At 38.2% G+C, this 129,699-nt stretch overlaps 2 protein-coding genes and 2 pseudogenes across 8 annotated transcripts; 3 read left to right on the forward strand and 1 right to left on the reverse strand.

The window, feature by feature from the left end:
* The first annotated feature begins 12,410 nt into the window (after positions 1 to 12,410).
* LOC118659489 lies at positions 12,411 to 12,494 on the forward strand (annotated as a pseudogene).
* A 7,842-nt stretch (positions 12,495 to 20,336) lies between these two features.
* Positions 20,337 to 32,185, reverse strand: TIGD4 (tigger transposable element derived 4). Of its 2 annotated transcripts, XM_036315306.1 has the most exons (3): positions 31,982 to 32,185; positions 23,379 to 23,467; positions 20,337 to 23,224 (listed from the first exon to the last, which is right to left on the reverse strand). In XM_036315306.1, exon 3 carries the CDS (start codon positions 22,680 to 22,682, stop codon positions 21,144 to 21,146), a length of 1,539 nt encoding a protein of 512 aa, XP_036171199.1. In that variant the 5' UTR covers positions 22,683 to 23,224; positions 23,379 to 23,467; positions 31,982 to 32,185; the 3' UTR covers positions 20,337 to 21,143. The 2 variants fall into 2 exon arrangements, with proteins under 2 accessions (XP_036171199.1, XP_036171200.1); XM_036315307.1 differs by having other exon boundaries at positions 20,337 to 23,467.
* A 211-nt stretch (positions 32,186 to 32,396) lies between these two features.
* On the forward strand, positions 32,397 to 117,212 carry ARFIP1 (ADP ribosylation factor interacting protein 1). Of its 6 annotated transcripts, XM_036312206.1 has the most exons (10): positions 32,512 to 32,639; positions 55,343 to 55,449; positions 57,186 to 57,287; positions 71,665 to 71,773; positions 74,308 to 74,403; positions 75,957 to 76,069; positions 78,478 to 78,699; positions 87,570 to 87,727; positions 93,536 to 93,710; positions 115,330 to 117,212. In XM_036312206.1, exons 3-10 carry the CDS (start codon positions 57,195 to 57,197, stop codon positions 115,483 to 115,485), a joined length of 1,122 nt encoding a protein of 373 aa, XP_036168099.1. In that variant the 5' UTR covers positions 32,512 to 32,639; positions 55,343 to 55,449; positions 57,186 to 57,194; the 3' UTR covers positions 115,486 to 117,212. The 6 variants fall into 6 exon arrangements, with proteins under 6 accessions (XP_036168104.1, XP_036168099.1, XP_036168101.1 ...); XM_036312211.1 differs by lacking the exon at positions 55,343 to 55,449 and having other exon boundaries at positions 32,397 to 32,639; XM_036312208.1 differs by lacking the exons at positions 55,343 to 55,449; positions 115,330 to 117,212 and adding an exon at positions 98,355 to 98,481.
* Positions 58,262 to 59,273, forward strand: LOC118657735 (annotated as a pseudogene).
* Positions 117,213 to 129,699: the final 12,487 nt, after the last annotated feature.

Here is a 129,699-nt window from a genome sequence, read left to right on the forward strand (position 1 = left end):
CTGCAAGCCCTCCAACTCTCTCTATAGCCCAGCAGCTCCAGGGGCCCTGGGTCCAACTATGGTTTTGCTCAGCCCTGGCAGGCTCCCTTTGGGAGCTGGCATTGGGGAAGTAGGAGTGGGGTGCAGGGAGCGGAGGAGGGGGGTCAGGGAGCCACAGGAGAGAGGGCAGCCCAGGACAGGAGGCTGAAAGGTGTGTGCTGTATTGTTGGTTTCGCTTCTCTACATTATTACCCAAAAGACAAAAATAGGGCTCAGAAATAGCAGAGAGTGTATTTTCTCTTTTGTTTTTACATTAACTGGAGAAACTCTACATGTCAAAGCAAGGAAACAGCCCTGTCTGTGGTACCCAGGGGACTTAGAGGAGAGAAGACCAGCATTTCGGGTGAGTCAGGGGGCTGGAAATGAAGACTAAAGGACTTCCCCCTTTTCTACTTGGTGGATACATGCCGATACATACTCATGAAACCCTCCATTACAGTGCCAGGCCTTTCCCTGGTGCTTAATAAATACTTGTGTGCTTTCTTGACTAAGTTGTGATGTGAGCTGTTTGAAAAAGCGCAGTATGAGTCTGCTTTCAGCGTTGAATTTAGTAGGGGATTCCTATAGCTCTAGAGCAGACATGCAGGGGCCAGGGAGGGGTTGACAAATAAGGAGACAGTGATTCTTAAAAAAAAAAAGAGTCTCTGAAATGGGCCAGTCGTTATAAATATCGATGGCAAATGCCTGCGTGCTGATGTAAGAAGATGAATAGTAAACGCATGACTGTCTTAGAAAAGGCCTGAGCATAACTGACTCTTCCAAGTATAAATCGCTGAGTTGGTTCTGAGACTCCTTGGCCATCACATGGACAAAAGGGGCAGCAGGCAGGCACGCATCCATCTGCACAGACACACTCCTCCTCGTGCCTCTCAGGGCACAAGGAAGCAAACCGAAGCCCAAGCAGGATAAAGGGCACAGGTGAGAAGCCAAGATGATGAAAGACGGAGCTTGAAGACTAGCAAGGAGTTTGTGAAGAAGTGTTATTTAGTCAAAAGGGATTCTGTAAAGAATCTCCTGTTGAGTTTACTAAGCTCATTCTTGCAAAGGATACAGAAGCCAGAGAACTGAGCCATAAAAAGCAAAAGATGTTTGTATTACTTTCCTAAGGCTGCCGTCATTTGGTGACTTTGAACAACAAAAATTATTCTCTCACAGTGCTCGAAGCCAGAAGTCCAAGATCAAGGTGTCCGTCGACCACGCTCCCTGTGAAGGTTCTAAGGGACTATCCTTCCATGTTTCTTCCAGCTTCCGGTGGCTGCTGGCGTTCCATGGCTCATGCAGCTTAACTTCAGTCTCTGCCTTTGTCTTCACATGGCCTTCTTCCCTGGGTGTGTGTCTTTCTTGGTGTCCTGTCCTCTTGTTATAAAAACACTAGTCATTGCAATTAGGGTCCTCTCAAAACCCAGGATGATTGCATCTCTAGATCCCTAACTAATTGCATCTAACTGCATCTGCAAAGACCCTCTTTCCAAATAAGTACACATTCTGAGATTCTGGGTGGCCATGAATTTGGGGGAGAGGGGAGCGCATTATTCAACCCACTGCAATGTGTGACATTACAGAAAATAGACAAAATGGGGAGGTGATACATTTTTAAGACAATAAATTTGTTTACTCTTTGTTATTAACTTCTTATTCTTACTAAAGCTAATGTTTGTTGACAATCAAAAACAGCCTTGACCTTTACCTATAAAGGACAGGGGTTCCCAGATAGTGGCCAATGGAACAGGCCTGGTTGGAGGGGATGTTTTCACAGACCAGGGCATCTTTCCCCATAAACCCTATAGTTTAGACCCCAGGGCCTTCAGCTGCCCAGCTTCAGCTAAGAGGAGTCGTTGAGTAGGAGCTTCTTATAGGCACGTGGGCTGCACCGATTCTCCAGGGCCCAATAAGGAATAAGAATAGAATCAGAGCTGTCAATGAACTTGCTTTGGTTTACACAGAATATTCCAAATTAAGGAAAATGCCATTGAGTGTTACTTCCATTTTTGTTAACAAATCTATTACATCTGTAAAGACTTCATTTTCAAATAAGTCCAAATAAGAAGCAAAGTTTAATAGTGAATGATAAATGTAAAATATGAGAGCAAATTGAACATTCATGCTTCACTTTGTGGTATCCCATTGAATATATAACCACAAGCTGATAAGTACATATATCAAACTAACAATTATATACAATGTAATATTGTAAAGTAAAATTTTATGTTGTGATTTTTCTAAACTCCAAAATTATGTATATATTTGTAAAAATATATTTTGCCTGTGTTTGTTGTTAGACTACCAGCTGTTCTTTATGCCATGCCCTTTTTGGATGTCAAATTATTTTTTCTTTTATGAAATAATTGTAAAAATAGATTTCTACCTCACAAAATATAAAGGGGCCAACTTTATGTTGGTTCTGTACTTTTTTAAAAAATATATTTTATTGATTTTTTTACAGAGAGGAAGGGAGAGGGATAGAGAGTTAGAAACATCGATAAGAGAGAAACATCGATAGGCTGCCTCCTGCACACCCCCTATTGGGGATGTGCCCGCAACCAAGACCGGAATCGAACCTGGGACCCTTAAGTCCGCAGGCCGGCGCTCTATCCACTGAGCCAAACCGGTTAAGGCTGGTTCTGTACTTTAAAAAAATGAATATATTTTATATTTCAACAATTTATTAATTTATTGCTTTGGAACACAGAAATAGATTTCAGAATATAAAGGTATTTCACCACAAAAAAAAAAGGTATTTCACCATAAGTTTGCCATTTATAAGTACCGCGCGCTAACCGATTGCGCCACTGGAGCTCCAAGTTTGCCATTTAAAAGTCAAACTTAAATGATATATTGGTTAAAAAACAATCTGTCTTGCCCTGGCTGGTTTGGCTCAGTGGATAGAACATCGGCTTGCGAACCGAAGGATCCCAGGTTCGATTGGTCAAGGGCCCATGCCTGGGTTGCAGGCTCCAATCAACGATTCCCTCTCATCATTGATGTTTTTATCTCTCCCTTCCTGTCTGAAATCAATAAAAATATATATTTTTAAAAAACTATCTCTCTTGTTTTGATTTAAAGTAAGAGAGTTTGCACTTGAGAGGAGGTACATCAGAGATGTCTTTTACACAATAAACTCCTAAAGTGCATTTATAATAATGATTCCATTTTATATTTCAATGCAAAATTTCAAGAGCATAGACACTTTGCAAATCAGATTACACCTCCTATTGTCCCTTGAGGCAGCTGTTAGTAGGCAAGATGTTCCAGGTATAGCGCTCACCTTTCCTCCCCACCTGAGTGCTCAGCGGGCACTTTGAGACCAGGCAGGTAAAGTGACTATAGAGGTGGAACCATACCCACCTGGACATAGTCGTTCTGCCCAGGACATTGGCTTCTTTTCCTGGGGCCTTTACTGTGGTTGCCCGTCACGTGACAAAAACTGATGGTGATGAGGACTGGGTCACTAGGTAAGTTATTACAATGACCTTGGTTTTCCTTCAGATAGAAATGCTAACCACTCTCATTCAAGGAAGTATTGAGAACCTATTCTGTCCAAGGTACTCCAAAGGGAGTGGTTTACGGCCTAATTGTGTTTTATCTTCATTCACGCCTTGATGTGTGGCTGTGTAATTGCTTCTGCGCTTCCCTCCCTGTGTACTCAGGGGGGAAAGCAATGTTTAAGATGCCTGACTAGGAATTGCTTTTGTCAGCTGCTTATAATTATAAATCAAGTTGCCTTCTACTCTTTTTGAATATTTCAAGCTTTTAGAAACCAAGCTCATATTCATTGCATTTTAAATGTTTTTGAATTATAGCCAGAGAACTTATTTACCAATATCCAGTAAAAAGTCATATTCTAAACATATGTATGAAATATGGCTGACGTGCTTTCTTCTAATTGACGGTCATGGAAAGTTAACCATGTACTTGTATATGTGAGTACAGTTATATGCATATCTCTGGCTGGTTCTCACTAAAAATCTCTTACCCGCCTCCATGGAGATACATAGTTTAATTGGACGCAAAAATGTTTGAGTCCTGCGTTCCAGAGGAGCTGGCATAGACACAAGGATGACAAGAGTCTAAAAAATATGAAAAACACTTAGCAGTTTCTCCTTGGTCTTTTAGGTGTTCCTGCAATTCATACATAAAATATATTATGCCCTTGGAAATGGCCTTTTTAAAAATCCCCTCCCCTCCTACCATCATGTCAGAGTCTAATATATCATAGTGCAAGCCAGATATAAGCTTCCTTTTTTTATTGAGCTGGCTGGTATATTAACTTATGCTAAACGGCTGTCTGCCCATGACTGTCAACTCGATCATCCTTGTCGACCTCCTTTTCCTTTTCCCAGATATTTCATTTCACTGTGGATGACATTTCATTTCATTCTCAATACCATTTCATCTCCTTGAAATGCATGAAAATTTTTCCGTGAACAGGATACCTGCTGACCCTTCTGACACTGACAAGGATACCTGTACGCCCCAAACAAGTTCAGTAATACAACACTGCTTGGCTTCCCTTCCGGTCTCCTCCAAGCTAGTCCACACTTCAGAGGCTGAGTTCTTAAAAAGAAGCACCTGTTCCATATGCACTGGACTCCCAGAACTGGACTTAAGCCTTGAGTATAGATACATGTCACTAGGGTAAGCTGTCATGTGCAGTTCTTGAATGTAGGCAAAGAAATCAGAAATCAGATCATCTAGAAATCAGATCAACAAATATTTTGAGCACTTGCAGTATGACCCTGGAGGCTGGGCTGGTCTCAGGGTCACCTTAGGAGCTCATGACCACTATATGCTTTATGATAATAGGAAGCGATCTATATTCCTAGCATAGCAATTTTCTGGAAGTCCTCTATAAATATATTAGAGCTCTAAGTTCTCCTATCTCTTCAGTCCAGATACAGAATCACTTTTTTATACAGTTACCTATCTAGTAAGATCCTGCTCCGTGCCAGCATATCTGTTAAATGCTGAGAATACGATGCTGAAAAAGATGGGTGTGGCTTAGTTCCTCACAGAGCTTCTGGTCTGATTAAGGAGCTAGATTGGAAAACTATGGGCTCGTCTCTCAGGCGCCGCCGGTCTTACAAACCGGGAGTGCCCGATGTGGGGTACGGACCCCTTTTTCTTCAGAGAGAAGCCGGGGTTTTGAGTTTGCTCGTGGTTGTGAGTCTGGGGGCGCTGAGGCGGCTGTGTCTCCGGCTCTCGCACCTGCTTCCATGGGGCTTCCCTCTCCTTGGCTCCGAGTGCGAACAGGCCCGGAAACACTGAGCTGTGCCTCCAAAGCATGGTATGCTGAACCCAGAGAGGATCACTTGTGAGATTGGCCCAGAGCATCCCAAGCACAGTGCATCTTTCCCACAGAAACTGCCTGCAACATAAGTAAGCCACTCAACTGCATTGGAGATGTTTATGCCTCTTCAGGATCAGAAAGAAAACAGCAGATTTCTTTTTAGCTTTTGAGGAAAACCTGTGTTTGTGCAACTTTGTGACATGGTTATACAATACCAAACTATTCTTTAACTCAATAACAAAAACATCAATAAAATTGATCTTTGATCAACTGCATTTTTCAATTAAAAATATCAAGATGTTTAAATAGCATAAAATGCATCTTAGAAATGAGAAGATATAAAACTTCTACCTAATTTCAAGAAATTGCATGGGAAAGCAGCATCATGATACCTACACAGCCTAATTTTTGGAGGTTATCCAGGGTTGACTTAGTTTTATTGCTTGTTTCATTTCTGTGGATAATTTAGTAATCCTTTAATTGTCCTGAGTTTTTTTTTTTCCTCTACAGTTTCCCTTTAAAATAATTTTGTGATGTCCATGTACACCAAAAGTTGTCTGAACATATATACATAATATTCTAAGATACATAAAAATGATGATGACATATTTCAGCTTGTTATTTTTTAGAAATGAGAATGTTTTCTAAGTTAGAATACAAATGATGGAGTTTATATATAAAAAATGTCTAAATATGTGTTTTTTTAATGAGGCATTTCTGTATTTCCCATGGCAATTTGAGATAATCACTGTGTACAATCTTCTAAAACAATTTTCCACATTTATTTTTAATTAAACTTGAGTAGGCTGAAAAAAAAAAAACTATGAAGAAACATTACTTTCTTGCTGGGAAGACAGTCAACTGGACAGAGACAAAGAATGTTTTTGGAGAAGCAGTCGAGCAAGCATGTCAAACTCAAAGGCTAACATGGGCCAAATGAACGAGACATGCAGGTTTGACATGCTTGCAGTAGAGTGAAATGGTAATAATAAGCAACACTAAAATACTCTGTGGACCAGGTACTATTCTATGTGGTCACACATATTGACTCCTGTGCCCTTCGGACAGCTATTTAACTTCTCTCTGCCTCAGTTTGCACATCTGTAAAGTGGAAATGATAATTCTGACCTCACAGCTTTGTTTGAGAGTGAACTCGGTTAATCCACATATAATTCTTACAACAACTCGTTATAGATAGTAAGCACTCAGTATGCTTTAACTCTGATTAAGTTGAGACATCACCACCACTCCATGTTTTACTAATGTGCTGTTCTTCTACGTTCAGTAAATAAATGTCTTACTAATTCTGAGACGAGATCAATGTGGGCAGTAGGAGGGCTTACAGAGGATGCAGGACTTAAGCTGGGCCTTCACTAAATTCTGATGGGCAGAGTGGAATGTGAGAGGCAGCCAGGAGACATGTAGCTGGGAATGGAGTGAGAGTCATCCTCCAAAGGGCTTGGATTCCAGCTTGACTGTTTACTAGTTTCCCCATTTGTAAAATCAGGGTAGTATCTGCCTCACAGGGTTATTGCTACTTGGGTATTATAGGAAACAATGAAAGTACAATTCCCAGCACCAGTGCCAGGCACATTGGTAGAAGCTTGTGAGACAATGAGAAAACTAGTCGATCCCATCCAACAATGGAGCTAGCCCTAGCTCCTTAGAATAATGTATCATTAACGTAGTGATTTTTATACGACTACATAAGACTTCCTTAATAGCACAAACCTGGTTGAATTGTACCTTTAAGTTTTAATGGCTTGGATTTGGGATGGTCGTGGGGAGAGGGTTGGCGTGAGAATTGGAACAAATTTTGTATTTAAATTGGTTAATGTTTAAGTTCCTGTGGAACTGAGTTACGAGTAAGTAAACCAACTAGTAGGTTAGCGGAGAGGTGATTTGCTCTTGCTTCAAACCCTTTCCTGCCAGCAGTGTGGTGCTTCTTTGAAGTCACTTGCTGCTGCTCGGGCAGGGAACAAGAAGCAACATGGGCCAGATTACTTCCCAGCCGCTCCTTCACAGGCTTGCTACAGCCATCTAGCTCCCAAAATAATTGTCCTGGCCTCCGTGCTCTATTGGACTCTGGTATTCCCTACTTGATCCTTTCAGCATATATCTAACTTTTCCTTTCATATCAATGGCAGGAATTATTATTTTCATCATTTTTTAAAAGTTTCTTTGTGAAGATTACATGAAATGGCATTTTCTCGGAGCTGTACACAATCTAGGGTAGAGTTTTGTGGCTTTCTCTACAACATGCATAAGCCCTAGGTGAGTCAGTGGAAAGTCTTCTACTACAATCTCCATTTGGAAATACTGTACATGTACTCTCTTCCCTCCTTATATACGACACAGAGACTATCACATAAAAAGAACTTTACAAATTATGCCAACCTGGATACATGCCCTGCACTTCACCTGCCCAGGCCTGGCACCCTCTGCATGATCCTCCCTGACACAGCAGTTCACACCAAGCTCCGCTCTGTGCTCTTGGAATTCTTCTGCCACACTGATTTGAAACAGCATATGGTGGCTTCTGTTACCCAGAGTGTTTATTCTGTCTTCCCAACTAGATGACAAACCCCAAGGTGGAGACCAGGTCTCTAACTCCTCTGTAACCCCCTCACTACACAACACAACGCCCTAGCAGTGAAGATGACCCTTATGTGACAGTCTTTCTAGTTTTTATTTTTTTATTTTTATATTTTTCTTTATGGATGAGCGAGAGAAACACTGATTTGTTGTTCCACTTATTTATGCATTCATTAGTTGTTTCTTGTATGTGCCCTGACCAGGGATCGAACCCGCAACCTTGGTGCATTGGGACGAAGCTCTAACCAACTTAGCTTACCGGCCAGAGCTTCCTAGTTCTGAAATAACTTGACTAATAATGACTCTATGATTGAATTGTTTTTTTTTCTCCAAAAACAGAAAACACGTCATTCCTGGGAGGTGAGCTTGGGGTCTGTAATGCTCAATGTTTAAACATTGTGTTTCGGAGGCTTCACTACAGGGTAATATCAGAGAGTGTCACAGCGCGTCCTGGGTACAGAGAATCAGCCTGGCGCTGATTCCAGACTCTGTGATCAGATTTTGGAGAGAACAAGGCCTCAGACAGTTCTATTTATTAATTGGACTTGGCAAGGGAAGTTAATTCCTTATAAAAATACACAAGCAAGCTATTAAAAATAACATTCAAAGAAGAACGTTAAAAATAATGTGCCAAAGAAGACTGCATTGCTCAATTCAAACACAAGTTTTAAAAAATAATAATTCTATTTTAAAACTTGAAAGTGTTTAGTGGTAACATTGAGGTGGTTAAAAAAGAAGAGTCAGATGTGGGATGTTAGCTCATTTGCCTCAGAGACTGCGTTTGTTTGCTTGTTTCTTTTTTTAACATGTTGTGTAGCTTTTACTAATGAAGACTTTATAAATGGTAGAAAGATGAACAGGGTTTCCTAAGAGAGAATCTAATGAAATTTTAAACAAATTTTATATACATGTTCTGTTTATGGAGAAAATGCAAAGCTTTATTTGGATTCTCAAAGGGGGCTGTTAATTGGAGAGATTTAAAAACAGAGGTGGTCTTCCTACCCACTACTTTGCATTTAACAGGAGAGATAGAGACACTTCCATTATCTTTATTCCAGGCTCATCTCACGTTTCAATGCATTTTTCACTTGTAGTAAACAAACAAAAAATCCTCCTGTTTTTAATAGTCTCAAAATTTAAAAGGGTAAAGAAACACACACACACACACACAGGCAGAATTCATTCAAAGGCTGAACTTGTATACAGATCCCAGGTGCCTATGGAACTTGACAAGGGTTTCCAGAATTGCTCTTGAGAGCTCTGGCCATCTGGAGTCCTCAGAGGAGAGGGGCTGCTAAGTCATTAAAAAGGATTAGCTTTTTAGTTCGCCTGATTAAAAGCGCAGTATCATCTCTCTTAGGTCCCACAAAACCCCCTGGAAGTACTTAACTGATTCCCTCACAGTGAAACCATTCACTGGCCAGTTAATTAGGAGCTGTGCCTTTTCCAGACTCAAAGGCCGTCTCCAAATTGCTCAGCACAGTGTGTCTCTGACACTCACTGAAAGCAAAGAACTCGCCTGAGCTTGTGGGAAAAGTTCTTACAGAAAATCAGAATCAAAAGAACCCCCTTCTAGCCAGGGGTTACCGTTAGACTCTAAGAACTCTGGCTTGTTAATTAAGTAGGGCGGAGGGGAAGCAGTGTGAGGAGAGAAACAGGTTCTTAGTGAAAGTAATTTTAAAGATTGTGCTCATCATAAAGCCGGAGTGAGAACAGCGGTCACTCCAGGGACAGTAGCAGCATTTGGAGAGGAAAGCAAATAGTCCTAAAAACATATGTTTTATCTCTTACACTAAAGACAGCTGCAGAGTATGATTAAAATACCAAAGAAAATATCCAAAATAAAAATAAAAAAATTAGAGAATCTTATCTGTTGTGTTTTATATGTCCTAAAAGAATATATGTCCTAACAACATATGTTCTATCTTTTACACTAGAGATAGCTGCAGAGTATGATTAAAATACCAAAGAAAGTATCCAAAATTTTTAAAAAAAAAAAAAAGAGAAAGAATCTTATCTGTTGTGCTTTACATGTCTCTTTTCTTCTTTGATATCCAAGCCCCAGTTTGTTACATGGAACAACACATCTTGTTACTATACTAGATAAGAAAAAAAAAAGAGGGGGAAATAATTTATTAGGGAATCATTTGTTCTTAAACTTTTATTTTGCGTTTTGTCATGTTTTTCCCCTTCCTTGTGTTTTTAAATCTTCCTTTTGAGGCTCAAATCCTAAGAAATACTTAGCTTTTAAGTGGGTTAGTTACTTCTTTTCCAGGAGCTTTGGAGATGTTTTATTTCAAGTAGGATGTTAATTCCCCACAAGGTCACGTCAGAACATTGGCTGCCCCCTGTAAAACCACACCTGAGAACAGCGAGTTAAGACGCTGTTAATTATTCAAGCTGTGCTTCCTTATTGCATATTGTAGTCAGACCTGTTTACAGAGAAGTGGCAGAAAGAAATCAAGAATGCTAATATGAGACTTGAAACCAACCTTATCGCTTCTGTAAAGTTGTATGTCTTATAGTATGGCCTTATCTACTTGTTCCATATAAACACTATTTCTTTCTAGGTTATAATTTATGTTATTAGCATGAAGAAAATGGTTTCACCACTATGGGAGTGTGTGTTGGGAGGAGAGTGGGGCGAGTTCCTGGGACCCTAAATGAGCTCAATTTAGGGCCTATCCCAAGTTCAGGAATGGGAAGATTTCCCTTCCCCATTCCACCATCTCAAGAGCCCATCTACCCTTCTCTTGGGCAGTTCGAAGGTAGGTTGCTTACATAATAAGGAAGTGGATAAGATCTGCCAAGGCTGTGGGGCTAAGACTGCAATATTTTCTGCAAGGTTGTCACCAAGTAAAGTACTGGCTGCTGGCAAAGTAAGAATTCCCTGGGGAGAGCATGGTTGATGCAGCCCCAGGCCCAGCCACTGGACACTGTCCATTCCAGTGCTCATTCCAGGGGGCACTGGGCCACGTGCAGAGCCAACTCAGCTCCCACAGTTCTTGGACCTTCAAATAACGTCCCTCTCAGTGACACTGGCTGTAATCTTACTCATTAGTGCAGCGGTTCTCAACCTGTGGGTCGCGACCCCTTTGGCGGTCGAACCACCCTTTCCCAGGGGTCACCTAAGACCATCCTGCATATCAGATATTTACATTACAATTCATAACAGTAGCAACATTACAGTTATGAAGTAGTAATGAAAATAATTTTATGGTTGGGTCACAACCTGAGGAACTGTATTTAAAGGGCCAGAAGGTTGAGAACCACTCATGTGTGGCCCCATTGATCTCTGCTCTCAGGGCCTTGGTCTCTTTTCTCCTCACACCTGGAGGGAATATGGGCAGGAGACTCCCCTTTACTGAAACTCAACTTTCTAATTAACATGTCTGTGTCCTGAGTCTCATTACTCTGCTGTGGGCCCAGCTTTAGAAAACAAAGGTGGGAAGACTTCTCATTTTCTTCCTGCATTGTTTTTCTTCTAAGATAGTTAATGCTTACCTAGCCCTCTCTATAGGCCATCCTTACAAGGCCTGGCCTCCACAGACCTCTTCACACTTGTCCTTACTCTAGACCAGCGGTTCTCAACCTGTGGGTCGCGACCCCTTTGGGGGTCCAACGACTCTTTCACAGGGGTCTCCTAAGACCATCGGAAAACACATATATAATTACATATTGTTTTTGTGATTAATCACTATGCTTTAATTATGTTCAATTTGTAACAATGAAAATACATCCTGTATATCAGATATTTACATTACGATTCATAACAGTAGCAAAATTACAGTTATGAAGTAGCAACGAAAATAATTTTATGGTTGGGGGTCACCACAACATGAGCAACTGTATTAAAGGGTCACGGCATTAGGAAGGTTGAGAACCACTGATCTAGATGCTTTCTTTCTGTTTCTTAACCCATTCATGTTCTTTTCCTCTCAGAGCCTTTGCCCCGTATAGTCTCTTTTTATCTCCTTTGCCTAGGTAACTCCTATTTACCATTCAAATCTCAGGTCTCAGCTCCTGAAACTTCTTCAGTGAAACCTTTCCTGACCTTGAAACTAGGTCAAGTTCCCTTATTATATGACTTTATAGAAGCAGGTACTACTCTTTCAGAGTATTGTTTGTGTCATTATTGAGTAATGTCTGCCTCCCCTACTAGACTGCCAATTCCATGGTGACTTTTTTCACTCTCACCGTTAAATCTTCAGTGCCTAAAGTAATGAGCGTGGTGGGCATTTACTTTATTCAGTTTCTTCTTAAGGTGAAGAAAACTCTTTGTAAGTGTCCTAGAGCAGGGGTCCTCAGACTTTTTAAACAGGGGACCAGTTCACTGTCCCTCAGACCATTGGAGGGCCGGACTATAGTTTAAAAAAAAACTATGAACAAATTCCTATGCACACTGCACATATCTTATTTTGAAGTAAAAAAACAAAACGGGAACAAATACAATATTTGTATTTGCATGTGGCCCGCGGGCCGTAGTTTGAGGACCCCTGTCCTAGAGAAATATAGTAGCTTTCTGTTCACACTTTGCAAGTAAAAAGAGTGGATCGTTCCACTACTGACATATTTTAAAAAAATAAATAAATAATGAGTGTGATAGGCTTTGTGGAATAAACAGTCTTTTTTTTTTTTTAATACAATCTTTAGAGTCACTAGGCTTGAATCAATTCTATTTGGAAAACCCTGGATAAATAATTTAGGTAAGATAAATGTGGACCTGCTAGGATTATATATTATTTCTCTGAGTAATTGAACCTGGCAGACAGTGATAAAATTTGGAAGAAAAAAACTCAAAGTTGAAATTCCAAGGCTAAGTATAAGTTGATGTTGTGAAAGGTTATTACCCTTGTAGTAGATTTAAATTGCAAACAATACAGTTCAGGAATGCAGAAATATACTTTTAAAAATATGCATGTTTTTATTGATTTCAGAGAGAGGAAGGGAGAGGGAGAGATAGAAACATAAATGATGAGAGAGAATCATCTATAGACTGCCTCCTGCATGTCCCGTACTGGGGATGGAGCCCAAAACCCCGGCATGTACCCTAACTGGGAATCAAACTATGACCTCCTGGTTCATGGTCAATGCTCAACCACTGAGCCACACCGGCTAGGGAAATATACTTTTAAAAAAATTAAACTTGACCACAAGTCCCATTTCCATTTAGTACAGAAAAACAACAAACAATATTTCCACATAAGTATGTCTTGTGGTTTAAAACAATTTCTTTCTGGTAATTATTCAGACATTGTAGGAATTAAACTTTTCCCCAGCGTTATCTCTAGGTGCAGGAATTTGTTACAAATAGAAAAGACATTATGAAACAGTAAACTAGTCAATATATAGTGGTTACTTCACCCAATAGGGAAAAAAAATGCCTCACATCCCACACAGAATACATCGAAATAGGAAAACAAAATTTGCAATGTAATAGAAGAAAATACAGAGGAATAAATTTCATGGCCTTCAGGTAGGGACAAGAGAAAAATAATTTGTATAAATTAAAGAAACAAAGAATTAAGTCATTTCTATCTGTAAATGATAATGAAATGATCTGGTTAGAAAACATATTTCAATTAATAAGAAACTTTGGTGATGTGACTAGATACAAAACAGTAAAAAAATCATTCACTTTTCTCCATACTAGTAGTAATCAGGAAAAGAAAGGAAACTATTCCATTTGTAGTAGCAACTAAACTATAAAATATTTAGAAATAAATTAAGAAAATAAAGGATATATATGGTTATCTGAAACAAACATGATAATATCAACACTATGTAAATTGGTAAACATTTATATTGCATATACTTTCTAATTTAAAATTTAAAGTTAGAGTATGTCAAATTAATGGTTATTCTCTTGTGATATCATATGTGAGTCTTCTTTTTCCAAGTTTATCATTGGCTGATTTTACAATAATTATAAGAAATTAATGTAGCTGCAGTGCATAGGCCTGAGTCTTCTTTATTTTTATTTGTTTTATTTTGTTTCCTTACTTTTTGATTACTAATAATTACATGGATAGTATGAAATTGTGTTAGATATTCATTTTAGAGTGTAGGACCAGGGCAAATATCTCTCTGCAAACCACTCTAAAAGTTGAGAGATGCAATCCTGATCCTTTGGGGAAGTTGTTTCTCAATGGGGCAGGTAGAGACATGAAAATGGCTCATGTCTCTATGCTGAGTTATCTGTTTTGCAATATAAAAAATAAGGCGTGGTACTAGCCAATAACACAAGCAGTGACTTTGCATTCACAACAAGGACAGTTTAGTGGCATACAAAGAGGAAGTTAGGGCAAAACAAGAGTCTGGTCTTTATTCCTCATACAAGAAACAAGACCAACACTTTTCATTTGGTTCTTCATTTGAGCAAATATTTAACAGCCTGCTTTAATAGATACTACCTTAAAACAACAACAAAAAGCAAACAAACAAACAAACAAAACATGATCTTGTTGGGATGATAACTAAGAAAAAATAAAAGTGGAGTGAGTTGGGGGCCCTTTCCTTTCAATTTTTCTCTCTGACACACTAGCTGAGGGTTCTCTGATTAAGGAAGTTGACTTCTTTGACTTAAATTGAACTAATTCATGAAGGTGAACCTGTAATTTATAGTACGTTAAACCAGCAAGTCTAGTTTTCACCAATTCAGTACTATGCTATAGTTCATGTTTTACTTGGCAAGAAATGTTGTAGCTTTTGTGATAACAGTAAGTTGTTCAACAGAGAGAATCACAAGAAGAGGAGATTTTAGTTCCAGAGATTTGCAATCCTAGTTCTGTAATTAGCTATACCTAAACTTAATTTAGAAAATAGCCACTTCAGTTCAGACACGCAAATTTGCATCCACTTTTTTAAAAAGAAGTTTTTTAAAAAAGTTTGGACCTGCCCTTGCCAGTTTGGCTCAGTGGATAGAGCACTGGCCTGCGGACTTGATGGGTTCCTGGTTCAATTCATGTACCTGGGTTGCAGGCTCTATCCCCTGCCCTAGTCAGGGCACATGCGGAAGGCAATCAATCGATAAGTCTTTCTCACATTGATGTTTCTCTTTACCTCTCCCTCTCCCTTCCACTCTCACTAAAAGTCAATGCAAAAATATCCTCAGGTGAGGATTAACAAACAAAAAAGTTTGGACCTTGATGTTTCATTTAATTTAAATGTATATTTAGTCAATCCTCTAAAACATTCAAATAGTTGTTGGTCTTTTATTTTTAGCTCTTATTGGACTGCAATCTTATCTGCATTCTGAAACATGAAAAGCTCTGAACATCTTTTTGTAATCCACTTGGTGGCAAAAGCTGACCTGACATGAACTTATTTGGCAATAAACCTATAAAACTATTAAACTGTTTATAACCTTTACATATGTGACTTCATGTGAATGTTTCCTGAAAAATTATTAATTTTGTTTGAGGAATGCTGTCCTAATTGGCCCTGGGGGTGTTATATAGAATATACTAGCACACATATATTATCTTTTTCAAGTCTGAGACATTCTAAATTCTGAAACATGTTCTCAGGGTTCTGGATAAGGGACAATAGATGTGTATTCACTGCAACAAATGTCCTTGATATGTTTGTTTTGTTAGGATAAATTTGTATCATGTACTACATTACTTAAGTAAGATGTTTTGGATGTGAATCCTAGTTCTGTTAATTTATTAGCTATAACTATACTTGAATTTTCTCAGCAGCAAAATGGGAATGATAACAGAGTTATTCTGAGAATTAAGTGAGGTAGCATGTAAATCAATTAGAACAATGTTTGGTAATTAGTAAGTATTTAATACATGTCAGTATAATTATAAGAATGTACCAATTTATATTCCCAACAACAGTGCACCTACTTCTCTATGTGCTTGTCTATTGTCATCCTATATAATAAAAGAGTAGCAAGCAAATTGTCCCCCTCGACTGGGAGTTGTCCGGGAGTTCGAGCAGGGGGTGGGGCTGGCTGGGGGAAGGGAGGGGAGCCCTTGCCGGCAGTGGGTAGCTGCTAGAGACCCTACCAGTGCACAAATGTCATGCACTGGGCCTCTAGTTCTTTATAATCTTGTCTATTGTGATAGCCTCCCTGCCCCCACACACACAAAAAAATATTGTTTTTGTTTGCATTTCTTTGATTTCTAGTGATTTTGAAAATGTTTTCATACTTTTGGTATTTTTATTCTCAATGAATTTTCTTGAGTGTCACTTTTAAAAATATTTTACCTATTAAAATATGAAAATATTTTGATTTAACTATATTTTTCCTAGTATTTGCAAGTTTCTTTCTGTTCTCTCCTCTTTTCCCTTCCTTCCTTCCTTCCTTCCTTTCTTCCTTCCTTCTGTCCTTCCTTCCTTCCTTCCTTCCTTCCTTCCTTCCTTCCTTCCTTCCTTCCTTCTTTCTTTCATTTCAAAAGCCTAATGCTTTTAGGATTCATTTTGATGAATGACTTTAAAAATCCTATATTTAGCCAGTTAGCCCAATACCAGTTATTGAATAATTCATCTATTTAACCACTGATTAAAAACCATTTTATCATATGCTAAATTTATTGTATTTTTCTAGATATCATATATTATTCCTTTGATAACCTTTTAATTCTCTTTTTTACACCATATTGTTTAAACTTCTGTTAAATCAAATACTTGTTTTTTTCAAAATTTTCTTAGATATTGATACATAGTATTTATTCTTCTAGGTGAAAATCAGAATTATTTTACAAAGTTTTCAGTAAACCTGCATTGGGGTTTTGATTGGGATTAAGTTGGAGGAAAGAGATTTCTATATTAACTCTTCCTATTGATTCAAGGACATGATATAGTTCCATATTACTTCTTAAGTTTCATAAACTTTAAAGCCCATCCTAATAGCTATAGCTGATTAACATCCTAAAATACGCATGCTCTTCTCTTTCAGTTTTTAGCAAGTTGGAAACAATTAATATGTGCATACCTTTATTGAATAATTCATCTATTTAACCAATGGTTAGAAAACATTTCATTGGTACTAGGTAATTGTTATGGACTGTTCCCCTTAAAAATTTATGTTGAATCCCTAAATCCACCCTCACTCACAGTGCGATGGTATTTGATTTGGAGACAGGGCCTTTGGGAGCAAATTAGGGTTAGGTGCGGCCATGAGGGTGAGGGCTCTATGATGGGATTGGTGCTCTTGTAAGAAGAGATACCAAAGAGTTTGGTGTTCTCCCTCTCTCTCTCTCTCTCTGTTTTTTGGCACAAAGGAGTCACGTGACTATCTATAAAGCAAGGGGCGAACCCTAACCATAAACTGACCATGCTGGCACCTTAACCTCAGACATCCAGCCTCCAGAACTGAGAAAATAAATTTCTGTTGTTTAAGCCAAACTTAACAACAAATTTCTGTTGTTAAGTTTATGGTGTTTTGGTATTTTGTTATGGCAGCCCATGCAGACTACTACCGTGTTTATATTACTTAGTCTCCCCTGAGCTCTGGGTTATCCTTGGCTTCACAGCCCAAGGAAATAATACAATTGAAGGAACTAATGTGGTGACAGAAAGGGCACCTTTGTGATGAATACTTATTTTATTGAATTGCTTTGCACAATGATCAAGTCAGGAAAAATGAAGATTTCTAAGTCACCTTATTCCCTCATTCAACATGAAAATAAATGTTTAGTTCTACAGAGAAATTGCATATTTCTAGAAATGTTAGCCTCCCTATTTTATTGCACAGAAAAATTCCAATAAGAAAATTGGTCATTAATGTTTAGTGACCACAACGTTAATACTTGGGCATATCTGGAAGTAGGAACGAAAGCACCTTTCTAGCCATTCCCTATAGTTGTGGAACATTTTAGAGTTTGCTAAATGTCTTCATATGCAAAATTTTCTTTCCTCAAAAGAAATTCAAATGGTGTGTCAGTCTCATTTTATGGATGAAGCAAACAGTTCAGAGAAATGAAATGTTTTTTGCAAGCATAAAACTAGGGCTAAAAGTAATTTAGTCCATTGAGTGGGATTATTTTCCGAGAACTTATTGTGTGCACACTATGGTCCCCAACCTAGTCTTTTATCTCCTGTGGTGGTAGGATCTCCCAGCATCTGGTGTAGCTTCTTGGCTGCCTTAGGCTGCACTGTCCTTCGCTCAGGGAGCTCATGGTGCTCCCAAAGATCCAGCCCATCACTAGACTCTGAATCTTCGAGGCAGCAGATACGTGGTGCTGCCTCTCTTAAGGGGCAAATCTCTCTCTGCCGGTCTCTACCGAGTCCCTTTTGGGCCAGTAATTGAAAAGGGCTTCTCTTGACATCTGAGGTGTTTGCTTGGGAAGCTCTCCTTTAGCTCTGCCCTCCCCTAGTTTCCTCCCCCTCCCAGTTATTCTGCTTTGTATTCAGTAAAAGCGATGTTAGACATTTAACCTTAGGTCCAAATGAGAAGCCAGGCAGGCAACACGAAACCCACAGGCTTTGATTTACTCATTGTCCTACTTTATCCTGAACCAAACCTTTCACTAGCAGTTCAGTAGCCATTGGTAGTGAAATAATGTCCCAAATTCAAGGTTTGTTGCTTGATGAAGTAGAAAGAAGCAAAAACCACATTGAAACAGTAGGAAATTATAAGGCAAGAAACAATGGAAATAATGCCACATTTAATTGAAAAACAGGTGAAAAGACAAGTGGCATTTAGGTCCAACTTGCAATGATTGTATAGAGAAGATAAATCAGGAGCAAGGTATACAGCGCAATCCTCTATGTCCTAGGACAAATGAATATTTAACTTTCATTGTTCTGAAAATTATTTGCATCTACATATTTTGTAAATTTAACAGAAGAGTGTACAACATTAACAACTTAAAGTTTGTCTTTGAATTTAAATCTGAAGTTAAGTTTTTCTTATCCTTTATATAGCAACCTTGTCTTTTTTAAATCATCTTTACGTTTATTATGCCCTAGAAGTAAAAACAAAAACAAAAAAAGGAGTCATATCATATAAAGGAAAAAAGGAGTAGATGCTTTCTGCACTTCAGAAATATTAAAGTTGCTTTAAATACTTTCAATAGAACTCCACTGGAACCTGTGTGTTAGAATGGTACAGAATTGCCAAATCAGATGGTTTCCAGTATTTCATTAGTAATAGTGTTCTCAGGAGAGATCTTGTGATAGAGCCATCAGCATAGTTTCAGCATGTTCTCTGAAATATTTCACCCTCAGGCCCCTAAATTCAAGGGGAAAATAATAGAATTTTCTTTTATAGAGTACAGAAAAGCAGCATAAAGGTATCTAGTTAGAATAACACAGGATGAGGTGACAGGGAACTGCTGCATTTAGCTTGGGCTCTGATATTCTAAACAAAGAATTTAGTATTTCCAGGTTTTAAATTCCTCATCTGTAAACATGAAGATAATAATCCTTATGTCATAGAGTATCTTAAATGACTAAAATGAAAATATTTGATCTAAAAATGTTATGAAATGCAAAAAGAAAGAAAAAAATTGTTGAGAACTCAATATATGCCAGATATTATATTTATAGCTGGGGCTCTGAAGAGCTACTTTCGGCCCAAAATTCTACCACACTAAAATTTTAAATCAAATCATCAATAAAAATGATTTTAATAATCCATATTTCATTCTAAAACAAACTCTTAATTTTAACACATTTTAAGTGTTGCTATTACAAAATCTCAAAAGCAGAGTAAATCAACAATGGAAAATAAAAATACTTTCTATGAATATTTCATTTGAAATGTGTCTTGTTGGCACACTAATAATTCATAATAAAAAGAAACTGAATAATGTTTTACATTTTCCAAAATAGTTTTAAAAGGGGACCCTAAATTAGATATAATGAGTTAAATAAGCATACAATTTAAAATTTAACAATATAAAAGTCTGACCCAATGAACTTGTATGTATATACGCATAACCCATGGACATAGACAAAGGAGTGGTGAGGGCCTGGGGGTGGGGAGGACTGGAGCGGGCTGGAAGAGGTTAATGGGGGAAAAAGGAGGATCTATGTATCACTTCAACAAAGATTTAAAAAATAAATAAATAAGTAAAAAATAAAAGTCTGACCCATTGTTATATTTTTACTGTTTACAGACTATTTTGTGGATAAAGAGTAAATAATTGGATACAATATTTTAAAACATTCTGTAGACAAAGCTTCCTCAAACAGAAATTTAATCCAAAATATTACCATGGAAGGGGGATTAAATACATTAGAATATGCTAAAGGACACTCAGCTTTTACTAAAAATAAGATTCAGTAAGATCAAGGAAATAAATATTATAGATTATAAGCTTCAGCTGTTAAAATTAGAAAACTAAGAACCACATAAGATATTTTTTTTCTAGTAGCAATATATGTAATCTTCATATTTATTTTTTATTTATTTATTTTTAAATTTTATTTTATTGCTTAAAGTATTACAAAGAGTAGTACATATGTCTCCTTTTTAAGAGTAGTATTATTACAATATAAATATCATAAGAGTTTAACAAATGTTTCAATAATGTATTTTACTATTTTCACACACATATACATACAAATATTTAGAAAGAATCCATATCATCCTCTGTTTTTAGATGATAAGAAAAGTCTGATGTCACAGTCTTTTGTTTGAACTTATATAGAAATAACTTGAAAATAGTTAAGACAAATTTTTAATCATTTTGGTGTATGATTGGGTCCAGTTTTATTTTCAGTAGTTTTTTTTTATCATTTATTTTTAAAAATATTAGCTCGTTATGAGAAAAATTTAAAAATTTAAAATTAATACTTGATCCTTAAGAGTCTAGTTAAAACATACACGGCATATATATGTACTTATAAAATAAATATCTAAGCAATAATAAAGATTTTGTTCCTTAAATGAGGTAGTTAAGCTAAAATATTCTGGAACATGACGTACACATTAAAAAAGAAAGAAAATAGTAATCACCAATTCAATCTGTATAAATCAGATAGCTGGATAGTTTTTTATTTTTAACACATTTACCATATTTTTCAAGTACAGGCCTCTGAAATACATTTCTACTTTTCAAAAGCTTGCTAAATTGAAATTCAGCTTTTTCATTTACTTAATTTACGTAGGGAATTTTACTAATCAGACCAGACATTTGCAAGTAAACCAAATGCACTAATTTTTCATTTTTTGTGTTTGTGGTATTTTCCCTTTACATACCTCATATAGAAAAATATATCAGGAAAAGGTACTAGTCTTCAGTTGTTGTAAAATAATTAATTACTTAAGTGATAAAGAGTTAATAAAAATTTCAAGGTCTGCTAAAGAATTATGAAGCCCATCATTCATATCTTGACTTCTAAGAAAATTTTTAAGAGTAGCTAAAGCAGTTATTGCCTCATTTTTTGAGGGTAAGGGAAGTTCAGTTCCCAGAGACCCACCATCATCCTCTTCATCAGAAGTATAAAATCCAGTTTCATCTGATTTACTTTCTTTGGTCCAGACCGTATCACCACTTGGCGCTGCTTCACATGTCTCCAAGTCATCGTCCAGGGCAGCATACTCTTCTATAGATAAACCTTCAGGAAACTCCACTCCCGCTGCTTGGGCGTGGGACACCAAATCAAGACCAGTGTTGGACTCTGTATTTGTCTTGTCGCTTTCTCCCTGTTGAGATTTGAATCCTGCCTCTTCATAGCTCTTAGCAATAGTCTCTGGGGTTACAGCCCTCCAACAGAGATGCAATGTGTCAACTGCATCTAGTAGGGAAAATGTAAATTCTTTGCTGCCTTCAACAGAACTTAAAAATTTCTTGATAAGACAATGTCGATATTTGATTTTAAGGCTTTTAATAACACCTTGTTTCATAGCTATAAATTTGGGAGACAAACATGATGGGAAAAATGCTAACTCAATGGACTTCAGGTTCTTTACCTCTGGGTGTGCAGGAAGAGAATCAACAAAAATCACAACTCTTCGTTGCTGGGCTTGAAATTTCTCATCAAGCTTCTGCATCCACTGTTCAAATATATCTGAGGTCATCCATGCCATTCTGTTAGCTTCATAACACACAGGCAATGATTTTATTCCTTTGAAACAATGTGGATTTCTGTTTTTCCCAATGATAAGCAAAGGAAGTTTTTCGGAGCCATCCATGTTTGTCCCGACCACCAGCGTTATTCTGTCTTTGCATAACTTTCCAATTGAGCACGTTTCTCCTTTAAATGCAAATGTATTTGTAGGTAACATTCGATAAAGCAGTCCAGTCTCTTTTATATTAAAAACATTTTTAGGATGATAATCATTTAAATAATAAGGAAGTACGTTTTGGTGCCACACCGCTGAAGGGTCTACTGATACACCTGTAGCTTCTACAGGTTGAGCTCTGAATACTAAACCATACCTGGATTTAAAGCGATCCAGCCAACCATTACTACACTTAAAATCATTATGTCCCAGTTTCTGGGCAAAATCATTTGCTTTTAGACGCAACATTGGACCATTAACTGGTACATTTAGACACTGAGCAATTCGATACCACCTCATTAATGCCTCTTCCAGATCTGTGTAGAAAGCAGTTCTCAGTCTTTTTCTCTTTGGATCAAATCTCAGAGATTCAAAGGCTTCTAGAACTTTGTCTTTATTCTTCATAATAGAGGACAATGAATTTTTCTTTATTCCATATTCAGCTGCAATCTCTGCTTTTTTCTTGCCACTTTCTACTGCATTTATGATGTCGATCTTTTCTTCAATGGATAAACTTTTCTTCTTTTTCACTGTTACGGGGAGAGTTGAGGCATCTGCAGAAGCTTCTGCCATCTCAACCAGCACTTATATAGAGATTTCTCCTCTTCCTGGTGTCTGTTTCTTTAATTAAATGTCTTTTCCTGTATGACACAATTTGCTACTTTCTCTCCCACGTCATACATTACAAGTTGGTATATGTATAATAGTCTTATTCCTATTGATGACTAAATATATATTTTTTCAAAGGATCTAAATAAGAAAAATGTTATATGTAACTAGAATAGTTTAGAAGAAAAACTTCCTTCCCAGGACCTTGTGTAGCTCAGTTTATAGTTTATTCAGAGTTTCAGAAGTCAAGCTAAAATAGAAATCTCATTATATCAAACCTGTCCAGTCCTGCTGATATATTTTTGGAACTTCAATCCTTTAAGACGGTTCACTTTATCCATTTGCTCATTCAACCTCCTATTAATTCTCCACAGAAGGCCTCAGAGATAAGAACAAGTAGCATTTAGAAATTTTCATGCAAAATGTTACCCATTAATTTCCAAGTCTCTTCAGGGTAGAGAAGGAAACGGTAGAATCCTTAGGGCTTGACGGTATACCTTCTGTCTCTTGAAAATACAAAAACAAACAGAACAGCATTTTTAGCAATATGTCAAATGAATATGAAAAATATTTACACTAATGAGTTATGCTTTTAATAATAAAAAAAGAATGAGAATATGTTTCTGAAAATACAATAGCCAAAGCAGGAGAAATGCTTACCTTCTGAAGAGCCTCTGTAGAAGGCTCTCTGGCTCTGCTCTGTGCATTTGAATTTTCACTTGCCTTTGAATGCTTTGTAATATATACTTCTGAAATAAACCAGACAAATTTAATCTGTTTTGAAAATGTGGGCTGACCAAAATTAAAGAACTAAAAATGATGCTGGATATATCTTTGGTGGCTATTTTTTACATGAAGTCAGACTGCCCCCTCTGACTTCTCTAAAAGAAAAACATAGTCAGACAGTAGTCACAAGGTCCAACTTTTAATAGCACATGAGAGACAGTGTCTCCTTTATGGGAATCTGGTAGAAAATGCTTCACTAAAAATCCATTCAAGTGAATTCATTACATAGTTTTAAAATCTAAAACTTATTCTATCTAAATGTATCAATTAAAAGTATCTACTAATTTTTGTATCCATTTGATGCATTAGTCAGATGCACCGAGGCCAGAAATACTTGACAAAATGCATAAAAATAAACAAGTTATTAAGAGGCTATAAGGCAGAAAAAGACCTAGACTACGAAGGAGAGCGACCATATGTCTTAGTCTCTCTACTTCCCTTCTCTGTAGAATAAAGGGCTTATCATAGTGTAAAGACAGGAGCTTTGGTGCCAGGCACATTTGAATTGACAAATGACTCTGCCATTTAGTACTTATGTGATCCTGGGTAGTTCACTTAATTTGACTTCAGTTTTCTTACTTGTAAAATAGGGGTTAACTATAGCATCTGCCTCAGAGAATTATTGCACTTTCAATGGGATTCAATGAAAGAGTGTAAAACACTTAGCAGAATTATTTAGTGCCTTAGGAGATATTCAGTAAGTGTGTGGTGATGATCTCATCATCCTATCTTCTCTCTAATGCAGCGGTTCTCAACCTGTGGGTCGCGACCCTTTTGGGGGTCCAACGACCCTTTCACAGGAGTTGCCTAAGACCATCAGAAAGCATATATAATTACATATTGTTTTTGTGATTAATCACTATGCTTTAATTATGTTCAATTTGTAACAATGAAAATACATCCTGCATATCAGATGTTTACATTATGATTCATAACAGTAGCAAAATTACAGTTATGAAGTAGCAACGAAAATAATTTTATGGTTGGGGGTCACCACAACATGAGGAACTGTATAAAGGGTCACAGCATTAGGAAGGTTGAGAGCCACTGCTCTAATGTCACTTTTGTTGTGTCAGTCTATAAAATTCAAGATTTTACAATACGGGGATTGGCAAAAGTAGGTTTATAGTTTATTTTTGTATTATTATTTATGAATTAATTATTGTATTATTTGTTTTTTTCCCCTGCAAATAACTAGAAACCTACTTTTGCCCACCCTGTAGATACTGAAAGCAAAGTTTCTTAAACCAAAGAGTACTGAATCCATAGTCTTTAGAACTATTGCAGACTAAGATAACAAGCTAATTTGATATGCAGGTGTCACGCTGTATGAACTAGTGTGGATGCTCCATTCCTCTAGTTTTTCTCCCTGTACTCCTCAGTTTCAAGTGACACGTGCATTTTTTTTTTGCTCAAAATTTTTTGAAAAAACTTTTTGTCAAAATTCCTCTGCCTTTGTTGTCCAAATCAAGAAATAATTTTTATCATAGGAGTTACAACCAGTTAAGGAGTTTACCACTGTTGTTATTTGCAAGAAAGATCTTAATAATAATTATGATAGCCTAGGCTTTAATTTCTAAACTGCTTTACTTCCTATATTCCAAACAACTCAGGAGTAAGGTCAAACTGGATTTCAAAGCTCATCCTATATAATAAAAGGCTAATATGCAAATAGACTGAATGGCGGAACAACCGAACAACCAGTCGCTATGACTGCGCTCACCACCAAGGGGCGCGCGAGGAACATGGCAGGAGTTGGCACCAGGCGGCAGAGCGTGGAACATGGCGGGTGTCGGCCATAGCAGGATGGTGGAGCAGGTGAGCAGGAGCACCAGACCAAGGCGGGGTGCCAGTCGCTGTCATTGGGGCAAGCCTCTGGTGGTTACTGAAAATTCTTTGCTCCCGTGCACCACAGTCCCGCCCGGCACTCACACCCACTGCAGGTGCCCAGCGTAGGTCCCAATCTCAGGGTACCGTCAGCAGGTGCGAGCGGCAGCTGCCGGCCTCAATCATCCCGAAGGGCTGCTGGCAGACAGGGGGCTGAGGGCTGTGGTGGGAGGGGCCAGGTGGGGGCGCAAAGGATGGGCTGAGACCCACCCATGCCCACCACAGCCTTGCAGCCCACAATTCCTTTCAAGGTGCATGAATTTGTGCACTGGGCCCCTAGTCCTAATATATATAAAGAGCTAGATGCCATCATGACTGCACAGGCGAATGGTCACCATGAAGTGCATGGAGCACCTCTTGGTCACCCCCCCTCTCCTGACCCCCAAACTGTTCACCATGGGGGGGGCTGGCAGCGAGGCAGGACTGGGGACTGTTGAGCAGCAGTGGTGAGCTACTTCACAGGGTGGCCATGAGCTTAGCAGAGCAGTCACCCAGGTGGCAGCGAGTTTTGAGAAGCAGTCACAGGGCAGAAGAGTTTTGTGGAGCAGTTGCGGGGTTGGGGGAGCCTCGGGGAGCAGTGGTGGTGAGGGGGCAGTTTCGCAGAGCATCCAGCGGTGAGCTTTGCAGGGCAGCAGCAAGCTTCATGGAGCAGTCGAGGGGCTGTGAGCATCGCAGAGCATCCTGGGGTGGGGAGCTTCACATAGTGTCGCAGGGCCACAGAGGCCATGCGATGGAGGCCAGGCTAGGTCTAGGGACCCTAACCATGCACGACTTCGTGTGCACTGAGCCTCTAGTAATATAGTTATAATGTGGTTGAGTGCAGTCGGAATCCAGGCTTTCTAATGTCAAGTCTACCATTCTTTTCACTATAGTACAGTGTCCTTGAACCATACTGGTGTGGCCTCTTCTGATAATAGTTACACATTCTATACCCCCAGCACAAAGCCAAAGTCAGCATTTCCAATGCCTATCCAAACCTAATAACAACAAAAGCAATATCAGACCTCCACAGAAGAACAGGCCATTATGAATTCTGTGAACACAAACAGCAACCGAGGGAAGGATAACTTTTGTAAGTAAATAAGATTTTACCATTCAACTAAAAAAATTTTTTTTCTCATATATTGGCTCTCCTGTATGTTTTTGTGTAATTTCCTATACATCTATCATTTCAAAGTAAAAATTTATGAATATCTTGTTCTTATTAGGAAGATGCCAACCTTTAGAAATTGAGGTAGTAAGAACCAATTTTTATGTAAAGACAAAACTAAGCAAAACTATTCTTCAATCTCCCAATTTTTCTCATTTCTTCCTTTTTTCTTCTTTTCTTTTATCCCTCCCTTTTTCCTTCTACCTTATTTCATTTGTCAGAAAGAAACTCTATTATCTCAAAGCACAAGGATTAAAGAAAAAGTAATTTGAATTTCCTCCCTTACCACATCCCAAATAAAGCAATATAATATACATGACCAGAGATTACTTGTTATCTTGATCAAATTGAAAAGTGATATGTTGCCCAGCCGGTGTGGCTCAGCAGTTCAGCGTTTACCCAGGAACCAAGAGGTCACCAGTTCGATTCCCCGTCAGTTGTGGGCTCCATTCCTTGTGGGGGCCATGCAGGAAGTAACCAATCAATGATTCTTTATCATCATTGATGTTTCTATCTCTCTATCCCTCTTCCTTCCTCTCTCGCTAAAAAAACAATAAAAATATTTTTAAAAAAGAAAAATGATATGTTTATTTAGGAAGATATTAGGGTTTTTTTCTGATAGATAATAGCACATATTTCCTTATAAAACAGTTGTAGAAGCTATAATTTTCCCTGGTAAGATACAATATATCTTTATTCTTGAAATAACCACATTTCTAATCAGACAAGCTAGATATTTTTCCCTAGAAAAGAATAGAGCATCTACTGTTTAATCAAGAAACTGACATTTTCTATTCTCCCACAATATTACGTTTGGGTATGTGGCAGCAGCTAAAATTTCTCAGAAGTACTCATTCTCTCAATTAAGCTCATTAATCATTCTACCCTTAAAAATATTACAACAGAAAAATGCTGTACTACATGTTAGGAACTATTTTATCTATGTCAATAATAAAGCTAACTAAAGAATAAAAATAGGCATTCACTAAAAAAGACTTGCCAACTGAACCCCAAATAAAGAAAACAATGGTCAATTCTACTGGTCATAATAGAAATGTAAAACTTCTTTCAAAATAGGAGATACCTTTTTGGTTTTGGTTTTTGCCTATCAGAATGGCCATATCTAGTGTTTGCCAGAATGCAAAAACATAGGTTATTAGGAGGCACATAAATTGGTTAAAGCTTATAGAGGGCAAATTACTTATATGATACAAAAATCTTAAAAATGTCCATAACTTTTATTCAGCAAGTCTATATCTGCAATTTATCCCATCCAAATAATTATAGATGTAAAAATAATCTAGCTTACAAATGTATTCATTTTCTATTGCTGCCACACTTTTAGTGGCTTAAAACAACAGCTATTTATTATCTCACAAGGGTCTCACAAGGCAGAAAACAAGTTGCTAGTCATGTGGGACTCTTATCTGGAGACTCTGGGGGAAAATTGGCTTCCAACCTCATTCAGGTTATCTGCAGAATTTAACTACTTGTGGATGTAGGACTGTGGTCCTTGGTTTTTTGTTGGCTGTCAGCAGAGACTGCTCTCAGTTCCTGGAGGTCAGGTGCTTGCCTATGGCCTTCCTAAGTCAATTCTCTCTCATGCTTCCAATCCCTCTGACTTCCTCTGCTGCCACCAACAGGAGAAAACGCTCTACTCTTAGAAGGCCTAAGTAATAAGTTCAGGTCCACCCAGATTTTCTCCCTTTTGATTAACTCAAAGTCAACTGATTAGTAACCTTAATTACATCTGCAGTGTCTTTTTTTGTATATAACAATCATGTGAATGATATTCTATCACGTTCACAGGGAAGAGAATTATACAAAGTGAGGATCATTGGAAATCATTTTAGAATTCTACCACACTATAATATTCCTCACATCTACACTAATAAAAGAGAAACATGCAAAATGACTGTTCCTCCGCAACACCCACCAGCCAATCAGAGCAAGTATGCAAATTAACCCAACAAATATGGTGGTTAATTTGCATACGCAGGCATGGAGCAAAGGCTGAAGGCAGCGTAGAAGGAAGCCAAGTGCTGCAGAAGGGACTGAAGCAGCAGAAAAGGAAGGGAGCCCAGGCAGCAGAGACAGAGCGGAGCCGAGGCAGCAGAGATGGGAGGGAGCAGGGCAGCTGCAAGAAGCCCTATTCTTGCAGGAATCTTCCTGCAACGGGCCTCTAGTTGTTTTATAATTATAGACAAGACTTAAAATAACCTAAATGTGCAACCAAAAGGATTAGATATAAGTAAATTAAGGAAAATCTATGCTAAATACTACTGAGCCACTAAAGGAGAATATTTAATGATGAGAGGAAAATTCCATACTCTAATAAGTGAAAAAAGCAAAATGCAAAACTATGCCAAGAAATACAACATATACTTAAAATTGCAGGAGGCCAGTGGGTCATGGCTATTCCTGTAGTGCTTAGTAAACAGAAGGTTCTCAATAATAATTTGTTAATGAAGAAAAAATATATATGCATAGAAAAAAAGACATTAACCAAAATGTTGAATGTTGACTCTAGGTAATGGAATTATGATTAAGTTCAGGTTTTTTTTTCTCTTTGTAGTTAAAACAATGTCTACTCTTATGTTCTACTCATTCTACCACTTGTGGGCTTCTTTAAGTGTTCCATTAATCAGTATCCTCTAATAAAGAAGTTGTCTCCAGAGAATTATACTGTGCAATCAGTAACTAATTATTTCTGCATGAAAAGGGAACTGCTAATAAAGAGCGATGAAAATATTACAACATTACTGGAGTTCCCCTCAAAAAGATCTAAAGGTATCGCCAAACTGGTTTGGCTCAGTGGATAGAGCATTGGCCTGTGGACTGAAAGGTCCCGGGTTCGATTCCAGTCAAGGGCATGTACCATGGTTACGGGCACATCCCTAGTAGGAGGTGTGCAGGAGGCAGCTGATCAATGTTTCTCTCTCATCGATGTTTCTAACTCTCTATCCTTCTCCCTTCCTCTCTGTAAAAAATCAATAAAATATATTTTTTAAAAAAAGATCTAAAGGTATCACCTTCCTCTTTCATTGAGGAAATAATATTGATAAGCAGTATACAACATTCAACATCTAAAGCAAAGAGAAAAGGTCATGTTCACTTTTACTTCATTCAGAAAGGAACAATAACAATATCCTTTAACCCGTTGCCTCCTTTCTTTCTGGCCAAAAAATGAGATAGGCTGCCAGAGTTCCTCATAAGCCAAATGAATACATGGTACCTGATTTTTTGAAAGCTGAATAATAGACAATAACACTGCAAAGATAAATACGTAGAAAATCCCCTTGTCATAAACATATACGGCAGGCAGCTATTCCTTTCTTACCTCTCCAAACATAATTGCCAATTGAGAGAAAAGTAGTTATGATCTATTCTTCCTAAAAATGGTTAAGTAGAATTCCCTAAGCTCTAGGGGGCAGGGTGAGAGGGAGGAGGAGGAGGAGGAAGGGGGGAGGGTGGGGGAGAGGAGGAAGGAGGGCGGAAGGGATGGAGGGAGACCGAGAAAGATAGATACGGGGGGGGGGGGGGGGAGAACAAAGGTTGGGAGGAAGGGAGGTAATAAAGAAAGGAAAGAAGGAAGGAAGGAGGGAGAGAAGAAAGAGGGAAGAAAAAATGTCTCCATCTAAGCAGAGTTAGGTTTAAAATTATGTCTTTCAGTTAGTATGAAAAATTTCCCCCAAATCTGAAGAATACCTGTTACTGCTTCCTTTTCCCAAAGAAATTGCATAGACTTTCACTGTTTTCCTCCACCAGCTGAAGTAGCTTCCAGTGTTTTCTTCCAGCCAACCTGCACTCTGATTTCCCTCGAGGCAGCAGAAATCATGGGGAAGATTAACCCTGTATATAGCTCTGCACACTGCATATGAGGACTAATCATGCACAGTGCCAGGATCACGCTAGACTAAGTACCTAACATGATCCACAGCACCCTCACCAAGCACAAGTTAGCATTAGTTCCAAGTCCATCAGAATCTCTATCAAGGCCAGCAGCACCTTCCGAGGACATCATCCATCGAAGGACGCATAACTAAAGCAAGTGTCCACAAACCTGAGTGTTAACAGACTAATAGTGAGACTGACTGCAATGAAGCTATGTGTCCCCAAACTCAAGACAGCTCGCAGGAGTCCTTAAGACACCAGTCAGCCTAAACAGTTCTAAGTGCACATCACTCCAGCACCACCAGCACAGCCGGCAGCTCCTCCTGGTCACCTTTGGGAACTCCAAGAACCCTTGTCCTTAGCCACTACAGTCCATTCGGTTCCTATACAATAAGAGCAGTAATTAGTCTAATTGGAACCCTTTTCTTATAATGGAGAAGACTAACAGGATGGCTCCGAACTGAAAGGCCATAGTAAGCTCCAGAACTTGTGACAGTTTGGGTGAATTGGCATTTATATTTGCTCTTTTTTAAAAAAACAGAACCATTTAAGATAAAGGCCATTGATATTCCATTTATGTTTTGGGATTTCAGTGCTATTTCTGCTAGAGGAGATGTCCTGGAGATCTTAGAAAATAAATATTGTTATTTTATTTTTGAAACATTTGTGGTGTCATGAGTATATACTATTCACGGATATGGAGAAGACATCTGTACACAGGGATATACTGTTCCCTGAAACTCCCTAGAAATTTATAGAGGCAGAGTCTGCCTTGGGGCACTGCATTATTTTATATATATGTATATATGGAGTGCACTGTTTGTATCCCTTCGCATTTCTAAAGGAAATGGCGGTAGAAATGAGCAGCCACGCTGTCCGAGGAAAAGCAGTCCAAAGCAGTCCAGAACCTTGAAGGGAGGCACGTGCGGAGGCGTCAACTGTGTGCACAGCATGTACAGGAGCGTCGGGTGTGTCTCGCACCACTGCGGAGCCGTACTCTCCCTCCATTCATACTCTTCCTCCACTCGGTGCGGGGCGAGGGGGAGTGTCCCGAGTACAGGTTGGGGGCCTCAATTTAGGAAACCACCAAGGGCTCTGAGAAAAAGGGACTGTCCAGCGGGGTCTGTGATCCACTTAAGTAGTAACGGGGCAAAGAAAGGGAAAAAAATCGGTTCTATGGATAAAGAAATAGGAGCAGGAGAGAAAAGTACGGGGATCCACTGTCGGCGAGCGAGCAGAGCAGACAGTGATCGCAAAGACAGAGCAGTGACGAGAACTCGGGGATACCCGCGGCCGCGGTGGTCGGGTCTCCCCGCGAGGGGGGGGCGTGAGGACGTGGCCGGGAGGGGCGCTCCAGGCGTCCAGGCAGCGGCGGCGAGGCGCCCGCAGCGCATCTGCTCCCGGACCCCGCATCCCCTCCACCTGCCACCCCCGCGGGACTGGAGCAACCTCGGTGCTCCCCGCAGCGGAGAAGGGAGCTTGGGCTCTCCGGTGATTTACGGGGCGGTGAGCTACGTCCGCCTCCACCCTCCCGCCGCCGGCTCACCGTCTGTTGGGGGGACGCCTAACGCGCGAGGCCGGGGTGTGTGAATGAGAAAGGAGGGATGCTGAGGGCTCCTGGAGACCTCCGACCCGTCAAGCTCAGGCCCGCGCAAGCTCCCAGCTCTGGCAGGTGCCTCGGAACCCGCGTACACGCCCCTCTGTGATCCCACCGAAGCCAGAAAATTACCCGGGCAACCGCACGGGCGGAGCCCCGGATGTGGTTGCTAAGGCCGCAGCGAGAGGGGCGGGGCCAGGCTCCCGGAGACTGGGGGGGCCGGGGGGGGGGGGCGGTGGTGGCCTCGGGGGAGGTGCCGTGGCACCATAGAGACGTGGCTGGGTCGGGCGAGATTGAGGGAGAGAGAGGCCGTCTGAGCCGAGGACAGCGCTACTTCCGGTTTCCTCACTTCCGGCTCCGCTGCTCTCCCTGTGGGTGTCGTAGGCTGCGTTGGGAGGTCTGTGTCCTCGGCGGTTGGTCAGTGAGAGGCTGTGACAGCTGCATTAGCTCCCCGCCCCCGAGGAGCCGAGGTGCGTGGGGGGAGGGAAGAAGGAAAAGGCCCCAGTGGCGTTTCCGCTCACTTCTCCCCAAGATTGAGAAGATTCCAGAGAGCAGCGGCAGGAAGAATCCTCGACGTGAGAGCCGCCAGGTGGTTCCCGGCCGACAGGTGAGGGCGGGGCCGGGCCACCTGCGAGGAGGCGGGGGAAGGCCATCCTGAGTGGTTGGCTGTGGCCGATACGTTGCCTTTGGGGCGCCGGACTTTCCCAGGGCACTTCTCTCCCTAGTCTTTGCCATATCTGCCCACGGATTCGGCCTTTGGTTTCTGCCCCTTCTGTCCCTGAGTGTGTCCCCCAAAGCAGCCGGGTGTAGGAGGAGGGCTGGCCCTGCCAGGGTGGCACCCTCTTGGCATTGCATGCATCGGGTGGGAGAGGGGGCTGCAGGAGCCCGGTCTTTCTCGACGAAGTCTTCAGGTTTGGTGTCCAGCCGTAACCTCTCTCACCTCCCTGCACCCCCCGCTTCCTCTTTCCCGCCGCGAGGGGAAGGGGAGAGCGGGAGTCCCCCCGAGAGGTCCTTGGGCCTGTGGTGCAGGGGGAGGAGCCTTGCTTCTGTGGGAAGGTCCAAGAAATGCTGGAGTTGGGAAGGAAGTTGTGCTGTCGTCCTCTCCGTTCCTCTGTGCCAAGTGACTACTGTTTACGTGTCTAGGAAGAGGAGAGAGATTTCTTATTTACAGCCCAGTTTGTAGGTGCTTTTTCCTTTTATTTTATGATTACTTCCTTTGTTTTGTTCTTATCTCTCTCTTGGGGCCCTTTGACCTCCAAACATGTAGTTTACACTTCTTGCAAATCGTTTAGCCAACCCCCCCTTTCAGGATTTCTGTGCCCCTCCCTTAGTTTTTTCCTAAACTATATACTTTCTCTATCTCGGTTCTTATCTGAGAAGGAGAAGTGGAAGGTTTGCAAGGCTTTTCATAAGCTTGTGCTTTCACCCGCAAGGATGTGTTCACGTTTACCATTTAACTTCATGGCATGGAAATGTGCGCCAGCATTGCTTACTTTTAACATCAGTCCTGTGTGAAGGCTGCAGGATTGGCCATTTCATTGCCGCCGTCTCGGAGTGATTATAACACACTATATGTTAGTACTGTTTTAATTACCCCTTTCCTCCGATATGTCCTGCTTGTTTTCCTTGTTTGACATGACCAACACCCTGTTCCAACTACCACTTCTGACACTCATTATCTGAGAAAATAGAAAGTATTTCTAATTTTATTTTCTGGATTAAAAATCTCTGCCTCACTTTCAATTCTTTTCAAATTATTTTTAATCCTGGGTTATGTCCTAGGATCCCTCTTTTATGAAGTCTGTGATTCAACCCCAACTCTGAAATCATGTGCAAAGTTTTGAGTGCATTTTGGGTGGGGGAGGGTGAAGAGTCTGTTCTTTTTATCAGATTCTCAAAGGAGGTATAAAACCTCCAGATAGTGTGTGTATATGTATGTGTGTGTAAAATATATATATGCATGTATGTATATATGTGTGTATACATGTATATGTATATATATGTATATGAAGTGTATATATATATATGTGATATATAACTTCCAGATACATAATCAGTGTCTTGTTGAAGTTAATTAAAATTTTTTTTGTGAGACTTTTATTTTTCTATTGTAGATAGCTTGTTTGGGAAGAGTAGAATGCAGAGATTCTAGCTTTATACTGAAATCTCTCTACTTCAAAACGTCAATGTTTCTAAATTCTTTCCTACACCTAGAGAAGGAAGTAAGACTGCTTACTTTAGTTCCTGATTTGTGGTTTTGAGGTTTCTTTTTAGGGATAGCTATTTGTAGTAATGCTGTGGAGATCTGTGGATTTATAAATTAATGGGTTTATTAGTTTTTAAATACATATTCAATACCACCAACCTACTACAGTTCAGTGTAAAAAAATTAAATTCTGATTGTAGTTGTTTGCTTTCATTTTCTTGTTTTTCACTTGAGGCATCTACTTTGGTCTTTGGCTTTGCTAGGAAGGGCAAATAAGATGTTTCAGTAGTGTGGTCTGTAACTTTCAGTATGCTGCTGCTTATCTTAACATCCCCTTTCCCACCATTTAATATTAGGTAGATTAATGTTCTCTTTTGTGAATATTATTATTGTAAGTTTGGAGTGCATATTTGAACTTACTGATTTAGTTGTGAAGTGTTTGTTGATCAAGGATTGAAGTTCTAAATGTTTGCACTTGTTTCATGGAATGTTAGAACTTGAAGAGACCTATACTACTCATCATAGTCCAACTCATCATAGTCCATATAGAGTAACCAGTTCTGCTCACAAAATAAAATAATTTTTCCTCTGTCTAACATCCTCACTGGGGGAGGAGTAGAAAGCATAAATTTATAAAGAGTAAATTGTGCTAAGTTAGTTTTCTTCTAATGTAATGACGAAGTCAGAAGATAGATTTTATCTAACCCCAAAACAATAATCAACACTTATTTACTTAGTTTGTGCCAGGCATTATGCTAAGTGCTTTATATGATTATCTCATCTAATCCTTACAGCATCCTTAAAAAGTAGCTAAAATTCCCATTTTATAGATGAAGAAACTAAGTGATTACTAATGAAACTGAACGATTAACTGTTGCTAAAGTAATCAGAATTACACAGGTGGAGCCAGGATTGAACCTAGGTTGTCTAACTCTAGTTTGAGAGCTCTTAGCTACTGCTCTAGACTGCTTGTACCATATTTTCTTTACATCTTTTTTGGCCTAAGTTGGAGGTGTCTTATCTGATTTTGTATCAGATGCTAATAAGATGTTTTCCTTTATTAATTTACAGTGGATAAATACTTCGTTGAATGTCATACCAAAAAGTAGGACAAAAAGAAATTAATTTGGAGTGCTATTTGGTAGACTTTTCCCATAGGGGTGGATATAAGTCTCTCTCTGTGTATTATGACATACGAGGAGTTGAAAAATGTGAAAATAAAGATTTTTAAGTAATAAATAAATTCAGCATTGTGAGAGTCTGGAGGTATAAATATATTCCGGAATGATAAGTTGGAATAGAGTTGGAATAAATTCAGGATAAGGAGTAAATTCAACAGAGAATTTAAGGTAATACGGCTATAGATGAAAAACTAACAATATATGTACAGACTGCAAAGAGTAGCTCCATATAATATGGAAGATGATGACTTAGGGATAGTCTAAAAATCAGATATGCACCAGCATTAGTTCCAGGGTGTATAAAAAATACTATGAAATAAAAGAATCTAAAACTAATCTTACCTTTGGTCTCTACTATCTTTAGGCAGTCTCAGAAGCCACTGAATAGCTCTCGCAGATCCTCAGCTATTCTCTATAAGGCAAAAATATATATTTTCTTTCCTTTATTCCTTTTTTCTTTCTTCATCTATCTAATTACGTTATCCCTCTCTCCTCCATTACTCCTAGACCTTTGTCTTAGCATGATTACAGGCAGGTGTTGCTGGAAATTGCTCAAATCTTTTCTGGAAATATGGCAATATCTTTACCATATTCTCACCAAAGAATTTTTATTTTGTTTCATTTTTGTATGACTATGATAGCAATTGACTAGCAGCCTTTTGATGTTCAAGCTGATGCTCTTTTATCTTTTGGGAAACTGTGACACACTGTCTTTGGAGCAGGATCATAAGAACAGCAGAGTTTTGTGGTGAATCCTAAATCATCCAGGGGCAGGAGTAAGTTGGCCAACTCATTTCTATTAACATGAGATAGTGTTTTAGAGCAAGTTCTGCATCATGGCACACATGGAAAATTATTGTATTTGTGTGGCAGACTGTAGCCAGGCCTCCCTGGTTTCATGAAGGCTGTGGGGCTGGGGAGTGTGGGTCAATATTTCAGCACATATGTAATCCATTCTTGGCACACTGGTTGCAAGGAGAACTTTGCCCTAGAGAAGAAGAATATATTACTCTTTGTTTAATATCTTCTTTTATTTAGCATATAATGATTTACAAAGCACTTTCACATATATTCTAATTTTACTTTTATTCCAGTTATGTCAAGTATTACCATGTTAGAAATGAAGAAATTGAGATTTTAGATTGAGAGTTTTATATGAGTTCACACACCTAATAAGGGATGGGTCAGGAATTAAAATCCCTGGTGGAAAGAGTCCTTGAGCAGTGGTATGTGACCTACAGGGTGGCCAGGACCCTATCTTTTTTGTCTCAGAGTGCTACCTTCAGCAACTAGGGCAGCTCTAGGCACATAAAAGTCCATAATAGTTGTCTTTTATTGAGTGCCACTCTGGCTAGGCATTAGGCTTTATAAATGCTATCTGTGTATTAGGAATTCTTATTTTCTATTAACAAATGAAGAGACAGGTATAGAACCAGCAGGAATAATTAGTTCAAGGTCACCCGAGTAGTAAAAGAAGAACCACAAGACTCATAATTAAAGTTGCTTGACTCCAAAGCTTGTACTCTTTTCACTGTAGTGACTAAATGATTTCAGGACATTGAGGGTAGAGATTGGCTTCTAATTAAAGTGTGTGACATTGGTAACAAGAGAGTGATGGTGAAAGGAAGATAGGCAAGGGGAATGTTAAATGTTTCTTTTTAGCAGTTTTGAGGGAGTGTTCTAGAGATGATGCTGTCTAACAGGATTTTCAAGGTGTTTGAGGATGGGCATAGGGTAGAAGAGGAAGGTGCAAAATTCAGAGTAACTTGGATCAGTGGTGCTACAGGTACTACTAACTAAAGGGTTAAAAATGTAGAACCTCTTTATATGTCGCTAATGTTAATTCTAGATTATTTCTTAAAGGTAGGTTTACAGATTAGTTTTATTGTCCTCTTTCTGCATTTTCTAATTTTTCTATATGACATATTAACTATACAAGTAATATATATTTTTGAAATACAAATTCAAATAATATAATAAGCAGATGGAATGAAAATTTCTATTTCTCTAATCCCTCTAGCCCCCACATCCACTCCTAGTTAATTCACAGGTAGTAGTTGGGGATTAGATGAAATACAGAAGGAAGCACTAAACCCATGCTAATATCATGTGGCTATTTAAATTAGTTAAAATAGGATTTAAAAAACTGAGTTCCTTACACCAGCTACATTTTCATGTGCTCAGTAGCCACATGTGGCTAGTGGCTACTTTGGACAGTGCAGATATAGATCATTTCCAATAACATTGGCCAGTCCAGATAAAACTTTAAAATACTATACAATTAGTGACATAATTGCTATACTATTGAACCAAGATTTTAAAATTCTGTGTCTAGCAGTTTTTGTTTTAGCTGATAAAATATTGCCACGTTCTCTCTCAGCTTTTTGTTTTAACTAAATACAGATGGTCAGAGTCCAGTGTTTTTCTGGGATATTTGGGGATTATAATTCGCTGCTTTTTAAGCATAGTGATGTCAGCTTTTCTAAGAACATGAGTGCTTTCTACCCCCTTTGAGTTCTAGACCTGTATATCTTGCTTTCTAGTTGACACTTCTTGGATATATTAAAGGTATCTCAAATACAGTATGTCTAAAACTAAATTGATTTCCCTCTTACTCTCACATCCAAAAAACCCCCCTAAATGTTGGTCCTCTTTCTTTGTTCTTTATTTTAGTGAATAGACTCCATTATCTTTCCTATTGTAAATCCAGAAAACTCGGAGTGATCCTTAACAACTCTCTCTCTCCCTGATATATCTAGTCAGGTTTTATTAATCTTACTTTTTATATCTCTTGAATCTGTCTACTTCTTTCCATTTCTACTGCTATCACTTTAGTTTGTTACTATTATCTTGCCTGAAGGACTCCATTCTTGTCTACCCACTTAGGCTTTGGTCCCTTTCTAATCCATTCTCCATCCTGAAAGCACAGTGACTTATTTTGAAGCACACATTTGATTGTCACTCTCCACTCCTGTTTTTATGGCTTCCCATTGCTTCTAGGGTAAAAATGAAACTCCTTAACAATGCTTAGTCCTCTAGCCTCATCTTTTACCATGTTCTGCTTAACTCTCCACTTCAACCAAGCTGTCTTTGTTTTAGTCCTTGTACTTGTCTTGCTTCTTACATTACAAGGCCTTTCCTTGCACATGCTTTTCTCCCTGTCTGGACCACTCTCTCTTTACTTTACCTTCACTTGTTTACCTTCATGCCTCAACTGACTGTTTGCTTCCTTAGGGAATACTCCAACCTTCCAGATTAGATATTACCATCATACATTTACCACAGTTGCAATTTACATTTATTTGTGTGATTATATGATTGTCTTTCTCTTGCACTGCCTCCAAATTCCATGGAGACAGGTACCACATCTTCCCCCCCCCCTTTTTAAAGATTTTTTAAATTGATTTCCAGAGAGGACGGGAGAGGGAGAGAGAGAGAAACATCAGTGTGAGAACAAAGCATGGATTGGCTGCCTCCTGCATGCCTCCTCCCCACCAGGGATTGATCCCACAATCTGGGCATGTGCCCTGACCAGAAATTGAACTGGCAACCTTTTGGTGCACTGGACAGCACCCAACCAACTGAACCATACCCACCTGTGCGGGACCACATCTTATTTTCCTTTTAGGCTTATAATTGAATCCCTAAGACCTAGCTCAGTGCTGATGACTAAATATTGATTGAATTGCCAAGTTGATGTTACTAAAGATTTCAGTTCATGGATTTTTATAATTAATAATAGGATTTTGAATATTAATATTTATTAATGTAGTAGTTAATATAGTTGTAGTTAAACTGCCAGTTATACTGTTTTTTCAAGTGTATGAAAGCAAATTAGTATTTTAATATAAACTTATTAATTATTGAAAATAATTATAAAATATAACACAGTATTCTTAGATTATTTTATAATAAAATCATATTTTAGAATAGTTTTAGACTTACAAAATTATTACAGAGATAGTATAGAGATTCCTATATACCCCATGCCCAGTTCACCCTGTTATTAACATATTATGTTGGTATAGTACACTTGTCACAATTCATGAACCAACATTTATACATTATTATTAACTAACGTGTTCAGATTGCCTCAGTTTTCTCCTAATGTTCCTATTCCAAGATCCCATCCAGGATACCATATTACATTTAGTTGTCATGTGTCCTCTTGGTTTTGAGATGCCTTCTTTCTCAGATGCCTACATTAATAAATATTAATATTCAAAATCCTATTATTAATTATAAAAATCCATGAACTGAAATCTTTAGTAACATCAACTTGGCAATTCAATCAATATTTAGTCATCAGCACTGAGCTAGGTCTTAGGGATTCAATTAGAAGCCTAAAAGGAAAAATATAGCACAGTATAGTTGATAGTTTTAAGGATTATTGGACAGGTATGATGTAGACTGTCCCTCATATGGGATTTGCCTGATGCTTTTCGCATGATTAGACTGGGCAATGTGTTTTTGGGAGGAAGACAACAGAGGTCAGGTGCCATTCTCATATCAAGAGTAAATACTGTTAATATGCCTTAGCACTGTTGCTGTTAACCTTGATCAACTGGTTTGAGATATTGTTTATCAGGTTTGTCCATTGTAAAGTTACTTTTTCCTCCTCCTCTTTTTTTATAAGAAAGTCACTATGGGAAATGCACATTTAGGAGTGGGGAGTTATGTTCCATCTCCTTAACAGTGGAGTAGTACATAAACTTTTATGAATTCTGCAGGGGAGATTTGCCTCTTTCCCCTCACTTGTTAAATTACTAGAGGCCTGGTGCATGTATTTGTGCACTGGTTGGGGGGTGTGGCATGCAGGGATTGGCCCTTTGTGGGAGTGCCGCTCATCCTGGTCAGCAGCTCATCCTGGTCAGCCAAGCAGCGCTCCCACTGTGGGAGTGCACTGACCACCAGGGGGAAGCTCCTGCGTTGAGCATCTGCCCCCTGGTGGTCAGTGCACATCATAGCAACTGGTTGACCAGATGTTCTGGTCGTTCCGCCATTTGGTTGCTGGGCTTTTATATATATAGATTGAATATTTAAGATATACTTTGAGTTATAATCCAATAGTACTTTACTTATTTTGTTGCTTAAACTGTTCCAGTTTTGGCCATTGTGAGCTCTTTAGTTGGTTCCAATATTCCTTTGACATATCCCCATCATTGTGAGTTTTTTGTTGTTGTTTGAGGTGTGTGTTTTTAAGCACCTTTTTACTTTCTGGCACTACAAGATGCTCCAGGCTTATCTTGTATATTTCCTACTTCAGTCCTAGAATCAGCCATTTCTCCAAGGAGCATTGCTGGTTCCCTTTATTGAAGAATGTTATTAGAAACCAAGATCTGGGCACTGTATGTGCTTATTATTATTGGGGTTACTTCTAGGAAATATAAACTAATGCATGTATATACATATCTATGAATATTTCTATATGTATCTATATTAAGCTATATTCTTAGATTATTTACTCTGAGCTTTTTTCCATTGGAAAAAAAAATTACCTATGAATATTGTGGGGTTTTTTTTTAGAAGGTTTTGGAATTGAATAAGAGAATTGAAGCAGCTCTCCAGTTCTCTTGGTTCTTGGTTGACTTCACTTCTAATGTTTTGCAATTTAGCTCGCCATCTATGAAGAATGAGGCCACAGTACGCTGAATAATTTAGAGTTCATTTGCAGTTAGTTTTCTTTCAAGGAGTAATTTAGTTTTGAGAGGCTTATCATTTTACTTCTCATTAGTTTCTCTGTAACACAGTCTGAGTGGGAAAATAAAAAGACTTCTCCAAACAGTTAATTTAGTTACTTGGTTAAAAGTTGGTAATGATGGTGTGGATGGGAATAGTTGAATATCTGTTAGGTTGATTTTTAAATTGTTCCCCATTACTACATGTAATTGGGAATTATCTCAATTTTTTCTCCTACAGTGAGAAATCTAGTTCTCTGTATCTACATTCTATTTACTTGTTTGTTTAGTTCTATTATCACCTAACATAATTTCAAAACTATTAATCCATACCCCTGTGCAAAACTTTTAGTAATTAGATTAACAGTATATATGCACAGTTATGAATACAGAATATATTAATAGATCTTTTAAATTCTGTTTTATGTCTAAAATGATTTTATCAAAGTATTTTAAATCATTGAGGTATGAAAACACTAAAAGAAAAAAAAACCCAAAATCATTGACGTATATATTCTTATATTCTGCATACTTTTTCTAAATTTTTGGTTGTGTTTGTTCACTTGTTATAATCAATAGATGCTCATATGATTGTAGATAGCTTTGCAAAACAAATTACTAGTATGACTGAAGTAAATTAGTTATGTTGTGAAATATTTGTAAGGATATTGGGGAAGTGATACAGCGTTTAACTAAATTATTTAATGTGTGCTTAACACATTTTACTTTTAGGCATGTCTGACAGCAGCAATGATACTACTACTCTTGGTACAATTAAACCAGCCCCCGAAGAAGTCAAACCTGACTCTGAGGTGATTGGGTGGCACTTACACTGTTATTTAAAGTCAGCCTATCTCAATAAAAGTTTTAGACTCTCCAAGCTGACTTAGTTGGTCTAAACATGTGCCATTGTAAATAAATGTTTCACACATAGACACAGGAAAGGAGTGGGAGCGGAGGGAGAGATTTCCTCATAAGGGGAAGTAAGTTACCATTTGCTTTTCACATAAAAATTAACATAAAAGTTCAGGTCAAACTATAGTTTCTAAATATGAAATGAGGGTTCTATTGAAATAATAGTAGTTATAGGTTTCACATTTGAGTTCATCTATTCTCATATGCTCTCTTTAGTTAGGTATGCATTAGAATTCAAGTGTAGAGGTTTGTATGTTTTTTAAATACTGAGTTCTGGATTTCAGACTCACTGAATCAGAATCTGCAGTGAAGAAATCCAGTGTAAACTTGAAATAAAAAGTTCATATGAGTTGTTGGTGAAAAAAAAAAAAAAAGAATCTACAGTGACAAACATGGGGCCATGTGTGTTTTTTTTTCTTTTGGAAGTTTTAAAGATCTTCTAATATATACCACCTAAGAACCACAGTTCTAGTTCATCAGAATAATAAGTATATTAAGAAGTTAATCTTATATTTAAATCAAGTCACTTGGTATTTTTTGTATAACTAATACTAATAATACCTCTCATATTAAATTTTACAGAATAGCACTTTCATATTGTCCCACTTTGGCTCTTAAGACAGTTTGGTGTAATTCACTTAGATAAGTAGAACAGTTATTATTTTCCCCATTTATTTGTTGAACATCTTTAATTTTTAGAGAGGTAGTGACTAACTTTTAGAAATTGGCACGGTTAGAACACAACATGTGGTCTTCTGACTCTAGTTGCAGTGTTTCTGAACCAATTTGCCATCTTTATATGTGGCACAATGCTGGGCACAGTATTTCTTCAATCAAAACAAGACACTGTGCATCTTTGTGACAAGCTTTAATATAGGATTTAGAACTAGATAATTTATTTTTAGTCCAAAAGTCAAATTTGAGTTCTAGTTGGCAAATTATATATTATCTTTGGAGGATTCAGGATTCTTTGTAAATCAAAATAGCTTGGCTTTTACCTATGTCCAAGCAGTGTTGTAGTTATATTTAGTTCTGAGAAACTAGGGAATTATGTATACTACATTTATGTTAACTCGTGGATTTGATTTTTTATGATCAGATCTCTGCATCTGTACTATTGAGTGATGATCAAAGGAAGTTTGATGAACTACAGAAAGATTAGCTGCACAGCCAATGATGGGACTCGTAATGATAAAAGAAAGCATTCTGCAGTGGGGGAGGGGTGTTTACAGTTGTGAGGACACAAAACACAGTTTATTCTTGTATTATTATTTATTAATTATTGTATTATTTTCCATATGAACAACTATAACCTATTTTTGCCTCATCCTGTATTTTGGTTTACCACTGTGAATTTTTGTGAATGTCACTCGGATATATGCTAAACTAGTAAGTAGTTTCCTGCTCAATAGAGAGTTAAACTTGGATGATGATGATCTGAAGGAAACTATTGCCAAGTAATTGATTGTTGAAATTTATTTATAAATTAACAATAAAATCCATGTTAGGCATTCCCCATGTGTTTAGCCATACCCAGATGTGCAGCATCCACTGGGAATATTTTAAAAAGATCAGGCGTGTGAGTGTAATATGAATTTATGCCCCAATTTAAAAGCATAATATGAGTTTCTGTTAACTGAAGTAGGATTTAGGAATATTTTGTGACTTTAAAATTTCCCACTATTAGTATTCTATTAACTTAAATCTGCTTTTTTCAAAATCCATAATGAAAACATTTTGGGGGTCATATTTACTTATAAGAATTCTTATTTTAATTTATTATAGCTTTGTATATGTTTTGTCAATTCTCTTCATTTTAAATGTTCTATACATCAGAATTTTTAGTAATTCAGATTAATTCTAGCAGACCTTTGCACATCACTGGTGGTCAATTTGATGAATGAATTAATTCTCACTCTACTCGTGTAAGTGATCTAGATGTTTTTTAGGAATAGACTATGATGACCTGGGTGATAGTTTTCATTTCCTTAAAAGTAAAACAAAACAACAACAATTAAAAACTCCAGCATTTTGAACTGAGTGAAAACATGATCAATTCTGAATAAAAAGAGACTTAAAGTGAATTGCCTTGCTCATGGTCACTTAGCTCACTAATTGCAGAACCCAGGGTAATTTCCTAACTCTTGATCAAATGCTGTTTCTGTTAAAATATCTATCTCATCAGTTACCATAAAAATCTTTCTTCTTCTACATGTTGTGTTTCTGTTTGTTGTTTGTCTGTTTTGTTTTTTATGAAATCAGTGTGTGTGGTTTTTTTTTCTTTTTGAATTGAAAAAGAGAGAAAAACACGAGCTTGTCTTGCTTTGTATTCCAGTCCAATCTTGATTAGAGCAGATAAAGGCAGATTTTGTTCTTTGTATTTTCAATATTCAAACTTTATACCTTGAAATGTGTTTAAACTGCTGCTTCTGTAGCCTAATAGGCACCATTCACTGAGAACCTTTTAGGTGCCAGCCTGGGTTTTAAAAATATCTTATTTAATGCTACAGTAACCCTGTTTGCAGTTGAGGTTTTCTACTTCATTTTATAGATGAGGCAATAGAGACCTGGAAGTGTTAACATAGCTAATGTGGAAAAGAGCTATGACTTGAACCCAAGAAAGTAGAAAAGATAAGTGAATATAAGAAACTAATTAGGACAAAATTATTTGAAGGTAGAAGTAAGGAAGTTTGGAAAACAAGCACATAAGTTGTATTTTTAGCAAAAAGGGAGGCAAGCAAATTAATTATGTCAGGAACTTATTAGCATATCCTAAGATTATTGACTGAATTCTTCTTGTCTGCCCTGCAATATATTTACATTAATACATATACCAATTTCTAGTATTTAAGAAAATATACAAATATTCCCATCCTTCTTTTACATAATTCAGATCTAAAATGTAAATTGGGTACAGATCCTGCACTCAAGCTGTGTGTTGATTAATATAGGAATTTTTTAAATAAATAAAATATAGACTAATCATACAGATGAAGAATTGTAGCAGTTCAGAGGAGTATCAGCCACGAATATCACTGAAGGTGGCATTTAAACTGAGTCTTACTGTGTGGGTAGAATTTGAGCATGTGAGCAGTGATGGTCCCTGCTTGTACAAAGACAGAGAAGGGAAGTTGAGACATGTATAAGAAAGTGTAAGCCCTGCTGGTGTGGCTCAGTGGTTGAGCATCAACCCATGATGGTTTGATTCCTGGTCAGGGCAATGCCCAGGTTGTGGGCTTGATCCCCAGTAGGGGGCATGAAGGAGGCAGCAGATCATGATTCTCATCATTGATGTTTCTATCCCCCCCCCCCCCCCGCCCATTCCTCTCTCTGAAATCAATAAAAAAATATTAAAATTTACTCCGTTGAATTAAAAGAAAGTGTGAGTAGTTAAGTTTGATTTAATAGGCTATCTGAAGAAGTATAATTTATAGATAGTTCAGGTCATGAAAGGATTTTGAGTGTCAGGAGGAGTTGGCTTTTATGTTGTAAACATTGGGAAGAGACATAGACAAGTTTAAACATATACATAAATACATAAATTATTTTATAACTAGAGGCCTGATGCATGAAATTCATGCAAGAGTAGGCCTTCCTTCCCCTGGCTGCTGGTACCGGCTTCCCTCCGGCTGCCGACAGGCACCCGAGACCCAGGCTTCCTTCCATCTGCCGGCAGGCACCCAGGACCCAGGCTTCCCTCGCAGCCCCGGCTCCATCTGGAAGGTCATCTAGAAGGATGTCCGGTCTAGTTAGCATATTACGCTTTTATTATTATAGATATAAAGTAGTCCTTACTACTATAAAGCAAGATAAGGACTAACGAGTATTGAAGGCTGCTGATTTACATCAGTTGGTTGGGTTTCCCTTCTTAGATGACATTTGAGCAGAAACCTGAATGACAGGGAGCATCATGTGAAAATCTGGGTGGGAGTAAGAACCTTCAAAAAAGAGGAAACAGCAAGGGCAAAAATAAGATTGGTGTGTTTGAGGAACAGTGGTGAAGGGTTCTAGGGCTGGAACTAAATGTCAGTGAGGACAGAGTAGGAGGAAATGTGGGTCAAGTGGTAGCTAGGATCTAAGATGGGCTTAACATGGAAATGAGAATGACAGGTAGAAGATGACAAAGTTGGGAGAAGATTTGAAATGTAGTATTCAGGTAGCTTGTAGTTGAAAATATAAGACATTAGGTGATGACGCTCTATATTACAAAGCCACGGCTCTCAAAACTGCCTGGTACTGGCACAAGAACAGACATATAGACCAATGGAAACAGAACAGAGGATCCAGAAATAAACCCAAGCCATTATGCTCAATTAATATTTGACAAAGGAGGCAAGAGCATAGAATGGAGTCAAGACAATCTCTTCAATAAATTGTGTTGGGAAAATTGGTCCGACACATGCAAAAAACTGAAACTAGATCACCATCTTACACCATATACAAAAACAAACTCAAAATGGTTAAAGGATTTAAGTGTAAGACGGGAAACCATAAAAATCTTAGAATACTCCATAGGCAGCAAAATATCAGACATATGTTGTAGCAATATCTTTACTGATACAGCTCCTAGGGCAATGGAAACTAAGGAGAAAATAAACAAATGGGATTACATTAAAATAAAAAGCTTCTGCACAGCAAAAGAAACCATCAACAAAACAACAAGAAAGCCCACTGCATGGGAGAACATATTTGCCAATGCTATTTCAGATAAGGATTTAATCTCCAAAATTTATAGGGAACTCATACAACTTAACAAAAGGAAGATAAACAATCCAAACAAAAAATGGACAAAGGCCTAAGTAGACACTTTTCGAAAGAGGACATACAGATGCCTAGAGCAGTGATTCTCAACCTTCTGGCCCTTTAAATACAGTTCCTCATGTTGTGACCCAACCATAAAATTATTTTTGTTACTACTTCATAACTGTAATATTGCTACTGTTATGAATCGTAATGTAAATATCTGATATGCAGGATGGTCTTAGGCGACCCCTGTGAAAGGGTCGTTCGACCACCAAAGGGGTCGCGACCCACAGGTTGAGAATCGCTGGCCTAGAGACATATGAAAACATGCTCAAAGTCACTAATCATCCGAGAGATGCAAATCAAAACAACAATGAGGTACCATCTCACACCTGTCAGAAAGGCGATCATTAAAAAATCAACAAACGACAAGTGTTGGCGAGGATGTGGTGAAAAAGGAACCCTCTTGCACTGCTTGGTGGGAATGCAGACTGGTGCAGCCCCTGTGGAAAACAGTATGGAGTTTCCTCAAAAAGTTAAAAATGGAACTCCCATTTGACCCAGTAATCCCACTTCTAGCACTGTATCCCAAGAAACCAGAAACACCAATCAGAAAGGATATATGCACCCCTATGTTCATAGCAGCACAATTTACCATAGCTAAGATTTGGAAACAGCCTAAGTACCCATCAGCAGATGAGTCAATTAATAAACTGTGGTACATCTACACAGTGGAATACTATGCTGCTATAAAAAAGAAGGAACTTTTACCATTTGCAACAGCATGGATGGAACTGGAGAGCATTATGCTAAGTGAAATAAGCTAGTCAGAGAAAGATAAATGCCACATGATCTCATATGTGGGATATAATGATCAATATAATCTGATGAACAAAAATGGATCCAGAGACAAAGTGGCACTGAGCAGACCGTCCAACCTTGGGGAGAAGGCATGAGGGGGGGTGGTTAGAGATCAACCAAAGGACTTGTATACATGCATATTAGCATGACCAATGGGCACAGACACTGGGGCAGTGGGGGCTTGCTCTTGGGGATGGGAGTGGCCGGGGGGGCATTAATGGGGGAAAAAGAAGACAAGTAATACTTTAAACAATAAAAAAAAATTAAGTGTTGATGCTAATAGATTAAAATATTTGGTAAGAAAAATTTACAACATAAAATAAAAATTAAATAGTAAAGGATTCCCATGTACTTATCTTCCAGGCTTAATAATTATTTGGATTTTACATTTGCGTTACCCATTCCTTTATAATAATACACTAGGTTTGAGAGTCATCTTCTTTTTAAAACCATAAAATTGCCAAGATAGATAGAAAAAATAAAAAAATTAATAAGGCTACAAACAGTAACATTTGTGACCATACTTCAACTCTTTCTTGATATTGGTCCATCTTAGAAAAGTGTAGTTAGGGTACCTACCTATAGTGACAAAGTTAGGAAGAGTAGCTGTATTGGTAAATGCTAGTGTTGATGGAACTACTCCATTATTTGTCCTGTTGGTCCTGAGCTGAAATTAATGTACTATAATATAACATCTTTGCATAGCATATTCAATTTTCCAAGCAATTTCACATTTGATTTTTATAAGAGCTGTATGACATATAGGTGAGGTTAATAATCATCCTATCTAATAAAAGAGAAATATGGTAATTAGCGTACGGCCGCTACCCTTCCCATTGGCTAATCAGGGCGATATGCAAATTAACTGCCAGCCAAGATGGTGGCCGGGAGCCAGGCAGCTGGAAGCGAGCATGAGGCTTGCTTGCTTCAGTGACAGAGGACTCCAATGTTCCCCGCCTGATGCTGCCGGCCTCTGAGCTGCAAATCTAAGCAACTATGTTACAAATATAGAAGCTAAACAAAACCCCAGAAACCTGCTTTAGTCCGCAGGGCTTCAGCCAGCAGGATCGCAACATTGTCTCAAATACAGAAGGTAAACAAAGGCCAGAAACCTGCTTTCAGCAGCGGAGGCCTAAGAGCTGGAGCCAGAGCTAAAGCTGGCCCAGAATAAAAAAAAAAAGAAAAAAAGGAGCGGTTGGGAGCTTCAGTCACCCGCCAGCCTGAAAACAGCCCTCAGCCCCTCACCCAGACTGGCCAGGCACCCCAGTGGGGACCCCCACCCTGAAGGGTGTGTGACCAGCTGCAAACAGCCATCATCCCCTCATCCAGGCTGGCCAGGCACCCCGGTGGGGACCCCCACCCTGATCCAGGACACCCTTCAGCCAGCCCCCACCCATGCACCAGGCCTCTACCCTATATAGTAAAAGGGTAATATGCCTCCCAGCACCGGGATCAGCGGAGCCACGAGGCCTCCCGGCACCGGGATCAGAGTGACGGGGCAGCATCCAAACCCCCTGATCGCCCTGCGGCTCTGTGTGTGACAGGGGGTGGGGCCACAACCTCCCTATCCGCCCTGCTCTGTTCGTGACAGGGGAAGGCGCCCCAACCCCCTGATCAGCCCTGCTCTGTGCCTGATAGGGGGGAGCTACCCAACCCCCTGATCGCCCTGTGGCTCAGTGTGTGACAGGGTGTGGCGCCCCACCCCCTGATTGGCCCTGATCTGTGTGTGACAGGGTGCGGCGCCCTAACCCCCCCTCCCCCCACGGGCCCTGCTCTGTGTATGACGGGGTAGAGCCATAACCTCCCCATTGGCCCTGCCCTGAGTGTGACAGTGGCGGCGCCCCAACCCCCTGATCGGCCCTGCTCTGTGGGAGATAGAGGGCGGCGCCCCAACCCCCTGATCCGCCCTGCTCTGTGTGTGACAGGGGGCAGTGCCCCAACTCCCCTATCGGCCCTACTCTGTGAGTGACGGGGGGAGCTCCTCAACCCCCTGATGGGCCCTGCTCTGTGCGTGACAGGGGGGAGCTCCCCAACCCCCTGATGGGCCTTGCTCTGTGCGTGACAGGGTACGGAGCCCTAACCCCCCTGATGGGCCCTGCTCTGTGTGTGACAGGAGGCAGCGCCCCAACCCCCTGATTGGCCCTGCTCTGTGCGTGACAGGGGGTGGCGCCACAACCTGCCCATCGACCCTGCCTTGAGTGTGACAGGGGGCGGTGCCCCAACCCCCCAATCGGCCCTACCCTGAGCGTGACTGAGGGTGGCATCGCAACCTCCCAATCCTCCCTGCTCTGTGAATGACGGGGCGGCACCCCAACTCCCCAATCGGCCCTGTTCTGAGCCTGACCAGGGTCTGCACCTAGGGATTGGGCCTGCCCTCTGCCACCTGGGAGCAGGCCTAAGTCAGCAGGGCGTTATCTCCTGAGGGGTCCCAGACTGCGAGAGGGCACAGGCCCAGCTGAGGGACCCACCCTCCCCCCTCCCCCCGAGTGCACAAATTTTTGTGCACCGGGCCTCTAGTCCTATATAATAAAAGCCTAATATGCTAAGTGTCCAGTCGTCCATTCAACCAATCAAAGCATAATATGAAATGATATGCTAAGGCTGCTCATCCACTCACTATGATGTGCACTGACCACCAGGGGGCAGACAGCCGACTGGTAGGTTAGCTTGCTGCTGGGGTCCGGCTGATCAGGACTGAGCGAGACGGGCCGGACATGCCCTGGAGCTCTCCCACAGGCCCTCCTCAGCTGGCCAACCTCCTGTGTCTCTCCCTGGCCCTGATCATGTACCGGTGGAATCCCTCGGCCTGGCCTTCTCCCTCTCGCAATCCGGGAACCCTCGGGGGATGTCGGAGAGCTGGTTTCGGCCCGACGGTGGAATGACCAGTTGCTATGACATGCACTGACCACTGGGGACAGACGCTCAACGCAGGAGCTGCCCCCTGGTGGTCAGTATGCCGTTCAGCCAGAAGCCGGGCTCATGGCTGGCAAGCGCAGCGACGGTGGTGGGAGCCTCACCCACCTCTGTGGCAGTGCTAAGGATGTCTGACTGATGGCTTAGGCCCGCAGGGAGCGGGCCTAAGGGAGCAGGCCTAAGCCGTCAGTCAGACATCCCCCGAAGGCTCCTGGTCTGTGAGAGGGCGCAGGCCAGGCTAAGGGATCCCTCTGGTATTTTATAAATGAGGCTATTAACTTAGGGAGGTAAAGTGACTTATAGAAAGGGGCAGAACTGGACCTTAAATTCTTGTCTCCTGTTACCTTGCTTAGTTCTCAGGGTCCATGTAGTAGGCTTGTTCACCTAATACTTTTGAACCATATTGAATTAACACTTTGTAATAAATACATTAACCATTTTTTAAAGAAGGCCATATTTTACCAATACAGAAGGCAATTTCAAAGACTATTTGAATTATGAGTTCCATAGAATTGCTTTTTCTTTTTGTAGGCAAAGAAAAATCTCAATAATTTTGTCTGACACAGAAGGCATTTGTGCTTTTTGGTATTGGAACAAACAATATATGGCCTCTGTTAACATGCATAATCAGCCCACTAAGCACTGCGACTTTCATTGTCTGAACTGTAACAATTAGAGTTGAGTATTTGGGGCTTATTTTCTTCTTTTACGTTGTTTGCTTTCTGCATTGTTTTTGTTTTGTTTTTTTCTAGAATTGACTGAAATTAAGAATTTAGTCCTTTAGATTAGAAGAAAATATAACCTTTATTTGATAGCAGAACAAAGTACCAGTTGAATATATGCAGCCAGTGGACTGAGCACCAGAAACACTTTTTAATGAAGTTTCAAATAACTTTTTTTAAATGGTAGATTTAAGAAACAATTGGAAAAACTTTAAGTTTATTATTATAATACCACTTTATTTTTGCTGGCTCAGTAGTAAATTAAAGAACAATGTTAAATGTGTGTTTTAGAAGATACAAAGCCCTGTACAATTCCAGATGTCTAATTAAGACTAAGACATATTTCTTTCCATCCTTTCTAGAAAGTTTCTACCTTGTTTCTGAGCATTTTCTAAATTGGGATTTACCATTAATATTTTCAAATGCCATATCTTGCATTATTAAGATAGATATTTTTAGTATTTGGGTCAAAATTGTTAATGTTACATTTTATTTTCCATGGAGTGTTCACCAACAAATGCCGACTGTCAAATGTAAAGCCTTTCAAAATGTGTCAGGTGTATTTTCAGGATTTGAAAAACAAGTAGTGCCAGAAAAAATTACTTGACCTTTTTTCTTTTAGCCTAGGTCTTGGGCACCTACAGAAAAGGCTGTAGCCTAGGCGTTGAATTGACAGGGAGAGAAGAGTCACTGTGCGTTCTGAGGGTGAAGATGAAGTTAATAGACATTTGGTTGCCTAATTGACCAGTATAGAGAGTGTTAGGGAAGGGTATGGTATGAGAAGCAGCTGGAGAAGTAGGTAGGGGTCAGATTGTAAGCAGTTTATAAGCCATGTGGAAGCTATTACGGTATGGAGAATGTTGCACGATTATCAGTATTTTGGGCTTTTATGTAATAAGACACAGGCTCTGCCTTTCCCTAGCCTCATCTTGTAGAGACTTTCCCCAACACTGGAAGAGGGCTGTGACTGGGCAGCCATAAAAATAAGGTAGATGTAATACTTGGCTAAAGCCTGACTTGGCAAACCAAAATGAGGCAGTTCTCTTTTGCTGTTTTAAAAGATCTAGGATGAGAGCCACTGGATCTGAGGAACAGAGGGATTTTGTTAATGCTCTGCTGTTTTTTAGATACTCTCTTAGAGACAAGTACTTGTGATTTTCAGACTTGAATCAAACAGGGAAGAGGTCTGTAAGTGACACTTGGGACTGCAGTAATTTTCATAGTGAGAGGGTATTGGTCTCATTTATTTTTGTCATGGAGATATATTTTGGGAAATGACAAACTTTGTTTGCTACTGAATTATAGAGCTGCAAGCTAGTCCCTCCTGGTATCTTATCAGGGTCATATGCCTCCCCCCATCAGACTAGTGTGGTCTCTGTGGGTGGATTTGGGGCTTGCAGAAAAAATAGATCCTCTATCTTTAAAGATTATAGAATAGAACTTTACCCTTAAAAAACATCAACAGATTGTTGAGGTAAAATTTACATATGATACACTCTGATGAGTTTTGACAAATGCATAAACTTGGGAAACCATAATCACAGTCAAGATACGGAAGTTTTCATTATCCTAAAGTTTCCTGTACTCTTTACAGTTAATCCTCCCCTACCTAACCCCTTTCCCCAGGCAATAGCTGATCTGTCATGCTAGATTAGTTTTATATGTTCTAGAGTTCTATATAAATAAAATGATATAGTATGTATTACTTTGTGTCTGACTTTTTTAGCTCAGCATAATGTTTTGAGATTAAGCAACAGTTATTGCATATATCAGTAATTCATTACTTTTTACAGCTGAGGAATATCCCGTTATATGTATATTACACAATTTGTTTATCCGTTAACCTATTGGTGGACATATTTTATTTTATTTTTATTTTTGGGCTCTTAGGAGTAAAGCTGCTATGAATACATATATACAAGTGTAATCAGGACATTTGTTTTAATTTCTCTGGTGAATGCTTAGGTGTAGAATGGCTGAGTCATATTGACTTTTATGAGAAACTGCTAAGCAGTTCTCCAAAATGAAGTACTTTTTAATATTCTCTCTAGCAGTGTATGCAAGTTCCCAATTACTCTTTACCAACACTTAGTATTGTCAGCCTTTTTAAACTTTAGCTATTGTAGTGGGTATATATACAGGGTGTCCCCAAAATATGTATACACACTTTAACAGCTGATAGCTCAATTGATGTTTCTTTCTTTTTAGATTTGACCCATTGGAATTAATAGTTATTCAAAGTGTGTATACATTTTTTTGGAGACACCCTGTAGTTGTACCTTATTGTGGTTTTAAATTGCATTTCCTTGATGATTAGTGATGTGAGTATCTTTTCATGTATTAACTTGCCATTCATGTGTGTGTGTGTGTGTGTGTGTGTGAAGTGCTTGTTAAATTTTTGGCCATAAAAATGTTTTCTTATTATTTACACTAGGGGCCCAGTGCACAAAATCATGCACCTTGAAAGGAACTGTGGGCCGCGAGGCTGTGGTGGGCACAGGGGCGGGTCTTGGCCCATCCTCCACAGCCCCCTCGGCCCCTCCTGCCGCGGTCCCTGGTCCCCTCTCTGCCAGCAGCCCCACTCCCACCACTCCCACATGCTGACAGCACTGGCCCTGCTCGCACCTGCTGATGGCGTGGAGCGATTGGGGCTGGGCACTGGCAGTGGGTGCAAGCAGGGCTGGCGCCAGCAGCAGGTGCAAGTGCTGGGCGGGAGCAAAGAATTTTCAGTAACCACCAGAGGCTTGCCCCAATGACAGCGACCAACCTGCACCCTGCCTTGGTCTGGCACCCCCCGGCTCACTTGCTCCACCATCCCGCTGCGGCCAACTCTCACCATGTTCTGCACTCTGCCTGCTGCCTACACCTGCCATGTTCCATGCACGCCTCCTGGTGGTCAGTGCATGTCATAGCGACCAGTTGTTCGGTTGTTCTGCCGTTCGGTCTATTTGCACATTAGGGTTTTATATAGAGAGATATTTGGAACACCAGCCATTTGTCAGATACATTCATATTTTACATCTATTTTCTCCCAGTTTGTGGTTTGCTTTTTCATTTTTTCCCCTCTTTTTTTGTTAATCCCTCCAGGATACCTTTTCCATTGATTTTCAGACAGAGGGGAAGGTGGGGGAAGACAGTGAGAGAGACACATCTCGAACTTTTATTCTATCTTAGAATTTTTATAACTCTGCTTACATTGCCCATCTCTTCATGTATGCTGTCTCTTTTATCCATTACAGCCCTTACTATATTAATCATCATTATTTTAAATTTCTGGTCTGATAATTTCAACATCCTTGCCATGTCTGGCTGTGATGCTTGCTTTGTTGTCTTCAAATTGTGTCTGTTTTATTTTATTTTTTTGCCTTTGGAGGACCTGGTAATTCTTTCTTGTTAGCCAGACATGATACATTGAGTAAAAGGAACTGCTATTAATAGGCCTTTAACAATGTATTGATAAGGTGTAGGAGGAGGGACGCATTCTCTAGTTCTATGCTTAGGTCTCAGTCTTTAGCAAACCTGTGCCTCTGGACTGGGAACTTCACAATTGTTTCTCATTTTTCTCTACCCCCTCTTAGGTGTGTCAAGATGGTCAGAGTGGGCTGGATTTAGGTATTTTCCTTCTTCAGATCAGTTAGGCACTGATTGTATCCAAGAAGGTTAGGTTCTGATTTCTCCTGGGGTAGGCCTTGTTAAGAACAGAGTGCTCTGGCCCTGACCGGTTTGGCTTAGTGGATAGAGCGTCGTCCTGCGGACTGAAAGGTCCCAGGTTCTATTCCAGTCAGGGGCATGTACCTTGGTTGTGGGCATATCCCCAGTGGGGGGTGTGCAGGAGGCTGCTGATGGATGTTTCTCTCTCATCGATGTTTCTAACTCTATCCCTCTCCCTTCCTCTCTGTGAAAAATCAATAAAATATATTTTTTAAAAAAAAGAACAGAGTGCTCTGGTGTATTTCAAAAAAACAGTTCCATTTCTCTTCCCCTCACTGGAAGGATGAGGGGTTTTTTTCTCCAGTATTTACTATGCTAACCTGGTCCAGCTCCTGGAGGTAAAACTCACAATATTGTGGGCCATTCCTTATTCTCTCTAGAGTTTGTAACGCTCAGAATCGTCCATACCTGAACCTCCAGCAATTCATCAGGTTTCCCTACCCGAGCTAGTTGCTGAGGCCTTTTACACTGGCGAGTCTTCGCTCTGGTAAGCACGACTCCCTGTATTTGCCTGTCTCTCCAATTGTGAGGCAGCAGTTTGCCCCTGTATTCTCCCCTCGCTTATGTATCCAAGAAGAGTTGTTGACTTTTCAGTCTGTTCAGCTTCTTACTTGTTGTTAAGATGAAGTGGCAACTTCTAAGCTCCTTACATTCAGAAATGGAAACTAGAAGTCCACCCTCAAAGTCAAGACTTAGTGTTTCCCCACCCCAAGATAACCATGCTTCTGCCTACAGTCATCATAACTCATTAGTTTATTTTTGAATCAAATCATATAGTATGTACTCATTGAGTCTGGCTTCATTTGCTCAACATTATGTCTGTGAGATATATATGAATAAGCCTTTTTATATTTATTAGAAGTAGAGAGTAGAGCACAAAACTATTTGCATTAACACTTGCTTTTAATAGAATAACAGCTTATAAATATCCCCTTAATTAATGTTCTTGGCAGTAGGTTCAGGCCTATAGATTAAACACACACACACACACACACACACACACACACACACACACTCTTATTTTAGTTGTTTGATTTAATTTTGGTAATTCTATGCATACGATATCAGGAGTAGCAGGTAGATTCAGGTCTGAGCATTAGAACACATATTGTTAGATATTGATTCTGTTGCTGACATATATCTCTCTATTAAGGCCTTTCTTCTAGTGGGCACCATTGTTAAATGTGTGTGAAGAGAGAGAGGCACCTGTTCTCTGTGAAAAGTGTAACTGTTAGCTTATTTACTTTGAAGTTTTTTTTATTTTTAAAATAAGAGAAAATATATTATTTTTAAGATTCTTCACAGATATGAAATTTTCATTTTAGCTTGTAGCCAAACGTTTCCTTAAATCACATATGATTGGAGCAAGAAAAATTTTTACCAACCATAATTGATGTTCTGTTATTGATTAACCATATTTAGTTTCTGAAAGAAATTTACATTTTCTGTGGTTACAAAATAAAGGGATGTATTTTTAAACATTATTTGACTTTTAGGGCAGTAAAGTCAGAGTATAAAAATTTATTCTTCTAGTATAGAAGTTTCAAAAATTTTGTTATATCAGGGGAACACTTTATATAAAAGCTGGCATAGAAACCCATTTTATACAATCGGAAAAGTATAGCTGCTTTAGTTTAATTAAAAATCAAGCTTGTTTTTCTCTGTAATATTTTTTCCAGTTATAAGCGATAGTCTATCATAACACTATTTATAAGGCAAAGATATTGCCCCCTGGCACTTGTAACAAGTAACTTGTGGGGAGTTTTTGTTGTTGTTGTTTTAAATATATTTTTATTGATTTCAGAGAGGAATGGAGTGGAAAAGAGAAACATTAGTGATGAGAGAGAATCATTGATCAGCTGCCTCCTACATGCCCCCTGTTGGGGATCAAGCCCACAGCCCGGGCATGTGCCTTTGATTGGAATCGAACACAGGACCCTTTAGTCCGCAGGCCAATGCTCTATCCACTGAGCCAAACCAGCTAGGGCTAGTAACTTGTGTTTTTAATATAAAAATTTAAGTTGAGTTCAGTTTTAAAAGCCACATGCATTTTTATCATATTAATATCATGTTTACTATGTAAGTATTAGGTAAATTATAAATTAATTTTTTTAATGCTAGCTTTTAAGTCCCTTAAACATGAATATAGTCTTTTGAATTTTGCCCTTTATAATTTGGTGTTATTTATGACTTTTTTTTTTTTTTTTTGCCTCCTTTTTGTAGGAGTCTACCATGGCTCAAGAGTCTCCCAGAAATTCAGCAGCAGAAATTGCGGTGACTAGTAATGGAGAAGTTGATGACTCACATGAACATGGCTTTAATAAGGTAAAAACACTTTTCTTTTTCTTAATATAAAGAATCATGATGAGCCCTTAAATGTTGAGACAAAAGTAATAGTGTTTAACATAGGAATATTTTCTTAGATTGACCAAAATGCCAGGAATCTAATTTATCATGTACGGATGACTAGGTATGTCATAATAGTGATTTGTCAAGATTAAGCCTCAGGCCAGTAAGCATTTAGGCTTTGATGTTATCAATAATTTTATTGATAACAGCATAAGAGTGTGTCTGACACTTTTGGCATATCCTATATCAGGGGTGGGCAACCTTTTTGTGAGTGCGTGCCAAAACCAGCAAAATCTCTGACTCAAAATTCTTCTGCGTGCCAACCCTAATTTTTTGAGAACATGTTATGCCTACTTGATATCTCTTAAGGTGTACGTATGTGAAGAACCTTGAAGAAATAATAAAATTCATTGGCGCAACAAAAACACAGTATATGATGATGAAAAATACATTTATTTTTTAATGTATACATGTACACTGATAGTCCAACAGAAAACTTTATGGCTCCGTTTGATATTATCAGTGGGACTTTTACTGCTGCATCAGTGATGACAGAGATTTTACATCAGGTTTATGTTTCGTGACCTTCAGAGATATGCACAAGCTACTACTTTCATCCGTCAGGCTACTCCAATTACGAGACTTAACAAAATTCATCACTGAGAACAAAGATTCACAAGCATATGTGGATGAAACCAAAACACTGGTCGGATCTAGGAAGGCAGGGAGAGTTAAGGCAGAGGCATAGAAATTGCTCTTCCCCTCTCTCGTCAATCCATGTCTATGGTCTTTAAGATAACTTGTTATGTAAAATTATTTATCTATCTAAGATGCACCTACACTGAATTTATCTGAAAAATAAAAAAGTCGATATTAAGAAAAAATATTGTAGCTCTCGCCAGGCGTCCTCGTGGGAGTGACATCGTCTTTAAGCCCTGCGTGGCAATCCCTGACACACCGCCGTGATGCCCAGGGAAGACAGGGCGACTGGAAGTCCAACTACTTCCTTAAGATCATCCAACTTCCGGATGATTATCCAAAATGCTTCATTGTGGAGCAGACAGTGTGGGCTCCAGGCAGATGCAGCAGATCCGCATGTCCCTCCGCGGGAGGCTGGGGTGCTGATGGGCAAGAACACCATGAGGCGCCAGGCCATCCGAGGACACCTGGAAAACAGCCCAGCTCTGGAGAAACTGCTGCCTCAGATCCGGGGGAATGTGGGCTTTGTGTTCACCAAGGAGGACCTCACTGAGATCCGGGACATGCTGCTGGCCAATAAGGTGCCAGCTGCTGCCCGTGCTGGTGCCATTGCCCCGTGTGAAGTCACTGTGCCAGCCCAGAACACTGGTCTGGGGCCAGAGAAGACCTCCTCCTTCCAGGCTCTAGGCATCACCACTAAAATCTCCAGGGGCACCATTGAAATCCTGAGGGATGAACAGCTGATTAAGACTGGAGACAAAGTGGGAGCCAGTGAAGCCACACTGCTGAACATGCTCAACATCTCCCCCTTCTCCTCTGGGCTGACCATCCAGCAGGTGTTTGACAGTGGCAGCATCTACAACCCGGAAGTGCTTGACATCACAGAGGAAACTGCATTCCCGCTGCCTGGAGGGTGTCCGCAGTGTTGCCAGCGTACGCCTTCACATTGGTTGCCCAACTGTTGCATCAGTACCCCATTCTATTATCAATGGGTATAAGCGAGATCTGGCTTTGTCTGTGGAGACTGATTACACCTTCCCACTTGCTGAAAAGGTCAAGGCCTTCTTGGCTGATCCATCTGCTTTTGTGGCTGCTGCCCCTGTGGCCACTGCTGCTCCTGCTGCTGCTGCAGCCCTAGCCAAGGTTGAAGCAAAGGAAGAGTCGGAGGAGTCAGACGAGGATATGGAATTTGGTCTCTTTGATTAATTACCAAAAAGCAACCAGCTCAGCCAACTCTATTTGAGAAACAAGGAAATAAAGCTTCTCTTAAAAAAAAAATTGTAAATGGAAGATTATAAGAGAGGGTTTTGCATGCCAGCAAAAGTTACTGGCGTGCCATGTTTGGCACGCGTGCCAGGAATTGCCCACCCCTGTCCTATATAATAAAACCCTAATATGCAAATCGACTGAACTGTGGAATGACCGGTTGCTATGACACACACTGACTACCGGGGGGCAGACACTCAATGCAGGAGCTGCCCCCGACTGGGAGGTGACTGGCGGTGGCAGCGTCCTAGATTGGGAGAGGATGCAGGCCCGTCTGAGGATCAGCCCCCTTTCCCTGCCCTTTGGGGCACAAATTTCGTGCGCCGGGCCTGTAGTAACTTTATAAAACTACTTAATTTTGTTTGCTATAAGAAAAAATATTAACGTTAGGTTATCCTTTTAAACATTGGCACTGTCTGATCTCTTTTTTATGTGTCCTTAGTACATAATTCCTAAGTAGACTTTGCTGTTCACTTTTCTAAAGTTAACTTTCAAAAAACATGCTTGACTCAGTGAAAAATGAAATTAGGGGTGCTTTAAATTTTAATCTGCCTTTCATTTGAAATTGAAATGTAATGCATTTTAATGGCAACACCATGGGTTTGCAGATGATCTGGGATTAAATGTCAGTTATGCAATTTCTAGTGTTGAAACCTTGGGCAGGTATTTATTTAATCTCCTCATTTTTGCTTTCTAATCAGAATCTTACTTTCGTAGGGATATTAACATTAAATGGGATAAAGTAAGTAATATGTTGAATATAGTCCTAGAAATGATAGTGATGGCTACTATTTCTGGAGCTATTTTCATTAAATACCCCTTTTTATGTTATTTGGTACATGTGTACAACTTTAAATAACTTGTAAAATATAGTTTTCATATTCTTGAAAATGATAATTATATTATCATTTTACAGTTTAAATGGAGCTCTCTTTATTTCATATGTTTAAGAATAAAATACTTTAACAGGTGATATTTTAGATCAGAATTTCTCAATCTCAGCACTATCAGCATTTTGGACCAGATCAATTTCCTTGTTGTGGCCTGTGCATGTAGGATCCCTGTTCTTTTCCTACAAATACCAGTAGCACCCTCCAGTTGTGACAAGCAAAATGTCTCCGAACATTGCCAATGTCCCAGGAGTGGGGAAAAACTTGCCTCTGTATGAGTTCTTTGCTTATGAAGTCAAAGCTGGTTAACTTACTGCTTTATAAGTTTACTCATTTGTTCATGTCAAGTTCTTTTTTTGGAGATTCCCCTGCAGTGCTATTTCACTTTCTACTGAGAGGTAAGAGAAAAAAGGAGATGTCCTGAAGGTCTTCCCTACTTGGATATAATTTTAAAACTGGGAAAGGCTCCTTAGAAGCAACAATGCACTTCAACCAGCACTTCACCTCCCTAAAAGAAATCCAACATCATAAAACTTGTTTCCATTTTTACCTGCTCTTATGAAAAATACTTGCATGATGAGAATTTCTTACATATTTAATATGCTTTAAATAGTATAAAAATTGGCCGTGTGATCCCTTTTACCATGAGTAAAAGATAGTATTTTAAAAGCAGCTTTTGACTATGTTGAATAAATTACACTCAGGATCTATTAGGCATATACAGGGTTGGGGGGAAAGTAACTTTACAGTTGTTTGTATGGAAAATAATGCGATAATAATATTAAGTAATAATATTATAAATAAACTCTAGCCCGGCCACTATGGCCCAGTGGTTGAGTAAACCAGGAGGTCATGATGCGATTCCCGGTAGGGGTTGTGCAGGAGGCAGCTGATCAGTGATTCTCTCTGATCAGAGACAGATGTTTGTGTCTCTCCCTCTCCCTTCCTTTCTGAAATCAATCAATATATATATATTGAATAAGCTCTGTTTTGCATACTCAAAACTGTAAACCAACTTGTGCCCCACCCTGTATTTCCTACATTTTGGCACACTTTCCCTTTAGTATTTTCTGATCAATAAAAGGGAAATTGCATTTAATCTCATCCACATTTCTATTTTAATAAAAGTTTATGAAAATGTTAAAGTGTATTTATTACCAGTAAACCATATTTTATGGGCCAAGAAAGATCTCATGTAAAACTGGATCATGACCACTTTTCTGCGGTATTTTACTTATATACATCTTCCTTTTATACATATTTGCTGTCTAAAATTATATAATGGCTTTTATTTAATGGATACTGCATAATGCACTTTAAAAAATACAATCTTGTATAAAATGAAGTCGTTTATTAAGTTGTCATAACTTAGCTGGCCTGTTGGTGTCACTGTGGCACAGGCAGTGAAATTACAAATTTTTTTTTTTTGTCTCATCTTTCATTTTTCATTTGATTTCCCTTTTTAGTCTGATCTAAGAGATGCTCTGGTTAGAGTCTTCACATTCACATGGAGATTTTAATGTATGAACCTGTCATAGGGATTCTCTGGCAGCACTTTAACATCTGTTAATGTTTTGAGGTTTATTACTCTTTTATTAAGATGGGAGGCATAGGATAATGATCTTAATATTATCGCAGTTTATTTGGAGCAAAAATATTTTTGCTTTTTAATAAAAGGTAATTTGTATTTTTTGGAGATTAGAAAAGTTCATCTCTAAGAGTACAAATTACTCTTTGACTTGTAACTGCGTATTATAATTTATTGTTATACTACTGGCCACAATATTAGATTAGAAATGTGCAATTTGTTGCATGAAATAAAGAGAAGCAAATATTAGCTTCATATGGTAAAATTTCTTGTAAATTAAGTTATATTTGGCAGATTTAGAGAAATTACCTTAATAGGCATAGCTAAAAGGAAACTTCTTGTGGTTGGCCCAAAACTAAAATCCACAATTTAGGTTTTTTCACCTATGGACTTTTTCCTCTAGAAAAAATTTTCATATACATAGGATACCAAGTTTTATATTCAATTTTAGGGAGTTTAGCACCCCCCTAAACCCTATCTTTGGATCCTTAGGTTCCCTGAGTCTTAAAAACTCCTGGTCTGCAAGTTTTGAGTTAAATCACAGGATATTAGTTAAGTGGGAGTACCTTTGAGATCCCCAAGTCTCACTACTTTTCCCAAGAGATTGGAATCACCTTTAGGGCAGAGATAGTGTGTAGCACACAACACTGTTCTGGTTAACAGTAGTTGCTCGATAAAGGAATTAATTCCAGTATAAGGACTTAAATTTTAACATGTTTTCTACTTCAGTCATCCTACCCTAGAGTTTGAATAGCAGGTAATGAGTATGTCTTCGTAATATATAGTTTTTACCAAATGTGTATCTTGGGCCCTTAAGAGGTATGGCAGATGGTTTGCAAATGTTTTTATTGTTTAAACCATGCAAACCTAGATTCATTTTAAATATTTACTTTTCCAGTATAAAATATATTCTTACTACTTTTACCAAAAATAAGTTTTAAAATGTGTTATTATATACACATCTATTAAATTAATTCTGGATTGGGATCACTGTTAAAAATTATGAATAAATATACTTTTTAATGAAAGGCTGAAGTCTTATCTATCTTCATTATAATCCATAGTTTGTGCCTTTATTTATATACAAATGCTGTCATGAGTAAGTTTTTTATCTCTAGCAGGAACTTTTTGAATGTAGATACATACAAATTTTCCCAGTGATAGTCTTTGAATGCATTCAGCAGCATTAGACTTAAGACTCCAGTGGTGTTGCTTCCTGACTGATGACATGGTCCAAAGAGTGGCCATGGGAGTTCCAGTTGACTGAGTAGATAGGGCCTGAAAGGTGAGAGACATTAGGGATGAAGAGGTTAATGAAATATGAGACTAAAGTGTAGTTTGAGTTGTACTGTATTAGTCTAGCATATCTTTTATCTGCCCTCAATTTTTGTTGGCTCTTTGTTCACAAATTACCAAACCTGAATCAAACTACCAACTTTAGGTTTTCTGTAAGTATACGGAGGGGGTGAAAATCATACACTTTTACAGATTGTTATTACTACAACCAGTCATTCTGCATCAACATAGGTAGGCAGGCTCATGCACTTGACATTTTTTGTTTTAAATATTTTATAATTTGTATTTAAAAAATAAAGCAACAAACTATATACCATGCCATTAGTAGACTATGTTTTTGATGAGCTATGAAAATTCAGTAGAGACACCTTATAATCAGTTTGGAAGGAATTACAAACTGAACATAAAGAATCATTCCCTGAAAGTGTGCCCAATAACATGCAAAGGGTTCAGAACACTATGAGGAGGTTAAGGGTGTTGCAGTTCGTTTACAGTAGAATTGGGGATGTGGAGGTCTGTTTGAATAATAGCTTTGCTTCTGGCAGATATTCCTTATAGGCAGCTAACCATTAAAACAGCAGAGGGAAATTTTAAATTATCAAAATTCACAGAACATTTAACATAGTTTTTTAATTTTTTTCTTTAACAGTTATATTATGTAAATGCTTTGGAAGGTTTTACCCATTTTGAAGAATGAGATGGGATGTTTAAATTGAGAAAATTACTTAGTAAATGAAGTATTAGTTTTATATCTGCTAGATGTTAGAAATAATAAAGGGAAACAAGGTTGATACGCAACCTTGGTTGGTCTTAGTGAGTGTACAGCCAACAGGGAAAGAGGATGCAGACAAATTAATTTTACCATGTGAAGTGATATGCTAGGCCAGGTATATCATGGTCTGGGAACTGGTCGGAGGAATATGGAAAGATCATCTGAGGAATTGCTATCCAAGCTGAATCTGAAGGATGAGCTAGCTAGATGAAGAGAGTGAAGATGTTCCCCCTTTAGAGGCAACTCTAAAGCCCTGAAAAAGGTGTAAGACCATAACATTAAAAATTCACTGTTGTTCAAGTGGAGAATGTGGGGGCAGATGTGTAAGAAATGAGGCAGGCAGAGAGGCAAGTAGGGACCAGATCCTGAAAAACCTTAAAACTATGTTGAGGAGTATGGACTTTTATCTAAAAGGTAAATGGAGAACAGCCCTAAATGACATAAAAATGGAAGTGTCTCAGTCTGATTTGCTTTGTAGAAGTTGTCTTGGCCTACAGTTTTGAAGAGTGAATTTCAGGAGTGACACGTCTAGAAACAAGGGAGACAATTAAATAGATAGTTTGGACACCAAGGGAGGAAGGGAAGCAAGACTTGGGACTTTTCTCTTGTAGAGAAACTAGAACCATTAAAGAGCACCAAGCCATTTTTAAAGATGTAGATAGGAGGAAAATTGGGAGAATATAGTGTAAAGAAACTAAGGGAGAAGAGAGTTCTGTAATTTATAGAACTTATTGGAGAATTCTTACAGATTGTTGGTAGTTAGAGTATATGTTTTGAGAGTCACTCCTTTATTCAAGATTTCTCCTCACCCCAAGTAATTAATAAATCTGTAATTCTGCTTACCTCTTGTAGTGTTGTGTACCTTCTTAAGGATGTGTATTTTAAAGCAAATTTGCTGAACATTTTGTGTTCTTTATGTGTTGGTCTTGTACTAAATTTAGTTCAAAAGCAGATTACCTGCTAAATTATAAGTTCTAAACTTAAACATTTTTAATCTCATTCTTGTCTTACCTCAGTTAAAATATGCAAAACGGAGGCAAATTATTTTGGTTTGAAATGAGCATCCCTTACAGTTTTATGGAAGATGTTATTACAAGTGTCATTTTGTATCTTTTGAAAAGGATTTAAAGTATACATGAAACTTTATTGTCCAAAGCATGTTATTTTATTTTAGCTTAATTATTTGAAAATTTATTTTTAAAAACTATTAAATACTGTAGCACTGTCCTCATAGCTTGAATAGAAAGTTAACTTCAGGTTTATTCCACTTTATTGTACAGTAATTAAGCACAGCTTTGCAAAGTCTTAAACTTTGAGTTGAATGTCAGTGACATAAAAATGCAAATAAGGGATTTTATGTTGTGGGTTATGAATGGGCTCATTGTCTCTCAAATGTACTCCGGAAACTATAGGAGTGAATACAGTAGCGGATACTTAAAATGTTACTAAGCTAGGCACAGCCTTATAACTGAGATACTTTTTTTTAGAAAATGGGAAGGTTAATATAAAGACACATTTTAAGTTCTTGTGAAGTATGAGGTTAAATTATATTACTTAAAGAATATATATTTTATAAAAAAAACCCAGTCAACAAGCTTATGAAATGCTGTAATGTCACAAGTCATCTATTCCTCTCACATAATACATATTATTTTGTGTTTCACTTAGCTGCCAGACTACTGTCAAAATGGTAACTCCATTCAGAATGTGAATGGACCCATTTGTTCCTCTTTTGGTTAGAATCCTTCTGTTAGTAACAGTTTAGGCACAGGGAGGCCTAAGTGCTTTTCAGATTTTACATCTGTTTTATATAAAGAACATGGGTTTTTTTTTCTGGAAGCACTTTTGTTTGTTGAATAAAGGGCCCCTGGGAGACTGTTGGGTGAGATGTAATATCCTCAGACAACTAGAAGTTGTTTCTTCTGGAGGCCATGTATGAAAAAATGGAAGGTGTCTCTGTAACTTCTTGAAAACACAGGTGATCAGGGATAGCCATTGTATTTACTGTTCAACCAATTACTAATTCCCCTCTTTCCAACTACTGTTATTATTACACTAGGGGCCCGGTGCACGAAATTCGTGCACTGGGTGTGTGTGTGTGGGGGGGAGAGTGTCCCTCAGCCCAGCCTGCCCCCTCTCACATACTGGGAGCCCTCAGGCGTTGACCCCCATCACCCTCCGATTGCCTGATCAGCCCCTTGCCCAGGCCTGATGCCTCCGCCAGAGGTGTCAGGCTTGGACAGGGGACCCCCATCTCCCCCCGATCACTGGCTCTGGCCCCCGCCCAGGCCTGAGGCCTCTGGCCCAGGAATCATGCCTGGGCAGGGGACCCCCATCTCCCTCTGATCCCTTGCTCCACCCCCCGCCCAAGCCTGATGCCTCTGACCCAGGCTTCAGGCCTGGGCAAGGGGACCATCATATCCCCCCAATCCCAGGCTCCGCCCCCCACCCAGGCCTGATGCCTCGGCCAGAGGAGTTGACCCTCATCACCCTCCGATCACCAATCACCGGATCGGCCCCTTGACCAGGCCTGAGGCCTCCGGCAGAGGTGTCAGGCCTGGGCAGGGGACCCCCAGCTCCCCGCGGTTGCAGGCTCTGCCCCTGCGCAGGCCTAACGCCTCTGGCCTAGGCGTCCGGCCCGGGCAGCGGGGACCTGCAGTGGCAGCGGGGGGCGCCGCGATCGTGGGCTTCGCTTTAGGCCCAGGCAAGGGACCCCTAGCTCCCGGGACTGCCAGCTTCGACCGTGCCCAGCTCCCATCGCTGGCTCCACCCCTACTTCCTGCTATCACTGGCCAGGGCGGCAAAGGCGCCTGATTCTCCGATCATGGCTGGGGGCAGGGCAAAGGCGGCCCCAGGGCCGCCTTTGCCCTGCCCCCCAGCTCTTAGCTCCCCCCTGGGTTTCCGATCACTGTCAGTGGCAGGGGGCTTCTTCCTGCTTTCCCTTTCGCCTCCCTGCATTGTGCCTATATATGCAAATTAACCGCCATCTTGTTGGCAGTTAACTGCCAATCTTACTTAATTGGCAGTTAACTGCCAATCTTAGTTGGCAGTTAATTTGCATATAGCCCTGATTAGCCAATGAAAATGGTATCGCCGTACGCCAATTACCATTTTTCTCTTTTATTAGTGTAGATCTCTTTTTTGGAAATTTATACATTTTTGTAATAGGGTAGAGAATTCAAATAAGTATTGTTCTCTCAGGTAAGTTCCAAGAATACAGTAAATACAACTTTTTGGACCTCTGTGCCATTTGTATGTTGTTTTAGTTCTTAACCCAAAATGGATCAAAGATTTAAATGGTAAGTGCTAAAACTATCAAACTCTTAGAAGAAAAACATAGATGTGAATCTTAATGACCTTGTATTAGGCACTTTAGTTTCTTAGATGTGATACCAAAAGCACAAGCAACAACAACAAAATAGATACATTTGACTTTATTAATTTGTGAAACTGTTGGGATCCTAAGAACATCATGAAGAAGGAAGCGAAAGGCAACCCACAGAAATAATGTTTGTAAATCATATATATGATAAAGGATTTGTGTCTTACAAAGTAAAATGATAAATGACCCAACTAAAACTAGGGCCAAAGATTTGAATAGATATCTCCCTGAAGAAGATATACAAATGACCAATAAGCACATGAAAAGATGCTAAACGTCATTAGTCATTAGGGAAATGCAAATCAACACTACACTGAGATGCTACTTCGTAGGATGGCTATAATGAAAAAGATAGATAATAATAAGGATGTGGGGAAATTAGAATGCTCATACATTGCTTTGGGGAATGTAAAATGGTACAGCCATTTTGGAAGATAGACAGTTCCTCAAAAGGTTAAACATAGAATTGCCATATAACTCAGCCAAAAACATGTACACTAAACATGTGGAGCAACATTATTTGTAATAGTCAAAAAGTGGAAACAGTCCAAATGATGATCCATCAGTTGATGAATAGTTAAACAAAATGTGCTATGCCCATACAATGGAATATTATTCAACCATAAAAAGAAATTACCTGCTGCATAGTCGGTGTGGCTCAGTGGTTGAGTACAGACCTATATACAAGGAGGTCACAGTTCAGTTCCCGGTTGGGCACATGCCCGGGTGGCGGGCTCGATCCTCAGTGGGGGACGTGCAGGAGGCAGCTGATCAATGATTATCTCTCATCATTGATGTTTCTCTCTCTCTCTCCCCCTCTCCCTTCCTCTCTGAAAAAATATCAATGAAATAAATATTTTTTTTAAAAAAAAATGAACTGATGTACAGGATGGGTCAAAGGTAGGTTTACAATTGTTCATATGGAAAATAATACAATAATTAATAAATAATCAAACAAGAATAAACACTGTCTATCACATATTCACAACTGTAGACCTACTTTTGCCCCACCCTGTATACTACGATATGAATGAACCTTGAACTCAGTATGCTAGAAGACAGATACTATGTGATTTCATTTATATGACTGTCCAGAATAAGCAAACCCGTAGAAACAGAAAGGAGATTAGTGGTTCTCAGGGGCTGGGGAAAGGTAGGAATGAAACTAGCTTCTACTGGGTGCAGAGTTTCTTTTTGGAGTGATGAAAATGTTCTAAAACTAGTGGTGATGGCTGTACAACTCTAAATAAATTTTATGGCATGAGAATTATATTTCGATGAAGTGAATTCAGAGTACAGTGAATACCTACTTTTCTAACATTCAATTAAGAAATAGAACGTCATTGTTACCTTTTAAGTCATTGTCCTTTCTCCACATAGCCACATGGCTCACTCTCTCACTTCTTTATCCAGCATTCTGCCCCCATTTTACGCCCTCAGACCTTCCCAGAGTGCCCCGCTTAAAGTAGTACCCTCTGCCTATTACTCTGGGTCTCTGTCATCCTGCCTTTAAAAACAACAACACACACACAAAAAAAACCCTTATTGAGTCCTGCTTATTTCCAGAACTTTTTATTACCTAATATATTATTATACAAGTATTTGTTTACTATCAGTCTCCTCCTTCCTCCCCTTCCCCCCCCCCCCCATGTGAGTAATATGGGCAGAGACTTTAGTTTCCTATACGGCTGTGTTTGTAGTGTCCAAAGCAGTGGCTGTCCTGAAGGCGGTACTCATCAAATGTTGGTTCCGTTTGTAAATAAATCCTTGTGTTTCAGAGCTCAGGCAGTACTTCCTTCTTTTCTGGTTAGTTCTCATGGACTTAGTCCCTGTTCTGAAGTCCTCTGATACTTACTGTCTTTAGTTTGGTACTAAGTTCAACTTTTACGTTAATGTTTGTATATCTTGTCTCTCCAGTCAGGCAAGAACTATATCTTTTTTTTTTCTTTTCCCAGAAAGTCTAACATATAGTAAGAGTAAGCAAATACTCATTAAATTAAATTTGAAAATAAATCTATTGCTGTGGCAGCTTCTTAATCTAATGATGTTGAGTCATAAATACTTTAGTTCACTCAACAAATTCATTTATTTATTCAACAAATATTTATTGAACATCTACTAAATCCTGGGCACTATTTAAGGTGCTAAATATATAGCACAAACAAAATGGGCAACCTCCCTGCTCTCATGAAGTTTATAGTATAGTGAGGGGAGAAAAAATAAATATGCACATAATATATTTCTTAGTGATAACTGCTATGAGAAAAATAAAACAGAATAGGGAGTTCCAGTGTGAAATTTATGGGAGTTGCTATTTTATACATTGTTGGAGAGAAGCATCTCTGGCTAAAGAAGCAAGTCCTATGGATATCTGGTAGAGGAGCATTCCGGAAGAAAAATACAGCAGTACAAAGGTCTTGAAATAGAGGTAGGTTTATTGTTTTTGAAGAACAGTGTGGCTGCAAGCCTGAGAGACTAGTAGGAGGTGACCTCAAATCATGTAACCCCTTGAGAACATTTAATGATCTGGGTTTTAAGTCAAGTGAGATTGGGGGCTGTTAGAGCGTTTTTATAGGGGATACCTTTGGTTGATTTGTGAAGTTAGAGCCATGTGTCATGGACAGAAGCAGGCAGACCAGTTGGGAGGCTCTTGGAATAATCCAGGTGAAATATTATACTAGCTTATATTAGAGTGGAATCAGTGGAAGTGGAGAGAGTTTGTTTAATCCTGGATATATTTTGAGAGTAGATCTAATAGCATCTGATGATTGTCTGGATGTGGATATGAGATAAAAAGGAGAGTCAAAGATAAGTCCTAAGATTTTTGGCTAAGCTTTTGGTAAAAGAGATGCCATAAACTAAAAGGAGTGAAAACTATAGGTGGTGTTATTTTGTTTTGTTCTCTTTTTTCTGGGGCGGGGGGGCGGGGAGGGAGGGGGGGAACGGGTAGTGTATAATCAGTCAGTTTGGGACATATAAGTTTGAGATGCCTATTTGAAATCCAAGTGGAAATGTGGTTAGAATATTGGAGTTAAAGAGAGAGGCCCAGTAAGACACATAAGTTTGTAGTTGTCAATGTATAGATGATGTTCAAAGCCAGAAAAATCAATATGATCACCAGAGAAATTAGTATGAGAAAAAGTCCTCAGACTGAACCCTCAGGCACTCTAGGATTTGGAGGTTGGGGAGATGAGGAGTAATAAGTGAAGGAGACAATAGGACATATCAGAGCAAGATCAAGAGTGCCCTGAATTTGGGGAATGCAAGTTTAACAAGGAAAGAACATCACCTGTGTCAGATGCTGTTTGATAAATCACCTAAGACGAGAATTGATCTCATTAGTTATTTAGGTCCACCATACCAAACAAGTAATTGCCCAGGCAAAATTAATAAGCTTCTCAAGAAAAACCCTCTCAACACTTGTTAGTTATGAGAGACTGTATGTGTTAAGTTTTGAATTTGCAAATTGGAAAACTCAAAATGTTCTGACTTTTCAAAGTATAACTGTACATTGTATGTAGTGGGGTAGAATATTAGGAAAGAATTTTAAAGACATTTACCTTTTTAGTGCATCACTAACTTGTCATTATTGTGGAAAACCAATAAGATCTATTAATAGAATCTGATTATGAAAATTAGATAATTCCTCATATTCTAGCCAAAGGAAAGAGAGGACTTTTAATTAGAAATCTATGCCTCTTGGCTCTCTCTCTCTCTCTCTCTCTCTCTCTCTCTCTCTCTCTCTCTCTCTCTCTTCTTCTTCTCTTCTTCTTCTTCTTCTTCTTCTTCTTCTCCTCCTTCCTCTCTCCTCCTCCTCCTCCTCCTCCTCCTCCCCCCCCTCCTCCTCCCCCTCCCCCTCCCCCTCCTTCTCCTTTTTCTTTTCTTCTTCTTTTTTGCTATAAGGCTGATTTTGAATATTGTATTTGTTAGGTTAAGTTCCAATTATAGCTAATTTGCTTAATGTAAATTTAATGAGCAAGAAATTTTCTTTTTTTCACACTGTTTGAAGTCAGAGAAGCCCTGTTTACTGAGCTAATCTTGAAAATTAATATTGCAAGTGGATGATTTGTTTATACTGAGCATTAGCCAGACTCATTATGATTATATTACATATCAGTCAATTTTTAATATTAGATAGGCCTTTTTAGTCATCTTAATTCTGTTCTCTAAAATGATTTTCCTGATATATCAATAAATTAGAAAATTCAAAATTGAATTTTAATACCTTCCTACTACTTAGTTCTAGAATAATGAAAGTAATTTGTATCTCTTAATAGCAAGTCTTGCTGAGTTTGCTGCTGTTATACATCATTAAAAAATGCTGTGACAGCATAAGGGAATACTACATAGTAGAGAGAAAAATAGTTTAATATGTGATTAAAAGAACACAATTATCCTAAACTGTTAATGTGGTATGAGATTTTCACAAAGATTTTCTTTTTTATTCCAACATTGCTAAGGATTTGAAGCATTCTTTACCAGCTGGACTTGGTCTCTCAGAAACCCAAATTACATCTCATGGCTTTGACAGTACCAAAGAGGGGGTTATCGAAGCAGGAGCATATCAAGGTAAGAGCCCATGTATTTTTTTTTTTTTTTTTTTTTTTTTTTTTTTTTTTTTTTTTTTTAAAAATATATTTTATTGGTTTTTCACAGAGAGGAAGGGAGAGAGATAGAGAGAGTTAGAAACATCGATGAGAGAGAAACATCGATCAGCTGCCTCCTGCACATCCCCCACCGGGGATGTGCCCGCAACCCAGGTACATGCCCTTGACCGGAATCGAACCCGGGACCTCCCAGTCCGCAGGCTGACGCTCTACCACTGAGCCAAACCGGTTTCGGCCCATGTATTTTTAAAGATGGCTGGGGTGGAGGATGGGAGGTCTTCAAATGCTACCTTTATTAAAAAGCATAAGAATTGAGCCCTTTAATTCAATGATAAAACACCAATTATAAGCATATTCCTTTTTCTCTTCAATTTAATGATTTAGGAATTGTTTTAGTAGTAGTCTTCATAGAAATAGATCGGTGTGCATGATTTCACAGATTATTATATAGGAATTGTTTTGTGTATTTTATTTTTCCATCACCATTTATCCCAGTGGTTCTCAACCTTCCTAATGCTGTGACCCTTTAATACAGTTCCTCATGTTGTGGCGACCCCCCAACCATAAAATTATTTTCGTTGCTACTTCATAACTGTAATTTTGCTACTGTTATGAATCATAATGTAAATATCTGATATGCAGCATGTATTTTCATTGTTACAAATTGAACATAATTAAAGCATAGTGATTAATCACAAAAACAATATGTAATTGTATATGTTTTCCGACGGTCTTAGGCGACCCCTGTGAAAGGGTCGTTCGACTCCCAGAGGGGTCGTGACCCACAGGTTGAGAACCGCTGATTTATCCCCCTTTGTGCTCTCTTAGGAACTGGTTTTAAATTACTGAAATAAAAACTCAAAAATTATATCAAAATGCAGATTTAAATGATTTTTGCTTATAAGCACAAAATATATAGCTATTAGTCAATATTGATTTGTATAAATACATATTTCCTATATCAAAGCAATTAGGAAAATAAAACTTTTATTTTTTCCAACTATACATGTTGTATAGGACATCTCCAAGACCACCGTAAGATTTAGTAATTTGCTAAGAGGACTCAAGGGACTCCTTGAGTTATGATTATTTCAGCAAAAGAATACCAAGCACAGTTAGCAAAGGTAAAGGATGCCTGAGGTGAAGTCTGAGGAAAGTAGGCATAAGCTTGAGAGGGCCTTCTCCCATTGCAGTCACATGGGCCGTGTTTAATTCCCCCAGCAGAGTTGTGACACACGTGTTACTGAACAGGGAAGCTCATTAGAGACTCAGTGCCCGGGATTTTTACTGGAGATTGCTCCATAGGATCCTCTGCCTAGCATGTACCAACATTCCAGGCTCCCAGAAGGAAAGCAGGTGTCTAACATAGATACATTATGTAAATAGTTTAGGCACAGTGAGCCTGTCTTACCATTCTGGGAATGGTTGGAATCTTAACCAAATTTAAGTTCCCAGACACCATCCAAAGGCCAGTCTTATGAGCTAGTCTTTTTAAGAATAAGCAATTAGACTTGCTGTGGTAATTCTTTTGCACACATCACATATATATGTGTATTTTTAATATAAAAGACAAAGTTGCATTCTTTGTCATGCTCTTGCCCCTAACAACCTTTTAAAAGTGTTTTTTCATTTTCTCATGAGTGAAAGAAAATAAAACCATGTAAATATTTAGGTGTAAAAAATGGGTTTCTTGCCCTGGGCATTGTGGCTCAGTTGGTTGGGTGTTGTCCCGTGCACTGAAAAGGTTCCTGATTCGATTCCAGGTCAGGGTACATATCCGTGTTGCAGGTTCGATCCTTGGTTGGGTCACATATGGAAGGCAACCAACTGATGTTTCTCTCTCACATCGATGTCTGTCTGTCTGTATCTCCCCCCTCACCCCAGCATGTCCTTGGGTGAGGATTTAATAAATAAATAAAATATTTACTTAAGTTTTAAATCATTCAGTTATGGGACTTTAATTCCATTCTAGTAATTTATTTTTAAAAAGCAGAGTCCAGGTAAAGTTCTGTTTAGACATGCTCTTACCAAGTTTCTTCTGATAATTATGTGTCTTGTTTGGTCTTAAGAGTTCAATGAAAAATTTATTCAGGAACTCAACCTGCTCACATCCATTTATTACTTAGTTCATTCCTGCAAGAAAGCAAATATATTAATTCCAGGTGTGTTTTTTATTTACTTTAGACATATGTTTTTATTTACTTTAGACAGAGGAAGGGAGAAGGATAGTGAAACATCGACTGGCTGCTTCCTGCATGCCCCTACTGGGGATCAAGCCTGTAACCTGGGCATGTGCCCTGACTGGGAATCAAACCATGATCTCCTGGTTCATGGGTCAATGCTCAACCACCGAGCTACACCAGCCAGGCTATTAATTCCAGTTTTTGATACTAGTTTTTGAATATTTTAAAGGCAATGTTAGTAAATCTATATTAAAAATGTGCAATATGTGGAGGAGGAAAAGGATTTTCACAGTTAAATGTCTATCCTTTTCAGGTCCCTCAGCACCACCATTGCCATCTGTTATGTCTCCTAGCAGGGTTGCAGCTAGTCAACTGGCTCAACAAGGAAGTGATTTAATTGTTCCCGCAGGTATTCACTGCACTCATTGGATAAAGCACTTCTTGCTACTGCTGAAGCTAAACTAATTCACTCAGTTTCATAATCACTTGCTTAATACTCTTAGGTGTGTGTTATTCTGACTTTTTTTAGTGGCTGCTGCTTTTTCTTTCTCTTTCTTTCTTAGCAATAAGGGAAATGATCACTCTAGCCATACATATCTTTCTGGCTTTTAAAAGTTATTAAACTGTATCTCATACCTGAAATTTAATTCACTTTAAGATTTAAAAACATTTTAAATTTTGATTCCTTTTAAATCATCCTTTCTTTGTTCTGGGAAATGTAGGTTCACTTACTTGATCCTAAACTTTCAACTTTGCAGCTCTGCTCTCTGTTTTCTAGTTAAACAAGAAAGGCGTCTTGAACAGTTGGGTTGTTCATTGTTTGAATGGGTCATGTGTCTTCCTGTTTTCAGCCGCAGCTTACAGATAGTTTGCAGGCTATAACAAAATACTATGTAACTTGCTAGTTTTGCCCAATAAAAAATACTTGGGAAAAACCCATTTCTTTGCACTAAATTTGTTCTGCACTTTAATATTTCTGGACTATGAAAATAGGAAAAAAATTGAACACCATATTTCTTTTTATATGTCATGTTAACATTTTGTATTTTGTTTCTATGAGAATTTGGTAAATTCTTAAATTCTTATTTTATATAAATCATTTTTTATTTTAGATTATGGTAAAGCTGTGTGGTAAAAACTGGTCTGGCTATAGGAGTGAGAAAAATTTTTGCTGACTAATTTTTTAAACCATTTGTTATAGCCTTTTATCTTATTTCATTGTTCTTCTAAAATTATTATAAAGTTTTTATCCCAAGTCATTAGTATCGTAAATGTTTACTAACTATTTTCTTTTTTGAAAAATATTTTACAGCTAAGAATTAGATAATTGTTGAGTTGTTTTTTATGTCAGGGCATCAGACTGCCTTTAGTAATTATGGCTTTTTTTGATGGAGGAGGGGGTGTCTCTTAAGAAAAAGAGGTACAATGTAGGTCTTGTTTTAACCCAGCCTTTCATACTGGTGGTAAGATATTTTTAATGATTGTTTGAAGTTTGAATTGTATTTTTTAAATCCTCCAGAATTATAGTAACATTCTATTGTTGTTTGGTTTACATAGTACAGTGAAAGGAGATCACAGTGTGAGGGTATGTGGCCTTTCAGATTTTTACTGACAAAGTTTTTTTAGGGTCATTAGGTTATAAGATTAATTGTGGAAATTATATTTTTCTTAAGTAAAACACACTTGTTTAGAAAAGAAGGTTGATTGCAGCTTTTTTTTTTTTTTTTAAAGAAGATGACAAGCTAACCACATGGCATTTGTGTTTAATAGAAATATTTTTTAAGTGTTAGGAAATTATCTTCAATGATCCCAGGAAGTTGTAGACCTTCAGTTTGTGGGAACCTTCTCATTTTTTTAAATGCATAAGTAGTTTAATTTGAACAGCATCAGTGTTTTGTTTTGTTTTCCCTACTTGTCATTACCTGGTTTGTGTTTTTATCTTTTGTGTTTATGATCATGCAGGTGGCCAGAGAACACAGACAAAAAGTGGACCAGTTATTTTAGCAGATGAAATTAAAAATCCTGCAATGGAAAAGTTAGAACTTGTTAGAAAATGGAGTCTAAACACCTACAAGGTTTGTAATTTTTTAATGTTTCCACCCGAACTGGCTCTAGGGATTTATATTTGTGTTATTCAAATTATTTTGCAATTGTATGAACACATAAGAGAGCATAATGCTATCTAAAAATGAAATTATAATTGGAAAATGAAGTATTTTGTTTTATTACTGATCTTTATATAAATGTAGTTTAAAAAGTCAATAGGAAAAAGGTAAAAGAAACACTACTAAAATGCTTATTAATTGATAGATAGAAATATATTACCTTGGAAAATATTTAGCTGTAGAACTGCTATAGATATGTTTGTCTCCACCTCCCTCTTTTTGATATTTTATAGTAGCGATTTTCAACCTTTTTCATCTCCTGACACACAAAAACTAATTGCTAAAATTCTGTAGCACACCAAAAAATTTATTTTTTGCTGATCTGACCAAAAAAAAGATATAATTTTGATTAATTCCCACCAGACGGCTATTGTTATATTGGCTGTTGTCATTTGTTTAAATTTGAAAATCTAAGGGAAAAGAGGTCAGTGCCCCTGACTAAATAAACAGTCAAGCATTGCATGTTTTAAACATTCTTGCAATGTGTGCTGCAGCACACAGGAGAGTCTAGACCAGTGGTGGGTAAAGTGCGGCTCGCGAGCCACATGCGGCTCTTTGGCCCCTTGAGTGTGGCTCTTCCACAAAATACCGACTTCTGCACATGGGCCATGAAGTTTCAATCGCACTGTACGTGCGCTCCCTCCCACACATGGTATTTTGTGGAAGAGCCACACTCAAGAGGCCAAAGAGCCGCATGTGGCTCGTGAGCCATAGTTTGCTGACCACTGGTCTAGACTACCTATCAATAGTAGTTCTCTAATATCTAGTGGGATGAAAGGAAGGAAGAAGAAATTTGTTTTATTTCCCGCATTATTTTAATTTTACAACAAATAGTAATTCTAACCAAAACTTTGAAAGATATGATAAAAGAGCATATTTGCAATTTAAAAAATTGTTAATAGTGTACTTATTTACTACTTTTTAGAACTTTTTTCTTCACTTTAAAATGATGAGGAATATATTAATGCCCTTTAGGTTATTCATAAAATGTATTATTGAGTAGTGAAGTTGCTCATAATTTTTTATTTCTAACAAAAAATACAAGAAAATTTATTTTAGTATGCTCTGAAATTAGGTATTTTTGAAAAGTATAAATTTTTTTTATCATTATTTTCTAGGCAGAATGGAATAATATAATTTAACTCTATTTGAGCAAAAGTAAAAGAATTCAGAAATCTCTAATCTCCTTTCTTCTCCTCCCTCACACCCCTCTCTCTTTTCCTCCTATTCCCCCCAGTCCCAACCCCTTTTCTTTTTTCTTTTTCCTTTCTTCCCTTCATTCCTCCTACTTACACACATACACACAGTGATTTAAGGAGAAGATAAAAGGAGGAAAGTCATATGAAACCAATAGGAGAGTGTAATTTGGTATTATTCCTTAGTTATTAATAGTCCAATATTGTTCTTAAATCAATGCTAATCAGTTGTTTTAAATAAGCTACCAAGTGCATTAAGCTTAAAATACGATTTTGTGAGAGAGCTTATCTGGTAATATATGAATTAGCTAGATCTTAAAACTTCCTCTGATTGCCCTAACCGGTTTGGCTCAGTGGATAGAGCATCGGCCTGTGGACTGAAGGGTCTGGGTTCGATTCCAGTCAAGGGCATGTACCTTGGTTGTGGGCACATCCCCAGTAGGAGGTGTGCAGGAGGCAGCTGATCGATGTTTCTCTCTCATCGATGTTTCTAACTCTCTATCCCTCTCCCTTTCTCTCTGCAAAAAATCAGTAAAAGTATATTAAAAAAAAAAACTTCCTCTGATTAGTAGTAGTTATTAGACATGTCTGGTAAATTTACTTTCTTTTTTTTTTTAATTTTGTTTTATTGCTTAAAGTATTACAAAGAGTATTACATATGTCTCCTTTTTTTTCCCCCTTGACATTCCCCTGGCCTCTCCTACCCCCCAGTGTCTTGTGTCCATTGGTTATACTTATATGCATGCATACAAGTCCTTCAGTTGATCTCTTACCCCGCCTCCCCAACCCTCCCCAGGCTTCCCACTGTAGTTTGACAGTCTGATCAATGCTGCTCTGCCTCTGTATCTATTTTTGTTCATCAGTGTATAATGGTCTTTATTATCCATAAATGAGTGAGATCACGTGGTATTTTTCCTTCATTGACTGGCTTAAATTTACTTTTTGAGTCCTAATGAACTTGTAAAAGGGCACTGACAGTTCTCAGTTTGTTAGTCTGCCTTTTGTGAAGCCAAAAGTGATATATGCCATATGCTCTAGCATTTTTACTTTGGATTGCTGTATTATTTTTTTTCTTTTGTTCCTTTTTTTCTTTCTAAACAAAATGCATCTTTTCACTTTTAGTGCACTCGACAAATTATCTCTGAAAAGCTAGGCCGTGGGTCAAGAACTGTGGACCTTGAACTTGAAGCTCAGATTGATATATTAAGAGATAACAAGAAAAAGTATGAAAATATTCTAAGACTTGCTCAGACATTGTCAACCCAGCTTTTTCAGATGGTACATACACAAAGGCAACTTGGAGATGCATTTGCTGACCTGAGTTTGAAGTCACTAGAACTCCATGTAAGATTATTTTAAATAACTATGGGGTGGGGGGAGGCGAGTGGCGATAGGAGTATTCTGAGAGGTAGTTTGTTACATTTCTGATTTGCGGAAGTCTTAATCAAATTCGAATCTTTAGGTTTTTTAAAAGATATCCTCCTATATAATAAAACCCTAATATGCAAATCGATTGACCGGCGGAACGACTGGTTGCTATGATGCACACTGACCACAAGGGGGCAGACGCTCAACGCAGGAGCTGCCCCCAGTTGGGAGGCAACCAGCAGCAGTGGCAATTGGGGGTTGTGATCAGCCAGTGGGCGGTGCCAGGCCACCAGCCAAGCCAAGGTGGGTGCCAGCGGGGCCCCCCCCACCCCCCCCATTTGTTCTGCCTGCTGGTGGCCCCGCAGAGGGAAGCAATTGGTGGCGGGGGGCGGGGCCGGTGAGTGGGCAGCACCAGGCTGCCAGCCAAGTGGGTGCCAGTGGGGGCCCCCCAATCGCCCTGCCCACCAGTCGCCTCACAGAGGGAGGCAACCATAGGCGGTGGTGGGGGACGCAGCTGGCCAGCGGGTGGTGCCAGGCCGCCAGCCAAGGTGGGTGCCAGCAGGCCCCCCCCCCCCGCCCCGATTGCTCTGCCTGCCAGTTGCCCCACAGATGACCCTGATCGCTGGCCAGGCCTAGGAACCCTACCCTATACATTGGGAACAGTCTCTTAGATTTAAAAATTAAAACATGGCAAGGTTACTCTAACACTGAAAAAACAGGATGATGCAGTGATGACTTGCATGGACTCTGGCTTGCACATTTTGCGGTCAGCCCTGATTCTGGCACTTATAACTGTGTGACAAAGCCAATTACTTAACTTCTCTCTGCTTCAGTTTTTCCATCCATAAGATGGGGAAAATGGTACTACTGCCTCAGAAGGATCATGTTATGTACTACTTTTTATAATCAGGGCAAAAAAAATGTAGCTGCCCATACAGCAGCAAGATGCCTTTCACCTGTATGAAAAGTATGGTCACTGGTGCATGCAGTATCCCGGATTGTGAGAGGGATGTCCAACTGCCAGTTTAGGCCCTACATCCCCCGAGGGGTCCTGGATTGTGAGAGGGCGTGGGCTGGGCTGAGGGCACCACCCCCCTCCCTGCATGAATTTCATGCACCAGGCCTCTAGTCTAATATAATTTTTAAGAAGGCCCAACTGACTTGTGTCAACATAGTGAACCAGTTGTACTCTAGAGATGTCAGCTGGAGGCTTCAGGGGAAGGGAACTTGATTGGAGGGAAGGAAATGGAATACTCAGCCTGCCTGAACCTAGAAAGAGTCATAGTTATGTATAGCTGGGTGTGGATAAAACGTAAATCTGCGCATCTATTGAAAATTCACTCTTACCTAGTCTCCTATTGTCTTGAACAAGTAGTAACTTGCTTGACTGGATTTGTGATATACTTTTACTGAATCATTAGTATAAATTGTGAGTCTTAGAATGGAATTATTTTTCTGCATACATTTCTATTCAGCAAAACATTTCCAACAATTTCTTACGATATCTTAAATGACTCCTTTTTGTCTTTTTTTTTCTCTCACCTAAGGGTACAGAAATCCCTTGCATACAGACTTTTAACTTCAAGAGTTAGATAATATACAGTATTAAGTCATTTCATAATATCTAGAAACTTGGACAAAGAAAGCTGGCTAGAGATGGCAACATATATCATAATAGTGAAAAATATTGATTTTTAATTCTGAGTCAGACAAAAAGAACTAATTAATATTTAGAAAGTAGGATAAGCATAACAGCTGCAGTTTTGAGTGTCCACAATTGTAATAGACTGAATGCATTATAATCATTATATCATGTAATTCAATGAACAACACTGCAAGAAATGTTATCCCCAATTTATAGATGAGGAAACTGAAGCCAGGAGAGGTTAGGTGATTTTTATAAGATTATGAATCAAAAGGTAGAACTGGAATTTATATCCTGGTCTGTCTATGTTTCTCCATGATGCTATCTAAAGTGGAATCTTTAGAGGGTCTATGACCCAGAGAAAAAGCCCCACAGTATAGAAAGAGGTAGCCAGGGTATAGAACCTGGGAAAGTGTTGCAGATATGTTAACAGTAATGCTACACTCCATAAACCTATCTATCTATCTATCTATCTATCTATCTATCTATCTATCTATCTATCTATCATCTATCTATCTAAAAGCCTAAGTGACTGACGTCTGTCTGTCTGACCAGCCGGTACATATGATGCACACTGGCTATCTAAAAATAAACATTGACTCATACGTGTACAATACATATAAAGCTCTCACTGATGCCAATCGCACGCATGTGTTTCCATCTATCATTGTCGATCGTGAATTTGGTTGTTTTCATTGACATTCTGATGCTGAAAGAAAGCGGCGGCATCAACAGAATATGCCTGAAGACCAGCTATTGGCACAGCTATCCCCGTCTGACACTGGCCTCCCATTTAAATTAATTCGAAGACAGTTTCCTGTGATGCCAGCTTTTGGAATGACTATTAATAAATTACAAACTCTAGACAGAGTAGGAATATTCCTACCTGAACCTGTTTTTAGACATGGTCAGTTATATGTTGCTTTCTCTCGAGTTCAAAGAGCGTGTGACATTAAAGTTAAAGTTGTAAATACTTCATCACAAGGGAAATTAGTCAAGCACTCTGAAAGTGTTTTTACTCTTAATCTGGTATACAGGGAGATATTAGAATGAGTTTAATCAATTTATTAGTCATTGTTTTTATCAATGTTTTTATATCATGTTTTCATTGTTTTTATATCATGTCTTTTATGTTGTTTATTCATATATTATTTTCATATCCAGTTTACTCATTTTCTTTCATCTCTGACACTTCTATTATAGAGAAAGGGCAATTAGCAATATTAAAATATTTCTAATTAATTTCCTTTCAATGTTCACGAATCCATGCACCAGGCCACTAGTTAATTATAATAGTTAACAGATTGGGGACTTACTATATGCCAGATACAGTTCTAAGCAACTTGGAGATACATTTGCTGGCCTGGCTTATATATGAATTAACTCAACTAATGGTCAGTCTTAGCTAATAAATACTTTTATTATATTTCTTTGTATATGTGAATCCTTTTTTTGCAGAATTAAGGGTTAATAATCCTCAGTATTCAAGTCCATTGGACTCAGTTTTAATTTTTGAGTTTTCTGTTTGAGCATTTCTAACTCTTTGTAAGAACTGGTATTTCATGACTTTTATTCTTTCTTCAAGGTCTCCCAGTGAGAAAATTTACTTCTTTTTTTTAATAGAATAAAACTTTTTATTTTGCAACTACCATATGGGTTCATAAGAAATCAGTGACACAGTATGGGATCTTAATGATCTTATTTTTCTATATCTTAAAACATTTTGCTATTTCATCATCTTAGGAATTATTTCATCACTATTCATCAATTATTTCCAACCATGTTAAAAATGACTGAGATAGCCCAGCTGGTGTGGCTCGGTGTGTGAGCATTGGCCTATGAACCAGGAGGTCATGATTCAATTCCTGAAATGACTAAGATAATAAAACAACAGAAGGACACCATTGCCTAGAAAAATACAATAATGAGAGAAATACTTTTTGTTTGTGTTGCCAACAAGAAATCTGGAGAAACCATTTTTGTGGTCTTTTTTTTTTTTTTTTAAATATTCATGAACACAACGGAGAGCTTAGAATTTTCCATTTCCTGCCCATAATGGCAAAGAGAAGATAATACTAGAGGAAGATATTTCACAATTATTAGATAAATCAGAAGAGGATTGCAAAGACTCAGCAGTATTGACTCTTAACAATAATGGCAAAATTGATAATATAAGTGAAATCTTAGTTTATGAGTCTTCTGATGATATACCAGAAAATTCATCGTAAATCCAAGGGTCAGTGAGTAGCAATGTATTATTAAGGACAAAAAGGAAATGTGGTATTGTATGAGTCAGGATTCTCCAAAGAAATAGAACCAGCTGGATGTGTGGATATATAAAGATTTATTCTAAGAAACTGGTTCACACAATTATGAAGACTCAGTACATAAAGAATCTGCCGGGTAGGCTGGCAAGCTGGAGGAGACCCAGGGAGAGCTGCAGCTTGAGTTCAAAGGCAGTCTGCTAGCAAAGTTCCTTCTTGCTCTGGGAGGTCAGTTTTGTTCTATTAAGGACTTCAGCTGATTGGATGGGACCCATTTATATTATGGAGGACAGTCTACTTTGCTTACAGTCCATTAACTTAAATCTTAATCTTATCCAAAAAGCACCCTCACAGAAACATCCGGAATAATGTTTGATGAAATATCTGGATGCCGTGGCCTTGCCAAGTTGACACATAAAATTAACCATTTCAGGTATTTTCTTTCATCTAGTTAGTTGTTCAGCAGGAGTGACTCCCATCATGCAACATTTTGGGTCAAGAATCTGGACCATCCTATTTTGCTAAAAAGACATGATATATTCTTCTTTTATGATGTTTGTGCACCGAAATGTGCTTGATATGATTTGTCAGTGAACAAATGCTCAAGGCAAGTGTGTATACTTAAGTGATTTGAAGGAAATAGAAAATTCATTGGCTTTAACATTCTAATTGATGTTTATAAATGTAAAATAAGTGGTAAACTAGCCCTGGCCAGGTGGCCTGGTTAAAGCATCATTCCATATACCAAAAGGTAGCCAGTTTGATTCCTGGTCAGGGCACATAACTAGGTTATGGGTTCAATCCATGATCAGGGTGCACACAGGAGGCAACCCATTGATGTTTCTTTCTCTCTCTCCCTTCCTTTCTCTCTCTAAAAAAAAAATCAGTTAAAAACACATTTCCTCTGTTGAGGATTAAAAAATAATAATGATAACGGTAAATTAGAACCTACTAGAGATGTATTTGAAACCTGGAATCAATATTTAAAAAAATATCCATTTTTATATCAGGGTTTTCCAGCAAAATAGAACCAATAGGAGATAGGTATATAATATATACACACACAAAGAGATTTATTTTAAGGAATTGCGGGGGTTGACAAATCTGACATCTGTAGGGTAGGCCAGCAGGCTGGAATCTAAAGCAGGATTTCTATGATACAGTCTTAACAGCAGAATTCCTTCTCCTGGAAACCTGTCTTGTTCGTAAGGCTTCAACTATTTGAATGAGGCCACCCACATAATGGAAGATAATCTCCTTAAAGTCAACTTTAAATCACCTCTCCAATGTTTATCATTATAAATGTTATTCGAATCAACAAAATCTGTATCTTCGTAGCAACATTTGAACTGGTGTTTGACCAGACAAATGGACACCATAGTCTAAACAGGTTGACACATAAAATTAACTATCACAACCCTTCATTTCAATTTAGCACATATGGACATGTTCTTAAACCATATTTAATCTCAAAATAAAGACAATAAGAAAGTCTTTTCCACCTATCATGATACAACTGTCCTGCAGACTATTTAAGACATATTAACTCTTTCTCCAGAAGAGGATGCAAAGTCCTTGGGTAACGTTCATTTTTTTCTTTGATATACTATAACTTAAATACTATGATGTAAAGTTAACATATACTGTGTTACATGATAAAGGGATAAGAGAGGGAAGGGAAAAACAAAGGTATTTATACACACAAATGTGTTTAAGACAAAATAAGAAAGAAATACTCATTAAAAGTATAGTCTTTATTTCTACAAATGTCCACATAGTCATAGCTGCTTCCACTACCCATTCTATATTGCATTTGCTTTCAGCCAGCCTCTCAGCTGTCGTGGTTCTTTGCTTGGTAGGGTGCCCCAAATCATTGATATTAGTCATAAGGCATAGGAGTACTATGAGACGCCCTAAGGCAGTGTTCGGCAAACTGTGAGCCACATGCAGCTTTTTGGCCCCTTGAATGTGGCTCTTCCACAAAATATCGACTTCTGCGCATGGGCCACGAAGTTTCAATCGCACTGTACATGCGCGCCTGCACGTGGTATTTTGTGGAAGAGCCACACTCAAGGGGCCAAAGACCCGCATGTGGCTCGTGAGCCGCAGTTTGCCAACCACTGCCTTAAGAGATCACCTATATTCCAGGCACACTCTTCCTTACCCGCATTGCATAGCAGCAATCCAGTTTTTTGGTAATCAGGATCACTCACGCCAGCTTGCAAAGTTACTCCCTTCTTAGCCTGTTGATTCTTTTTAAAAAATATATATATATTTTTAGTGATTTTTAGAGAGAGGGGGGGATAGATTTTTAGAGAGAGGAAGGGGGAATTGATGAGAGAGGAACAGCATCATCCATCAGCTGCCTCAGGCATGTGCCCTGACTGGGAATCGAACTGGTGACCCCTTGGTTCCTGGGTCAATCTCAACCTCTGAGCCACACCAGCCATGCCTCTATTGATTCTTTATGAGGATAACTTAGCAGGGTGCAGTAGTGAAGAGATGGTGTCCACTGTCTCCCACCTTGTGCTGTATTAACTAAGATCCGTGGAAAATACTTAACTCAGGGCTTGGCACTTACTGGCACTACATAAATTAGGATGGATGTGATAGCTGTTGATGGGATTATGGCATTTGGAAGTTGAGGAAAATTTAAAGATTAGTCCACTTCTTTCCTTTTTTAGAGAAATAAGCAGCATCTACCAGTAAAAAAGCTGATGTCCTAAGGGTAATAGGAAATGATATTTTAACAAATATCTGTCATCTGTCTGAATCTTTATACAGATTATCTCATTATACTTCCTATCAGGTGTGTATGGGAATGATCTTCTTTTTATTAGTAAGGAAATTAAAACACAAAGAATTTAAATTATTCACAAAAGATACAAATCCAGTCAATGGCAGAATCAAGATGTGAACTTCCAAGTTGTTTGAATTACCAAACTAGACTTTTACCATTTTATCCCATGCCTTCTGACTCCTAGTTCTGTTATACCACGGCACCTCATTAAATTGTATTTTCTCAATTTAAAGGGTAGCATCTACATCAAAATTAGGAAAGTTCACACAACCCAAGTTACTGTCAATTATCAATTAATACTTATATTTTTTATTGCTCTGTATTATTGTTTAAAATAATGCATTTGTTATCAATTACATAATAATTTATATTACTAAAACTTGATGTTTTAGAACAAATCAGATGTTTTAATTATTTAGTCCTAAGTTTAATGGGAAGTACTGTTTATTTACACCTGGTAAATTTGCATCTGGTAGATGTAAATGATGTAGGAGCTGCTGAAGAATAAAAAAAATTTTTAATATTTTCAAACTTTGTTCTCTCCATATGTAAAGTAAGCACATTTTTAGATCAGGGAATTGGACTGGTTTTCCTTCTTCGGTGGCAGATTAGAACCACAACGTTGTTCTTGATGTATGTACTCTTTTATTTGTTTAGTTTATTTGTAATTACTAAGGCAATTCACAAAAATATGTAAAATGTCTCTAACAGAATAGTAACATAAATTATCAACTAAATGAAGTTTAGGAATTATGTTTTATCATATTTGCAGTGTCAAAACATATTTAATTATTTATGTATTCATAATGCATGTACATATGTATATTTCTTCCTAGTGTCCTAATTGGTTTATGTCTTTTACTAAAACTGTATCTCTTGTAAAAATGCTTTTTTATTCTAGCCAGTTTTCAAATTATACATTAAAATCTTAAGTTTTATACACATTCTCATCACAGAATTATAGGTGAGATTCACATTCATGAAACAGAATAGTGGCAGTTTACTCCTCCTGTCTGCTTTGAATTTAGGCCAGTTTTTCTCATCTATAAATATAGGATTTCAGTTTCTGCAACATACTATTTCTGCTGCTGTTTCATCTTACTAAGTTTTAGTTTTTTGTTTGTTTTTAGTAAAAGAGCAGCCTTCTAGATTGTATAGATTTTCCTCAGTCCAGCATATAGAGTACTGGATCTCTAAATGGAAAATACTTTTAGCATAATAAAAATAATTTTACTTTCCTGCTATTTATTAACTGTTGAATATGTTATCTCCTAAAAATTTAATTATAGCTATAGCACTAGTATTAAATTTGCATCTTCTAAGATTCAAGTTAATTTAATATTACATTCTCTTCAGCTAAATTAAAAATTTTTTATGACAAACTTCAGAATTCTCAAATTGAGTGATACATCTTACAATATGGTCAACATTTTTATTTGGTTTGATGTGTTCCTGATAATCTGTTAATTAATCAAACTTGGACTGTAAAGCTTTTACTGCTGAAAATTTAGAGTTAGTCCTTGCCATATCTGAAGGAGCCATGTGTAATGTTGCTAAGCCAGGATTCAGTTTATTCAGAGAAATGAATTCATTGGTGTCGAGTGATCCTTCCTCAGCTGTATGCCCAGATAGACCTGAGCTTGGGCGTCAACTGGTCACTAAGTTTACAAAGAAATGTGTATTATTAATATTTATACTTCAAAGAGATTTAGTCAAAACACAAAAGCGCAATCTATTTTATGTCTGAAAGTTTTAGCCAATTGTTACCTAATTTGGTTGTGAAAGTTATAGTTTCTCTGATTAATAATCTGCTATATTTTTCTTCCTAACAGCTGTGCTTACAGTATAATCGAAACAAAAAGGAGAAATGAAAATACTCTTTCTAGTACAAAGTAGTTTAACTTTTAAAATTATTTATTTTGCTATGCATCTGAGCTGACGACAGTTTTGGTTTACTAGACTTTTCTGGTAATAATATAGCTAGTTATAATTTAGATTCCTATTTTTTTAAACATTGACAGAAAAATTCTATAGCTAGAGTTCTAAATCAAATAGTTTCCCATTAGTGATATTTGAGAGTTTTAAAATAAATTTACTAATTTATTACTAGATAAGTTAAGGTGACTTTTTGTTTTAGGAAGAATTTGGCTATAATGCAGACACCCAGAAGCTGCTGGCTAAAAATGGAGAGACTCTTCTTGGAGCCATTAATTTTTTCATTGCCAGTGTGAACACTTTGGTGAATAAAACAATTGAAGATACATTAATGACTGTGAAACAGTATGAAAGTGCCAGGTTGGTATAAATTTTCATTATATTATCTTTTACAGATGGTATGCAATTCTGTAATGGTTTTGTTTGTAAATAAGAGAAACCAGCTCTGGCCAGTATGGGCAGTACATGAATGGAGCCAATAGCATGGCAAGAGAAGAGAAAGCCAAGATAATTCCTCAGAAGAATCTACTTAGGACCCTGATGCTGGGTACCCCTGGTACTTGATGCTGCCACAGCTACCATAAATAATTTCCAAAAGACCCCTGAATATTTGCTTCATTGCCTTTAAGGTGCCCGAATGAATCTTGGTCATGTGCCCAAACCCTGGCTGCTAGGGAATAAGGAGATGAAGGCTCTCCCAGTTCCAGCTTCCTTAGAAGGGGACAAGGCCTTGTGTTCTACCAGGTAGATACTAGATGCCCTCTATAATCTGTCCTAAGCCTACCTTTTCACCCTTATTACCATTGCTTCCCACTGTAAGCAGTTGACTGCTTCTGCAGTAGCCAGACTTATAGTTTCCATTTCTCTTGAATTTACAAGCTCATTTCTGCCTCTTTGACTTTGTTCATATTGTGGATACCAACTCCCTAATCTTCCATTTATCCAGATTATAACCAGCCTTCAAACTCTTTCAAATTTTACCTTTTATATAAATTAAATATTTGCCTTATATTGTCATAGCTGTGTATAATGCAGTGTTTTCATACATTTTATATACACACACTCACACACACAATTTCTCCATCTCATTACCATCCTATTAGGTAAACAAAGTACATATTAATAAATACTTATAAATATCTAAAAAGTAGCAGACCCATGATAGCAGTTTTCAACTTTTGATTCCAGATTCCATCCCCCCGCCCCCCCTCCCCCCACACCTCATTCAAAACCCCTTGAAGTGGTTTTTTTCTTCTTACCACTTGAAATTTTATTTTCTGTTATACTTTTTGTAGTGTAATTGAAGTGCAAACGTTACCTTCTAGAAGTTTAACTTTACTTTTTGGCCTCTGGCCCTAGTTTAATGATGTGAGAAATGCTTATGAAAACTAAATTCATCTAGTCTTTTTTTTTTTTTTTGCAGTTAAGTGCTTATTCTTAAGTATGTATTTTCTTCTGCTTTACATACGTTAAAAGCCCAAATCACTTGGAAAGTTAACTTTGATCTTTCCACAAGAAGAGATGCTTCTATCCTATGCTATGTTTTCAATTTAGTATTAACTCATATGAGATTCTTAATGACTTGGGAATGAAGGTTAAGACAAATAGCTGTGGTTGTCTGGTGGGAGGAGGAAGGAGAAGGGGCTCAGTGCCATAGTTAGATTTTGGACTTTTTTTTTTTTTTTACTTTATTGTTTGAATTATTTGCTAACATAGTATTAAAATCAGAAGGTGGAAAAGAAGAAACACAATCTATCAATAGGATATTCCTCAGTAACATTGAGTCTCTCAATAAGATATCTTTCAGTAGGAATGAATCCCTTCAATAATATTTCCAGTAATTGGTTCTCCAATTTCTATTTAAGTCCTCTCGTGACCTTGGCTGTATGTTTTAAAGGATTCAATTCTATAAATTCTATTTGATTCTTTTTCAAATCTGTCTGTCCTTATTCATAATATCCTAATTTGCTCATAATGAATACTCTTCTTTTTATCTCTTTAATCATTTTAAGCACTTTTGTTTTAATACTTGTGGGTTTTGAAGTTGCAAATTCTTTTGTTACAAAAGTATCCCCAGTTAAACACTACATGAATCTAGTTCTGTTTCTCTACTTTATAATTGTCCACCTATTTTGAAATATATGTAGTTACTAAAAAATATTTTTCAAAATGTAAAATATATTTTATTTTAGACATGTAATATCTTTCTCTTCAACCTTTATTTCTGACATGCTTTTAAAAATACTAGCTCATGCCGAAACCGGTTTGGCTCAGTGGATAGAGCGTCGGCCTGCGGACTGAGAGGTCCCAGGTTCGATTCCGGTCAAGGGCATGTACCTGGGTTGTGGGCATATCCCCAGTAGGAGATGTGCAGGAGGCAGCTGATCGATGATTCTCTCTCATCGATGTTTCTAACTCTCTATCTCTCTCCCTTCCTCTCTGTAAAAAATCAATAAAATATATTTTTTTAAAAAATACTAGCTCATATTAAAGAAAGAAAAATTTATTAGATAAGTCACTCCATAGACATTTTATATTTAATTTGCAGAGAAAAAAATAAACCTCTAGACGTTGAATGCTTTGCTCACTTGGAGAGCTAATTTAAAACCAAAATGAGAATCCATGAGCTTTCTACTTTTGATCATTAGGCCTCAAGCTTGAACTGCATCTTTTAAATCTCACATTTTCATATCTTATTATAAAAAGTAATTTTCGTATCTTATCATGAGAAATCTGACAAAGCACAATGTGATATAAGATCTCAGTTTATCCAATATAGAGGTTTGTTTGAAACTTCAACAAAATTATAAATCAAGTTATATGTACTTGGTAGCTGATTATCAGGAAACCTTTAGACATCCTCTGTGTGTGCTTTAAAAACCACCACCAATAATGACCTTGCACCATAATTTGTTCTTTTGAAATTACAGCATATGATTTTATTCATCAAGGTTAGCTTGGGGTTTGACTTCTCTGTGCTTTTTATGAAGTAGCTAAGGAATTGACTGGTTGTAACACTAAAGCATTGCCTACTGAGGGATGACATGTAAAAAGGAATCCCAGATTAAAAATTTCTCAGTAGCTAAATTTTATTCTCTGTCAAAACCAGAATTTACTGACTTTTAGGACAAGGGTCAGCTATTTGATCGAGCACAGAAAGTGGCAATTTAGGCATATGTTCTGGTGGCCTTTTAATGCTCCCCATTGTGCATTGTGTACAAGCATTTCCTAGCCCTCTGGTGCTTCAAGTATAAAAAATCAAATAACAGCCCATTCAACACTTCTCTACAGCAGCACCAACAAGGGAGTCAATTGTGGTCAAGACTTTTCAGATATGGACACCTATTCTCTAGAAGTTTTACATAAACCAAAAGTAACCAACTATCACTAACTTTGTTGATGTGGACTCAATACAGACTGGCAGTTGAAGAGTTACATTTTGAAAACTTAGTATGCTGCTCTTTCTGGTTGTAATGAGCACTGTTAAAGAAGCCCTTATGGAAAGTTTTACTTTGATACCATCTGCAAACTCTGGATGTAAGGTCAGCATTATAACTTTGATTATGCTTAAATTAATCACTATTGTTTCAAAATTGTGATTCAAGGCAATTGAAGGATATTTGTCTTCACATTAAGCCACCACATATTACTATTTATTTTTGTTTTACTTTTTTCTCTTTTATTTTTGTAGTTTTTTTAGTATGTTTGCTTCTAGTTATTTTTCTTCTAATTTGGCCATAATAATAAGCAAAGATATTAGTTAATACCTGGAATCCTGACTACTTTATATATATGAAGCAGCAAGAGATAAAGTAGCTGAAGACGTTAGAGCCAGGGAAGGATAGAGTGGTCATCCAGTTGGCTATATAGAACCCATGGAATTTAACCAACTTGTTACAGTCAGTGCCTCCTAAAAATGTAGTATCTGTCTCCTCCTTAGCTCCAGTGCCATTGTCCTGATTCAGTGACTCATTTTTCTTTTGCCCGTAATCTTATAATTGGTTTCCTTATTTCTGATTTCTTAATCTTCAACTCCAGCTCATCTTCCATTCCTTACACTACTACTGTAATCATCTTTCTGTCCTGAACAAATTGCACATGTTCTTTCTGTGGCTTCCCATCCCTTGTCCTATGGATTAAACCTGATCCCTTTAGCATGGCCTTTAAGCCCTGCTTAATCTCAGGTTTGTCTACCTGTTTTACTTTGACTCCTTCCATTATGTGGTCCAATGTCAGGTTCTAACATACTGAATTACTTTCCAAATGTTTCATGGTACCGTACAACAGATAAAAATACACCGTTGTCCATAGTATTCTCTTCCTGGAAAGTTCTACCAATTTCCCTGCCCCAATCTACCTTTTAAGCTTTTACCATCCTCTAAAATTTTATTTTAGTGTTTTAATTCTACTCTGAGATGCCTTTCAAATATCTAATTATGTATTTCTTCCTCTTGATTTCCACTCTCTTTTATCCTCTCTTCTGGCAGTTTCCGTCATCTCATTTTGTTGTAGTTGTTTAAGAACTTCTCTCCCTCTAGACCAGCGATTCTCAACCTGTGGGTCGCGACCCCTTTGGCAGTCAAACGACCCTTTCACAGGGGTTGCCTAAGACCATCCTGCATATCAAGATATTTACATTATGATTCATAACAGTAGCAACATTACAGTTATGAAGTAGCAACGAAAATAATTTTATGGTTGGGTCACAACATGAAGAACTGTATTTAAAGGGCCAGAAGGTTGAGAACCACTGACTGTAAGCTTCTCAAAGATAAACTATCTGATGATTTTTATAGCTCTACTTTCTAGCACAGTGCCTGGAACATAGAATGTGCTCACTTAATATTTGTTGAATGAATCAATGTTTCAGTGAATGAATGAATGATTATTTGGCCCTGAAAGATCAAGTTTGTTCAATTCAGTACAAGTGAAGAATAAATTAGATTCAGTACATTCTTTCTCAAGTCTTATATACAATATATTTTGACATTTAAAATGTTCATAATTCTCAGAAAAGGAACTGTGACTTGTACTTGAGAGATTTGAATAAAGAGCATTATTTTTAGGGCATAAGTTGTGTGGTGCTGACTTTGACTAAATTAGAGGTCACTTTCTTCTTGGCTGAGTACTGAGTAATTATGACTGCTGGATAAGTCACTGTTTAATAAACAAGATAGTATTATACTTTCACAGGTGCTGTGTTTGAGGTATTATGAGGTGCTTATGGGATCATGGAGTGATAGTGGGTGAGGTAACTATTTCAGTTAGTTGTGGGAGACTATTAGGGGGTACATCTCAGGGAACACAAGGTGGTAAATGCTCTTTGATAGATACTGTGTCACATTCTGAATACTAATGTTATAGAAATCCATCTGGAGTTGTGCTGTCTTATATGGTAGCCACTAGCCATGTGTGTCTGCTGAGCCCTTGAAATGTGGCCAGCCTGAATTGAGTGGTGATGGGAGTGTAAAATACATGATGGATTTCAAAGACTCAGTATCCCCCCAAAAGTAAAATAGTTTATTAACAGTTTTTTACATTGATTACATGTTGCAGTGATAATGTTTTGGATTTTTTTATAAAATGTATTATTAAAAAACATGTGAAATTAATTTTTGTTGCTTTAATGTGACTACTAGAAAACTTTAAGTTACATATGCAGCTCGCGCTATAGTTCTGTTGTGCATTGCTGACATAAACTGTACTTTAAGGACTGCTGACCCTCAGTTTAACTTCCTTTTATTGGTTCATTTTAAGTATCTCATTCTAAAGTCCATCCTCACCTGCTTTGCCTTATCAGTATTAACCAGATTACTACTCTTGTTCTTGTTAGCATTAGATTTTGACGTCTGTCTTTTTCAAACTGGTTTTCACATTTTAGAAATTTTACTTGTCAGTTAATACTGTACTTTGGGAGGGATAGTTAACGAGATTAAGGGGCAGCTTAATTCTACTCTGAGATGAGTAGAATTTTGTTTCCCGCCATGCTTATATTAATAGTTTTTTGTATTAAAGAAATACATCATTTTAAAAGCATAAGGTATAAAGTATATATGAAAATTATTATCTATTAAGGCATAATATGAGACTGTAATGTACTTCTAGCTCACTTCTTGAACCTATTTCACTCTGTTTTGTAATGTGCTTCACTTATTCTCTTTTTTCTAGGATTGAATATGATGCATATCGCACTGATTTGGAAGAACTGAATCTTGGACCACGTGATGCAAACACTCTGCCAAAGATCGAGCAGTCACAGCATCTGTTCCAAGCACATAAGGAAAAATATGATAAAATGCGCAATGATGTTTCTATCAAGTTGAAATTTCTAGAAGAAAATAAGGTGAACTTATTCTTTACTTTTTGAGATCTTTCTGTGAACTTTTAAAAGTCACCCTAAAGAGCAATAAATAGAAAGTTTTTTGTTTTTGTTAACTCTCTTTCATTACAGTTGCAAAATGGAATTTCACCTGTAATCAGTGTTTGAGTTTTTAGAAGTATCCAAAATATATTTATCTTTCTGTTGTAAAAGTCACCATCAACTCTACTGTCCTAGTCTTTCATGTCTAACAATTGGCAAAAAAAAGTTATATAATGACAGATTCTGCTCTGGATGTTTTAAAACCTTTTTATTAATGGTAGGTGCAGATTTCAGGAAAGGAAGAGTATTCTGTGCAGTAACTGGTAAATGAGGAATGACTAGAAAGTCCAGCATAGAGCTGCATTTGGCATAATCTAGATGAAATTAGCCAAGAAATCACGTTATTTTCATGTAACATGAACACATCCGAGGACTAGGATAGTGAAAGCTGAGATGTACCTACTTACTGTAGGCTTGAAGATGGATTCATATATTATGCTCCTTAGTTTTGGTTTAAGTAAAGAATAGGTTCCCATTTTAACATGTCTTCCATTACATGCATACTCAATTTTGTGAGCGAGCTGTAGTTCTGGAAGTAAGAGAGTCAATAGGTGTAGTAGCTCAGTTCCATGGCGAGGGGGTCTTACCATTGCACATTTGTGGTCCCTTCCTATGCACATCTTCTGAAGCCATGATAGGCCTTTAACTCTGCTTTCTTCCAGGTACTCTCTTAAAATTATTCTTCAGTTTGAATTGTCTGTTGATATCTTTTTCTTGGCTTTAGTATTTCCTTAGAAACTCTTCTGGTTACCATAAAAGCTGCAGAATGATACATTTCCTTGAGACCTACCAAGTCCAGCACCGCCACTCCCCCTTTTTAGCTTCAATGGGTGAAAAATAATTCATGTGAAAACATTATAATGAAAGTAAAGAAAACTTCAGCAGAGTTATCAGACATTTTGCCTGGCATCATTCAAACAAGAACACAGTGCTGATTGTGAGCATGTAGATGGCATCATATTAGTCTTTCATATATCTATCCTTATGTGTCAGTTATGCTGTATGCTATTTTTATGGATAGGACTATATCAATACTTAGATATAGATGTATATTTTAAATATGAAAATATTTCGACAGACTGCCCTATAATGGATCAACACTAGGCAATGTAATGCTAAATGAAGTATGCTAGAATGTTATGGGCTCTACCCAAAGCTAATTTGAAGGGAAAGTATTTGGGGGTTCAGGATTTTTGCAAATAGAGAAAATGATTTTAGAAAATTTATAAAATGATAATTGCATTCCGTTGGGATCTAATGGTACTGTATGCTATTCTCTGGATAGTGAAATTATGGGTAATTTTTATTTTCTATACATTTTTTAGTACTTTAGACAATTTCTATTAAAGGTTGTGTTGCCTTTATTAAAAGGAGGAAAAGTCCCTGGCCGGTGTGGCTCAGTTGGTTGGAACGTTGCCCCATACACCAAATGGTTTCAAGTTCTATTTCCAGTCAGGGCACATATCCAGGTTGCAGGTTTGATCCCCAGTCAGGGTGGGTGCAGGAGGCAATTAATTTATGTTTCACTCTCACATAGATGTTTCTCTCTCTCTCTCCCTCTCCATTCTTTTCTCTAAAAAAGAAAAGGAGGGAAAGTTATTTTGAAAAAATCAGTACCTTTAAATGAGCTATACTTATATAAATTTTGCCAGAGTAAGTAAAAATGAGCAGATTGCACGTGGATAGACAATGGCCATTTACTGCTACTTCTCTTACTGTAACTATTTTTGAAACTTGACAGTAGGTCCCAGATTTAGACATGAATCAGGGAAGGCACTTTTTATCAGTTGCTGTGCATTTTACATATATTCTATCACTTAATCCTCATAACAGCCTTCACTGCAATAGCTGCAGAAAGGCAAGAATACAGTGACTTCAAGACTGCATGCCAGCCTCTGGCCAAGAAGCTCAGTAGGTTAGTGTTGTTCCGATACACCAAGGTTTCGGGTTTGATCCCCAGTCAGGGCACATACAAGAAGCAACCAGTGAATACATTAAGAAGTGCAGCAGCCCCAGCTGGTTTGGCTCAGTGGATAGAGTGTCAGCCTGCGGACTGAAAGGTCCCAGGTTTGATTCCAGTCAAGGGCACATGCTTGGTTTGTGGGCTCGATCCCCAGTCGGGGGTGTGCGCTGATAAATGATTCTCTCTCATCGTTGATGTTTCTCTCTCTCTCTCTCCCTCTCCCTTCTCTGAAATCAATTAAACAAAAAAAATCGTACAAAAATTGATGCTTCTCTCTCTAAAAATCAATAAATGTTTTGTGGGTTTTTTTTTTAATTTAAAAAAGACTGCATGACAGGGATTGGGAAATCAACATAGGAAGCTGGTTTGGCTTGAGGATTGTGGAGGAGGAGGGTTGGGAAATTGTTCTATTTAACCCTGTGTTTAGTTTGAGATGATGACAAGATAGTCAAGTGGAAACAATGGTAGGAAGTTAATGATGTGGGTTTAGAGTTGGGATAAGCAGGGCCAGAGCTTCAGAGATAAAGGTTTGGAAGTCATTGCTTTGAAAATAATGTCATTGTCACATCTCTTTTGACCTTTCTTAATATAAAACAAGAAAATAAAATTGGCTTTATTCTCAAGGATTTTATGTTCTTGGGTAGCCTAGAGACAGTCTTTGTTTTTGGCTTTCCATAGTTGTTATCAAGCTAAGTTTCAATGTGAACTCAGTAATCGACCGTCTAAAATAAAACCTATAAATAAGCTCTGATATTTTTATCTTTTTTATTTAATTCTTCAAAACTATAATTTTGATGAAGACAGGTCCATGAGAAAACTTTTATTTTTGTTATTGTTTGAGCAACTTTTACCCTTTTATTATTATAGCTCTGGCAAAGGGAGGAGAAAACAAGCCTTTAGGCTGAAGAACTATCATCCCTGCCTGCTTTCTTGGCAGTTTGAATACCTCAAATCTGGGTTTTGTTCTTTTGTTACACTACAGCCGAATTTGTACCTTAATATCTCTTTTAAAATCATTTGTCAGGTAATCTACTTAGCACATGAATTTAAACAAACTTTATATTTTTAAAATATTGTATGTTGAATTTTTTTAAACAAAAGTTATCTGAAACATCCGTGAATGTGCTATTTTGCAATTTGATGTCCTAAAGGTTACTGCTTTTTTTAAAAGCTGTTTTTGCAGCTTTGTGGAGGAGGCTGTAGGGGCTCTCTTTTGATTCTCATATCATGGCTATTGGAGTGTCTTCCCATAGCAACACTTCTCTTCTGAAATGAGATGCCAAGTAACCAAACACCCAGAATATGCATAAAGTAGAAAGCAAATAGTCATTGAGAAAAGTACTAAGAACCATTCCTATAACTATTGTAATAGATTTTAGTGGCCCAACATTGTGAGAATGTTTTGGCTTGTTTTGTTCTTAAAACTTTTTAACATTTTTTTCAGAAGGATTAAGAGGCAAATTCATAGCTATATTTTAGAAAATTAAGGTATTTATATACAGTTAGTCTAACCTTCCTTCCCTGGCAAAACAAAGGGAGTAGGTATGTAAAATACAAACATTCCTGTGTATGTGCATGCATTAATACTGAGTAATATGTGCACATACCTATATTTTTCATAGATTTCTGTTTTTAGAAATAGTTTTATCCTTAATGGAAAACATTGAATTCTTCTACTATTTACAATCTGTACTCTCTTTCTTTAACCTAAACAACCCTTATTAATCTCTTGATAGTCTCTTCCTTATTTACTAAACACCACTGAGTTAAGGACAAAATTAATTAGGCTCTTCTAGTGTTTCTCTTTTTATCAATATTCCTCTTTTTCTAGACCTTTAAGTAATGTAACTCGAGCTGTCTTGTGGATTGACACAGTTTCTTTACCTTTGATTGCTCCTTTCAAGGTTCAAAACAAAACATAAGTTAAAGAGAAAAAAATGGGCATTTCTGTTTCTCTGTAGCCTTTGTGAGAATAGGTACCATGCCTTCTTTTACAGTGCTCTTGATGCCTAGCAATGGTGTTAAATGTGTAGTAGTCATTGAGCAAATGCGTGTTTGCATTTCTTCCCAGAATTAGAGGTTCACTGAAGGCCAGTGAGAGAGATGGAAGTAAATGGGATAGAAGGGTGAATCCTCATTACCACACTGCTTTAGTGAGGGCAAAGCTCACTCTTTCAGAAATGCTGCTATTGTCTGCAGTGTGTACTGTTTGCGTGGAAAGAGGAAACAAAAAGTTAGAGAAAAGCATGCAGATTATTGTGAGCAAGCCATGTTTATTTTTTTAAAACAACTTTTTATATGGCTTGGAATCACGTAGAACATGAAAAAAGTAATTTAAGATGAATGTTTTCCTTAAGATGATCATAATTTAACTCTGGGGCAGTAAATCTCTTTTCAGGGTTGTTAATTTATTAGGATAAAAAGAAAACCCTGTCACAGATTTAACAAATCTATTTTAGGATATAAATAAAAAGTAAGTATCCATTAATTTTATTATATTCTTATTTTAAGAAGGATAAAATATACTCTTTAAAGTAATGTCAGTTACTTAGCTATAATCATTACATGCAGTGTTGTTGTTTTTTTCATTTATTATATTTCAGTGACTTAAAGGATGACGAGGGGCAAAAATGATGAACCAGACTTGGAATCCATCCTGGACATATATCTGATTTATACAGTTAACTTAATTTAAAATAAAATAAAATAAAAAAATTTTCTCAAAAATCATCCTGATTCTTAGGTTGATGAAAAACTTTTTCCTCATATCACGTTTTATATATAATCAGAATACAGCAATATTCCTGTATATTAGGATTTTTAAAAAATATATAACAGACTTATTTTATATGTACCTTATTATGAATTTAACTTTCAGAGAAAACTCTAATGAACTAAAGTGGTGAGGCAGGAGAATACACAGAAAATTAAAAACACCTGGAACAAAGTAAACATATTCCTGTAATATGAGACAACTATACAACTGTATATGACTCAGTGGCTGTAATAGGAAATATTCAAAGCCTAGTACATTTTTGTAAAAACATGCTGTAAATGTTTGGAAAAACTTAGAGGGCAAATTCTTTACTTACTAAAAGTTCTCTTTGAGACCTGGCTGTTGTGGCTCAGTTAGAGTGTCATCCCGTATACCAAGGAGTGTCGTGTTCAATCCCAGTCAGGGCACGTACCCAGATTGCGATTTCAATTCCCGGTAGGGGTATATGTGGCAGCTGCTAGGGACCCTGCCCGTGCATGAATTTCATGCACTGGGCCTCTACTTTGATATAATTTCATGTTGTTTTTGTCCTTTTTTTCCATTCATTTAACAAACCTTTTTTTCAAATATATACTGTGTGCCAAAGTCCAGGTAAATATAATTTCCTCCCACCTTCTAAGTTCTTCTGGCTGGCCTAATAATCAAATTAACATGAAACAGATTAACAGGAGGAAATGTCTGAAATTTATTACAGATCTGTGTGGGGGATGTCATAAGAATATGGGACTCAAGGACATTGGGCAGTTGAGGTTTATAGGCAGGCCATTTGGCCAAAGGAGAAGGGGAGCAAGGGTCTGGGATTTCAAGGGGAAAATGGGCATTTTACAACTAGATGAGAAGGAGCAAAAACATGTGGAAAACAAATTTTTACCTGGACTACCCAGAAATAGTGGGACACAGAGGGAAATCTAACAAACAGGCTGCCACTGTTTATATTGTGATGTTAAGGTGATGCTCCCTTCCTTTAAGCAGGGTTTTCTATCTGCATTTATTTAGGCAGGTAAGGGGGAGGGGAGGGCCAAAGTTTCTTTCTAGTCTTTTGTTTCTTAATAACCAGCCTAAAAACAACATCCCAGATGGCATATTTGGGGGTGGCAAAACTGTAGTCTCGCCTCACCAGGAAGTGTTCTGAATATTGGTGATACCCAATGAGCAAAGTATAAACAAATTCTACCCTTAAAAAGCTTGTAGGATAGTAAAAAATACATTGATCAAATATATACATAATTTTGGCTGTGACTAGTGCTTTCAAGTAGAGGTACATAGTCAGTTAAGAGTGGTCAGGGCAAGCTTCCTTGAGGAAGAATGTTGAACATTAACCAGGTATAGTGAGAAGCAGAGTGTCTCAGCGGAAAGAACAGCTTGTGTTACAGCCCTTTGGGGTGGGTGGGGGATACACAGAGGTGATATGTTCACAGAATGAATATGACTAGAGCACAGAGAAAACTGGGAAGTAAGCAAGGGCCAAACCATGCAGGTCTTATAGACCACGTTAAGGAAAAGTTAATTTTAATATCAGTGGGAAGCTAATGAAAGAATTCTTGGTAAATGATAGGACTGAAATATGGAGCATAGATTTTAGTAGAACATAAGGGGAAATATAGTAGTTTAGAGGAAAAGATAGGAGCTTGGAACAGGGTGATGGTAGTAGAAATGGAGTGAACTGAAGGTTTCAAGAAATAATTACTTTAAAGCTAGAACAAATACATGTAAAATACTGAGAACAAATTGATGTATATAATTGGCATCTTTGACATTTTATTTCTTTATTCAGCAGATAGTCACCGATTGCTTTTTATGTGCCAGTCACTGAGTTAGGTAGCAGAATATAATGGTCTTGCCATCATAGAGCTTATAGTCAAGAGAAATAGGCATTAGCCAAATACATAAATACAATCTAATAGAAGGGTCATGTGAATATGCAAAGGGGAGTTGGATTGGTGTGGGGGATTGTGGAAGGCTAGCTGGAGGAAAACATTGGGGCTTAGATCCAAACGGATGGAAAGGAGTTAAATAAAGATGCGTGGGGGAAGGGGATTTTAAGAAGAAGAACTAAAGCAAGCATGTCAAACTTGCAGCCCGCTAGCCACGAGCTTGACATGCTTGAACTAGTATACAAAAACCAGCTGATGGTCAGTGAGCCCCTGCCTAAAGACTGGGGAGAGGAGCTGTGGATGAAGCAGCCACTGATAGGTAGGGCCTATACAAGAAAGAAATGACATATGTACAAGGTTATTCATTGCAGCATCACCTGTACTATCAAAAGATGATAACCCAGCAGTTCAGCAGGAAAGGACTAGTTGAATGAACTGGTTCATTTAGACCTGGCAGCTGTTTAAAAAAAGAATAGAAGTGCTATTGATAGAAAGCACCTCAGAACATACTATTAACTGAGAAGAGCAAGGTGCAAAGCAGTGTATACTGTACAATACCTTTTGTGTAAGAAAGGGAGAAAATAAGAATATGTAATTATTTATTCTTGTACTAGCATAACAAAAAACTGGAAGAATTAACTAAATAAAATTGGTTACCTATAAGGGGAACAGAATAGTTGGAGACAGGAGTGAAAATGAGACATATATCCTTTAAATTTTGATCCTGCAGATTCAGATAATAAGATTTAACTCTAGCCCTAACCGGTTTGACTCAGTGGATAATGCGTCAGCCTGCGGACTAAAAGGTCCCAGGTTTGATTCCGGCCAAGGGCATGTACCGTAGTTGCAGGCACATCCCCAGTAGGAGGTGTGCAGGAGGCAGCTGATCGATGTTTCTCTCTCATCGATGCTTCTAACTCTCTATCCCTCTCCCTTCCTCTCTGTAAAATATCAATAAAATATATTTTTAAAAAAGATTTAACTCTAAAAAGAAAGAAAAATAAAACCAGCTGGAATTTTTTGTTTTTTCAATAATATGCCTTATCTTTTTTCAAACGAGACTATTTCTGTTTTCAAACATAGTCTAATATTTATTTACATAACCTATAATTTTCCTCTTAGCTTTAAAATCAAATGATTAATTATGTGTTGGAGAGAACAGAAAAACAGTTAACTTGCTAGGACATGAGTTCCTCCATTCTTAAGTGACAGATTCAAAATGGTGTGATATAGTACCTTTCATTTATGTCAGAAAATATTTTCACGTATGATATCATGTTTGCTGCTCTTAGTGGTTTGGCTTGCAGGCCCTTTTTAAAATTTTTCTAAAACCACGTAGAGAATGAAAAATTTGCCAGTGGTTTGCATTGTCTCCTTTCTCTCTTTAGAAAACAGGCAGAAATTAGCTATCTTTATATAAACCATGCAACCAAAAAGAATTGTGAGTTATGGGTTGGTTTTGAAATTGGCATCATCCAAGCCATAGTTATACAAAATCATTTTGGTAATTTACAATCATCAACCAGTGTATGCAGGAGAGAGACCATGCCTGTCTAACTAATCCATGTAGTCTGTCTCTGTTGTGCTGATTCCAGCCTGTAGTTTTATGAAGGAGAGGTATTTTGTAGGCAAGATGTAAAAGCCTTCCATGAGAGATAGCTTTCTAATTATGAATGGCTAATTTTATAGAATTGACTTGGTTCCTTTTTTTCTTTTTTTGGCAATTATAAGGTACTTGTGTTTTGTGACTTGGTCAGAAGTGATTAACTCATTTGAAGGGTAGATTTGGGTTTCATTTTTGTTGTATCCATCAGAGGAGAGGGCATTATTTGGTCCTTTCACTTTGAGTGAATAGGATTCATTCAAAAAATTTTAATTTTTGCCCTGGCAGGTGCAATTCCCAGTCAAGGGCATGTACCTGGGTTGCAGGTTTGATCCCCAGTCCCAGTAGTGGAGATACATGTGGAAGGCAACCAATCTATGTGTGTTTCTCACATCAGTGTTCCTCCCTCCCTCTTTCCCTCCCTTCCACTCTCTAAAGAAAAGAAAAAAGAAAAATCAATGAAAAAAATATCTGGTGAGGATTAGCACGAAAAAAGAAAATTTAATTCTTAACCATTACTGCTGTGATGTGTCTGCTCTAAACATGGTTGATACATGTGTACTGCTCAGATCCACATTCCATTTATTTGCCAACCTTGGGTATCACCCAAGTCAAGGTTGTCGGGTTTTGTAATACAGTTGAATTTTTAAGTAACCATTATAATACTTTGAACATACCACTAATAATCAGTATTGGTTTTGGTGACAGTGGCATTACTGCACATCTTTTTTTTTTTTTTTAGTTCTTAGTAATTAGAGTCTCTTCAATTTACTTAAAGTAAAACCTTTAATTAGTATTTCTGAATAAAATCTTGACATTATCAGTGTTTAAGAATTTGACTTTGCATTGTTCTTTTTAACCTTTTCCTTAAAGTCCTCTAAGTAATGACTCAGCATTTTTTGTGTTAACTATACATATATATTCCTTCCATGACTCATCTACACTTTGCTTTGTTAGATTAAAAAAAATTATTTGAGCCTAACTAGTGTGGCTCAGGGTTTGAGCATCGACCTATGAATCAGGAGGTCACAGGAGATCATGGTTCGATTCCTGGTCAGGGCACATGCCCAGATTGGGGGCTCAAGGCAGCTGATTAATGATTCTCTCTTGATGTTTCTATCTCTCTCTCCCTCTCCCTTCCTCTCTGAAATCAATAAAAATATATTTTAAAAAAGAAAAGAAAGAAACCATTTTCTTTTTTAAAAAAAATCATTTGATAACTAGGTTTCTCCTTTATTACTCTTAAACCTTATAATATTTTGATTTTCTGTTATTTCTGTCTTTAAGTTTTCAAAAGATACTTTTCCAAAACTCAATATGTTTTTTTTAATATGTTTTTATTGATTTCAGAGAGGAAGGGACAGAGAGAGAGAGATAGAAACATCAGTGATGAGAGAGAACCATTGATCTGCTCCCTCCTGCATGCCCCCTACTGGGGATTGTTCCGCAACCCAGGCATGTGCCCTTGACTGGAATCAAACCCAGGACCCTTCAGTCTGCAGGCCGATGCGGAGCCAAACCAGCTAGGGCTCAATATGTTTTTTAAAGTGCTTGTTTTGGACTATTATAATGCCTAATCTTAAAAAATAATGTATAAAGGTATTGTGACAAATTCCCTGCTGACAAGCAACTTACAGTCTAATGGAGAACATTTAGTAAAATTTGTTATACACAAAATGCTGAGTTAAGCATAAAAAAGAAGAAATACAGAATTTGATGAAGAAAAACATTAGTGTGGGCTGGAAGTCCCTGTTAGTAGGTTAGGTGGCAGTATGATTTAAGCAGTACCATACAAGAATGAGCATTGGTGGGTAAAGACCAGAAAAAAAAATTCTTGAAGAAACTCTGATTATATGTTTAAATGATTTGTAAACTTTGTTAAATTTTCTGTTCTCATTTTAAAGCAGGGCATAGTATTACTATTAAGGGTTTTCTTAAGAAAAAAAATGGCTTTGTCATAAATTTTAATAAAGCTTTTCTATTTAAGTTTATAAATAGTTGTTAGGTGCATAGGGTCAGAATGTTGTATGTTATACAAGAGATGGGATTCTTAATCTTAAAAAGTTAGTTTTCCAAGGAATAATACAGAAAACCGTAACTACGAAGGAAAACTATTTTGGAATGTGAAGATGAGTGTGAGTAGACCTTTGGTTTAACTGTAAGTCCTTGTTGCCTATTGTCCAAAGACCGTTGAGAACAGGGTCACCTAATTGATGAAAGGAAATAACCCAGTTTCTTGAGTACTCTTCTGTAGCTAAGTTAATTTTGAACTAGTTGCTCAGATGCTAACTTAAGTGATTTATATTACTTAATATTTCCTCTGGCACCGATGTTTTACTATAGTGCCAGGGCCTTCTCCATTTAAAGCAATATCATACTGTGCTGTGAATGCCTGCTAGTCTGTTTTTTCCCATTGGATGTAAGCTCCATGGATGCATCTGTAGAGCATTCCCTTACAGTAAATGAATTGATAGACACTAATCTTTGAATAATGTGTACATGGAGGAAGCTCTCTAAAAGTATTATATATGTCATCTATATATGTCTAGCCGATCTGTGATCTAGATGCTCATATACTAGTGTATAGATGACAACGCTGAGATTCAGAGAAGTTAAGTAACTTGCCCAAAGTCTCACAGCCAGACCAAATCTAGATCCGTTTGACTCCACAGCCCTACTTTTAGTTAAGTGAAATGAAGCTATGATGCTGCTCCACGGAAGGTTCTTAAAATAGCAGAGGAAGAAGATGGGAGATAACAGAAGCCATATTGGTCACCTATACTTGGATCTCCTAGAACAGTGATGGCGGACCTTTTGAGCTCGGTGTGTCAGCATTTTGAAAAACCCTAACTTAACTCTGGTGCCATGTCACATATAGAAATTGTTTTATATTTGCAAACATAGTAAAACAAATACTTGTATTTTTGATATTTATTTTATATATTTAAATGCCTTTTAACAAAGAAAAATCAACCAAAAAAAAAAATAGGTTCGCCATCACTGTCCTAGAAAGAAGGAGGAAGGGGAGGGAGCTAACACTGTAGACCACAGAACAGAAAGGCAATAGAAAGTTTTGCTAAGGCAAAAGGAACCTGTGCATTAAGGATTTTACTATACCATTGGATAAAGATTTATAAGACACTACCACAATTGTGTTACCTAGTGTTACTGGAGTTTACAGATTATGTTTCATCAGTTACCTTTTCAAAAGAGAACTGCCCTTCTTTCCCTTGTAGGATGCTTTTTTTAACCTGCTTGTCAGTGATTTGTTGAAACCTGTCCTAGTGAGTCTGAAAAGTAAAATATGTTCTCCCACCTCCACTTGTAGTTCATATTTGTCTTTCTTCCCTCACTCCCTTCCCAGTGCCCACGCCCTTATTTTTGATTGTGTCTCTTTCTCACCTGGTAGTTGCTTTGACAGGACAGGCATTTCCAAATCTATTGCAAAGTAATAAAATCACAAACCTAATAAAAAACCGAGACAGATATACTTTCCTGTTTGCTACTCTTCTGGTCTCTTACTGAAAAAAAGATCAGTGATGGCAGAGAAAGCAAATAATTACACATTTTTAGATAGTTGGGAGTAAAGAGAGGAGTTAATACTTTTATATTAGTGGTTGGAGACATCTTACTAAAGAATGACTTTGTTCCATCTTTCCTCACAGCTATTACCCCAATATTGTTGTACATGTAATATAAACCCCTATTTAATCAAATTATTTGGAGAGCCAATAATTAATTTGAAGAATTATAACAATTATAAATATAACATAATTTTTAATTGTAATTTGCCTCTTTTTCTTATTTACTTCAGCATCTCTGATAAGAATGTATGTATTATAAATTTGATTTATAAATAAAAGTTCATTTTTATGGTTTTGATGCCTACAAAGTAATACTTCTCTTCAGGTTTTTCAGTCAGTAACTTTGTAAATAGTATTTATCTTCTATTGATACATGCTGTGTGGGCAGGAGAAAGTTTTCAGTGTAATCTACTTGGCATCATCTATCAGTCCTGCTCTTAAATTTCTCTTACCCAGTTTCTATTTTAAACTGCAGCTTGTCTCTGCCTTAGTAGTCAGTGTTGAAGTTTGTTTTGCCCTTTAACAATTAAAGTATTGTGTGCTATATTTTAGGTCATTCACCAGATGTTGCTATAGTTGTTTTGCTTATGTCTGATCTGGTTGCTCATTGTTTGGCAGATCTCTATGAAAGTTCTTTGTAATTGAGTTCACAGTGATTTAGTGTATTTCTATGTTAGGTTTTGAAAGTTTATCAAATTTGTCATCATCCTGTTTCTGCCTGGAATTGTTATTACTATCTTCTTTTGCTCCTATTTGAAATTTCTGCTTTTCTGTTGTATTTTATTTATCCTTATAACCACTTTAAATCTTTTCTAACATACAATAACAAATAGTTCATTATAGATTTTTCCTGCTCTATAATTATGAAAGATCATATGGAAGTTTAATATGGCATCTATAATAATAAAAGCATAATATGCTAATTAGACCAGACAGCCGGACGTCCTTCCAGACAAAGCCGCGGTAGCTGCGAGTGCCGAGGGCAGGCAGCTGCAGCGGCTGGCAGCGGCAGCAACAGCAGTGTGATGGGGCGGCGCCTTCCCCTGATCGGCCTGGTCACCTCCTGCAGAGGGAGGCCAGACTGCAGCTTAGGCCCGCTCCCTATGGGCCATCAGGACATCCCCTGAGGGCTCCTGGACTGTGAGAGGGGGCAGGACGGGCTAAGGGACCGCCCCCCTCCTATGCACAAATTTTCGTGCACCAGGTCTCTAGTTAATCTTCATAATGTTAGAAAGAATTCACTTTTATTTCTTTCATCTGCTCCAACCCTTGTGTGAGATCCTTGTCCTGAGGATGTTTAAATGCAACTTCAGGGCCAGAGACAAAATTAGGAAGGTTAAAATGTCTTTTCTACATTTCTACCCTTCTTTTAAGTGTTCTGGCCTATCTTTGTTTGTTTCCAACTTTGTTGAAAAGCTTTCCAAAATGTGTATTGCCTTAGGAATAGAGGCATGTAAGAAGAGGTGAAAGAACACGGGCCAGTCTTGGAATAGACATTCCTGAGTTTCCCAAAGGCCAGCACATCTGCTTCCTAGCTCTCTAACCTTAGGCAAGTTACTTAACCTTCTGAGTCTGCTTTTTTTAACCATCACATGGAGAGAATAAAAGACCGGACAAAATAGATGTAAGGGTAACATATTATCTGTCACATACAAAGTGCCTCACAAAAGTTAGTGTCCCCCACCATATCAAACAATAGTCTATCAAAATACTTGGCTGTTTCTTTGATTCTCTATGCTGATCACTTCTCATAATCTTATAGTATAAATATAGAAGTAAATTTTAAAAGTGTAATGACCCTAAAATATTTTCTCAAAGGTTTTGGCGTTTTGGCCCTTCTCCCAAAAGCAGGTTTGACCTTTCCCCCACCTCACTTTAAGCCAGTTCTGTTTGAGAAACAGAGTCTTTCTTAGATTGACCTTTATAAGACCAAACAGCCTAGTAAAGCAAACCTGATAAGCGAATAACTTAAAATAATACTTTTAAGTCTTGCTAAAATACCTTATATATAGTGACAACAGCACAGTTATTACCATGATTGTAAAATTGTTATCTTTAAAATTGTATGGTAACTGCTTCTCTAATATTATTTAATTCTTCCCTTTAATTGGTAATGATTTATATTTGTTTAATAACCAACACATTCTGAGGATCAATTATAGCATATCAATCTGAATTGCATTGAAGACATTATGTGAATATGTGTCATAATGTAAATTAATTCATCAAAGATAGCCAGAAAATATTTTTAATTGATTTCATTTAGAAAGTATGTTCACATTGAAATTTGGTTTATTAGTTTATTTTAATTTCCCTTTATTTTTTATTTAGTAGTGGTTGATTGGATAAAACAGTCAATACCATTCTTATTTAAATTTGTATCTGATTTTGAAGACATACTGCTAAAACTAAAACTTGTACTAGGATAACACATAATCATTGCTAGTAGGAAAATGAGATAAGTAATCTGTTTTGGTATAAAATAGCTTCTGAGAGTAAAGTGACAATGAAATTGTATGCTTTCTTTCCATAATTATCACTGAAAAGCTGCAAAGCCCCAAAGGCTCTCTTATTCAAGGGAGCTGCTCTGAAGTGTATGTATACTTCTAAAGGCTCTACACATCAACCTTCTCACAATTACTGGGGGAATGTTTTTGGAAAAACAGGTATTATATCATTTTGTTGTGAAAACTAGAAGTCAGTCCAAAAAGCACCCTCTTTCCTTGGTTTCCCATGAATTAAGTTTCATTGGGGGTAGGGGGGCATTTTAAACACAGCTAATGCACCCCATTTGAGCCTTTGTTAATAAATGCTTCCTTGGCTACACAAAGAGGTGTTTCTCCATGTTGGGTTTGTCAGCTACTCTAGGGAGCAGGGAACCTGACTTGTGTTGACATTTGTAGGGTTAGCTAAAGATTGACTGATGCCCTTCCCACTTTCTCTTTGGTTAACTTTCTAGACTGTTAGAACAGCTCTCTGGAAATCCAGTAATGAACCAATCCTGTACTCTACTTTTATTGTCTCCTCTAATTCTAGAACATGGGGATTAAAATTAAAGGCAACATTATTTTGTGACCCAAAGAGCAATAAAGTAATTGAGTAGACTCTGTTTCTGAACATTTAAATTCCACATTAAATGGACAGAGGCTCCTGAATTGCTCTATAATTCCAGGAGCCAAGGATCATCCAAAATTGGAAAACAGGAAAGGCCCAGATGATAGTAGAGCAAGTTCAAAAATTACTTTGTGATGCAGGTAGGCTACTAATGTGAAAGCCTTTAAAAAATACCTCTAAATAGGGAAGAAAGTTAATTAATGGGCTGGTTCATAAACTGATAAACTCTCGGTTGAATTTAATATATCTCTAAAAGAGGAGTTAGTTTCTGTCCTTGAAAATAAATAGGAATAATGTAATGTTTTTCTTTTGAATTTCCAGATATAGGAATACCTCTATTTAAAAAGCAATTACTTTTCTCAGAAAATGTTGGTAGAAAGGAACCATAAATTTTTTAATTCAGTTTCTTCATTATGCAAGTGAGAAGAGAGTTCACATAGTAAACTTGGGGGAAAATGGGAATGGAGCCCCATTTTCCCAGATCTTTTATTCTCTCTTAGCTATCTTAACTTTCTTCTTCAGCTAACAAGAGTCTCTGCAGACAAAGAAAAGGTTTATTTAACTAATGGACAGAGGAAAGTACAAGTTAATAAATGGTTTATTTGTAATAAATTTGCTTTGTTCCTGATCTAGAAAATGTCATTATAGAGAAGGAAATTTTAAGTGTGGTTTGCAAAAATTCAAGATGCATCACATATCAGTTCATGAGCATTGTAACATTGTATTTTAGGGACTGATATGAGTTTTTTTTATATTCCCTGAGGTTCATTACTTCAGACACTACAAGAAAAGGTGAATGTCTTGATGGTAAACGGAATTGATTTATGGCAACAGAAAGAATTAGAATCTGGAAAGGGTATATGAAACCTTTAAATTTAGTTTCACTTTTAGATCTGTTAACTCATTTATAGTCTATTTTTGATCCTATATCTGAAATGAGTCATAAAGCTTCATTATTTTCCTGTGTTTTTTTTCCCTTTATCTTTGTTTTTTTAATCCTCACCTGAGGATTGATTTTTAGAGACATAAGAAGGTAAAGAGAGAGAAAAAAAAAACACACATCAATGTGAGAGAGAAACATAGAATATTTGCCTCCTTTACTCACCCCACCAGGGATCCAACCAGCAACCTAGATATGTGCCCTGACTGGGAATTGAACCTGCAGCCTTTTGACGCTCAGAATGACACTCGAACCAGCTGATCCACCCAGTCAAGGTCTTTGTCTTTTTAAAAAATAACATTTGCTAGACATACAAAATAATAAATGTAATGCATATTTAAGTTATAAAACATAATAAACATCTGTGACCCCACCTTTCAATCCAAGAACTAGAACATTACCAATAATGTTATTATCTTCCTACTAAAGGCCTGGTGCACGAAATTCGTGCGGGGGGGTGGGGGGGTGGGTGGGGGGCGTTCCCTCAGCCCAGCCTGCACCCTCTGAAATCCAGGACTGCTTGGGGGGATGTCCAACTGCTAGTTTAGGCCCTATCAGACATCCCTCTCACAATCCTGGACCACTGTCTCCTAATCGCTCACCTGCCTGGTTGCCACTAACTGCCCCCCGTTGCTGGCCAGGTCACCCCCAACTGCCCTTTACTGTCACCCTTTACTGTCCCCCCTGCCGGCCTGGTCGCCCCCAAATTCCCCCCTGCCAGCCTAGTTGCCCCTCACTGCCCCCCCCCCCGCCAGCCTGGTCACCCCCAACTACACCCCCACCCCCGCCGGCCCGGTAGCCCCTAACTTCCCCCCCACCGGCCTGGTCGCCTCTTACTGCCCCCCTGCCGGCCTGGTCACCCCCAACTCCCCCCCCCCCTCTGCCGGCCTGGTCACCCCACGCAGCCTGCTTGTTCAGTCGTTTGGTCATCCCTCACTAACCCCCCTGCCAGCTTGGTCGTAGGCAGCCATCTTGTGAGGGCATGAGGGTTAATTTGCATATTATCTCTTTATTATACAGGATTCCTTCCCTAACCTATTTCCTTACCCCCCTCTTACCTTACATTTTTTTCATTCTACTGTTAAAGGACATTTGTATTGTTCTGTGCCTGCTATGAATATTCCTGACCTTTCCTCATAAGGCATTGTGAGTGTTCAGCTTTCTAAAATAAAGCCAAATTGTTTTCTAACGTGGATGTACCAATTTACATTCCACCAGTAATGTACCCAGTTCCCTTTGAGCCACAGTCTCTCCAAAGTGAATAAAATGGTATTCTTTTGTGTGTTCTTCATTTTTATTTCCCTCATTATTTATTGACCACATATATTTCTTCCAATATAAAATACCAATTCATGCCTTTGCCCATATTTCTGTTGGGTTGTTTGGAGTTGTTTTTTTGTTTGTTTTTTAATTGATTTGTAGGAGTTCTTCATGTATTTTTGTACTAATCCTTTTTTGTTTATGTGTTATATATATATATATCTTATACCATTTATGACTTGTGATTTTACTCTCTACAATAGTTGTTAACAAACAGAAGACCTTAAACTAGTTTAAGTTATCAATCTTTTATTTGTTAGTGCCTTTTGCATCCTATTTAAGAAATCTTTTCAAACCCAAGGTTGTAAGATTTTTCTAAAAGTTTTAGATTTTTTTGTTTTTCACAATTCCATATCCACCTGGAGCTGGTTTATTTATATTTTATTTATATCATGTGAATTAGGAATCCAGTTTTCTCTCCAGGTAGTGAGTGAGTAACCAGTTTTCCAAGCACCATTGTTCTCCCCCCCACCCACCCACACACACACACAGAGATCTTTTCCCCATTTTATTGTTTATTGTCTTATTTAATTATAAGAATTCTTTATATATTGTAGTATCAGATTCTTTGTCTTATGCATATTTTGCAAATATTGTCTTTCAATATGTGGCTTGCCTTTTTATTTTTATAAATGTCTTTTGAAGAGAAAAATATTTTAATTTTGATGAAGTCCAATTTATTAATGTCTTTCTTTTATAATTTACTAGAGGCCTGGTGCATGAAATTCATGCATCGGGGCGGGGGGTCCCCTCAGCCCAGCCTACAACGACATAAGCGTTTTGTGCCCAATCTCCCAGAGGCCCTCCGTGGCCAGGCGTGGAATGCTTGCCTCATCACCAGGGTGACGATGCAAGTGTTTGCCTCCCCCCCAGCCACTCCGTGCCTGCTGCCCAGAGGCCCTATGTGCCTAGGGTGGAATGCTTGCCTCGTCGCTATGGCGACAAAGCAAACATTCTGCCAGGCCTCTCACACAGCCCACTCTCAGCGGCCGCCCCCCCAGGACTGGGGGACTCCAGGGGGGCTGAGAGGACTGGGTGCTGCCATATTTGTGATGGAGTGATGGCTAATTTGCATATTACCCTTTTATTAGATAGGATGCTTTGTGTGTACTATTTTAACCCTTTTCGGTCCAACCTCGAGGCTGACTCGACAGACCTGGCACTAGGAGCAGGTCCAACATCAAGCAATAAGAACATTAAAAAGTTCAACATTCAATCTCGTCAATTTATTTGGACCAGACTGTTTGAATTCCAAAAATAACGTTGGACCGCAAAGGGTTAAAATCTTTGCCAAACCCAAGATCGTTAAGATTTTCTTCTATGTGTTTTTCTAGAAGTTTTATAGGTTTTTAGCTTTTTTGTTGTTGTTAATCCTCACCTGAGGATACTTTTCCATTGATTCTTAGAGAGAGTAGAAGGAAGTGGCGGCGGGGAGGAAGGGGAGACACACACAGAGAGAGAAACATCAGTGTGAGAGAGACACATTGATTAGTTGCCTCCTGCACACGCCTGGCCTGGGCTGGGGATTGAGCCTGCAATCAAGGTACAGTGCCCTTGACTGAAATTGAACCCAGGACCCTTCAGTCCATGAGCCAATGCCCTATCCACTGAGCCAGACCAGCTAGGGCTGGGTTTTAGCTTTGACATTTAGGCCTTTAATCCATTTCAATTTAAATTCTGGAGATGTAGTGAGGTGTAAAGGTCAAGGTTCACTTTTCATGACTCAGTCCTTGGATCTCTTTTTGTCTATACACTCTCTTGATGAGCTTATCTAGTCACATGGGTTTGCATATCATCTGTATATTGAAGTACTATATTGACTTCCAATTCACATTTCCATTCTGGACTGCTATCCTGAACTCATTCAGTTTCAAAAATACAGCTACCTAGTTAGCATTTCCCTGGGTGTTCCCTGGAAGGCATCTGAAACTGAGCTCTTCATATCCACCTTTCCCTCCTCCATATCTGGCCTTTTTTTTATTGTGTTGAGGTAAACTGATCGATTTCTATCTTTGAAAAAGAAAGAACTCATATTTCTTCTTTCATACAACACTTCTCACACACTTGGGACACCACATGAGTGGGCTTTTTCCCACATTGACTGATTCTCGACACCGGCTGGGTGTCCTACAATTCAATTCAGTTCTGACACTGTGGACCCCACCACCATCACCACCTTCAGACACCAATTGAAAGTCCAGGTTTTCACTTGTTTTTCTGATGGACTGGCTATAAATCAAGGGTTCTCACAACCCCTCCTTGGATTCAATCACTTGCTAGAGTGGCTCACAGAACTCAGGAAGACAGTTTTCCTACTAGATTCCCTGTTTATTACAAATATTAAAGGCTACAGATGAAGAGCCAGATGAAGAGATACTAGTACATAAGGCGGGGTTTGGGAAGGTCCTGAGCATAGAGCTGCTGTCCGCAGCGCGTGGAGAGCATGCTGCCCTCATGGCACATGGGCACGTTCATCAGCCCAGAAGCCCTCCAAACCCCGTACTTTAGGGGGTTTTGTGGGGTTTCATTACATAGGTCTGATTGATTAAGGCATTGTCCATTGGTAATTAGTTCAGCCTGTAGCCCCTCTCACCATACCCCACTTTATGATGATGAGATTTTTGGAAAGTCCCTAGAGAACCACAGGATGAGGTTTGGTTGCCACCAATCTCATTATCATAAAGTGGAGTATGGTTGAAAGGGCTCATTATGAACAACAACAAAAAATACTCCTTTTAGCTCTGGAACTGTTTCAGATGTACACCAAGAGACCAAGTATTATAACAAAAGATGTTCCCATCCTCTTATCCTTTAGGAAATTACAAAGGTTTTAGGAGCTATTTTCCCAGAGTGAGGATGAAGATCAATTATATTTTCCTTATTATAAACCACAGTATTACAATCTTCTTACAAATTCCAAATCAGTGGGTTCTAAATAAGTGAAATTTTGTTTCACTAAGAAAAGTCAGTGTTGATTAAAGATTTGACTGTCAAATAGGTAACCTTGGATTTCACTGCAATTGAATGAGTACTATTCTGTGTCAGACAGTGTGCTGGGTAGTATCCCATTTCATTTAACCCTTACAACAGCACAGCAGATTCCGCTGGTAATGGCATCCCTGATAAACGGATAAAGACCTTGGCCAATGAAGTTAGAAGTAACCTGTGCCTGTGTCACAAAGACACTAGAAAGTGGTACAACTAAGATTGGCACACACACACTCCTCTCCTATGGGCTTTCACCCCCAGCAGGGCAAGCACTTGCTTCTCAGGCCTCCTTTTCTAACGTTACATGGCCAAGCTTACTTTTATTTGTTAAAAAACACACACTAAATTTGGAGATCTAATGGGCTTTACTATGTATTCATGAACTGAGCAGCATCCCATCTAGTAACTAGGAGGCCATTCAAGTGGATTGTACAAAATGGAAGGATTTTGTAGACAGAGTTTAGAACTAATAAAGAGTAGATTATTTCTGGCAAGGACACTTACCTTTAGGGAAAGGCAGGGGTCTTATTAGGCAGAACACCTCACTGGTGTGGATCAGGAAATTCCTGGCTGATTGGTTTAAAATTCCATCCTGGGAGAGGCTGAAACTGCAGGTAGGTTAGGTTTTGCATCTAGCATAAGTGACAGCCATCTTGGGCCTGTGGCTTTTCTTTTTAATACCTTGTAGAACAGTCCCCAGGGGTGTGGATTTTGAGAGGAGTGATTCTCTGGGGCCATTGTAATAGTCCACTGTAATAGGATACTTCACTCATCTCCTAAATTGCCATCCAGAAACCTGCTTTTCCTGTGATTGTCCTGTTTCCTTAATAAGTGTCTCTACGTTGAGGTTCACCATCCTTTGATGTCTATACTTGGTATAGAGTGTATGTCATTAGTAATTTGTATATAATTTTTCCTGTTCAGTATTTGATTTTGAATATCCTTAGTTTGAAAGGGTGTTTAATGATATTTTTTAATTAAAGCCCTCAACAATGTTTGAAAATGGCTAACAGAGTGCAGGCATGCCTTGGAGATAATGCAGGTTCAGTTACACACCACTGTAATAAAGCAGGTCGTAATCTTTTTGCTGGTGGAGGGTCTTGCTTTCAGTTTGTAAAATACGCAACATCTGTAAAGTTCAGTAAAGCTGCCCATAATAAAACAAGGTATGCCTGTACATATTTAGCTTCTGAAACTGATCTGTCCCCTGTAGGGAAATTAAAAGTCATCAAAGGCTCAGACCCTGCAAGACAGTGTACAGTAGGTATATGTGAACTACTTTGCATTATTAAAACAGCTTTTCCTGGGGAGAGAGATATGTGAGACAGTTCGTTGTCATTGGTGTTAATGCGTGTTCTTGTGCTCTGCCCTGTTCACAGGTGAAAGTATTGCACAACCAGCTGGTCCTTTTCCACAATGCCATCGCCGCCTACTTTGCTGGGAACCAGAAGCAGCTTGAACAGACCCTTAAACAGTTCCACATCAAGTTGAAAACGCCTGGAGTGGATGCCCCATCTTGGCTTGAAGAACAGTAAAATCACTCCTGGAAACAAAAAAACAAACAAAAAAAGGAAAGTCACATGGTTCTATTTCTAAACAAACCTAATAAGAATGAAGCACAGTTGGGAGAAGAGAGACGGTGACAACCATTGTAGAGATTCTCACACAAACAGCTTTAATTTTTCCCTTTTTCATACCTTAACAATTGAACTGTTAAATTTGATGGGAAGGTGGGCGGTTTTAATGAAAACCTAATTTCTATAATCTGAACACAGTAATTTTTCTTTTTGAGAAGTCCTTTTGTATTGTAAGGGTTGATGGCTATTTCTGTAGTTTGAAAACATCTAATATAGCTTTGCACTGACCGGATCAAAATTCAAGGATTTTGGTCCTGGGAATGAGGGCCAGTTGTAACTTTTCCAAAGGGAGGTTTACATGATTTGTATCAACATCAGATATTTTATATATGAATATATTAAACATCTTTAAGAGATTCATTTTCATGTATTGTCTTAAAGAAAGAAGAGACTATTTTGCAGAGTAAAATTATTTGATGTTCCTACAGCATCCACGATAGGCTGGCAGCCGCTCTAATGAATGACTGATTAGCTTGTGGAGTTTTGGCAAATATCTTTTAAAAAATGAATCTGTACCATTGTACTTTTGTTTAGACTTTTTTTTTTTCTTTTTTTAAGATGCAGGAATCACACTAATTTCTATGAGGCTTTTGAGCTTATGAATATGCATCATCCAAAGTCAGAGGGTGGTTATGTTAGCAGTCTTTTGATTCATGATGAAACCTGCTTAAGAAAAAAAAATTTTTTGACAGGTGGACTTGGGAATAGAAATTCTTGATGGTTTCTAAGGTAGAAATATGTGCTCAGAAAGCTAGTTTTGGGGTAAAATCTATTTTGACAGAAGTGAATTCCTAGACAGCTTTCATTGACTTCCATATGTAACAATACCGTTTAAGCCTTAAATCACAGATATGTGCCTTCTCAAATACAGTAATTCTCATTCAACCAATGTACAGAATCCATAAGGAAACCCCTTTCAGATAATGTTTGACCTGTCTGTTCCTTCCTTGGAAAGGAGCACTGTGTATAAATGTTGGGTTTCTTTGTACGCATTAAACCACATTTAGGGTTTAAGGTGAAATCAACTTTTGAATACACTATTTGGTTTTTCTTCATTCCTTTTATGGAATGGGGAGACAGGAGTTTTTTCATGAGTAATGGAAAGGCAGTATGGGGCAGAGTGGTGGTAAGAACAAGGGGGACTGGAAAGGCCAGCGCTAGTTTAGTTGCTCAGCACTGTTGGTTTTGTGTTCATGTGGTTGGCCTGTCCACTGTGTGGTTCAATCAGTAATGTAATCCTTTTTCAGTATAAGTTTTCTTGATTTTTGTCATAGACATAAATTAATATTTTGAGAGGTATTCCTTCACCTGTTCTTTTGTGTTGAAATGAAGTACTTAAAATTACTGTTATATATGAACTTGTGGACTGTAAGATTTGTTATATATGTTCAAATGCCTTTTAGCTGGCTTTTTAAATAATATGCCTGTTTTCAGTGCTTAATACAATGTAATGTGATTGTAAATCATAAACCTATTTTAAATCATTCCCTCCTGTATATTTGTACTCCTGAGAGCCTTATTTTATTCTTCCAGCAGAATTACTACTTGTGATAGTTCATTTACATTCCCCAGAATGTGCCTCTGGTGTGAATTTTGTATTCTTATTAAAAGTGTTTGCTGCAGTACCTTGTTTCTCTGGCTCTTCATCATTTAAAATAAGAAGCAACTTTTGGAAACTCTGAGGACATAGGACATATTATTAGGTGTTTCTGTAATTGTTTTATCTCAGTAAGTTTTTTTTTTCCCCTCAATTGAAATCTCTTTAGGGAGAACATACCCACCTTTACCACATTTTAATAACAATTATAGTAGCTAAGGAATTAAGTAGGTTTATGGGTTGATGATTTTTCAGAATAAACTAAAGATATTAGTGATTCAGAGACATGGGTACATGTGCAAAAGAAATAAGTAAAGTAACATAGCCACTTTGTTAAGTAATTCGTATTCATTGTAGAAAAAAATAGAAATTAATTTCAAAAAATTAAAGATAAAATAAATCACTTGCCAAAATAAATCACTTGCCAAGTTAGTAAGTATTGCATGAAACTACCTCTCCTAAAGTTAGATGTTTTAGTTAACAATTATAAAGTTAATTTGAATATGCATACATTCATCTTTGTACTCTTACCTGGTTATTCCCTTGGTTGGATGCTTAGAAGTGAAAATGAGCCCTCAAAATATATACAAACTTTTAAGACTGTTATATATTGCCAGTTGGCTTTCAAGAAAGGTTTTGCCAATTTACACCTCCAAGAGCATATACATGTCCCTGGTTAGCATATTTTTAAAGCCAATATGCATAAAAGGGCATAATGCTTGTAATCAGCAGAACAGCACTTTATAAATGTTTTAAGTAGAAAGGGAAAAGCAGCCAGGAAGATAAGACTGAACAGTCAGGATTTGGGAAATTGTGGGGTATGGGACAGAGAAATAGCTGACTTTTCTCTTATTAAAGTAGACTTTATTCAAGAAAAAATTGCACTTGAAGAGGCAACACAACAATAGCTGTCCAATATTAATGAATCCAAATTATACCTATTTTTTTCAAATCAAAAAATACATGTTTTGGTGTGCCACAGAATTTTAGTAATTAGTTTGTGTGTGTCATGAGATGGAAAAGGTTGGAAAATGGCTGCTGTAGACTGAAATAGATGGTTTCTTAGAGATTATCTGATTAACATCCTTTTTTGCAGATGAAGACATGAAGGCCTGGCAAGTGCCTCGGTTGCATACTCGATTCCCCTGCCCTGGTTGGGGCACATGCAGGAGGCAAGCAATCGATTTGTCTCTCTCACATCAATGTTTTTCTTTGTCGCTCCCCATCCCTCCCACTCTATAAAAATCAAAGGAAAATATCCCCAGAAGAGGATAAACAAAAAAGAAAAAGGTGTTACTTCTAAAGTTAAATACAATGTATATTCAGTGTCTTCTAAATTGAAAAAATAAAAAATTCATTCACCCCCAAATGGAATAATAATATTAGCTACATTTCAAAGTATTCATGTAGCAAAGTGTTCATCCTTTCAATCCACTGACCTTTAATTTAGAGTATTCTGAAAAAGAAATCATATGAAGGGTGAAAAAGATGAAGAGATTAAGTAAAGAAAAACCACTCATAGACACAGACTACAGCATAGTGATTAGCAGAGGGAAAAGAGGAGGGTAGGGGGAGGTAGAAGAGAATCCTATATAATAAAAGCATAATATGCTAATTAGACCAGATGTCCTTCTGGACGAAGCCGGGGCTGTGAGGGCCGAGGCAGAGGCGGCCGCCACAGTGGTGGGGGCCAAGTCCCTTGCACGATTTTGTGCATTGGGCCTCTAGTAAAGAATAAAGGGGGATAAATGGTGACTGAAGGAGGTGGACTCAATATACAATATACAGATGATGTATTATAGAATTGTACACCTGCAACCTATGTAATTTCATTAACCAGTGTTACCCTAATAACTTCAATAATTTTTTTAAAAACAAAATTAATCTTCATAGTTCCTTGGAATATATTTCCAGTTATTTATCTATTCTTTAATTTCATCAATGTCTTATTTTTTTATTGTATAGATCATTATGTTTCTTAAATTTATTTTCAAGTATTTTATTGTTTTCATATCATGAATGGAACTGATTTTATTATATCTTTATCTGATAGTTTTGAGCATGCAAATACACAACTGACTTTGTTTCTTGATTTTGTATCCTACAACTTTATTGAATTTTTTTATTCATTCTACTAGTGTTTGGTGGAGTCTTTGTGATTTTTTTTTTTATAATTTTTATTTCTTAAAGTATTACAAAGAGTATTACATATGTCTCCTTTTTTTCCCCCCCTTGACATTCCCCCGGCCCCTACCCCCCTGCCCCCCCCCCCCCGCCCCGGTGTCTTGTGTCCATTGGTTAATCTTATATGCATGCATATAAGTCCTTCAGTTGATCTCTTAATCCCCCTGCCCCAAACCCTCCCCAGGCTTCCCACTGTAGTTTGACAGTCTGTTCAATGTTGCTCTGCCTCTGCATCTACCCCTGTTCATCAGTCTATACTGGTCCCCATTATCTGTCCCAACCTCACTGGAGCAGTCCCAACCTCACTGGGGCCGTCCCTACCTCACCGGGGCTGTTTCAACCTCACCAGGGCCTTGCCAACCTCACCAGGGCCGATTCAACCGTCTTTGTGATTTTTTACACATAAGATTATTGTATCTGCAAAGAGATCATTTAACTTGTTCCTTTCTAATTTTCATGCCTTTTTTTTTCTTCTTGCCTGGTTGCTCTCACTAGGACTTCAGGGGTGATGTTGAATAGGAGTGTGAGAGTGGTTACCCTGGTCTTGATCCCGACCTTAGAAGAACAGCTTTCAAATTTTCTCCATTGAGCACGGGCTTTGGGCTTTCACATATGACATTTATTATGTTGAGGTATATTCTTTCCACAATTTGTTGAGAGTTTTATCATGAAAGAATATTGAATTTTGTCAAATGTTTTTTTCCTTCATCTTTTATTTCCATTATTGCGATTTATCTTACTTATTGATTTGTGTATCCTGAGCTATCCTTAAATCCTCAGAAAGAATTCCATTTGATCATGGTGCATGATACTTTCAATGTACTACTAAATTTTGGTTGCTAGTAAAAAAGAAAAATGATGTGAACCCCAAAAGTGTTACATAAAGTAAAATTAAGTATATTGAAAAGCTAAAGATAAATGTCTTTTAATCATGGGACTGCTGACTTGAAGAATAATGTATCTGCCTTAAAATGGGCCCAGGCTCCTTTAGTCTTCACTGGAGATAACTAATGGTGTGAAAAACAAGAGTAAATTATTATTATTATTATTATTATTATTATTATTATTATTACTTTTAGAGGAAGAGCGAGAGAGAAACATTGGTCAGTTGTTGCTTCCCATACACACCCAACCTACAACCTTGGTATGTGCCCTGACCAGGAATCAAACCTGTGACCTTTTGGTTTACAGGACAACTCTTCAACCAACTGAGTGAGCCACACCAGCCAAGGCAAAAGCAAATTATTTAAATTGGTAGTTAATTGCAACATTTGTATATAATCTGTGCTAATTTTTGTGAAGTATTAAGAATGATTTATTTTGTAATAATATTCCTATATATCTTCTGTCAGTAGCACTTTTTTTGAAACTTTTGGATCGCCTAGGAGAGTTGAGACCATCTGAGAGCCTTCATCAGTAAATTTCATCAGCAAAATTTAGGCATTTAAAATCTGATTCCCTCTGTAATATTACAGATTATGATATTGGCAAAGACTATCCAGTTCTGGATAGGCTATTTTCTGATCAAAAGACCAGTAATAGCCCTGGCCAGTTTTGCTCAGTGACAAAACTGAGGGTTCGATTCCCAGTTAAGGGCACATACCTTGGTTCTTGGTTGCAGGTTTGATCCCCTGTGCAATGGGGGCCACGTGGATGCGGGAGGCAACCAATTGAGCGCTCGTGTTCGCTCGCTCTCCTCTCTTCCTTGCACTCTCTCTAAAAAAAAAAAAAAAAAAAAAGGAAAAAATGCCCTCGGGTGAGAATTAAAAAAAAAAAAAATAGACCAGTAATTTTTGGCATTAGTTCAAAGCATTTCCAAGGGCCACAGGTCCTTTACTATTTTTACAATATAGCAAGACCTATTAAGATAGAACGACAATACAAACAGTTTTCCTCTTTTGAGGACTTTCGTTAAATCCTGTTCTATGCTCCCACTTGAAGGTTTCCTGCTCAACAGGTTTCCCGGCATCAATAGGCCTTTATAATAAATTGCCAAGTGGTCCTCCTAATGTACAGCAAACTATGAACTTCAGCTTTGTTTTTGCGAAATAAAGGTCGACTCTTAGTAGTTACATAAATGGAGAACTACTTGTTATTCTGGCATTAACTCTGATATGGAAAGAGGAGACTGTTCATATGAGGAAGGGAAATAAGACCCAGTCTGAGAGATGTAACTCCATTTCTGTGCCATTCCTTAATACACTAGCAAAGCTGGGAATGTCATAACATTTTTACAAATGGAACTTTCACAAATAAAACCACAGTTTGTCTTGTTTGGGCCTAAGATAGGCTTTGTCATAAGCATCCTTGGTCAAAGATGGTGACCTTTCTGTAACTATGGTTTATCATGAATTGTTGACGAAAGAGGAACAAAATACCATTTTGTTGACCTTAAACAAAAGTAACTTTCTGTGACAAACTTCCTTATTGCTTGCTTTGGGTACAGGTGTATGTGTTTGTATCAATATCTTAGGGGTGATATGTGCATCTTGCTGGCATGGGGGCACATCAGGAAGAAAAATGTAAACCATGTTAGACTTCACCACATCTTGGAGCTTTGATTATTGAAGTTCAACTTTTAAAAAAAGAAAACTTGCCCCGTCTGGTGTGGGTTCAGTTGGTTTGAGTGTTGTCCTATATATCAAAAAGTCGCAGGTTTGATTCCTGTTCAGGGCACATACCTAGGTTGCTAGTTCCATTCCTGGTTGGGGCATGTGCGGGAGGCAAGCCTTTCTCTCTCTCTCTCTCCACCCCTCTTCCTCCCTCTCTAAAAATCAATTTTAAAAATCTCTCACTGTAAAAAGCTTTTTTTTTTTTTTCAGAATGGGAAGTATTAAGGGGTAGAGAAAGAGAACTATCTTTAATCTGGTTGGCCTTGCTGAAAGTATTAAGTTTTTAGAATAATGAATAAAATCCTCAAATTATTTATAGATGTGAATTTGTTTTTATTGTCCCCTAAATGATTTCTAAGTCTATATTAGGAAGCTTTTTATTAAAAACTCCAGGTGAAGTGGCATGATGTCTGCAACTTCTAAATGGTTCAGCAGAAATAAACATGTTCATACACACGCAGGAAGGAGAACAATGTCTTCAATGTGACAATATATTAGCAATTATTGAAATAGGAGGCTGGATGTATGGGATTTCATTGTACTAGTCTTTTAACGTGTCCTTTTCTGAAAGTTCTACTACTACTACTACTACTACTACTACTACTACTAATAATAATAAAACACTAGGATATTTGATCCAGAAATGCAGGTAGGATCCTGTTAAGTTTTCCTTCTTGCTCCAAGATGGCAATCCACCGTTTTGGTCCAGCCAATGACACCACTCACTTCACTCCTGCCAATACCAGAACTGCTCCTCTAGCACAAGCATGTCAACCTCAAAGGCTAACACAGGCCAAATAAACGAGGCATGCGGCCCACGGGCCGCGAGTTTGACATGCTTGCTCTAGCCTATGAAAAAAATTGGTTTGTACTTGGAAACACAGAAATTCAGGAAAGTGTCAATTGAACCATTTCTGTTTTTCAGTAAAGATTATGGAAATGGCAACTAAAGAAGCAGAAATAGCATAGGATATGAGACTAGTTAGAAAAAAGACATGTATTTTCCAACATGCATTCACTAAACTGGATTTTTTCCCCTCAACTTTTTAAATGGCTTTTGAAACTGTACAAGGAGTTAAACTCAAACATAAAACACTAAGTTTATTTTAGCTCAATACCAATGGTTTCTTCTGTCTCCATTCCCCTCTCTTCTCATAAATAAGCATATACTACTCTTCTGTACTCTGCATTTCTTCAAATGTGGCTGCTTATTGCTTCTTCATAATAACTTAGGCTGCATAAAGTATATTTGTACATTGGTAATTTTTAATAACTTACCCTCAATCTAGAAAGGTATTTTATGAATTGGCCAAGTTTTCCTTAATCCACACTTCTTAATAAATCAGATTAAATCTTTCAAAAATTCCCCAAATAAATAATGGACGTTTACATTGTTCTCAAATTCTCTCTTTCCTGTTCCCTCACCCCTACCTCAGGTCAGAAAAAGGAAAACCCAGTGGATTAAATTTTTCTAGCTACTTTACATAAATAACGAAAGCAGCAAAAAGCCCAGGCCATGTTTTGAGAATTGAGTTTTTACCATGGCAATGGTTACTATATAATCTCTGGTACTATCAATTGACTTGAAAAAAAAAACAAAACACTAAGTTAAATGGTCATGAGTATTTGCTGAATGACTGGTCAGCTTACCCATGTTGACTTTCATCACCTGATTCCACTACACACTCAAGAGGTTCAGATAGTCCCTAAGTGGGTCCAACAGTTTCTTCTTGGATTGGTGTTGGCCACTGGAGAAGGCCAGACCCTTCAAAAATTTTTTTTATTACAATTGACATTCAATATTATATTAGTTTCAAGCATACAATACAGTGGTTAGACATCTATCTAACTTATAAAGTGATCCTCCCGGTAGGTCTTACACCCACCCACCTGACACCATATGGAGTTATTGCAATATTATTGACTATATTCCCTAAGCCAGTGATGGCGAACCTATGACACTCGTGTCAGAGGTGACACGTGAACTCATTTTTTTGGTTGATTTTTCTTTGTTAAATGGCATTTAAATATATAAAATAAATATCAAAAATATACATCTTTGTTTTACTATGGTTGCAAATATCAAAAAATTTCTATATGTGACACAGCACCAGAGTTAAGTTAGGGTTTTTCAAAATGCTGACATGCTGAGCTCAAAAGGTTCGCCATCACTGTCCTAAGCTGTACTTTACAACTCTATGATTATTTTGTAACTTCTAATTTGCACTTCTTAATCCTTCACCTTTTTCACTCGGCCCCTCAAAATGCCTCCATCAGTTTGTTCTCCATATCTATGGGTATGTTTCTGTTTTGTTTATTGGTTTCATTTTTTAGATTCCACATATAATTGAAATCATGTGGTAACTGCCTTTCTCTGTCTGATTTATTTCAGATTATGTTTATAGCAGTCTATTTTAAGTTGATGGTCACGTAATAGAGAAGGACAGAACTTTAATTCATCACTTAGATTTCCTATGGTATAGTCTTTTAAGAAGTAGTCTGTCTTTTATGTAATCTAAACTTTGTTTCTCTAAAAAGGCTCACTATGTTTTCTTTCAAGTTTAGTTAGCATTTTTTCCCCAATTAAACCAGCCACCATAAAAAATGAATTATTTAGAAATTGCAAATGAGCAGCTAGAAGTCTAATGATTTTTTTAAAATTAGATCTTTTCTAAATTTATAAGAGAAGGGAAAATAACGTATATTAAAGCTTCATAGCAGGCTGTGGTCCTAACTTGCCTCTTTGTCCTTAAAAAAAAAATGCAATGACATAAGAGACTGTTGTGCCATCTTTGGGTTTTCAAGCTTTTGGAGTCACTATGTGTGCTCATCACTAGAGCAATGAAAACAAGTCTTCTTTTCCCCAAGACACAAGTAGCTTCAGTTCAAGCCCCTCCAGGCTTCCTTGCCAGTGACCTTCACACTGACCTTGAATTATTCTAGGAAGAACTCTGCCTGTTTAGCCCTTTTCACTCATTTTTATGGGAATTTCTGTTCACTAGCAGTGAACTGAGACCACCCAATTAAGAAAACCTCATTCATGATTCATTTAATTTCCAGTGTGCTGACTTTTCATTACTTTTGTATCTTTGTTCCTTACAGTAGCCTCTTTGGCATCTTGTCCACCTAATCTAGGGAAGCAGTTTACCAAAGCAGGGACAGAGCCAGATGACTGATCAAGGGCAAGCTTAGTTTTTGAGATCAGGAATCCTCACCCCTCTGGTGGAGCCCTAAACGTAGAGGGTCTACATGCTTCGCTTCTCAGTCCTCTGAATCCAATTCCAGAAGAGAGGATTCAGTCCCAACCACTCTTCCTCCCAAAGTGTGTAAAAGCTGGAGGTGTTTTTCAGGCTAGACGGGACTGCATTGCTGTGGGTCGAGCTTTGGCATGTCTTCTGAAATGCTTCACTCAACTGGCCTGTGCACGCCTACGTGTCCTCAGTTCACCATAAATGTTACGCCGCGTGGCTGTTCTCACGTGCTCTTAGGGCCTGCTTCCAAGAGCTTGACTCTCATCTGGCGGGTTGCCTTCTGGACCACAGAAACCTCTCGAGGGCAGAACTGTGTTGAACATTTCGGTCGTCCTTCCTGTGCCTTATGTATAAAGACTTTCAGTTATGTCAGTCATGATGGTTATCATTGCTGAAGCCTCTAGCTCCGAAGGACTAGAGGCCCCCTGGTGTCCCTCGCTGGTGATGAGGACCAAGTTAAGTTTGGCAGACACAATGACTAACCATGGTCAGAGCCCCAGGAGTAGACACTACTGAGATATGAAGGTGAGTAAGACAGTGCTGCCCTCAAACATTTTGGTTTAATGTAGGCTACGCAAATCCTGGAATGGATGGTTGAGGGGAGGGGAGGGACCAGTACTCAGACATGCTCTTAGTGGCTGAGTGTGGAGGCAGCCAGCCTTAGGCTCCAAATTGGAATGTCTTGTGCATGTGTGTGTGTGGGGGGAGCAGAGGGTGCATTTTACCATCTTGCCATGGCATCTCAGTCTGTGGAAATGATCCTATCCATGTTGTCAAACAATCTCACATAAACCAAATCTTAAATATAGTACAATATTATTTATTTGTAGGCTTTGGATCTTAATTTGTTCATTTGTTTTTTTCTTGCCAGCAATCTAACAGAATGTTTGATTCCTTTTTACCCAGTCACACTAGCTAGTTGTACAAAGAGGCAGAATTTGTCCGTAACTTCTAGGTCATCAGAGGAGAATCACTGGTCAGAAGATCTAGCAGCTTAATATATGACCTTAGTTTCCCCTGGTTGCTCCCATTTTTGAGAAGGAAAAGAAATGAATAACCCGTCACCTAGCTGCTCACCTGTGTGGGTCATAACGAGGCACTCAAGGAGTGGGTGCAGGAGTGTTTCATGGTCAGGTCATCCTGGGGAGCCTTGGAATCTGCAAAATGGCTTTCTAGAATTTGAGAACAATTCCTGTAAAGTTTCTTATTGCAGTTTTGATTATTGCAGTCGGTGGAAATCAGCTTATTCTGACAGGGAAGACGCTCCATTAAAAAAAAAAAAAAGTCTTTGTTGGTTATCACAAGAATCTTGGCTAAAGTAGAATAACATATGACTTCTGTTAAAAATCTGAATGTTAACAAAAATAGGGGGGGTTGAATCATAATCTCCATGACTCCCCCTTTGCCCCCTACGACCCTGTTCCTGCTCCAGCCTTCTGAATTAGCCCCTCTGATTTCTTTATGGTGCCTCTACCCAGCCTGTCACACAGGACAAAGGTCTTACTTAGAACCATCAGGTGACTTCTGTAGACCCTGTACAATGAGCACAAGGATCACAAGGGGCCCCCCTTTTTTATGAGGCTCCTGGTGGGGTAAAATTCCTTCCTCTGCACTCCCCTCCCCTAGACAAGGTTTAACCTGATTATGCCCAGCAGGCAAGCAGGCACCCTTGCAAATCAGTCTTCTTATTGAGATAAACTGTAAAGAGCACATGCTCATAAAGGAAAGAATGCAAATCTAAAAAATAGGTTCAAATCTTTGATGATGGGGGTGGGGGAAAGGAGGCAGGGAAAATGTGTGAATTTTCTCTGCTTCCCCTTATTTATGCTCCTCTTAAATTACCAATGTGATGTGCCTTTGTGACCCCAAACCTGCTTAGAGTAAACAGGAATCCACAGTGCGAGGTATTTAATTTCCCTGGGAAGAGAGATTGCCTTTCTTCTTTTTTCTTTTTTTTTTTTTTTTTTTTTTTTTTTGGTAAAGCCATTTCTAGCAGAAAGATATAATTCTGTTGTACACTAATAATAATAATAATAATAATAATAATAATAATCCCAGTGTACATTAAAGTCCTGTGGTTAACTGTTTGCCTATATCCATTCCTTCCCTGTGTAAAACAGACACCCAGAGTGAACTGCCCACCAATCACCTCACAGGAAGCACCACGACACAAGGCAAGACTCAGAAATTCCAAAGCTCCTTACCCTGTGCCTTCCACAAGTAGGTGTGTGAGGGAGCAAGCCAGGATTTTACCTAGCAAACCAGCAACATTTCAAGAAAAATTTAAAGTAGACATTTGCTCTTTTCTTTAGCCTAGTCCTGAGAAATCCCCTCCAATAGAAAGACACTTTGTATGGATACATTTTAATCTCTTTTAGGACCTGATACCCAATTTAACACACAAAGTTGATCATAGGCACAAAAATACTAGGTAAAAGGAAGTTAGGGAAAAGTTTTCCATCCATTTTAAACTACAAATGGTCCATTTTAATTTTTGCTATGAATTGGGCTTGGGAAATATTATGATGCTAATTTTTATGGGCTCATTTTATTATTAGCTATCATATCCAAAGCATTTACCATCTTACTAAAAATAGCTTAGTGCAAAGGGATTGTTCATAACTAGTACAAACTCAATTTCCAATGGGAAGTACAAAGGGCTTTACAAATTGCTATGTCACCAACATGTCCTTTCACCTCTCCTTATGTGCCCTACAAAGTCCTGCACAGGACATGTACATAATATTCCCCCAGGGAAACACACACACACACACACACACACACACTACACCACATACCAATATTGTTGATTCACTGGGTTTCTGTTTGCAGACTGCCTATACTACATGTGTTATGATTTCAAATAATTGTTTGCTTTTCGAACTTAGAAGGGTAAACAATTGGACAACAGTTAAAACCAGTAACAAAAGAAGTTGGCATCAGACATACTCTTTAACTTAATTCCTTTTATTGAAACTCATACACTTTTATGTTATATTTTAAAGCTATTTTTCTCCTCAAAATTTGAGTAACAGTCAGACCCTACATTGATAATGAACACCAATCAGTTTCCCAAGCGCTATACCAATTGTAAACTTCAAAAAGGCCTAGCTGGGCCCTAACCGGTTTGGCTCAGTGGATAGACCATCAGCTTGCGGACTGAAAGGTCCCAGGTTCGATTCTGGTCAAGGGCATGTACCTTGGTTGCGGGCACATCCCCAGCAGGAGGTGTGCAGGAGGCAGCTGATTCATGTTTCTCTCTCATCAATGTTTCTAGCTCTCTATCCCTCTCCCTTCCTCTCTGTAAAAAAATCAATAATATATATATATTTTTAAAAAAGGCCTAGCTGGGAAGGTTTTCTCGGTGAAGAGTCAGTGATATATGGAACATGGATTTGAACTGTGTGGGTTCACTTAACATGCAGATTCTCCCCCCACCCCCCCACCCCCCAGTAAATACTGCAAATGTATTTTCTCTTCCTTATGATTTTCATAATAACATTTTATTGGTAAGGCTTCCAGTCAACAGTAGGCTGTGTGGGGATCCCTTTGCACTAAGCTATTTTCAGTGAGATGGTAAATGCTTTGGATATGATAGCAAATAATAAAATGAATTATTGGTAACATGTTTCCAATAAGACATGTTATTGGTAAGACTTCTAGTCAACAGTAGGCTGTGTGGGATCAGTGCTCCTAACCCCTGCGTTGTTCAAGGGTCAATGGTATTTCTCTTTCCTTGGTCTCCTTTTCTTATCCCTGCCTTCAGTGCTCGCGTGTGCGCACATGTGTGCGCGCGGACACACACACACACACACACACACACACTCACACACACACTTTAAAAGAGAGAAAATGGGCAATTTGCTCTATGGAAACATAGACAGGCAGGGACAGGGGCCATAAGACATCTACTTAACTCATTCCTATATGTTGAGTAAGGGTTGTCTGTAATCCCTCCTACCCTCAAAACAAATCAGGAGCTATTGACAAAATACCTGTATGTACATCTGGCAAGGGCAATGCCATTGACACCACCATGGATATCAGCATCACGTGTGAAAAGCATTTTCTATTTAAAACTTTCAGAAATCACTACTTAGCATCCAAAGATTTCTCCCTCTAAATGATCAGAGAATAATATTTTTTTTACTATATTTAAAGGCAACTTACTATTTAAATTTCTTAGCCTGCAAAAATAAGACATCATTTTATCAGGTCCAAGTTGTTTGGAAAATTATAGTAATATAATATCTGCATTTTTCCCATGAGATATTTGATGTAAATTTGCATTCATTGTGCCCAGCCAGCGTGGCTCTGTGGTTGAGTGTCAACCTATGAACCAGGATTTGATTCCTGGTCAGGGCATATGCCCAGGTTACAGGCTCAATCTCCAATATGGGGCATGCAGGAGGAAGCGATCAATGATTCTCTCATCATTGATGTTTTTATCTCTCTCCCTCTCCTTCCT

Source organism: Myotis myotis, unplaced genomic scaffold (genome assembly GCF_014108235.1).
Source record: "Myotis myotis isolate mMyoMyo1 unplaced genomic scaffold, mMyoMyo1.p scaffold_m19_p_6, whole genome shotgun sequence".
NCBI classification, from domain to species: domain Eukaryota; kingdom Metazoa; phylum Chordata; class Mammalia; order Chiroptera; family Vespertilionidae; genus Myotis; species Myotis myotis.

Coding starts and splice junctions, on each gene's coding strand:
- ARFIP1 (XM_036312211.1), top strand. CDS start 57,195: ATGGCTCAAGAGTCTCCCAGAAATTCAGCAGCAGAAATTGCGGTGACT. Junction 57,288..71,664: donor ATGAACATGGCTTTAATAAG/GTAAAAACACTT, acceptor AACATTGCTAAG/GATTTGAAGCATTCTTTACC. Junction 87,728..93,535: donor AAACAGTATGAAAGTGCCAG/GTTGGTATAAAT, acceptor TCTTTTTTCTAG/GATTGAATATGATGCATATC.
- TIGD4 (XM_036315306.1), bottom strand. CDS start 22,682: ATGGCAGAAGCTTCTGCAGATGCCTCAACTCTCCCCGTAACAGTGAAA.